This window comes from Narcine bancroftii, chromosome 1 (assembly GCF_036971445.1).
Source record: "Narcine bancroftii isolate sNarBan1 chromosome 1, sNarBan1.hap1, whole genome shotgun sequence".
NCBI classification, from domain to species: domain Eukaryota; kingdom Metazoa; phylum Chordata; class Chondrichthyes; order Torpediniformes; family Narcinidae; genus Narcine; species Narcine bancroftii.
This window is the reverse complement of record NC_091469.1, coordinates 330,642,461-330,786,639: the sequence shown is the minus strand read 5'-3', so window position 1 is coordinate 330,786,639 and position 144,179 is coordinate 330,642,461. Positions and strand designations below refer to the sequence as shown.

General features: G+C 42.4%; 1 protein-coding gene and 1 long non-coding RNA gene across 4 annotated transcripts; one reads left to right on the top strand and one right to left on the bottom strand.

The window, feature by feature from the left end:
• Positions 1 to 26,100: 26,100 nt before the first annotated feature.
• On the top strand, positions 26,101 to 115,222 carry LOC138748416 (N-acetyllactosaminide beta-1,6-N-acetylglucosaminyl-transferase-like). 3 transcript variants are annotated; one of them, XM_069908595.1, is made up of 4 exons: positions 26,101 to 27,193; positions 74,739 to 74,834; positions 82,283 to 82,398; positions 112,028 to 112,107. In XM_069908595.1, exons 1-3 carry the CDS (start codon positions 26,227 to 26,229, stop codon positions 82,360 to 82,362), a joined length of 1,143 nt encoding a protein of 380 aa, XP_069764696.1. In that variant the 5' UTR covers positions 26,101 to 26,226; the 3' UTR covers positions 82,363 to 82,398; positions 112,028 to 112,107. The 3 variants fall into 3 exon arrangements, with proteins under 3 accessions (XP_069764696.1, XP_069764686.1, XP_069764676.1); XM_069908575.1 differs by lacking the exon at positions 82,283 to 82,398 and having other exon boundaries at positions 26,106 to 27,193; positions 112,028 to 115,222; XM_069908585.1 differs by lacking the exons at positions 74,739 to 74,834; positions 82,283 to 82,398 and having other exon boundaries at positions 26,103 to 27,193; positions 112,028 to 115,222.
• Positions 93,983 to 104,959, bottom strand: LOC138748420 (uncharacterized). Its single transcript, XR_011348029.1, has 3 exons — positions 104,754 to 104,959; positions 98,201 to 98,278; positions 93,983 to 94,325 (listed from the first exon to the last, which is right to left on the bottom strand). It is a non-coding gene; the product is annotated as an uncharacterized lncRNA (long non-coding RNA).
• Positions 115,223 to 144,179: the final 28,957 nt, after the last annotated feature.

Below are 144,179 nucleotides of genomic sequence, written 5' to 3'. Positions count from 1 at the left end.
AGTAGATATTGGCAAGATGGAAATAGAAGCAGAAAATATTGAAAGCAGCATCTGTGGAAAGAGCTCATCCACCATTCATCAGAGTAAGATCATCAAGTAGAAGAATTAGAGAGTTAAACAGTCTGCATATGCTGTGATTGTAGCGCAATACACAAAAATGCTGTAGAAATTCAGCAGGTCACACAGCATCAATAGGAAGCAAAGGGCAACCAACATTGTGTCAAGGAATGAGCAAAAGGCAAGCTCATGCCTGGGTAAAATGGTGGAGGGAGGAGAGAGGAAGGGGCAGATGCACAGGGGTCTCAGGTGGACATGGGTGGGAGGGCAGCAGAGAAAAAGCTGGGAAGTGATGGGGAGGGGGTAGTTTCCTGAATTGAGAGGGAATGGGGTGGGAGCTGGAGGAAAGGAGAGAGAAAGATAGTGAAAGAGAGACAAGGGAGAGGGCTAATGGAAACCAGAGAAGTCGATGTTAATGCCATCTGTGGGGGAGGGGGGGAAGACAGCTCAGATGAAATATTTGATTTTGTTCCTCCAATTTGTGGGTAGGTTCAGGTTGGCAGTGCACGAGGCCAAGGACAGACATATCGTCATGGGGAATTGAAATTTCCTTTACTCCTCTTCTTGTTGTTTATTTGGTAATCGGTCTGCAAAGCGACGAGCTTCTTCTGGATCTGAAAACAGTCTATTTTGCCCACCTGGACTCTTTCAATTTATATTTCTTCTTGGAGTTCTTCTACTCCCAAGATCTGTGAAATCCCTGCTATTGCAATGGACAGAGCCAGGTGTTCAATTAAGTGATCTCCCAGTCTGCATCCAGTTACTTCAATGTAGAGGAGGCCACAATGGGAGCAGTGGATGGGGTAGATGACCCCTGCAGATTCACGAGAAGTGTTGCTTCACTTGGAAGGACTGTTCAGGGCCCCGAATGGCAGTGAGGAAGGATGTGTAGGCACAAGTGGGGTATTTATTTTCTTTTTTTAAAATAATTTTTTATTTAGTACTTCACCGTGAACCACGTCAGTAACAATGCATACAGAGTGACATTTTCATTCCCCCCCCCTTTCCCCACCCCCTATAACTTAAAGCAAGATATGAAAGAAGGAAGAGGAAATAAATAAACGATGGAAGAACACAAAATAATAAGATATCGTGTCATCCAATAATTATTTTCATAATTGTAACTAAAGAGATGGAGGTCTGAAATTGGTGGTTTCTAATAAACTCTATGTATGGTTCCCAAATTTGTTCAAATAGAGCATATTTGTCATTTAGATTGTAGGTAATTTTTTTCTAATGGAATACACTCGTATTGTTGTATTTTTAAGGTTCCTTCCATTTTCCAAGTTATCGTTATGCACTTTTTTCTGCTGCAAGTGTAATTATAATAAATCTTTTTTGAACCCCATCTAATTTTAGACCTAATTCTTTATCTTTTATATTGTTTAACAGGAAGATTTTTGGGTGTTTTGGTATCCTATTTTTTGTAATTCTATTTAATATTATGTTTAAATCCTCCCAAAAGGTTTTCACTTTTAGACATGTTCAAATTATGTGTATTGTTGTTCCAATTTCTTGTTTACGATGGAAGCATTTGTCCGATATTGTTGGATTCCATTCTTTTAACTTTTGAGGTGTAACTTATAGTCTATGGAGCCAATTGTATTGTATCATATGAAACCAAGTATTTATTGTATTAATCATGGTCCTTGCACATAGTTCCTTACATGTTTCATTCTTTATTCGTATATTTAAATTTTTTTCCCAACCTTGTTTGAGTTTATATATTGCTTCATTTTTAACAAATCCTGTCTGATCTAGCATCACTAATTTCAGTACATAATCTGCTAATCTATTCGCTAGTAATTTTGTAATTAATTTATAGTCTGTATTTAGTAGAGATATTGGTCTATATGAAGCCAGTGACAACTGTTTTTGGAATTACTGTGATTATTGCCATTTTACATGAGACAGGCAAATTCTGGGTCTCTTCCACTTGTTTCATTACCTCTAAGAGGGGCGGAATTAATAGATTATTGAATACCTTATAAAATTCTGTGGGAAATCTATCTTCACCTGGCACTTTATTATTTGGTAATGTCATTAGAGTAACATGTATTTCTGTAATTGTCAGGGGCTTTGGTAATTTATTTTGATCTTCCCATTGTAATTGAGGTAATTCAATGTTTGACAAAAATTCATCTATTTTGTCATTCTTCCCTGGGTTTTCAGTTTGATACAATTGTTTATAACTTAAAAAAAAAATTTTCATTAATCTCTAATGAGTTATATGAGATCTGTTTATCCTCCTTCCTTGTTGCTGTGATAGTTCTTGTTGCTCATTCTGTTTTAGTTGCCAGGCCAATATTTTGTGGGGTTTCTCTTCTAATTCATAATATCTTCGCTTTGTTTTCATAATATTTTTCTCCACTTTGTATGTTTGCAACACATCATACTTTAATTTTTTTCTCTGTCAATTCTCTCTTTTTCTCTATATCTTCTCATTAAATCTTTCTCTATAGTTACTATCTCTTTTTCCAACTGCTTTCCTGATCATATTTTTTAAATCTTGGTCATGTAACTAAACATTTGTCCCCTAAAAAAGGTGTTAATTGCATCCCATAATACAAATTTGTCTGTTACAGAATATGCATTTGTCTTGAAATACATTTTAATTTGTTGTTCTATGTATTCCCAAAAGTCTTGCCTTTTTACCAATATAGGGTTTAGCCTTCATCTATATGTTTTTGGTGGAATATCCTCGAAAGCAATTATCAATAACAAGGGTGAGTGGTCAGATAAAAGTCTTGCCTTATATTCGGTCTTTCGAACTCTCACTTGAATCTGTGCCAACAACAAGAACATATCAATCCAAGGGTAGGTTTTATGTGGGTTTGAATAATATGAATAATCTATTTCTTTTGGACATTGTTTTCTTCATATATCGACTATCTTCATATCGTGTATTGAATTTAATGTAAATTTGGCTGCTTTATTTTTTGTAGTAGTCTTCCCGGTTTTATCTATTGATGGGTCAAGATTAAAATTAAAGTTTCCCCCTAGTAAAATATGTCCCTGTGTGTTTGCTATCTTTAAAAAAAAATGTCCTGCATAAATTCCTGGTCATCTTCATTAGGTGCATAAATATTCAACAAGTTCCAAGATTCTGAATAAATCTGGCACATCATCATTATGTATCTACCCGCTGGGTCTGTTATTACTTTCTTTATCTTAATTGGCAAATTCTTATGAACTAATATAGCAACACCCCTGGCTTTTGAATTGTACAATGATGCAACTACATGACCTACCCAGTCTCTCTTCAGTTTGAGATGTTCTAACTCAGTTAAGTGTGTTTCTTGTAGAAATGCTATGTCTATTTTCTTCTTTTTAAGTAGTGTAGTAACTTTCTCTTAATTTGATTTGAATTCCAATAATATTAATAGTCATATATTTTAATGTATTCATTTTACCCATCCATTTTTACCTTTATTCCACCTCTTCAACCCCTCCATCTCCCTTCTTCTAAAAATCACTCTTTACATTGTTCTTACTCTTTACTATACACGACAACACAATGAGTAGGAAAATAACAAAAACAATAAAACGATTAAAGAAAACCACATTAAATCTCCCTTTACTGAGTTGCCCTTGCCACCACATGGGCTGCGGTGTATACTGCAAATGTCAACAGATTTCGCAGTAGGCAGATCCTCCCCCACCCCCGAGAAATCACTATATATTATTCTTAAAAATATAACAAAGCCTTTTTTCCTTCTTTTTTTCTTAAATGTTTATAATCAAACTATTAACATTCCAACTTATTTATATACATTATTTTAATAGTCCTTTTATTATTTCCTTTACTCCTCTTCTTGTTGTTTATTTGGTAATCGGTCTGCAAAGCGACGAGCTTCTTCTGGATCTGAAAACAGTCTATTTTGCCCACCTGGACTCTTTCAATTTATATTTCTTCTTGGAGTTCTTCTACTCCCAAGATCTGTGGAATCCATCTTTTTATAAATCCTTTTATATTTGCCCCTTCTTCACCTTATTCCAGGCCCACTATTTTTATATTATTATGTCTGCTAAAATTCACTAAAATGTCAATTTTCTGAGCCAATAGTCAAGTGTTTTCTTAATCTCCTTATCTCTGTCTTCCAATTTTTCTCTTAATTCATTCACCTCCATTTCCACGCCTATCACTGTCTTCCACTTCATCACTTCTCTTTCTCATTTCTGCCATAATATTCTACATTCTTTGTATTTTTACATCTGTCTCTTGCATAGTTTTTTAATGGTTCTGATCTCAGCTATTATTGTTTCCATTAAAATCTTTGTTTGACTGTCAAAATATTCCATATCTACCATCTTTGTTTTTTTTTTAATACCTTGTATGTCTTTATCTTCTTCTTGCATTTCTTGGCTCCATGTTGATCTTGCTTCTATTGTTGCCTTCCCCGCGGCTTCTCCCTTTACAGAGTCAGCGACTTGCTGTCAGTGTCTGTCCCCTTCGGCATCCTCTTTCGAATGCGTACCCCACATGTGTGACTACTCACACTTGCGTGCTGGCATTTCTTTTTCAGGCTCCGCAAGCCAACGTTCCAGACCGCCCCGTGGGACGTCGCCTCTGAACTGCCCACTTACCGGCTTCACAGCTCAGGCGTCCTCTTCTGGAGAGCTCCCTGCTCACGAACTCTGATAAGGCCTGTCATTGTAGACTTTTCTTTCTATGGAACCATCCTCAGGTTCTGTTTATCTTGCAACTTTTTTGCTTTACTTCTCTGCCTTGTTTTCAACTTTCTCTTTGGAGGGCTGGCATTCCCTAACCAGCCATTACTCCATCATGTGGCCACCCCCGTATTTATTTTCTCAGAGTGAAAGGACAATCAAGGCTGAGAGCCTGAAGCCTTTTCAACTACTATAATTGAGTTAAGGGTGAAAAGGGTGCCAGACAACAGTTAGAGTGTAGAACGTGCTTCCAGCTGAAGTGGTGAACATGCGGGCTTCATTCGGACATTGTTGAAATATTTGAGCAGGTACAGGGATAGGAGGGGTATGGAGGGACACAGAGTGGGTGGGGGTCGGTGGGATTAGGGAGAGTAATGATTCAGCGCAGGCTAGAAGAGCCGTAGCGCTCTACGGTTCTAAGTAATGAAACTACAGTTCTCGGGACCACACACGCACGCTGCTTCACCAGCCGCACTGCTTTCCTTCTCATGCCGTGACCAACCCCCCTGCATGCAGACAGCCCTAGAGTACGGTTCATACCGTCAGCTGCTGCTGACTCCGAGCCATGTTGCGGTTCCCAGTCAGAGTGCGCTCACCGCAGAGTCTCGAAGATCACTGGCTGCTCAGTGGATGAGACCAGAAGGGGGCGGCAGGCGGGAGCCTTCAGGTTCCCGGACCAGGGCCAAGTTGTTCTTCGCCCACTTTGTTTTCTTCCGGCAATTCCCACTTCATTTATCTCGCCCCACACAATTGTTTCCAGCAAGTCCGCCCCGCATCCCTAGTGTCATATATACAGTCCGCACTTGAAGGCTGACGTCTCCGTTGTCCCCATCTCTTAACAAAGGCTCTTAAATGCTGGAGAAAGTGCTCAAATCCACTTGTCCCACACACCGCTGGAGCCAGCAGGCGAACAGGAGCAGTACTTCACAGGAAGAGTGTGATCGAGGTGACAGAGGCACTGCCTTGGATGCATGGAGATTGGGGCATCCAACCAGGGCACGGAGTCTGAGCCCGAAACGCCCCCTCCCTCTCTCCTCTTCCTTCCGCAGATGCTGCCTGGTTCCCTGAGTTCCTCCAGCAGATTGTATTTTCACTCTGAGGAACCCATGTAAGATGCCTAAAGCTATCGTAGTACCCTAAAGAAAAGAATGGACTCAGTAGAATTTCTGGTGTATTTTTGTTGAATGACAACATTGACTGACTGAATTAATGCAACCTAGATTGTATACCTAAAATGGATGAGAGGGGGGGGGTGGGGGGGTGGCTTGGGAGGAGGGAGGGGGGGGGAGAAAAAGTCACTGTAAATGTGTGAAAAAGAAAAAGTGTATATCATGGCTATTGTGATTTATGGTGTGAAAAATAAAAAATTTTTAAAAAAAAGCTATCGTAGTACCCTGAACCCTTCAACTTCTCACCCTGTTTAAGGAGATCACAATAGACTTTCCAATCTCCCTTGCTGATGGAGCTGGAGGCTAACTGCCTCCAGAAAGCTACACTGGCAGTTACTCATGAGAGCCAGGGGTTTGGCTAGTATTCACCTCCACCTTCAGAGGCACAGTTGTGCATGGTCCTGGCACACCCTGGCCTGGTGTGTTCCTTGTTCCAAACTTACCAGCCTAGTATGTATCCTGGCACATGCCGGCCTGGTGTGTCTTTTGTTCCCAACGTACCGGCCTGTTGTGTATCCTGGCATGTACTGGCCTGGTGTATCTCTTGGTACCAACGTACTGGCCTGGTGTATATCCTGGCACATCCTGGCCTGTAGTGTCTCTTGTGCCCAACATACCATCCTAGTGTGTATCCTGGCATGTATTTCTTGGTACCAACGTACTGACCTGGTGTGTCTCTTGTTTCCAACCTACCAGCCTAGTATGCATCCTGGCACTTACCAGCCTGGAGTATCTCTTGGTACCAGTGTACTGGCCTGATGATCCTTGTTCCCAACTTACCAGCCTGGTGTGTATCCTGGCACATACTGGCCTGGTATGTCTCTCGGTACCAACATACTGGCCTAGTGTGTCTCTCGGTACCAACATACCGGCCTAGTGTGTCTCTCGGTACCAACATACCGGCCTAGTGTGTCTCTCGGTACCAACATACCGGCCTAGTGTGTCTCTCGGTACCAACAGACCGGCCTAGTGTATATCCTGGTATGTACCAGCCCAGTGCATCTCTTGTTCCCAACATACCGGCCTAGTGTGTATCCTGGCATGTACTGGCCTCATGTGTCTCTTGTTCCCAACATACCGGCCTAGCGTGTATCCTGGCATAAACATACCAGCCTGATGTGTATCCTGGCACAGACATATGGGAGTACTTCCCCAATGGATCTTTTGCTTTGAGTACAGGTGGAGACAAATATTGGCAGAAACCTGGGCTTCTGCACCCACCCCTGTATCTGGATCCTTGACTTCCTCATTGAAGAACATAGTCAAAACAAATCTGAAACAACATCTCCTCATTGACGATCAACATCGGTACACCTCAAGGATACATGCTTAGCCCACTCAAACTACATCCATGACTGTCTGGCCAGGCAATTCAAATACTATCTACAAATTTGCTGATGACACCACGGTTGTCAGAAGAATCATAAATGGCAACGAGGATTGCACTCAATGTTAGGAAAACCAAGGAGCTGATTATAGACTTCAGGAGAACATAAACCAGTCCTCATTGAGAGCTCAGGAGTGGAAAGGATCAAGAACTTCAAACTTCTGGATGTCAACGTCTCTGAGGATTTGTCCTGGGGCCTCCAGGTCAAAGCAAACATGAAAAAAGCTCGCCAGTAGCTACACAGTGAGGAGTTTGAGGAGATTTGGTATGTCACCAAAACTCTTGCAAATTTCTGCAGGTGTACTGTGGAGAGCATTCTGACTGATTGCATCACTGTATAGTATGGCTACTTCCCCTCCGCCATCAGCTCTTTCCACACTTCCACCACTTTCTGTTTTAAGAAGCTCCCCCTAATATTTCCCTAAACTTTTCCCCTTTCACCCTTAATTCATGCCTTCTGGTTTGTACCTCACCTAACCTCTATTCTTTCCATACCCCTCATAATTTTGTATGAGGCTAGGGAGTGGCTTGAGGGAGCGGGATGGCACAAGGGAGTGGGCGGCATGAAAGAGCATGATGGGGGAGAGGCTTGAGGAGGTGGGGAGGCATGAGAGAGCGGGGCGGCATGAGAGAGCGGGGCGGCATGAGAGAGCGGGGCGGCATGAGAGAGCGGGGCGGTATGAGAGAGCGGGGCGGCATGAGAGAGCGGGGCGGCATGAGAGAGCAGGGTGGGGGAAGTGGGCTGGTGTGGGAGTGGGGGCCTGTTGAGGGAGGAGGCAAGGTGAGCAAGTGGACAGGGTGGGGTGAGGGAGGGCAGACTGTCAGCTCCACCCACCGCTCTGACACAGAGCAACAGGGCATTGGGGCTGTCAGCGCAACGTCAATCATCTTACCTTCCTGTTTGGAGCCACTTTCAGAGGCAATCCTTTTACACAGGAGGTGGAGCGACTTCACTCCACCTCTGACATGCCAAGCCTTCACCTTGAGGCCAGCTGTAAGCACAGAGGGAAAAATATAAACTTATCTTTCATGGAGCAACTCTAAAAGGCTGCTCTTGCATTGCATTCATGTTGAGCATTCATGTGTCCCCTCCCCATCCTTCCCTCTCCCCTCCTCACAGTGTCTCCTCTCCCCTCCTCACAGTGTCTCCTCTCCCCTCCTCACAGCATCTCCTCTCCCCATCCTTCCCTCTCCCCTTCTCACAGCATCTCCTCTACCCAGTCTCCTCTCCCCACCCTTCCCTCTTCCCTCCCCACAGCGTCTCCTCTCCCCTCCCCACCCCTTCCCTCTCCCCACACTGTCTCCTCTCCCCACCCCTTCCCTCTCCCCATACTGTCTCTTCCCTATCTCCCCACATTAGGCGCTTTCAAATTGCAGCGCCCAGGTAGCTCTCCTGGGACCTGGGTGAGATTACTAGGTAGTGGAGCAGGACACACCTTTCAAATAGCAGCCTAACCTCCCTGTTAAATTGCCAATCCGGTGATGTCAGGGGGATCCTGCCTCTGTGATAACATGGTGAGTGATGAGTCACACAGTCACAGGCAGCCCCACAGGAAATCCCTTTCGATTTAATGTTCTCCTAAACGCCTCCTCCGTCAGTTGCCCCCCCCCCACCCCACCCCCAACCATATGCCACTCACGTGATCGAGGAGGGGATGATGCCGGGATGCGTTGCTCTGGTTCCATGAGGGAGCAATGGCCGTCTTCCTTCCCATAATCCCCCACGCTGCTGGAACTCCAGAGCGGTTCCAGCAGCGTGGGGGATTATGGGTAAGGAAGACGGCCATTGCTCCCTTACTCCGGCATTGAGCTGTCACCACGAACTGGAGAAGCCCCCCCCATCATTCATGGCAGTAGCACATCGCATCACCCTCCCCTCCCCAATCGCGGTTGCAGCATGTCACCACAGCACCTCTCCTGTTCCCCAATCGCGGCACCCCACCCCTGTTTACGGCAACCCCCTCAATCGCAGCAACTCCCCTGTTCACGGCCCCCTTCCCACATCCCCCGTTTGCAGCAGCAACATATGGAGGCATAACCGCGACAGCATCCTGCAGTGAGCCAGTTAGGGGTTCCCCGTGACGCATCCACGCAAGCGCTGACATCACCAGAGTAACATTTCCCCTTTCAAATCACCGGAGGAGGACGCCCGGGTAAGTTTTACTGGGCTGCCTGACCACCTCTGAGATAGGTCTGGGACCCGGTTGGGTTTTGACTGGGTTGACCTGGTTGGACCCTTTCAAATGTCTCCTTTCACAACTCTGAAAATGGAAATACACAACATTTTAATATCAAACTGAGGAAATCCATTCCACAGTCAGGGCTTCTGTAAGTAAGGCGTCACCTCTCTCATGCATCTGTCAATACAAATTAATCTTATTGCTGTTTGAGGACACCACTGAACTCAAACGTTGCATCACAGTAGTGACCTGACCGAGAAAGCACTTCATTGTGAATTTTTTTTGGATGGTACAAGGATATTAAAGACAATATATAATTTTTAAGTCCCATCATTTACTGTGGCACAAAAATTTGGATCAACATTCCAGCAAATAATTTTACTTAAATACCATAATTAAATTAATTTTCTAAAGTTTATTTGCAGGACGGTAAGAGCCAAATCCAGCTATTTAAACCATGCTGCCCAATTACACTATAAGACAGAAGCAGAAATAGGCTATTCAGCTCATCCAGTCTGCCCCACCTTTCAATCATGAGCTGATCCATCCACTCAGCCCCTCTGCCCAGCATTCTCCCCTGATGCACTGGCTAATAAAGAATCTCTGCCACCTAACGAGCTGGCTTCCACAACTGCCTGGGGCAACAAATTCCACAGATTCACCACTCTCTGGCTGACGAAATTCCTCTGCATCTCTGTTCTAATCCTGTGGTTGTACCTTCTTGTCCGACACTCTCCCTCTATGGGAAACAACCTTTCTACATCTACTCTGTGCACTCCTTTCAACATTAGAAATGTTTCAATGAGATCCCCCTCATTCTCCAAAATCCCAGTGAGTTCAGGCCAAAATGTGTCAAGTGTTCCTCAAATGATAATCCATTTCTGGAATCATCCGAGTGAGCCTCTCTGAACCCTCTTCAATGTCAGCACATCCTTTCTTAAATGAGGAGCCTAAAACTGCTCACAATATTCCAAGTGAGGTCTCACCAGTGCCTTACAAAGGCTCCACGTCACATCTCTGCTCTTATATTCTATTCCTCTTGAAATGAATGCTAGCATTGCATTTGCCTCCTTCACCACTGACTCAACATGTAAATTTACCTTCAGTCTCTCCTATACGAGGACTCCTAGGTCCTTGTGCATTGAAATCAATCCATCGTTACACCCAAAATTATCCACTAACTTTTTGCTGACTGCCAACAAAAAACAAAGCTTAATGTAGAAAAGTGACTGTACCCCATCGCATAGCTAGAGATTCAATTGTTGATGGACTGCGAGTCCATTTTATTTAACTTTGTGCCTATAGGCTTGTGAAGGCTTTGCAACCTTTCAAAAACTACAACTTCTTCAGCAAAAGGGGATGTTACAGTATGTCCAGGTTCATGTTTATTATCATGACTGTACATATACAACCAGATGCAACACAGTGCACACACATACATACACAATACACAGCACATAAAAACAGAACACACACATGTTAAAAATAGAAGTACCTTAACAGAAATTGCTCGAGACAAAAATTGAGAACAAAGAACATTTATTACAAAAACAATGCAAAGTTGGGTGCTTCCCCTTACCCTGGGAATACACACATACACTGGGGCTCACCCAACTTTTATACAGTCAATTTCAGTATCAGAATACCCTCCCCCTTACATTCTTCTGCCCCCTGGATGGGTTTGGCATAGGCAATCCTTCCTGCCTACGTGCAGTTTCAGTGGACTTGGAGGACCAGGGGGTATCCTGTCGGTGTCCTCTCATGTCATTATCCCCATTGTCCTTATTCACAACCTTGCCCTTGTCCCCATTCACACCTTTCCAACTCGATACAGTCCCTTCATATGTAGAGTTCGCTAATCCTGTCTAGACTAATTAAATATGCCAAACTTGATAAATCTGTGTATGGCTTACTAATTATATATGTAGAACTTGGTACTTCTGTCTAGGGCTAGGAGACCCTTATCTCATCCAGACTATCTCAACTTCCTACATTCTATTATTCCTTACCTCTCCTTATCTTATTCATACGGTGGGCTCACTGATCCTGTCGAAAAGACTAGAAGATTCTTATCTTACAGAGGCTGACTCTGCTTCCTGCATTCTAATTTCCATGCTTAGCCTGTTCATAATCCATCACTCCACATGTCTGCACTAGTTTCCCCATCTTTCATATTTTTATGTCAAGTTTCCTCATCTCTCACACACATATGATATTGTGAGAGATGGGAAAACTGATCTAAAATTATGAACATGAAGGAAACTAAAATTCATACATCCGTTAATGGCTGTAACCAGTCCAAGCAGGATGAGCTTGGGAATTAGGATGCAGAAAAGCAGAGTCAGCACGATTAACATAAGAATCTTCTAGTCTTTGTGACAAGAGCCACCATAAGACTAAGATAAGGAGTGGTAAGGAACAATAGAATGTAGGAAGTTCAGTAGCCTGGATCAGATAAGGGTCTCCTAGCCCTAGACAGAAGTACCAAGTCCTACATATCTAATTAGTTAACCTTTCACAGATTTATACATATTAAATTAGCCAACCCTAGACAGGATGAGCCAACTCTGCATACCAAGAGACTGTAGCCCCGAGAATCAGGAAGGTGTGAAGAAGGACAATAACATGAAGGGACACCGACAGGATACCCCCTGGTCCTCCAAGTATACTGAAACTGCACGTAGGCAGGAAAGATTGCCTATGCCAAACCCATCCAGGGGGCAGAAGAATGTAAGGGGGAGGGTATTCTGATTCTGAAATTGACTGTATAAAAGTTGGGTGAGCCCCAGTGTATGTGTGTATTCCCAGGGTAAGGGGAAGCACCCAACTTTGCATTGTTGTTGTAATAAATGTTCTTTGTTCTCAATATTTGTCTCGAGCAATTTCTTTAAAGGTACTTCTGTTTCTAACAAATGGGGGCTCGTCCGGGATCACACTCCCTCCACTGACAGAGTGCCCCGACGACGAGAGTAGGTGCACCCCGGCTGATTCAGCTGGACTCACGGGCGACGGGTGGCTGGTCAGTGGAAGAAGCGAGTGATATCCGAGAAGAGGCATTGAGAACCAACGACGGGAGGAAGCGCGCTAGAACATTGCTACTAGAACCCGGTAAGAGGAATTTTAATTTCCTATCAGTATGGGAAGTATGAGTAGCAAGGAAGAGAGTCCTGGTACAGGATGTGAAAACCAGATAGCTACGTACAGCCCGCTTGGGTTGATGTTATCTGAGTGGGGCACGGGAAGGACCCGTGGGAAAGACAAACTGACAATGGTCAGGTATTGTTGTATTGAATGGGTTAAAAGCCCGGTTAAAGGGAGCTCCGTGTACTGGCCAAAGTTCGGATCCGAGGATGATTGGATGTGTCAAGCTTTGAACATCTGGCTCTATCAAAACCAGAGGGACAATGTTGAGAGCAGGGAATATTCAGCCTGCTGGCTCAAGGGACCCATTGACCAACTGGTTTTGAACGAGAAAGAACTCAGGGATAAGAGAGAGGAGGAACCTTTTGTCCCTGAATCACAGGGGTGGGATGTGCTACATTCCCTCCCTCCACCTTATGTTCCTCCTATGCCGGCTCCTATCTTTCCTTCCCCTCCTATGACCTACCCTTCTGCACCTCCCCCTCCTCCCCCACCACTTGGGAAGAAAGAAGAGAACTGGAGTGGTATGGTGACTCGCTCACAAAGCGCTCGATTACCATCTCCATTGACAGGAGAGAGAGATCATTGTAATTTAGAACAGTGTGAGATCCTTCAGGAAGAAAGGGCAGAACCCTGCAATTCATTTCCCAGGGAGCAGGAACACAAATCTAATAAACCAGAAATCAGCTGGATGCGACCCCTGCGGGAGGTTCCCGTGGGAGAGGGTCTTGGGTTCATAAATGTGCCCCTGACCAGCACTGAAGTGCGTAATTTTAAGAAAGAATTGACCTCCCTGATAGAAGATCCCCAGGGATGTGGCGAACAGTTAGACCAATTTTTGGGACCAAACCTGTATACTTGGGAGGAATTAACATCCATCTTTAAGACTCTGTTTACCTTAGATGAGCGGGGAATGATCCAACAGGCAGGCATTAGAGTCTGGGATAAGGAACACCAAGGGGGACACGAGGCGACACCTGGAGAAGCCAAATTTCCCCTTACAAAACCTAATTGGGACAAAAATACCAGTGGTGGCCGCACACTGATGGAAGAATACAGGATTAATTTGATCAAAGGAATCAGAGAATCCGTCCTCAAAGGACAGAATTTCAAAAAAGCCTTTGAGGTTCCCCAAGGTCCCGAGGAGACCCCCTCTGCATTTCTCAATAGATTGCGCACGGCAATTCAACAATATGGGGGTCTTGACATAGAATCTCCAGCAGTGGAACAATTGGTTCTAACGGGTTTTGTTACCAACTCAGCCCCAGACATCAGAAGAAAATTACAAAAGACAGAAAATTGGCACGAGCAAGGAATTACACAGCTACTACAGATTGCTCAGAAAGCATTTGTCCAGAGGGCGGAAGATAAACAGAAAGGGAAAGCTAAAGTTTTAATGCAAGCAGTCAAAGGAATAGTAGATGAGCATCACGAAAAAGATAGGGATTACGGGTCAACCTCTGTACGCGGTGAGGGGAGCCACAGGTGGGGAAGTGGGGACCCCAGCAGGTGGAGGAGTAGAGGAGGATTCCGGGGACGACGGGTGCCCCCTAGAAACTTTGGGAGAGATTGGGAAACAGGACCTCTTATCTGTTTCCATTGTAAAAAGGAAGGACACTTTAAAAAGGAATGCCCACTGCGAGCAATGGACACACGCTCCTATGCCCTGATGGAAGCTGATTACAAATAGGGGGGTCACAGTTCTCAGCCAATACACACCGTGGGGCTGCACGGAGAACCATTAGTTAATTTATGCATAGGACCCCACAGTGACAAGATGATATTTTTAGTCGATTCTGGAGCCGCCCGATCTAGCATTCTACACCAACCCAAGGGGGTTAAAATAGAAGGGACAGTTATAGTTTCAGGGGTGGGAGGATGAGACTTTCCAGTCCCGGTATTGCGAGAGGTCAGAATCCAAATGGGAGATAAGATCATAATCGAGGATCTTCTATTACTTCCCCAAGCCGGAGTATGCTTGCTAGGAAGAGACTTATAGGACCAATTGGCTATCGATACCCGACCTTTACAATCAGGCATTGGAGAACAATTCTATGTTTTGAGCGAGGAGGATCGAAAACTTATAAATCCGAGAGTATGGGCAGAAAAAGGCAATAGAGGAATCCTCGACATTCCTCCACTACAAGTCACTTTAAAGGATACTCAACAAATTGTTAGACAGAAACAGTACCCGATTCCGAGGGCTGGCCGAAAAGGTTTACAGCCCGTAATTGACCAGTTGATTCAGGATGGCATACTCGAACCCTGTATGTCTCCCTTTAATACCCGAATTTTACCTGTTCAAAAACCAGACGGCACCTACCGCCTAGTACAGGACTTGAGGGAGCTTAACAAATTCATTCTTGCCCGTCACCTGGTTGTACCTAACCCCTATACCATTATGAGTAAAACTGATCCCCATAATCAATGGTTTAGTGTCATTGATCTCAAGGATGCATTTTGGACTTGTCCATTAGCTACAGAGAGCAGAGACATGTTCGCCTTTGAATGGGAAAACCCCTTTACTGGCCGTAAAAACCAATACTGGTGGACTGTCCTTCCTCAGGGCCTTACAGAATCATCTAATTTATTCGGTCAGGTCCTAGAACAGATATTAGATGAGGCTCCTCGGAGAGAAAATTGCCAACTCATACAATACGTTGATGACTTGTTAATTACAGCGAGAACTTATGAATTAGCTAAAGATTTTACTGTTGCACTTTTAAATTTTCTAGAGAAGAAAGGTCTGAGAGTCAGCGAGTCCAAACTACAATTTGTGCAATCCGAAGTTAAATACTTAGGACATCTAGTGAGTCAAGGAACCAGGAAAATTAGCCCAGAGAGAATAACTGGTATTATGCAGATTCCCCCTCCCAAAAATGCCCAGGAACTCAGGAAATTCCTTGGGTTAGTGGGATTCTGTAGAATCTGGATGGAAAATTATTCTAACCTGGTCAAATTCCTTTATGATAAACTTCCCAATATAGGAACCGAACCTCTTGACTGGACAGATGAAGAGATCAAAGATTTTAACTTCGTTAAACATTGCCTTACGCGTGCCCCAGTTTTAGCGCTACCCGACTTAAACAAACCTTTTGACTTATATACTAATACCAAAGCTGGGGCAGCCACAGGAGTGCTCACCCAAAACAGGGCAGGCTATAGACAACCAGTGGCTTTCCTGTCAAAGCTTTTAGACCCCGTTTGTCGCGGCTGGCCAGAATGTGTACAAGCCATCGCAGCCACTGCAATTTTAGTTGAGGAAGGGCGAAAGATTACTTTCGGCACCCCTATGATAGTTCACACCCCTCATACTGTCCGCAATATTCTCTTACAGCGGGCTGGAAGGTGGCTCACGGACTCGAGAATTTTAAAATATGAAACGATCCTAATGGATAGCAACGATTTGACCTTACTTACAACTAAAACTCTCAACCCAGCAGCCTTCCTCATCTCTCCAACTACTGACCAATCCTCAAACGATTTAGAACATGTGTGTTTAGAGGTTATCGACTTACAAACCAAAATTAGGGAAGACCTAACTGATGTCCCTTTAAATGAAGGAGAAAGACTGTTTATTGTCGGCTCTTCACGTTGCATTGCAGGAACCCGCTATAGTGGGTATAGTGTAGTGGATGGTAAGCAAGGATTGGTGATCGAAGCCGGTCGCCTCCCTGGTCATTGGTCAGCACAATCTTGTGAGCTATATGCCCTCTGTAGAGCACTCCACGAACTAGAGAACAAGGTAGGAACTATCTACACTGACTCTAAGTACGCTTTCGGTGTAGTCCATACCTTCGGTAAGATATGGAAAGAACGAGGGATGATAACTGGCAAAGGACAGAAGTTAGCCCATGAACACTTAATTATCCAATCCCTAGATGCTTTAACACTCCCGTCCGAAATTGCCATAGTACATGTGCGGGGACACCAGACTGGTAACAGTCCTGAAGCTAGAGGCAACAGGCAGGCTGATGCAGCTGCCAAACAGGCGGCACTCGCAGAAAAGATTCACATGCACCAGCTACTGCCCACACCAATAGAGATTAAAAAGACCCCCATCTTTTCACGGGAAGATGAGGTCTCAATGAAAGATAAGGGATTTCGCCAGACTGCCGACGGGTTGTGGTGGATAGCAGACGGACGGCAAGTCCTTAACAAAGCCATAACTTGCCAAGTTATAGATCAGCTACATCAACAAACACATTGGGGAACCCAGTCACTTGTTGATACCTTTGGACGTTTCCTTCACTGCCCTGGCATATACACTATTACTAAACTTGCTACTAGATCTTGTCCCATCTGTCAGAGGGTTAATAAGAAATCGATGCGCCAAGTAATACCTGGCGGTCGCGACATTGCCGTTCGCCCGTTCCAGCGCATACAAATAGACTTTACTGAACTTCCTAAAATCGGTATTTACAAATTTCTCCTTGTCATGGTCGATCATTTTACACGATGGGTTGAAGCTTTTCCTACCCCGAATGATCGTGCCAACACTGTCATCAGAATACTCATTGAATGTGTCATTCCACGATACGGTATGATGCAGACCATTGATTCAGATAGAGGTATGCATTTTACCTCTCAGGTTCTCCAGGGTGTCTGCAAGAAGCTAGGAATAGACTGGCAACTACATACCCCATGGCATCCCCAAAGTTCGGGTCGAGTCGAACGTATGAATCAAACTTTGAAACTTCAACTCACCCGACTTCATGAAGAGACTGGTCTTTCCTGGATTAAATCGTTACCATTAGCCCTGATTAGAATTCGCACAGCCCCTCGTAAAGACCTTGCAGTCTCACCATACGAGATGATGTTTGGGCTTCCATTTATGGGGTTCCACACTGATTCTCCCATCCCCGAGGCTAATGACCAATACATTTCAAAATTTTTACAAGGGCTTTCTACTTCCATCCACGACTTGAAACAAAAGGGACTATTAGCCCAAACTCCACCCTTAGACTTTCCTATACATTCTATTAAACCTGGTGATTGGGTTTATGTCAAAGCATGGCAAGATGACCAACTAAAACCTGCCTGGGATGGTCCCTACTGTGTACTTTTAATTACAGACACCACCGTACGAACAAGAGAAAAAGGCTGGACCCACATTCAAAGAATCAAACCAGCTTCCGAACCACAACATCATGACACACAGACTCAACCCTCAACCTGGCGTGCAGTTCCTCATCCTTCAGACCTGAAACTTACACTGCGCCGCGACAAAGTGCCGTAATGTTACATTTATTGTTGTATTTTTTTTTAAACTGTTTATACATTTATTGTTGAATTGTTTTTTTAAACTGTTTATGTCACTTAATTACTCGCTATGTTTTAAGTCCTCCTGGAATAGGGGCAGCAGAGGTTACAATTGTGCTACTTTACAGTGTAGACAGGCCATAGATTTCAGACAGATATTTTTTTTCATAAGGCATTCCAATATGGACCAGGGGAACAGAGTAGCGATAGTCAGTTAACAGCCTACATAGGTATTATTACTAATCATTGTACATTTCGCACACAGGGAGAGAATACATGTTCTCATTCACACACATTGGCTTCTACTCACAACCTCACTGATATTCGGACTAAGCTTAACAGGCAAGCTGCAATAAATCACAAAAAACAATCCCCCCCAGCTTGGTCTCTTTTCATCACAAACACCACCCCGTGAAGGGGAGCACCAGTTACAAACAACATGAGCTGCTACAGTACTCTACAGCTGCTTGGCATTTCAATATCAGACTCCAGACAGCCTTCGGAGATCGGTGGCCCTAGGGTTCGGGGCTGAAGAGGAATGTTAGATACTAGCCACAATTCAACGGAATCGCCTGACTCTCGCTACTCGTTCGCTGCTGAAGGCAGCGTTTCTCACAGACTTCTTCAGGACAATGCTTACAACAGTCGGGCGGTTAAAGACACTGCTTCAGGACTTCAACGAGAATCTGCCCATGCCCATGTTCAGACTTGGCAACCTCGGACTGATGTGGGATGGACTAGACTCTTTACTGAGAACTGGAGCCTGATACTCACAACCCTAATAGCAGCTGGACTTGCTATTCTGACCTTTATGGTGCTCCCCTACCTAAAGACTTTAAATTCATCGAACCCTTCTGCAGAACACTACACCCCAAAGCCTTAACTCTCCAATCACACAGAGATTACAATTCAGTTATTGACCAGCTGGGAAAAACAACACCTTACACTTTACAGCATCAGTAATACTGATCTAAAAGAAAAGTGAGGATGGGGGGGGGGATCAGTCACACTGAGACCAGTAACCAAAGATCAGTAACACTGATCATGGTGAAAGATCAGTATTACTGATCTAAAAGAAAAGTGAGGATTGTGAGAGATGGGAAAACTGATCTAAAATTATGAACATGAAGGAAACTAAAATTCATACATCCATTAATGGCTGTAACCAGTCCAAGCAGGATGAGCTTGGGAATTAGGATGCAGAAAAGCAGAGTCAGCACGATTAACATAAGAATCTTCTAGTCTTTGTGACAAGAGCCACCATAAGACTAAGATAAGGAGTGGTAAGGAACAATAGAATGTAGGAAGTTCAGTAGCCTGGATCAGATAAGGGTCTCCTAGCCCTAGACAGAAGTACCAAGTCCTACATATCTAATTAGTTAAACTTTCACAGATTTATACATATTAAATTAGCCAACCCTAGACAGGATGAGCCAACTCTGCATACCAAGAGACTGTAGCCGAGAATCAGGAAGGTGTGAATAAGGACAATAACATGAAGGGACACCGACAGGATACCCCCTGGTCCTCCAAGTATACTGAAACTGCACGTAGGCAGGAAAGATTGCCTATGCCAAACCCATCCAGGGGGCAGAAGAATGTAAGGGGGAGGGTATTCTGATACTGAAATTGACTATATAAAAGTTGGGTGAGCCCCAGTGTATGTGTGTATTCCCAGGGTAAGGGGAAGCACCCAACTTTGCATTGTTGTTGTAATAAATGTTCTTTGTTCTCAATATTTGTCTCGAGCAATTTCTTTAAAGGTACTTCTGTTTCTAACAGTATAATACCTGGTTTAGGACACTAGAGCTCAGTTTTTCATGAGTTTTTCAAGCTTTGTTGGGACCAAGGAAAACTGCCTCAGGATCTTCGCGATGCCACCAGCATCACCCTGTACAAAAACAAAGGCGAGAAATCAGACTGCTCAAACTACAGGGGAATCACGTTGCTCTCCATTGCAGGCAAAATCTTCGCTAGGATTCTACTAAATAGAATAATACCTAGTGTCGCCGAGAATATTCTCCCAGAATCACAGTGTGGCTTTCGCGCAAACAGAGGAACTACTGACATGGTCTTTGCCCTCAGACAGCTCCAAGAAAAGTGCAGAGAACAAAACAAAGGACTCTACATCACCTTTGTTGACCTCACCAAAGCCTTCGACACCGTGAGCAGGAAAGGGCTTTGGCAAATACTAGAGCGCATCGGATGTCCCCCAAAGTTCCTCAACATGATTATCCAACTGCACGAAAACCAACAAGGTCAGGTCAGATACAGCAATGAGCTCTCTGAACCCTTCTCCATTAACAATGGCGTGAAGCAAGGCTGTGTTCTCACACCAACCCTCTTTTCAATCTTCTTCAGCATGATGCTGAACCAAGCCATGAAAGACCCCAACAATGAAGACGCTGTTTACATCCGGTACCGCACGGATGGCAGTCTCTTCAATCTGAGGCGCCTGCAAGCTCACACCAAGACACAAGAGAAACTTGTCCGTGAACTACTCTTTGCAGACGATGCCGCTTTAGTTGCCCATTCAGAGCCAGCTCTTCAGCGCTTGACGTCCTGTTTTGCGGAAACTGCCAAAATGTTTGGCCTGGAAGTCAGCCTGAAGAAAACTGAGGTCCTCCATCAGCCAGCTCCCCACCATGACTACCAGCCCCCCACATCTCCATCGGGCACACAAAACTCAAAACGGTCAACCAGTTTACCTATCTCGGCTGCACCATTTCATCAGATGCAAGGATCGACAATGAGATAGACAACAGACTCGCCAAGGCAAATAGCGCCTTTGGAAGACTACACAAAAGAGTCTGGAAAAACAACCAACTGAAAAACCTCACAAAGATAAGCGTATACAGAGCCATTGTCATACCCACACTCCTGTTCGGCTCCGAATCATGGGTCCTCTACCGGCACCACCTACGGCTCCTAGAACGCTTCCACCAGCGTTGTCTCCGCTCCATCCTCAACATCCATTGGAGCGCTTTCATCCCTAACGTCGAAGTACTCGAGATGGCAGAGGTCGACAGCATCGAGTCCACGCTGCTGAAGATCCAGCTGCGCTGGATGGGTCACGTCTCCAGAATGGAGGACCATCGCCTTCCCAAGATCGTGTTATATGGCGAGCTCTCCACTGGCCACCGTGACAGAGGTGCACCAAAGAAAAGGTACAAGGACTGCCTAAAGAAATCTCTTGGTGCCTGCCACATTGACCACCGCCAGTGGGCTGATAACCCCTCAAACCGTGCATCTTGGCGCCTCAAAGTTTGGCGGGCAGCAACCTCCTTTGAAGAAGACCGCAGAGCCCACCTCACTGACAAAAGGCAAAGGAGGAAAAACCCAACAGCCAACCCCAACCAACCAATTTTCCCCTGCAACCGCTGCAACCGTGTCTGCCTGTCCCGCATCGGACTTGTCAGCCACAAACGAGCCTGCAGCTGACGTGGACTTTTTACCCCCTCCATAAATCTTCGTCCGCGAAGCCAAGCCAAAGACTTCTGTTTCTAACAGTATAATACCTGGTTTAGGACACTAGAGCTCAGTACAGGCCCTTTGGCCCTCGATGTCGTGCTGACCCATATATTCCATAAAAAACTACTAAACCCACCCTAACCTGTAACACTATTTTCATTTCATCCATGTCTGTCTAAGAGTCTTTTAAATTCCCCCAATGTTTCGGCCTTCAGCACCATCCCTTGCAAGGCCTTCCAAGCACCCATAACCCTCTATGTTTTATTAAAAAAAACACACCCTTGATGTCTCCCTTAAACTTCCCTTCCTTCACTTTGTACAGATGTCCTCAAATGTTTGCTATCCCTGCCCTGGGAAAAAGGAACTGGCTGACCACCCTATCTATGTCTCTCATAATCTTGTAGAACTCTATTAAGTCTCCTTGCATCCTTCTACGCTCCAAAGAAAAAAGTCCCAGCTCTGCTGACCTTGCCTCATAAGACATTTTCCAATCCAGACAACATCCTGGTAATTCTCCTCTGCTTTCTCTCCATTACTTTCTCATCCTTTCTACAATGAGGTGATCAGAACTGAACACAATTTTCTAAGTGTGGTCTCACCACAGGTGTATAAAGTTGCCACATGACCTCATGACTCTTGAATTCAATCCCCCTATTAATGAAGCCCAACCTCCCATAGGCCTTCTTAACTATTCTATCAACTTGCACGGCAACCTTGAGAGTTGTATGGATTTGGACACCAGGTTCATCTACACTGTTAAGTAACCGACCATTAACCTTGTACTCAGCCTTCAGATTTATCCTTCCAAATTGCATCACCTCACACTCATCTGGATTGAACACCATCTGCCACTTTTCTGCCCAATTCTGTATTCTGTCTATATCCTTTTGTAATTTACAACAACCTTCAGCTCCACCCACAACTCCTCTAATCTTCGTATCATCCATCCTTCTGCCTCTTCATCCAGATCATGTATAAAGATCACAAAATTAGGGGTCTCAGAACAGATCCCTGTGGCCCCTCCACTAGTCACCAACCTCCAGGCAGAATACTTTCCTCCACTCCTACTCTCTGCTTTCGAAATGCAAGCCATTTTTTAAATCCATACAGCCAAAATTCCATTGATCCCATGCCTCATGCCTTTCTGAACAAGTCTCTAATGGGGACCTTGTCAAATGGGACAAACTAGTTCTAAACCCAGCTCATGGTCCGTAAACTTCCTCCACATTAATTCTGTGCTTTCACCTCTGAACATCTGTTTCCAATTTACTCTTGCTAGTTCCTGCGTAATCCTTTCATAATTAGCCCTTACCCAAATAAACATTTTCCCATTTTGTCTAATATTATTCTTAACCATAGCTATGCTAAAGCTCATGAAGTTGTGGTCCACTCTCACCGAAATACTCACCCTCAAGAAGTCCGCTACCTGACCAGGTTCATTACCCAGAATTAGATCCAGTTTGGCCTCTCCTCTCGTCAGCTGGTCCACATACTGTCAGGAATCCTTCTTGAACACACTTGACAAATTCAGCCCACCTATCCCTCTTGCAGTCAGTAAGTGCCAGTCAATAATAGGGAAGTTGAAGTCTCCCATAAAAATAACCCTGTATTTCCTGCACCATTCCAAAATCTGCTTGCTTATCTTATCCTTGGTGTCCTGAGGGCTATATGGGGGCCTATAGACTACTCCTAGTAAAGTGATTGATCCCTTCCTATTTCTGACTTCCACCTACATCATCTCAGTAGACACTCCCTCTACAGCATCCTTTCTTTCTATAGCCATGTTACTATCCCTGACCAGTAATGCTGCTCCCCCCACCCCACCCCACTGCCCTGTTACCTTGCATCATATTCCTTTTAAAACACCTAAACCTCAACCTACCCTGCCCTATAATGGCTACAATATCATAGTTCCATTTACTGATCCATACTCTAAGTTGATTCCCTTTATACCTAATATACTCCTAGCATTAAAATTTCAAAATGTTTTGTCCCCTGCCTGTCCTTGCTCACAAACTCAGAATACATTGCAGCATCCTTCTGCCCCATTCTCTGCACTCACATTCTGGATCCTACCCCCCTACCAAACTAGTTTAAACCCTCCCCAACAGCTCTACCAAACCTGCCTGCCAGGACATTGGCCCCTTTCCAGTTCAGGTGTCGTGTAATGTAATGTAGAAAATATTTGGAGAATTTGTAAAAATTAGAGTAGGTTACATACATACACACATTTTAAAGCAGATCTTATTTGAAATACTGAACTTTGGGGGGGGAGGGGGACGGGGGGGAGGGGGAACGGGGGGGGAGGGGGAACGGGGAGGGAGGGGAACGGGGGGGAGGGGGAACGGGGGGGAGGGGGAACGGGGGGGAGGGGGAACGGGGGGGAGGGGGAACGGGGGGGGAGGGGGAACGGGGGGGAGGGGGAACGGGGGGGAGGGGGAACGGGGGAACGGGGAAGGGGAACGGGGGGAGGGGGAACGGGGGGAGGGGGAACGGGGGGAGGGGGAACGGGGGGAGGGGGGACGGGGAATGGGGGGAGGGGGAATGGGGGGGAGGGGGAACGGGGGGGAGGGGGAACGGGGGGGAGGGGGAACGGGGGGGAGGGGGAACGGGGGGGAGGGGGAACGGGGGGGAGGGGGAACGAGGACGGGAGGGGGGGGAGGGGGGAGGGGGGGAGGAGAGGGGGGAGGGGAGGGGAGGGGGGAGGGGGAGGGGGGAGGGGAGGGGAGGGGAGGAGGGGGGAGAGGGGGGAGGAGGGGGGAGAGGGGGGAGGAGGGGGGGGAGGAGGGGGGGGAGGAGGGGGGGGAGGAGGGGGGGGAGGAGGGGGGGGAGGGGGGAGGAGGGGGGAGGAGGGGGGAGGAGGGGGGGGGAGAGGGGGGAGAGGAGGGGAGAGGAGGGGAGAGGAGGGGAGAGGAGGGGAGGGGGGAGGAGGGGAGGGGGGGGAGGAGGACAAGGGGGAGGGGGGAGGGGAGGGGGGGAGGAGGGGGGAGGGGAGGGGAGGGGGGGAGGGGAGGGGACGGCGGGGAAGAGGGGGACGGGGGAGGGGAGTAGGGCGAATGAGGGGATGGCGGGGGAGGGGCGCAGGGGGAATGGGGATGGCGGGGAGGGGCGCAGGGGGAATGGGGATGGCGGGGAGGGGCGCAGGGGGAATGAGGGGATGGCGGGGAGGGGAGCAGGGGGAATGAGGGGATGGCGGGGAGGGGAGTAGGGGGAATGAGGGGATGGCGGGGAGGGGAAATGAGGGGATGGCGGGGAGGGGGAATGAGGGGATGGCGGGGAGGGGCGCAGGGGGAATGAGGGGATGGCGGGGAGGGGCGCAGGGGGAATGAGGGGATGGCGGGGAGGGGCGCAGGGGGAATGAGGGATGGCGGGGAGGGGAGTAGGGGGAATGAGGGGATGGCGGGGAGGGGGAATGAGGGGATGGCGGGGAGGGGGAATGAGGGGATGGCGGGGAGGGGGAATGAGGGGATAGCGGGGAGGGGGAATGAGGGGATGGCGGGGAGGGGGAATGAGGGGATGGCGGGGAGGGGCGTAGGGGGAATGAGGGGATGGCGGGAGGGGCGTAGGGGGAATGAGGGGATGGAGGGGAGGGGCGTAGGGAGAATGAGGGGATGGCGGGGAGGGGAGCAGGGGGAATGGGGATGGCGGGGAGGGGAGCAGGGGGAATGAGGGGATGGTGGGGAGGGGAGCAGGGGGAATGAGGGGATGGCGGGGAGGGGAGTAGGGGGAATGAGGGGATGGCGGGGAGGGGAGTAGGGGGAATGAGGGGATGGGAGTAGAGGGAATGAGGGGATGGAGGGGAGTAGGGGGAATGAGGGGATGGTGGAGGGGAGGGGGAATGAGGGGATGGAGGAGAGGTGGGGGAATGAGGGGATGGAGAGGTGGGGGAATGAGGGGATGGAGAGGTGGGGGAATGAGGGGATGGAGGAGAGGAGGGTGAATGAGGGGATGGAAGAGAGGAGGGGGAATGAGGGGATGGAGGAGAGGTGGGGGAATGAGGGGATGGAGGAGAGGAGGGGGAAATGAGGGGATGGAAGGGAGGGGTGTGGGCGAGGGGATGGAAGGGAGGGGTGTGGGCGAGGGGATGGAAGGGAGGGGTGTGGGCGAGGGGATGGAAGGGAGGGGTGTGGGCGAGGGGATGGAAGGGAGGGGATGGAAGGGAGGGGTGTGGGCGAGGAGATGGAAGGGAGGGGTGTGGGCGAGGAGATGGAAGGGAGGGGTGTGGGCGAGGGGGAGGGAATGAGAGGATGGAGGGGAGGGGTGTGGGCGAGGGGGAGGGAATGAGAGGATGGAGGGGTGTGGGCGAGGGAAGGAATGAGAGGATGGCCGGGAGGGGTGTGGGCGGAGTGGGGGGTGTGGGCGGAGTGGGGGGGGGGCGGAAGGAGGGAGATGGGGTAGAAAGGGGGTTGGGGGAAGGAGGGAGATGGGGTAGAAAGGGGGTTGGGGGAAGGAGGGAGATGGGGGTTGGGGGAAGGAGGGAGATGGGGGTTGGGGGAAGGAGGGAGATGGGGGTTGGGGGAAGGAGGGAGATGGGGGTTGGGGGAAGGAGGGAGATGGGGGTTGGGGGAAGGAGGGAGATGGGGGTTGGGGGAAGGAGGGAGATGGGGGTTGGGGGAAGGAGGGAGATGTGTAGAGGGGCCGTGGAGGAAGGAGGGAGATGGGGTAGAGGGGGGGGTGTAGGAGGAAGGGTGGAGAGGCTAAAGTGGAAGGGTAGAGGCGGGAGAAGGCCGGTTCGGAGACGCAGCCAGAGGGTGGAGCCGTGGGGAAACGGGGGTAGGGCGGTAGACCAGTCCTAGCCAGTATCACACACGGCCGGCCTGCTGCGCTTTGCGCTCCGGGAAGGATGGCAGCGCCGACAAGCTGACTGCACCACGGGAACGAGGCGCCAATGAATCCGGCCCAACTGATGGTGCTTCTGTGCGCGGCGGTCAGCGCGATGGTCTGCTTTTGCATCTACCTGGTGAGCAAAGGCAGGGAGCCGGCGGCCCGACACTGGCACCTAGACAGCGCCCGCTGTGGCGACTACCCGGACGAGCTCTGCTCGGCGCTGCTCGATGGCAAGGAGGTAGCCGCTGCACTGGGAGCGCAGTGCGAGCAACTGCACCGGGAGCTGCCGGCGATCGACACCGGCCTGCCCGTCAATTGCTCCAGGCTGCTGGCTGAGCGCTCCTACATCACACAGCCCCTGTCGCAGGAGGAAGCGAGCTTCCCCCTGGCATACATCCTGGTCGTGCACAAAAACCTACAGACCTTGGAGTGGCTTTTCCGTGCCATCTACATGCCGCAGAACGTCTACTGCATTCACGTTGACAAGAAAACGCCGGCCGGCTTCAGGCGAGCGGTGGCGCAACTGGCCGCCTGCTTCGACAACGTGTTCCTCGCTTCCCAGGCGGAGAGCGTGGTCTACGGTGGCTTCTCGCGGCTGCAGGCCGACCTCAACTGCATGGAGGAGCTGGTCCTCTCCAGGGTCCACTGGAAGTACGCGCTGAACCTTTGCGGACAGGATTTCCCGCTGAAAACCAACAGGGAGCTGGTGCGGCTGTTGAAACAGCGGTGGAAGAACAAGAACATCACGCCGGGAATCCTGCAGCCCGACCACATCAAGCACAGGACCACGTACGTCCACCGCGAGTACATCTCCCCAGCCGAGTCGTATGTGATAAAGACCCAGTTCAGGAAGACGGCCGCCCCGCCGCACCGCTTGAAGCTTTACTTCGGCTCCGCGTACTATGCGCTCACCAGAGAGTTTGTGGACTTTGTCCTGCGGGACAAGCGGGCTCAGGACCTGTTACGGTGGTCGAGGGATACTTACAGCCCGGACGAGCACTACTGGGTCACTTTAAGCCGCCTTTCAGGTAATCAGAGGCTCCTGAAGCGATACATTGGGGTCGTGTTATCTCCAGGTTATATTTAGATCATAGATGTGCCGACCTACTGTATATATTCCCACCAAAATAAATACTAAAACATGAGAAGCTCCAGACGCCGTGGTTGACGTAAAAGCACAATACCGGAGAAACTCAGCAGATCAGACATCGTACTTTATGCAGCAAAGATACAAGAGCGAGTTTCAGGCTTGAGCCCTTCATCAAAGTGTGGTTAAATGCCTGGCAGGCATCCAGACAAAAGAGTGGGGATGTTGGCGGTGGTCGCAAGGCTCTAGTCTAGGTGATAGGTGGAGAAGGGAGGGAGGGTACAGCAGAGATCAAGAGGAGGAAGATGGTCAGGGGAAGGGAGGGTGGAGGGAAGAGGAGAGCGGGTTAGCAGAAACCTGAAAAGTGGATGTTGATGCCATCTGGCTGGAGAGTGCCCAGAGGAAGTTAAGGTGTTTGCTGGTGGTCTTGGTGGGTCGGTGTTATAAGGCCAGGGACAGACCTGGGAGTGTGACAAAAGAAATACTAAACCCTTCCTACCTCTTAACCCTTTATTTTTCTTCCATCCATGTCCCTGTCTCTTAATGTTGGCCTGTGTAAGCTTGTAGCATGGATTGCTCCAAGCAACCAACAAAAAGGCAGGCGTAGCTGGGGCCAACACACCCCTATGGGTACCCCTTGAACTTGGAGAAAGTGGGATGAGTCAAAGGAGAAGTTATTGAGGGTGCACTGATGTTCCAACTTCCGCCACCATCTCTGGCAAGGATTCCAGGCACCCACAACTCTCTGTGTAAAATAAACACCCCTGATCTGTCTCCCCTAAACTTTCCTCCCTTCACTTTGTACAGATGTACCCTGGTGTTTGCTAATCTTGCCCTCGTCAAAAGGCACTGGCTATCTATCTTTTCAGTGCCTCTCAGAATCTTGTAGACTTCTATTAAATCACCTCTCATCCTTCTCTTCTCTTTGCTATATAAAGTACTGTACACTGAGTTTGTCCAGCATTGTGCTTTTACTTTAGTATAATTCTCAGAAATCAGAATTTATTATCATGAACAAGTCATGGAATTCATTGTTTTGCAGCAGCGTCATGGGGCAAACGTTCGTATAAACCACCATACAACAATAAATGAAAATAGTGCACAAAAAAATCAAAGTAAGAAACTCATTACTTTGTCTGGAGCAAGAATTCTTCAGTAGTTTGTGAGAATAGTGACTATCAACACCCTCCCCTCCCCCTCTCCTTGCTTGAAGTCTTGCTGCAAACCCCAAACCTACTTCCATTCTGTTTTTAGTTGCACACAGCCACATGTAATTCACTTTCTTATGAAAAGAGAAACCTGGATTATACATTTTATGTAGAAAAAGTTTGGAAGAAACACATCCTTAATGTGAGATTAATAGAGCTTTGTTCTGGATTTTTAATTCGTCTGTAATATTTGCAGGAATGTAGTTTTTATGGTAAAATTGTATACAGTGCACCCTCAATAACTTTTCCTTTGACTCATCCCACTTTCTCCATGGGACCCAACTATGCTGCCATTTTGTGGGTTACTTGGAGCAAATCCATGCTACAAGCCAACACAGACAAACCTCCTCAAATCTTCCTCCGCTATATTGATGACTACTTTAGTGCTGCCTCATCCATGGTGAGCTTGTCAACTTTATCCACTTCCCTGCTAATTTTCACCCTGACTTCAAATCACTTGGTACCATCTCTGGCAAAACTCTCTCCTTTCTCAATCCCTCTGTCTCCATCTCAGGAGACAAACTCTCTACAGATGTATTCTACAAATCCACCAATCCCCACAGTTACCTCGATTGCACCTCTTCACACCCCTCAAGAGGGTTCTATTTCTTTCATTCCCTCCTCCTCTGTCACACCTGCTCCTAGGATGAGGTGTCTCATTCCCAAACATTTGAGAGGTCCTCCTCCTTCAAAAACGTGGCTTCTCCTCGACTGCCGTCAACTCAGCTCTTGCCCACATCTCTTCATTTTCATACACATCTGCCCTGGCCCCCTCTGCCCCAAGTCACTGCATGAACAGGATTTCCCTTGACTTCACCTACTATCCCACCAGCCTCCACATTTCCTTCCTGACAAGTGAGGAGATATGAGACCAAAATAGGTCACTTTTTAAGTGGCTCTGAGGAACTTGATGCACTCAATTCTCTCCGCAGTTTCTGGCATCTGCACTGTGATCCCACCACCTGATGCATCTTTCCCCCCTCCACTTTCCACAGGGACTGCCCCCTCTTTGACTCCTTTCTCCACTATTCCCTTCCCACTAATTGCCCCCTTCGTACCTTGTAACCACAGAAATACTACATTTGCACCCACTCCTCCTGTCTTACCACCCTTCAGGCCCCCAAATGGTCCTTCCAAGTGCTTGGATGGTACATTGGAAAGGCTGGACGCAGACTGGGAGATTGCTTCACTGAGCACCTTCACTCCGTCCTTAGCAATGACATGGATCTCCAACCACTTTAATTCCACACCGCGATATGTCTGTCCATGACCTCATGCCAAACAGAGGCTACCCATAAATTGGAGGAACAACACCATATATTCTGGCTGGGCTTCTTCTGAGGGAGAATACCCTCTCCCCTATCCCTCAGTCTCCTTTCCTCCCCAACTCCCCAACCCCTTCCTTTCCCCTTATTCAGCGAGTTACCCTTTCCCCTTGTTACAATTTTTTAGGTTAGCGCAATGCCATTTATGGCACCAGGGATCGGGTTTGAATCCTGTGCTGTCTGTGAGGAGTTTGCATGGTCTCCCAGTGTCTGCGTGGATTTTCCCTGGGGGCTGTGGTTTCCTCCCACTGTTTGAAATGTACCAGGGTTGTAAGTTAATTGGTGTGAATTGGTGGCATGGACACGTGAGCTGAAATGGCCTGTTTCTGTGCTGTCTGTTTAAATTTAAAAAATTTTAAATTAAAAAATTTAAAAGTTCAAGTACAATCTGACAATATAGGTTTCTCCCGTCCTTGGTGCAAAGGCATGCAAGCATACAACCAGACACAGCACGCATATAGTACATATGCAGTACATCTATACATACATAAAAATAAACGAATATTGTTCTCTGTGGGTTGAATGAGCAGTTCATTACAGTCGTTCAGCATTCTCACTACCTGTGGGAAGAAACTCAGCCTGGTGGTTCTAGCTCTGATACTCCTGTATCTCTTTCCTGATGGGAGTAGCAAAAAGTTGCTGTTTGCAGGGTGGTGGGGATCCTCAATGATTTTGTGAGCCCTCTTCAAACAATGATCCTGGTAGATTACGTTGATTGGTGGTGGGTTGGGGGGAGAGACGAGAAACTCCAGTGATCCTCTCTGCTGCTTTTCTGGTGTTGTGGATTGACTTCTGACCCAATTCTCCAATTCTCTGCAGCAACTGTATCACACTATGATGCAGCTGGCCAGGACACTCTCAATAGAGCTCCTGTGGAAAGTTAACACGAGTCCTGCCCACCTCAGTCATCTCAGAAAGTGCAGTTGCTGTTGCACCTTCCTGACAAGTGAGGAGATACTGTGAGACCAGGATAGGTCACTTTTTTTAAGTGGGCTACAAGGAACTACCGAATCATTAATGTGTAGTGGAGAGTGGTTGTCCCTGTTCCTCCTGAAGTCCACAATCATCTCCTTTGTCTTATCCACGTTGAGACTCTCTTGTACCATTTCATGACATTTTCCACCTCTTTGTAGTGCGACTCATCAATTGCCCTTTTCACCCTGGCTAACCAGTAGATTGGCCATTCACTGAACGAGTTAAGGAAACTTGTTTCTGCCTTTCACACTGGACCACTGTTAACCGGTTCTCTGTGTACTTTCACATTCATCACAAGGCATCCCTGGGTATAGGGGATTCTATCCTCCAATGGTGACATCTGAGTGTGACATATTGAGCAATGCCCTAAATCCTGAACAATGTATTATGATCCTCAATTTAAACAAAATTAATTATGCCTAATTATAGCATAATTATGCATTATGTACAACACAGTATGAGCCCTTCAGCCCTTGTTGTTGAGCTGACCTATACAAGCCTTTCTAATTTTATAAACAACAGTGGGAAAGTATAGCTGCACAATTTATAAACACTGGGCAAGTCCTATTGGCAATAGCACACAATTTATCAAGTCCGTGGGGAAGAGTGATGGTGGATCTGTCCTCCCAGAGTGCCATACGGCAGGGAAAGGGCTATATGTACGGAGCACTCACGGAGGGGTTTCTCTGCCGCATGGCATTCTGGGAGGGCAGATTCACCATCTCTCTCCTGCTGGGATTTCCCCATGGTCCTTTAGAGATTTATAAAGGTTTATGTAGGTGGGCAAAATTTATACCCTTTTAATCCTTTTCCTTCACATTCCTGCGGTCACGCAAAAATGTAATTAATTATGTCATTATTTTATCCCAGGATACCCTATGCCTTTTCAGACTGGGCTAATTGGCACGCAGGTTCTAACATCATTCTACTGCATTATCCCCATACACCTGACTTCACTATCCAGAACTCTTTTAATCTCACTTTTGAATTAAATCAGTGTAAGTTCTTTGGGATTATAGAATAATATTGTTTACTCTTTACCAGGACATTTCTCTGTCAACTTCAAAGTTTTTCTCCACAGTAATATTTATCATATGGAAATCCAAAGATTCTCCAGCTGTTGTTTTTTTAAAAAATCACTTCTGGTCTTTATTTTGAGATTGTTTCCTGGTTCTAGACAATTAAACAGAGTGTTTTGGTGAGACCCCTTTGGTTATTCTTTTCCATTGAAAAGCTAGTTTCATCTGAATCTCTGGAACTTCAGATGCTGGTCTACCTTTGCCTGCTGATAACATGGAGCCCACAGTGGACTGATCAATTCAAAGTCTCTGTACTGTTCATCAGGTGCAGTTTCTGATCTGCATTGGATCCAAACCACAGCATGTAATTGGGGATCGAGCATTTTGAAATACAGAGTTAGTCTGTGTGGCACAGAGGAAGATTATTTGCCTCTCTGAAGAGAATCTCGTCTGCCCCATTCCACTCTCTTTATCCATAGGCCTCAAAATTATTTTCCTTTTAAGCACCAAGTCTATTCTCTTACTGAGGCAAGCACCAATTATCGAGGTTTTGTGCATGAATCACAAAAGATTGGTTTGCAGGTTCAGCAGGCAAATGGAATATTGGCCTTCACTGCTAGAGGGATTGAATTTCGGAGAATGGTGAGGTACAAACTACTGGTGAGGTTGTATCTGGAGTGCTGTGTATACTACGGTCCCCTTTCTTGTGAACAGATGTACTGGCTTTGGAGGTGGTGCATAGGAGGTTCACTAAGTTGATTCCAGGGATGAGGGGGGTTAGCCTATGAGGAGAGATTGAGTTGTCTGGGACTCATCTCACTGGAATTTAGAAGAATGGTGATCTTGTGAAAATGTATAAAATTATGAAAAGCAGAGATAAGATAGAGTTAATAAGCAAGTTGCTTCCAACGGTGGAGGAGACCAGAACTAGGGGATAGCCTCAAGGTTCAGGGTAGTGGATTTAGTATGGAGATGCGGAGGAACTGCTTTTCCCAGAAGTTGATGAATCTATGGAATTCACTCCTATTTGAAATGGAAGCCACTTCAGTAAATACATTTAAGACAAGGTTTGTTAGATTTTTACATAATCGGGGAATTAAGGGAAAAGGCAGGTATTTCTTAGTCAGATACTGCACAATGTTGAAGTTCAGAAGGACCAGGGTGTCTTTGCACATAAGTGACTGAAAGTTAATATATAGAGCAAGCATTTTGGAAGGCACAAAAATTAGTGTAAGACTATAGATATCTGCCTCATGAATCTGAGCTGGAATATTGCATGTAGGATCACTGGGATACTGAGGGGAGGAAGAGGATCTTTTATTGTCATGTAATTTTACATGAAATTGACTGTAGTCTGAAGTAAGGAAGAAAAAAAATTGCCATCAGAAGAAATTGCCCAGCACCCCTTACAGTCAGAGAAAAAGAAGCAAAAGAGAGTTTCCCCCCCCCCCCCCGCCAAATCACTGAGGGTCTGTGGATTCACCTCCAGCGCTCCCCCAGTCACACAGACTTCAGTCCAAACCATCAGCAACCTGAGCTTCAGATGCACCCATCTGAGACTATCAGGAACCCTCCAGCCCCCTTGGCATCCTCTTCATCTCTGTTACCTCTTCAGCCAGTCTCCAGCAGTCCGCAGCCTGCTGTAAGTACTCAGACTGCATGGGTTCAACGCCTTGAGTCACCAACAGCCCGTTGGCTGTGCGTTCTTTAGCCGCAGAGCCCCTCACTGTGGTCTGCCGCCATGATCACCATCCCGTGGGTCATCACCTCTCACCTCTGCTTTTTCTCAAACTGGGGAGAAGGGGGATGTGGTCTCCAGTCCTCCACTTTTCTGGAGTCTGCGACCCCTTGTGGCTGCTACCGAACACCGGCACAGCCATCTTTGGCCCAGACTCCACGGTCGGAGGATATTAAAATATTAACAGGCTGTTTAAAGCCTGTATGGTGATGTCATTAGTTGGACTGGGTAGTAGAACCCTGTCTTCTCTCCCTGGGTCTGCTCCAGCGGCAACTCTACCATTAAACAGCTGGGCTCCCTAGGGCAGTGAGACTGCTGGACTCTACATACAAACCCTCTCTAACTCAACTATTTATTTTAATAAATTTATATGTATTCTGTATACGTATAATTTGTCTGTATATCTGTTTGTGTGTGTTTGCAGTGTGTTGCACCGAGGACTGGAGAATACTGTTTTGTCATGTAGTGCTGTTACAACCGAATGATAAATAACCTTGAACTCTTGAATTTAGAAGAATGAGAGGTGATCTCATTGAAAATACAGAACATGTACTGGGCGGGTACTGACTGTAGAGTACTGTGGGTACTGAGAAGTACGTGCTGCCACTTTCAAAGATACACGCACGTACCTGCATTTCCTTGAGACTATGTAATGTTCTCTAGAAAACCATCAAAGGATGGAGGCATAGAATGCTTTGGGGTAATGTCAGAGTTCATTAAGTTTTTAAAATACTGCTTTTATTGGATAAATGGTGTGCATTTGAAAAGTTGCTTGCAAGTTAGAAGGGTTTGTGGAAAGAATTTCTGTGTTTTGGGACAGGGTGATGCAAGACTTTTGAATGAGTAATGTACAAGAGACTTGCTTGTTTTTTAAAAAACTTTGTTTAATATTTCAAAACAAAAACTTTTACAAAATCCATAATATAAAAATGAGAACTAGAACTATCCCACCCTCTCCCCCCACCTTCAACAAACCCCACAAGGGAAGCATTGAAAAAATTTGAAAAAAACATACAGCAGTTTAAGATATTACTAAATTTATACATTTCAAATAAGGGGATCACATCTTAACAAAAAAAATTATAAATATCATGCAAATTAAATGTTATTTTCTCCATATAAATACAGAACCTCAACTCGTTATGGCAACGATTTACATTGATCTCAACTTCGTCTTTCCAGGAAGTCGCAGCACATTTACGCACTACCTCCAAGGCTAAACGTAAAAAAGCTGTCTGAAACTTATCTAACCCCAAGACCATAAATGGAACAGTATAACCCAACAAAAAAAAAATTGGGATCTAATAAGAATTGAATTTTAAACAAATTTTGAAGAAATTCCCTAATTTTATACCAAAATGATTGAACTTTATCACAAAGCCAAACAGAATGTAAAAATGTTCCAACCCATGATCCACATCTAAAACACGACTCTGAATTACTAAATCCATATTTTCTCAATTTCTCAGGGGTTAAATATAGCTGATGCAAAAAATTATAATTAATCATACTATATCTTACATTAAACAATTTATTCACACTATCAAAACACATAATCTCCCAGTCGACCTGATTAATATCACAAATTAAATCATTTTCCTGTTTAATCCTGGATTTATCTAAATTTATTTTATCCATAGTGTCTTGTAACAACGCATACATCTCTGAAATAAAACCCTTATCTGAAAAATGAAAGATATAAAATCAAATTTTGTTAACTTTGGAATTTTCATTTCTCTTCCAAAATTATCTTTCACTAATGCTCTAATTTGATAATAAACAAAGAATTCACTGAAATCCCAAATTTCTCTTTAAGTTGATTAAATGATAAAAAATGTTCTCTCTTCAAAACAATCCTGCAATAACTTTATTACTTTAATCTGCCATTTTCCTAAAATATATTATTCAATGATAAAGGAATCAATTTATTTTGATATATTGGGGCTTGAACTGATATTTTACCTTTTCAACCTATTAATAAATTCCTTTTGATCCAAATCTCTAACAAATGTTTCAAAATCGGTACATTATATCTCTATAATAAAACAGAATTCCATTTAAATACAAATTGATGTGGACAAGGTTCCAATATACCAGCCAATTCTACCCTGGCCCAACTAGGGGGGCACGAAACATCCAACATACGATTAATAAATCTTAATTGAGCTGCCTCATAATAATTTTGAAAATGGGATAATTGCAAACCTCCCAAAGCGTATTTATGTATCACTACTCTAGCTAATTTTCCATTCCATAAAAATTCTCTAACTACTTTATTTAAATCTTGAAAAAAAGATTTCGAAAGAGAACAAGGATCGATTGAAAAAGATACTGAATTCGTGAAAAGATATTCATCTTAATACAATTTATTCAACCTATTAATGACAGAGGTAAATCCTTCCATATAATCAAATCAGCTTTAATCTTTCTCATTAACGGTACATAATTTAAATGAAACAATGATTGAATATTTACATCAATCATTATCCCTAAATACTTAATTTTATCAGTCTAAAGGAATTTAGTAATTTGTCTACACTGGTTGTAATTTCCTTCAGAAATTGGTAATATTTCACTTTTGTCCCAGTTCACTTTATATCCTGATAATTTACCATATTATTCTAAACATTCTTGTGAGTAAATTAAAGATCGTTCCGGATTAGTTAAATATATCAAGACGTCATCAGCAAATAGATTAATCTTATATTCATCATCTGCTATCCTTATACCTCTAATATTCTCATTCTGCCTAATAGCCTGAGCTAATGGTTCAATGACCAAAGCATATAGAGCTGGTGACAAAGGACAACCTTGACGAGTTAAACGCGATAATTTAAAGAAAGAGGTTTGACCATTTGTTGTCATCCTAGAAACAGGATTGTTATATAATGCCTTCACCCAACCAATAAAAAAGGGTCCAAACTTATATTTTTCCAAAACTTTAAATAAAAAATTTAAACCTATCAAATTTTGACCCTATCAAAAGCTTTTTCAGCATCTAAAGCAACTACCATTGATAGGTTGGGTTGCTGACATGAAGTGTTGATCAGTGAAATCACTCTAAGAATGTTATCAAAGGCATGCTTATTTTTTATAAAAACCAGCCTGGTCAGTATATACTAATTGTGGTGAATACTTAACAAGTCTATTCGCCAATAATTTTGCTATTATTTTATAATCACATTTAAGAAAGAAATTGGCCGATATGAAGTTACATTCAGAGGATCTCTTTTTTTGGTATAACCGTTATTATTGCACTTAAACACGAGTCTGGTAGAGCTTGTTCCTGCGTTACCTGATGAAGAACATCAGGTAATCCCAATGGAGATTTATCCAATAGTGGATCTAATACACAGTTGAAATCTCCCCCAATCAAAATATTTTCTTTAGCTTGACTTAAAGTTAAAAAAGCTTCAGACATAAATTGTTTGTCATCAACATGAGGTGCATACGCTTTCAACAAGGACCATGACTCAGCAAACAATTTACAATTAATCATTAAAATTCGACCAGCTGATTCCACCAAAGGTTCAAGTTCAAATGGTATTTTCTTACGAATCAAGATCGCCATTCCTTTTGCTTTTGTATTGAAAGAAGATGAAATTACATGACCAACCCAATCCCTCTTCAATTTCAAATGTTCTATTTCAGTTAAATGATTTTCCTGAAAAAAAGCAATATCGACTTTGATCTTTTTAATAGAGGCTAAAACAGGTTTTCGCTTAATTGGGTTATTTAAATCCTGCACATTAAATGTTGCAAAATTCAAACTAGACATTGTTATCAAAATAAAGTAAAAACAAAATAAAACCCCCTCCTTCTATCCACAAAAAACCCCTTCCAATAAAAAAAATTAATGCTCCCCTTGCTAAATAGCCCCTAAATTAAACAGCCACTAAATCTCTCCCTAAACAAAGTAAAACTTGCACAAATAAAAAGGTGTTTTTTGAAAAAAAAGTAGAAACTACAAAAGTAGTAACTTCCCACTTAACTGGGTATGGAAAGAAATAAAATCTCCCCCACAGGTGGTGGATGACTTCTGAAGGCTTCAGCCACATCCATCCCCCCCAACCAGACATAAAATTATGTCTAAGTCAGCTCACAGCCCCAATGAATTCAATCCCAAAGCTTGTTCCAGATCATCAATATCAATCAAGCTCTTTGACATATTTGTTTTCCCATTCCCATTTCCATTCTTCTTCTCAGGTGTCTTCATCTTAGGTTAAGAATTCCTTTCAGTAGCCCTGTCTGGCAGAGAATTGACAAAAATTAAAGTGTCGTGATCACACTCAAAAAACTGTGATTGGAAATTACCATAAAAGATCTTCAAAACTGCAGGGATCAAAAAGAAAATTTATAATCCTTCCTCCAAAGCACCTCTTTAGCAGAATTGAATTCTTTACGTCTTTTAATAATTTCTTGACTTAAATCCGGATAGAAGAAACCCTTATTTTCCTGTTACCATCAATGGAGACTGATAGCTACATGCATTTTGGACTGGTACTCTCAAAATAGTTTCCCTATCTTGGTACCGTAAACAATGAATCAAAACAGCTCCTTGAGGTTGACCTGGATATGGTTTACTTCTTAAGGCTCTGTGTGCCCTATCTAATTCCAAACCTTCTGGAAAAAATTCCAATCCCAATGCTTCACAGATCCATTTAAATTTTTTAAAAATTGGATCCAATTCCTCAATTCCTTCCGAATTCCCACTATTTTAACATTATTCCGGCGACTTTGATTTTCCAAAGAATCTATCTTCTTCAATAAGTCCTTCTTCTGGATTTCCCATCCAACAAAGGAATCTTCCACGTTTTCTATATTTTTAATTATGATCCACTTGTTCTTTACAAACTTGAAAGGCACCTTCCATTTTCTTTGAATTGTCTTGAACTGTATCCACCATATTCAAGCATCTATTAACATCAGCTTTAACAACAGAAATATTTTTCTTAACAGAAGAAACTTCACAAATATTATTCATTTTTTCAGTCATATTCATAAATCCATGATCAATCTGAGTAGACATTTGTGTTGACATATTACCTATTTGATGGGCTATGGATTCCAAAATTGTAAAACTCATCTCTCCTTGAGGCCAACCTTCTTTGACTTCAGTAACAGTCAATGATTCTTCTTCCATTTCTTCAATTTGAAAAAAATTTTTCCTTGTTGTTCCTTTGATTCTGCCATTAATTTCATCACCTTACCTCTGGTCTGCATACCTACAGACCCAGACCCGACATGTTCAGGCCGTTGCCGGCAGACTTCGCTGACAGCCCAAACCCTATCAAAAAGATTGTGGACTCAGGACTCACCGCTCATGCGCGTCTTCCGACGCGCTGCCTCGGGCCTCTGCGCCGCCAGGACCCGCAGCAGTGTCGCACACCAGGCCTGACACTGTAGACTCCGGCAACTCTACAGCGCGCCCAACATGGCGGGTGCGCTGATCAAGATAAGAAGAAAAAATTGGAAGCCCGGCACCATCTTGCGAGGGCGCCGGAGTAATACTTAAGCGAGTTGGCATGCATTGCTGATTAGGCACTGTCCAGTGTATTCCACTTGGTAAGTAGGCCTCATTTCTTCTGTACTCTTAAAAGGAAGTTTCTTCTGAATCTGTGCTTTCGATTTCTTTGTATTCGCAGCCATTGTAGTCTTTTTACATTCAGACAACTTCAGAGCAAACTTTCAAAACTTTTTTAAAGTATTTTAATTTGGGTATTTATTAGTCCGACTGGGGAGGACAGAATTACACTTCTTCCTTCACCATCAGGCCACGCCCCCCAAGAGACTTGCTTGTTGATACTTGGATCAGACGGGGCCTTTTTCCACAGTGAATCAGCTTTTTAAAAAAAAAAGCGGTTTTCTGAGTGCTGTTGCAATCCAGTTTTTTTAACTATCAGAAGAATTTTTTAGCTGGACTCTCAAATAACCATTGTAGATGTATTTAAGCAACACAGACTTTACTGTATCATACCATTGTACACCACGCTAACAGCGCACCAAGATACTTTAATGACATTATGAACATGCTTCGTGCCTATTGGTTCATTTTTCATGGAATTGTTGGAACTGGAAATGGAAAGCTCAGTATTTTTTGTTCATCGCTATGCAGCAGTGAATGAAGGCCAGCAATCTGACCCAAGGTTAGATTTGGGTCGGGTGTCTATTGGCCATGGTTGTGTCGGAGTTTGACGATATAAACTGAGAAGACCTTTGATATTGTTGATGTGAGATTTGGATCCAGTAAGGATGAATATATTTGCCAATTTGGCCTGGTTGTGGAGAGGAATCTCTGGGTGTTGGTATGTCCATATGCCTGTTGTCATTGTCCTGAGTGGCAGAGGTCACAGGTTCAGGAAAAGGTGCTGGAATAACCTAGACTTGTAAATGAATAACTGATGGAATATAAATTATACATTTTATTTACTGCACAGTAGAAGCCAATTCTGCCCATTTAATCCCATGTTACCAAATTACATCCAAATCAACCTATAGCCCTTTATGTTTTGGAGTGTGGGAGGAACTGGAAAACCCACGCAGACGTGGGGAGAATATACAAACTCTTTGCAGAGAGCGGTGGATTCAAACCTGGGTCACTGACACTGTAACAGTGTCACTGTGGAGCACCGTTTTTTTCTCTAGGGAATAACTTCAAGATTCAATTTATTGTAATTGTAATAAAACGGTGTCATGTTACACGAAATTGCTTTTGCCTGCTGTATGGCAGGCAGATTTGCCATTGGCAGAAATGGCCTGAAACACCTCTTACAGGCAGAGAAAGAGAAGCAAAAGAGAGCTCCCTTAGAGTCACCGAGTGTCTGTAGATTCACCTCCAGCACTTCTGCAGCCTCACAGAGTTCAGTCCAAATCACTGGCGACCTGAACTCCAGATCCAAACCTCTGACAAGGTCAGGAATCTTTCAGTGCCTTCGTCACCCCTTTGTATCCCGGTTCTGATAACTGGTACCCCTTCAGCCTGTTTTGAGCCAGTCTGCAGTCTGGCGTGAGTCTCCTGACATCAGCCTCCAGCAGCTCACAGCTTCTGTGGGTTCCTCGCCTTGAATTGCCAGCAACTCGCCGCGTGTGTGGGTCTATCAGCCACAGAGCCCCCTCACTGGTCTGCCGCCATGGACATCGTCCCGTTGGTCATCACCTCCGCTTCTCTTACTTGGGATGGGGGGGGAGAATGGTCTCCCCGTCTTCTGGTGCCCTGTGCCAGTCCTCTTCTCTCCCGGACCCTGCAACCCCAGGTGACTGCTGGCAATCGTAGGTGCCGCCATCTTGGCTGCTGACCCTTGCGTCGCGGGATTTTAAATAAAACTACCTTCGGTTCCATTAACGGGCCCTTCAAAGCGTTTGTGGAGCTGATGGCAGTTGACTGGGTGTTTGGACCCTGCGGGAGTACTGTATCTCTGCTCCTCTCTTCCCCTTGTGGGTCCACACCAGCTGCTGTTAAGTGGCTTGAACAGTGCCGCCATTTTCACTTTTTTTTCTTCAGACCCAACGTACTTTATTCACAAGTTCACGTTGCTCGATTGGGAGTGGATATTCAAAACCAGATAAGCCCCGAACAAGGTCTGAGGCTGCTGCTTGTACATTTGTTATCATGTACACCTACATATCTCTGCCAGACACTCTTGATTAGGGGTTCACAGCTACCTTGTGCTGCAGGTCTTTTCTATATTGGTCTTGAGCACCTCAGCATTGATCAGCTCAGATGGTGGTAATCAGCATTAATGAAACCATTGCACACGTAGCAAGGTTCGTTAAGCTGTTAGCAGACAGTTTAAGTCTGTGAATACACTTAAGCATGTTCCAAGTCTTCTTGTTCAGATTTCAGATTTATTGCCGAGTACATACATGAGATCATATACAACCCTGAGATTCTTTTACCTGTGGGCCAGGCAAAATTACCACTAATTTGTAGTGCAAAAAAAATTGTACACAACGTAAATATGTAAACAGATAAATGTAAACAAACTGTGCAATACAGAGAGAAGAAAAAATCAATGAAGTCCACAAGTAAGAGTCCTTAAGTGAGTCCCTGATTGAGTTTGTTGATGAGGATTCTGACGGTGGAGGGGGAGCAGTTGTTCCTGAACCTGGTGGTGCGAGTCTTGTGGCACCTATACTTCTTTACTGTTGGCAGCAGCGAGAACAGAACTTGTGCTGGGTGGTGAGGATCTTTGATAATTGCTGCTGCTCTCCGACGGCAGCGTTCCCTGTAGATGTTCTCAGTGGTGGGGAGGGTTTTGCCTGTGATGTCTAGGCTGTATCCACTACCTTTTGGAGGGCTTTACACTCGGGGGCATTGGTGTCCCGTATCAGATCATGGTGCAGCCGGTCAGCACACTTACCACCACACCTCTAGAAATTTGCCAGGGTTTCTGGTGTCACAACAAACCTCCGCAAACTCTTGAGGAAGCAGAGGTGCTGGCGTGCTTTCTTCACAATGCCATTAGTGTGTTGGATCCAGGAAAGATCCTCTGAAATAGTGACTTTCACTTAATACAATTCCTCAGTGCTAATCACTACACTGTTATCACAGTGTCCTGTGGAATGAATGTTTAGGAGGGTAGATGGAGCATATGGACCTGGTCCTGATCATTTTTTTGCTAAATCAAATCTGATAACTTCTTAGCATCACACAATAGACACAGCAGTCCCAAACCACGATTCTTTTACCTTTGAGGTTAACTTTATCACAACCTGCTGACAACAGTATAACACTGAATCAAAAAGACCTCTGTCAGAAGTACTTTATTCACCATCACCAGTTTTAAGAAAACTGAGGAGTAGAATACAATTTTGATTATTTCAAATCAGATCCGGGAGAAGATTATAGTAATAGAATAGCATAACGTCACGTAAAGACTTTTTTTGCATATTCGATTTTTTTCAGTAGCTGGATGCCAGGGACAAAGCCAGCATCTATTGTCTCCTGCCCTTGAACTGTGCAGTTTGCTAGGAGGAACTCAGTCGGTCTCGCTGCACGACCTGGTGAGTTCCTCCAGCATTTCTGTGTTTTTACTACAATCACCACATCTGCAGACTTTTGCCTTTCACTCTGCGTGGTCTGCTAGACCACTAAAGAGTTTTTTTTAAATTTTTTATTTTTCACACTATAAACCACATTGACCAAGATACATACATTTTTCTTTTCAAATATATACAGAGTCGTTTTCTCCCCCCCCCCTCTTCCCATCTCACCCTCCCTACCTCCCCTCCCATTCATTTAAAGTTCAGAATCTAAGATACATTAAACCCGTCAAACAATGTTGTCACTCAATAAAAATAAACAAGAAGTTCCACTGAGTCAATTCTTTTCATTTCCTTCTCCTTCTGTCATTTTAGGTGGTAGATGTCCCCGGTAGGTTTTCTCTATTGTGTTTCATGTATGGCTCCCATATTTGTTCAAATATTGTAATATTATTTCTTAAATTATATGTTATTTTTTCTAGTGGAATACATTTATTCATTTCTATATACCATTGTTGTATTCTCAAGTTATCTTCTAATTTCCAGGCTGACATAATACATTTTTTTGCTACAGCTAGGGCTATCCTAACAAATCTTTTTTGTGCACCATCCAAATCAAGTCCAAATTCTTTGTTTTTTATGTTACTTAGGAGGAAGATCTCTGGGTTTTTTGGTATATTGCTTTTTGTGATTTTATTTAATATCTGGTTTAGATCTTCCCAAAATTTTTTCGCTTTCTCACATGTCCAGATTGCATGAATTGTTGTTCCCATTTCCTTTTTACAGCGAAAACTTCTGTCAGATACTGTTGGGTCCCATTTATTTAACTTTTGAGGTGTAATGTATAGCCTGTGTATCCAGTTATATTGTATCATACGTAACCTCGTGTTTATTGTATTTCTCATAGTTCTAGAGCATAGCTTCTCCCATGTTTCTTTCTTTATCTTTATGTTTAAATCTTGTTCCCATTTTTGTTTAGTTTTACCATTTGTTTCCTAATTCTCCCTTTCTTGCAGTTTAATATACATATTTGTTATAAATTTTTTGATTATCATTGTGTCTGTAATCACATATTCAAAATTACGTCCCTCTGGTAACCTCAGACTGCTTCCCAATTTGTCCTTCAAGTAGGATTTCAGTTGGTAGTATGCCAACACTGTATCATGAGTTATATTATATTTATCCTTCATTTGTTCAAAGGATAATAATTTATTTCCTGAAAAGCAATTTTCTATTCTTTTGATCCCTTTTTTCTCTCATTCTCTAAAGGAAAGGTTATCTATTGTAAAAGTGATTAGCTGATTTTGCATCAGTATCAGTTTTGGTAATTGGCAATTTGTTTTATTCCTTTCTACATGAATCTTCTTCCAAATATTGAGCAGATAATGTAATACTGGAGAATTCCTACGTTGTACCAATTTTTCATCCCATTTATATAAGATATGTTCAGGTATCTTCTCCCCTATTTTATCTAGTTCTAATCTAATCCAATCTGGCTTTTCCCTTGTTTGATAAAAATCTGATAGGTATCTTAATTGTGCGGCTCTATAATAATTTTTAAAGTTTGGCAGTTGTAAGCCTCCTTGTTTATACCATTCTGTTAATTTATCTAGTGCTATCCTCGGTTTTCCCCCCCTTTCCATAAAAATTTCCTTATTTTCTTTAACTCCTTGAAGAATTTCTCCGTCAAGTGTATTGGCAATGCCTGAAATAGGTATTGTATCCTTGGGAAAATGTTCATTTTAATACAGTTTATCCTTCCTATTAGTGTTAGTGGTAAGTCTTTCCAATGCTCTAAGTTGTCCTGTAATTTTTTCATTAGTGGATAATAATTGAGTTTATATAGATGGCCGAGGTTTTTATTTATTTGTATACCTAGGTATCGTATTGCTTGCATTTGCCATCTGAATGGTGATTCTTTCTTACATTTTGAGAAATCCGCATTATTCATTGGCATTGCTTCACATTTATTTACGTTAATCTTGTAACCCGACACTTCTCCATATTCCTTCAATTTCTTATATAATTCTTTTATTGATAATTCTGGTTCTGTTAAGTATACTATAACATCATCCGCAAATAAACTGATTTTATATTCCTTGTCTTTTATTTTTATCCCTTATATATTATTTTCTGTTCTTATCAATTCTGCTAGTGGTTCTATAGCTAACGCGAACAATAAGGGAGATAGTGGGCATCCCTGCCTTGTTGATCTGCTTAAGTTAAATTGCTTTGATATATATCCATTTACTGTCACTTTCGCCAATGGCCCCTTATATAATGCTTTAATCCAATTAATATACTTCTCTGGTAAACTGAATTTTTGCAATACTTTGAATAAATAATTCCATTCTACTCTGTCAAAGGCCTTCTCTGCGTCTAAAGCAACTGCTACTGTTGGAGCTTTATTCCCTTCTACTGCATGAATTAAGTTAATAAATTTACAAATATTGTCTGTTGTTCGTCTTTTTTTAATAAATTCAGTTTGGTCTAGATTTACTATTTTTGGTACATAGTCGGCTAATCTGTTTGCTAATAGTTTAGCTATTATCTTATAATCTGTGTTAAGTAAAGATATTGGTCTCTATGACGCTGGTGCGAGTGGATTTTTCCCTGTCTTTGGTATTACTGTAATTATTGCTGTTTTGCATGAATCTGGTAAGCTTTGTGTTTTATCAATCTGGTTGATTACTTCCAGGAGGGGAAGAATTAATAAATCTTTAAATGTTTTATAGAATTCTATTGGGAATCCGTCCTCTCCTGGTGTTTTATTATTTGGTAGTTTTTTTATTATCTCTTTTATTTCTACTATTTCAAATGGTTCTGTTAATTTATTTTGTTCCTCTATTTGTAATTTTGGTAGTTCAATTTTAGTTAAAAATTCGTCTATTTTGTCTTCTTTCCCTTCGTTTTCGGTTTGGTATAATTGTTCATAGAATTCTCTGAAGTTTTCATTAATCTCCTTTGGATTATATGTGATTTGTTTGTCTTTTTTCCTTGATGCCAATACCATTCTCTTAGTTTGTTCTGTCTTAAGCTGCCATGCTAGAATTTTGTGCGTTTTTTCTCCTAGTTCATAATATTTCTGTTTTGTCTTCATTATGTTCTTCTCCACCTTATATGTTTGAGGTGTTTCATATTTTATTTTTTATCTGCAAATTCTCTTCTTCTAGTTGTGTCTTCCTTCATTGCTAATTCTTTTTCTATATTTACTATTTCCCTTTCCAACTGCTCTGTTTCCTGCTTGTAGTCCTTCTTCATCTTGGTTACATAACTTATTATTTGCCCTCTGATGAACGCTTTCATTGTGTCCCATAGTATAAACTTATCTTTCACTGATTCCGTATTTATTTCAAAGTACATTTTAATTTGTCTTTCAATGAATTCTCTAAAATCCTGCCTTTTAAGTAGCATGGAGTTTAATCTCCATCTATACATTCTTGGAGGGATGTCCTCTAACTCTATTGTCAATATCAGGGGTGAGTGGTCCGATAATATTCTAGCTTTATGTTCTGTTTTCCAAACTCTGTCTTGCATACGAGCTGATAACAGGAATAGGTCTATTCTTGAGTATGTTTTATGTCTACCCGAATAATATGAATATTTCCTTTCCTTTGGGTGTTGTTTCCTCCATATATCCAAAAGTTGCATTTCTTGCATTGATTTAATTATAAATTTGGTTACTTTGTTCTTTCTGTTAATTTTTTTCCCAGTTTTATCCATATTTGAATCCAAATTAAGGTTGAAATCCCCTCCTATTAGTATGTTCCCTTGCGTGTCTGCTATCTTCAAAGAAATATCTTGCATAAATTTTTGATCTTCTTCGTTAGGTGAATATACATTGAGTAAATTCCAAAACTCCGAATATATCTGACATTTTATCATTACATATCTCCCTGCTGGATCTATTATTTCCTCTTCTATTTTAATTGGTACATTTTTACTGATTAATATAGCTACTCCTCTAGCTTCTGAATTATATGACGCTGCTGTTAAATGTCCTACCCAATCTCTCTTTAATTTCTTGTGCTCCATTTCAGTTAAATGTGTTTCTTGCACGAATGCTATATCAATTTTTTCTTTTTTCAGTAAATTTAGCAGTTTCTTCCTTTTGATTTGGTTATGTATTCTGTTAATATTTAAAGTTATATAGTTCAACGTAGCCATTTCATACTTTGTTTATCTTTCCTTTCCGTTTCCTCATCATCACCTTTCCTTCTTATCCATTTCTGCTTTCTTGTTTTGAACACTTTATAAGACAACATTTCTAAAACATCAAACATTTCCCTTATTCTCCTATCTAACATTTCTTTAACCCCACTATCCCCTCCCCTTCCTGAGTTGCCCTTTATCCCTTGTCGGGCAACCACATCTCCCCTCTCCATTTGGATTTGCAAATTCACTCGCAAGCGTCAACTGATTTTGCAGTGACCGTAACTCCTCCCCACCCAGCCCCCCCCAGAAAAGATTTCAATTTTCATATATAACAAAGGTCACTCTCCTAATTCCCTCCTTACTTCCTCTCTTCCCTTTCTTTCCCTTATTAATTCTTATCTATACTCTATATATTTTCCTTTAAATACGGATACACTCATGTACACACATATATACATACACACACATATATATATATATATTATATATATATATATATATATATATATATATATATACCCATATACACACATACATATAGTTCGTGGTCATTTTTACTCTCGTTACATGTCTTCATCTCTCTGCCTGTTTTGTAGTTGTTCTGCAAATTTTCGTGCTTCCTCCGGATCCGAGAATAGTCTGTTTTGCTGCCCTGGAATAACTATTTTAAGTACTGCTGGGTACTTTAGCATAAATTTATATCCTTTTTTCCATAGGATCGCTTTTGCTGTATTAAACTCCTTTCTCTTCTACAGGAGTTCAAAACTTATGTCTGGATAGAAAAGAAATTTTTGACCTTTGTATTCCAGTGGCTTTTTGTCTTCTCTTATTTTCTTCATTGCTTTCTCCAATATATTTTCTCTTGTTGTATATCTTAAGAATTTTACTAAAATGGATCTTGGTTTTTGTTGTGGCTGTGGTTTCGGGACCTTTCTATTTCCATTTCTTCCTGTAATTCTGGTCTTCCTAGGACCCTGGGGATCCAATCTTTTATAAATTCTCTCATATTCTTGCCTTCTTCATCTTCCTTAAGGCTCACTATCTTTATATTATTTCTTCTATTATAATTTTCCATTATATCTATCTTCTGAGCTAACAGCTCTTGTGTCTCTTTAACTTTTTTATTAGATTCTTCTAATTTCTTTTTTAAGTCCTCTACTTCCATTTCTATGGCTGTTTCTCGTTCTTCCACCTTGTCCACTCTTTTTCCTATATCTGACATGACCATCTCTAATCTATTCATTTTTTCTTCTGCACTTTTGATTCTTCTTTTTATTTCACTAAATTCTTGTAATTGCCATTCTTTTACTGATTCCATATATTCTTTAAAAAAAAATATATCCATTGTCTTGCCTTTCCCTTCTTCTTCCATTTCTCTATGTTCTTCTTCTTCCTCTTCTTCTTCCTCTGGGTTGGTCATCTGTTGTTTCCTTGTTTTCTTTTTACTCTCTTTCTTGTTCTCTTTATTTTCTATGTTCTCTTCCTGTTGTTTTGTTGCAGCTGTCATTCTCAGCTGTGGAGATCGACTCCTCAGCTGGTCCCCCTTCCCGTCAGTGTTTTTTTTTTATGCGCGGTTACGCACTTTTACTTGGCTCCGCGAGCCATTTTTGTAGTCCCGAGATCGGGACTTCAACTGACCTTAGCGAGCCGGCTTCTCTCTCCGCGGCGGGCCTCCTCGGACGGGTAAGGCCGTCACCTTCTTCTTCCGACGTTCTTTCTTCTTCTCTTCTTCCCGTTGCTTTCGACTTTTCTTTCTTCGCTGCCATTTTCTTCCCACCTTTACTTTCACTTTCTTTTAATTTTTATGTTTGTGACTTTGTGTTTTGTGTGTTTTTTTTTAAACTTTTCCGGAGAGCGCTGGAATTCCCTGACCGGCCACTACTCCATCACGTGACTCCTGACCACTAAAGAGTTAACCACATTTGGTGAGTTCTGATGTCATATGTTGGTCAGACCTTGAAAGATCAGCAGAGTTGCTCTCCTAAAGGTCATGACTGGATTAGGTCAGTTATTGCAGTAGTTGTTAACAGCATGCCTAATTTTTTTCTTAACCCAACTTCTAGATACTCTTGCATTTGAATTCTGGATTACTAGTCTGGATCTGTGAGCTAGTTTGGCAATTCAACCACAATACCATCATTGTGTCTGCTGTTCCTCTAAACATTAGAGAAAAGATAAATATAATTTAGGTTTTAACATTTTTGCAATTTTTATTGGGGCAAATCTTCATTCAAGGATATGAACAGGGTTCTTGACCTTGAGGTCATTTCATCTAATTTAAAAACAGGTTTTTTCAGGTTGCATTTTCTCTGTGGTCCTGAATTGAAAATAAAATTTTCTTTTAGATTACAGAATGATACGATAGAATGGTGAAATTAATTCTTGTCCATAATTATTTGGATTTAATTAATATTATTCTGGTCTACATACTGGTCAGTACAGTTGGCCTAGCAGTTAGCACTACGCCTTTACAACACCTGCGATCGGGACAGGGATTTGAATCCCGTGCTGTCTATAAGGAGTCTGTATGTTCTCCCCGTGTATGTATGGGTTTTCCCTGGGGTCTCTAGTTTCCTCCACCATTCAAAACATGCCGGGGGGGGGGGGGGGGGTGGTGTGTTAATTGGGTGGTATGGACTCGTGGGCTGAAATTACCTGTTATTGTGCTGTATGTGGGTGATGATGTAATAGGGGAGGGGGCATATTATACACACTGCTTGCTATTGGCTATGGCTGTAGAGATGCTCCACCTTACTGGTATAACAGATGGAGATGCTTTCCCACTGATCAGGATAGTGGTGGTTATAGTCTGTTAATAAAAGCCCTGTATTAGTTTAACACTTGACTGGTCCGTATATATGGCATATAATTTTTATTAACAGACTATTAACCACCACTATCCTAACCAGTGGAAAAGCATGTCCATCTGTTATACCAGTAGGGTGGAGCATCTCTACAGCTATAGCCAATAGCAAGCAGTCAGTATAATATGTCCCCTCCCGCATTACATCATAACAATGTTTAAATTTAAATTGAATTTGAACCTTTTAATATTATGGCTGAATAATGCAAATTGACTTCTCAACTTTTGATTGAAGTGGAGTCATGTCTGCCGGCTCTGTGATTACCCTATTGTCGGCTAATTTAGTCTGGCTCCAACACGACCATTAAATTGCCTCCTTGTAATTTTGAACTCCGATCCATCAGGAGCTGCTCACACTGATGGAACAAGGATAGAGGAGAGCATAATGAACACAAAAAGCTGCAGATGCTGTGATTGCAGCAAAAATACATAGAAATGCTGGAGGAACAGCTGGTCTTGCAGCCTCCATAGGAGATAAAGATGTATTACTGACATTTCAGGCCTAAGCCCTTCTTCAAAATCAGGAAGGTGTCTGAAAAAAGAATGGGGTGGGGGGGTGAGGGGAAGAGTCCAGACCAAAAGCCATGATAAAAGGAAAGGTGAGAATTGATTTTTGGCTCTGTGAAAGGATTTCAGATATCAGATTCATTGTCAGTGACAATAAATGACATACAAAAGACATCACATACAACCTTTGATTCTTTGTCCTGTGGGCAAGGCAGTAATATCACATGGGTAGTACAAAAAAAACTATACACAAGTAAACAAATAAAGAAATTCAAATAATCTGACTGCAATACAGAGAGAAATAAATCAATGAAGTGCAAAAGTAAGAGCCCTTAAATGAATCCCTGATTGAGTTTGTTTTTCAGTTTGGTGGAGGTAGAGGGGTAGCAGCTGTTCCTAAACCTGGTGGTGCGAATCTTGTAGCAGCTCTACCTATTTACTGATGGCAGCAGTGAGAACAGAGTGTGCGCTGAGTGGGTGGTGCGCTTGGCAATGTAGATCCTTGGTATTTCTGCTGCTCTAGGATAGCAGCGTTCCCTGCAGATGTTCTCGATGTGGGGAGCATTTTGCCTGTGGTGTCCTGGGCTGTGTCCATTAACTTCTGTGGACTTTATGCTCAGGGGTATTGATGTTCCCATTCCAGATCATGATGCAGCCAGTCAGAACATTTTCCACCACATATCTATAGAAATTTGTCAGGTTTCTGATGTCCTACCAAACCTCTGCAAACTCACAAGGAAATAGAGGCGTTGACATAGTTTCTTCACGATGCCATTAGTGTGTTGGGTCCAGGCAAGATCCTCTGACAGTGACTCTCAAGAACTTAAATTTGCTCACCCTCTCTCTCCACCTCTGATTTTCCCCAGTGATCACTGGATTGTGAACCTCTGGTTTTCCCTTCCTTGGTTTTGGTGACATTGTGAAAGGTTGATGTTGGTGCACCATTCAGCCAAGTTTTAAATCTTCCTCCTGTATACTGACTAATCGCCCCTTTTTGTGGAGATGTTCTTATTGACCCTCACTGACTGTGGTCTGGAGGTGAGGAAATCCAGGATCCAATTACACAGTGGGAATGGAGTCCCAAGTCTTGGAGTTTGCTGATCAGTTTTGAGGGGATAATAGTGTTAAATGTCAAACTGAAGTCGATAAAGAGCATCCTGATGAGTGCATCTTTGCTGCCCAGGTGTTCCAGGGCTTTGTGTAGAGCCAGTGAGATGACATCCATCGTAGACCTGTTGCTATGATTGGTGAATTGGAACAGATCCATGTCGCCGGTCTGACAGAAGCTGAAATGCTTCAACACCAGCCTCTCAAAACACTTCATCACTGTTGATGTGAGTGCCACTGGTCGATGATCATTTTGGTACGTTACCACAGAGGGAAAAGGAAAGGGAGAGTGACAAAGTGAACGAGAAGAGCGGTGGGGGGGGGGTGGGGGTGGTTGAATGAATGCAAACCGGAGAAGTCCATGTTGATGCCGTCTGGCTGGAGGGTGTCCAGATGGAATATGAGGTGCTTTTCCTCCAATTTGTAGGTCGTCCCAGTCTGACAGTGCATGAAACTATGGAGGGACATGTCAGCAAGGGAATGAGATGTGCCACTGAAATGGGTGGCCACTGGGAGATTTCCGCTATTGCGGCGGTCAGAGACAGAACATAATTGAGATAACAAGGAACATTGTGCTGTTTTCCAGAATGATTTCAGGATTTAATATGAAATATGATGAAATGTTGATGTGACAGATCATTTCAGCATTGTAAATGCAGATATTTTCCAGGGAACTATTGTGTGGGGAAAGAATTGCCCAAACTTTCCAATAACTCATTCATCACATGCAGAGTGACACAATGGATTTCAATAGATGCTTGAGGGATTACTGTACATGTCATGCAGATAACAAAATAAGCTGCTAATATTCTCGTGCTTTCAGGCAAACAATTCAAATGACAGCATGGCTTTCTGCTTATTCAATGTTGTTATTGACTGCAGTTTGTGACGGAATTGTTGCAAGCTAATCATAGCTCTGAATCATTTGAATTGTTGAGCCCAAGGTCAAATTCACCCAATGCTACATTATTTTTAAAGAAAAATTACCCAATGCTAAATTAATTGGGACAGTCTCAATTTGCCCAGTTCAAGGAGGGATAGATGTAGTATAAACCCACTACGCCACAATACCGAACACTCTTCCTCTGCCTCCGGGCTCACTTCCCTGACCATGACTCTCCACCCTTACACAAATCCAAGCCCCTTCTTCCAGTTGCCCGCCCTGGATATATGCATTTCCAACTTCTGCCGACACATCAATCGTCTCAACTTTACCACCCCCCTCTTGTATTCCAATCTTATTTACTCCGAATGCTCTGCCCTTCACTCTCTCCGCAACAATCCCAACCTCACCATCAAACCCGCAGATAAGGGTAATGCTGTTGTGGTCTGGCGCACTGACCTCTACCTTGCTGCGGCCAGACCACAACTCTCAAACACCTCCTCCTAATTATCTCTCCCACAGAATCCCACTACGGCACATGAAGCCACTGTCTCCAACACCATCTCCAACTTCATCACCTTTCCCCCCCCCACACCAGAGCCTCCAAACTCATTCTCTCCCTTCCCGCACTGCCCATTTCTACCTCCTATCCAACAATCAGAAACCCATTGTTTCTGCCTGCTCTTGTCCCACTGAGCTAGTTTCATTTTACCTTGATTTCCCTGGTCCAATCCCTCCTCACCTTCATCCGCGATACCTCACATGCCCTCCATCTTTTCAATGACTTCAGATTCCCCAAAACTGGTCTGCCTCATCTTCACGATGGATGTCCAATCCCTTTATACCTCCATCCCGCACACTAAAGGTCTGAAAGCACTTTGCTTGTTCCTGGACCAGAGACCCAACCAGTCACTCTCTACCACCACCCTCCTCCGCCTAGCAGAAATTGTCCTCACCTTAAACAAATTCTCCTTCAACTCATTTCACTTCCTCTAAATCACAGGAGTAGTCATGGGTACCTGCATGGGTCCCAGCTACGCCTTTCTGTTTCTAGCTTTGAGGAGCAATCCATGCTACAAGCCTGCACAGGTAAGACCCCTCAACTCTTCCTCCAGTATATCAATGACTACATCGAGGATGCCTTGTCCACTGTGATGAGCCTGTCAGCTTCATCCATTTCAGATCCAACTTCCACCCAATCTCAAACTCACCTGGTCCATCTCTGATAACACTCTCCCCTTCCTGGATCTCTCTGTCTCCATCTTGGGAGACCAGGTTTCCACTGACATGTACTACAAACCCTCCAACTCCCACAACTACCTGGACTACAATTCCTCACATCCTGCTTCCTGCAAGGATTCCATCGCCTTCTCTCAATTTCTCTGCCTCTGCTGCATCTGGTGCCAAGGTGAGGTCTTCTTGTCCAGATCTTCTGAAATGTCTGCCCTCCACCACAAACAAATCAGTCCTCAACTGTATCTTCTCCATTTCCCACTCATCTGCCCTGGGCCATTCTGCCACCGACACAAGCATAGAATCCCCCTCATCCTCACCTACCAGCCCACCAGTCTCCACATCCAGCACATTATCCTCCGGAAATACCAGCGTTTACAACAGGATCCCACCTTCAGATATCTTTCCCTCTCTGCCTTCCACAGGGACTGTTCCCTCCGAGATTCCCTTGTGAACTCATCCCTCCCCACAAATCGCAGCACCCCCCCCCCCCCCCCCCAAATGGGACCTTCCTTTGGTGCCACACTCACGCCCACGCCTCCTCTCTCACCATGGTCTGGGGCCCCAAACAGACCTTTCAAGTGAAGCACAGGACTGATTTACTACATCCTGTGCTTCCTTTGTGGCTTTCTCTACATCAGAGAGGCTGGAAAATCACTGAGCACCTTTGCTCCATCTGCACCAGTGACAGAGACCTCCCAGTAGCCAACCATTTCAGTTCTGTGTCACACTCCCACTCTCACATGTCTGTCCATGGCCTTATGTACTGTTCCACCAAGACCACCCATAAATAAGAGAAACACTTGAGTTTCCATCTGGGCACACTTTAGCCAAATGGCATTAACATCGACTTTTCCAGTTTCTGCTAACTTGCTCTCCTCTTCCCCCTCCCTCCATCCCCTTTCTAGTTCTCCTCCCTTCTCCACCCATTACCTCCAGCCTTTGAGATCACACCTTCCCACCCCCACCCCCCACTCTATTTCAGACCCCTGCTGGCATTTTCCCATACCTGATGAAGGCCTCAAGCCTGAAGTGTCAGTCATGTATTTTTACCTTTGCTCTATAAAGGACACTGTTTGACCTCCTGAGTTTCTCCAGCTTTGTGTGTGAGTTTTTTGTTTCCTTCAACTACAGTGTCTGCAGATATTTGTGTTTTACTTCTTAAACCCACTACCTTAACAGTTAAGATCACAAGGATGGAAGATTTTTGCAATGGCAAGAAGTTAAATTTGTGAATCAGAAGAGCTGTCCCATAAGAGAGAAAATCACTTGGAGCAGAACGAAGATTATTCAAGTTCTGCCAGGTGCTGCTTTGCTCCATTTCCCGCAAACAAATTGCTTCGCTGTTGAATGCAGAATACATAAAAACATTGCTCAAATAGCAATGACACACCATATTATAAAATGCTGGCAGAGATAGTAAAATGGTGTGTATACATCAGAGTGGAACGATTCCTGGAATGAAGGAAAGTTTGACAGCTCTTGGACTGTAGTCTGTGGAATTCAGAGGAATGTGGGGTGGGGGTGGTGGGGGGGGACCTCTCTTGGTAACATTTTGAATGTTGAAGGGCCTGGACAGAGTAGATGTGGCAAAGTTGTTTCCCATACTGGAGGAGTTTAGGACAAGGGGGCACAACTTCAGAATTGAAGGGAGCCCAGTTAAAGCAGAGACGCAGAGGAATTTCTTTGGCCAGAGAGTGGTGAACCTTTGGAATTTGCTGCCACGGATAGCTGTGGATGCCAAGTCTGGGTGTATTTCAGGCAGAGATTGATAGGTATCTGAATAGTCAGGGTATCAAGGGTTCTGGGGAGTGGACTGTGGGAGAATGGCTCAGCTCATGATGGAATGGCAGAGCAGACTTGATGGGCCGAGTGACATACTCCTGCTCCTATGTCTTATGGTCTTCGATATTTAATCACTTTCTTGCTTGGCTTACTGTGGTAATCTAATGCAGCTTTTCCCAACAGGGGCCCTATGCCGCCACCCCCCCCCCCACCCACCCTGGAGGCCACAACACATTTAAATAAAAGCCTTGTTTTCTTTTCACCTGACGTAACATAAATATTTTTTATGTAGTTGGTAGGAAGGAAGTACGGAAGAATCTAACGTGACTGATTCACAGGGAAGGAAGCCCATAAACTTTGATCAGAGTCCAAGGGGGTGCCATTAGCTGAAAAAAGGTTGAGAATGGCTGATTTAATGTATTTTCTTGTAGTTGATCCACTTTATCTACCTTCTTGGCTGCAGTAAGAAAGAATTTTGGTGCATTTGTACCTTGTACATGTATATGACAATAAACTCTCACTTTATCTTGTCTCACTTTGTGCTGTATGGTTGCATCAAGGCCACAATCAGCTTGAGGAGCCATGCTTTATCCGTCTGGGACCTGATACTGAATTCAGCAATATCTTGTAACGTTTTTTCTGTCGGAATTGGTCGATTCTGCTGTCAATAATTCATCAGCTTTTCCCTCTCTGTTTGTATGGTCTGTCTCTCCTGGCATCTCCTTCAGATGAGCTTTTCATTGCTTTTTTAAAAATTGTATTGTTTATTGTCTCATATACCAAGATAGAGTGAAAGAAAGTTGTTTTGTGTCCAAGCAAGTCAACCCATACTTAGAAGCGCAAAACAAAATGCAGAGTAAACGTTCAGTTAAGACAGTGCAAGTGTGGCATTATTTTTCCATTGAAAGGACTGTCAAGAATCTTATAGCATGGGGAAAGTAACTGTGCATGAATCTGGTGGTGTGTGTTTTCAAACCCGTGTATCTTCTGCCAGACAGGAGAGTGGGAATGTGGTCAGTATGGAATGGGTCTGCTGTCCCGAGGCAGTGGGAAGGGTAGATGGCAAGGTAGGCAGGGTTGGTTTGTGTGATGGGTGATTTACATCTCTGTCAAGTGAACCTCATTAGCTAGATAACTTCAATATATTTTCATCATGGTACTGCCCAATCAAAAATATTCTCTGAGCCCGATCCATCTCTCCTTTACACCGTGTGAAATTTAAAGTAATTTACTTTTTTCCTAGCTCAGGCAAAAGTCTCTCACCTGGAATATTAACTCTGTTTCATCTTCTTCCGAATCAAAGGAGTAGCCATGGGTACCTGCATGGGGCCCAGCTACACCTGCCTGTTTGTGGGCTTCGTGGAACAATCCAAACTACAAGCCTATGCAGGCAAATCCTCTCAACTCTTCCTCCGGTATATCAACGACAACACTGGGGCTGCCTCATGCACCCGTGATGATCTTGTCAACTTCAGCCACTTCCACTTGTCCAACTTCCACCCATCTCAAGCTCACCTGGTCCATCTCCATTAACACCCTCTCTGTCTCCAACTGTGGAAACCAGCTTTCCACTGAAATGTACTACAACTACCTGGACTACACTTCCTCTCACCCTGCCACCTGCAAGGAATCCATCCCCTTCTCTCAATTTCTCTGTCTCCACCTGCTCCCAAGATGAGGTCTTTCAGTCCAGATCTTCCGAAATATCTGCCTTCTTCCACAAACGTGGCTTCCCCTCCACCACAATCAATTCATCCATCACCCACATCTCCTCCTTTTCCTGCTCATCTGCCCTTACCCCCTCTTTCTCTAGATGCAACAAAGATGGAATCTCCCTCATCCTTACCTATCACCCCACCAGCCTCTGCATCCAACACATTATCCACTGGAATTTCCGGCACCTACTACAGGACCCCACCAACAGACACATTATTCCTTCTCCCCTCTCGGCCTTCCATAGGGACCCTTCCCTCCGTGATTCACCTCTCTCACCTCGGTCCAGAGTCACAAAGACCTTTCACGAAGCAACACTTCATTTGTACATCCAAAGGACTTATTTACTGCATCCGGTGCTCCCTTTGTGGCCTTCTCTACATCAGAGAGACTGGGCCCAGACTGGGAGATCGCTTTGCTCAGCACCTCCACTCTGTTCGCCACCACGGTGACCTCCTGGTGGCCAACCATTTCAATTCTGAGACACACTCCCATGCTCACCTGTCTGTCCATGGCCTTATGTACTGTCCCAACCTGACCACCTGCAGATTGGATGAACAACACCTTATTTTCTGTCTGGGCACCCTCCAGCCACGCGGCACGAACATTGACTTTACTGCTTTCCATTAAACCTGCTCGCCTTTTCTTTCCCCTCCCCCCTTTTCCTGTCCTTCCAGTTCTTTCACCCACCCAGCCCAGCCATCCCCTCTCCCCCTCATTGCTGCTGTCCCCTCCCTCCTTTCTCCACTTAACTTCTCCTGCCTTTGCCCCCACCCCCAACACTTTTGTTCGGACACTTGCCGGCATCTTCTCGTACTTTGCTGAAGGGCTCAAGCCCAAAATGTTGGTTACATATCTTTACCTTTGCTACATAAAGGACACTGTTTCATGTTCCTTTCAATCTCACACGCTCACACCCCCTGGCCCTGCTCCCCCACCTGCTCACACCCACAATTTCACACACACACACACACACACACACACACACCTACCGACATGTCAAGCAGAGAACATACTTTACTTCAAACAATTACAACAACTTGAGTAAATAATGTCATCTCTCTGCCTTGTTCAGATTTCCCTCTAGATAATCCCTATTCAGTGACTCAAATTCATTTCCTGTCACCTGACCAAGCAAAACAAGATGATGGTCTCTGTTGTTTAGCAGAGTTTGAAGTGTAAAGCTTCTGTGGTAGGAGAAGCTTTACCCAATGTCCTCCATGAAATCATGGTTCAAAGCTATTTCCCCCTTTCTGACAAGTAACTTTTTCTGTGGCTACTCAACCAAACCTTAATAATATTTTAATGATAAACCACAATCAACCTTCTAACTTCATAAGTTTTAAAAGGGTGTTACACTGTTGATAAGGTGGCTTGTTGCTATTTGATCATCAGTGTTTAAAGTTGGGTAGAAAGCCAAGCAGACAGCTTCCTGTAGTGGTGTACACTCTAAAATGGGTGCTGCAGCCACCTTGCAAAATATATTGTTCCTATTCATATTTATCTCGGTTAAGCAGGTGTAACAGTCCGGTACTGTGAACCTCTCCACCTTGGGGGCAGATCATGTGACACCTCCCCATTCCAGCATCCCCCTCCTCACTGGAACAGGGTGGACACTTACTATAGACCTTGGTGTGAGGCGTCCATCAATCAGGCTACATTGCTTTTCCCACTGCGCCTGGCCTGAAATATAGTTGATTTGTAATGATCAGCCTGTTTGCGTGAGTGTTAAAGACATTCCTAAAGAAAAAAAACCATGCAAACCAAGAAAAGGTTGTGGTAGGAATTGTCTGTTAGTATAAAAGGACTTTGTTGTAAGATAGTAGAAAGGATAACTTTGGAGGTAATAAAATCACAAAAAAAAGGAGAATGTGTCTAGAAAAAAATAGAACAGATTAAACGAAGGGATGAGATAAATGGACAATACATGAATAGTAAAATGGTTAAAAATTAAATGATTAATAACTGCTTTTTATCTGATGTGATGTTGAGGCATTATATGCCATCGGTGAGGCCAGTTTTGGGCTCCTTGTTTAAGAAATGATGTGCTAGCTTTAGAGAGGGTTCAGAGAAGATTCACAAGAATGATTCTTGGAATTAAGCGATTAGCATATGGGGAATGTTTGACTGCTCTTGGACTGTATGCCTCAGAGTTCAGAAAAATGAGGGGAAACCTCATAGAAGCATTTCGATTGTTGAAAGGCCTGGACAGAATGGATGTGGCAAAGTTGTTTCCCCCTGGTGGGGGGAGTCTAGGACCAAGGGGGCACAATTTCAGGAGAGAACAGAGAACATTTAAAACAGAGATACGGGGGAATTTCTCTAGCCCAAGAGTGGTGAATCTCTGAAATTTGCTGCCACAGGCGGCTGTGGAGGTCAGGTTGTTGGGTGTATTTAAGGCAGAGATTGATAGGTTTAAGAATAGTCAGGGGATCAAAGTTTATGGGGAGAACACAATGGACTGGGGGGTGAGTGGGAGAATGGAATGGCAGAGCGGACTAGATGGGCCAAACTTCCGCTTTAATATCTTAAGGTCTTAAATAGTGGTATACACAGTGCCCATAATAAATCCAGGGAGCTGGTGGCAATAATGTAATTATGTAATAATAGTATTAGAGATCCTTGGCTCCAGATTAATCAGGAAATTTATCCACGATAGATAAGAATAATTAGGTGTAAAACAATCATTCACACTGGGGATGTGAGGCTTCAGAATCAGTGTAAAGATTCATGTGTGGAACCAAATGCATAATTTCTGTAATTTACCAATGAGCCCAAAAGTGGTGGAGGTGAATAATGATACTCAAGTGTTGTATATATTATAGAGGGAGAATAATAAATGCATATAAATGACAAATGAATTCCAGCACAAAATATACCTTGGTAAAAATAATGATGTCACCTGTGGAGAAGCAAAGGCCTCTGGAAATACATCAGTGGTGTGCAAATTAACGGAGAGGATTCTTGAGGATAGGATATCTGAGCATTTGGAGTACTCAAGGATAGTCAGCATGGCTTTGTGAAGGGAAGTCGAGCCTCACGAGTCCAATTGAGTTTTTCAGGAGGCAACAAAAGAAATTGATGAGGGTTGGGGGGTAAATGTAGTCTACGTAGATTTTGAGCAAGGCATGGAACAAGGTCCCCTACAAGAGACTCATCCAGAAAGTCATGAGTCATGGGATCAGTGGAACCTTGGCAATGTGAATTTAAAAAAAATTGGCTTGTAGGAAGAAAGCAGAGTAGTAGTGGAAGAAAAGTATTCTGCCTGGAGGACAGTGATAAGTGGAGTACTGCAGGGATCTGTTCTGGAACCCCTGCTCTTTGTGATTTCTATAAATGACTTGGATGAAGGGGCAGAAGGATCGGTCAGCAAGTTTGTGGATAACATGAGGGTGGAGGAGTTGTGGATGGAGCTGAAGGTTGTAGAAGGTTACAAGAGGATCTAGACAGAAGGCAGAGTTTGGCAGAAAAGTAGCAGATGGAGTTCAATCCAGATAAGTGTGAGGTGATGCATTTTGGAAGGACAAACCAGAAGGCTGAGTACAGGGTTAAGAGTGTGGATGAACAGTGGGACCTTGGGATGCAAATCCATAGATCCCTCAAGGTGGCCACACAGGTTGATAGGATAGTTAAGAAGGCCTATGGGATGCTGGGATTCATTAATGGGGAGTTTGAATTCAGGAGTAGGGAGGTCATGTTACAACTCTACAAATCTCTGGTGAGACCACACTTGGAATATTGTGTTTAGTTCTGGTCACCTCATTATAGGAAAGATGTGGAATTTATGGAGAGGGAACAGAGGAGATTTACCAGGATGTTGCCTGAATTGGAGAATGTCGTATGTGGCAAGGTTAGCAGAGCTGGGACTTTTCTCTTTGGAGTGTGGAAGGATGAGAGGAGATTTGATAGAGGTTTACAAGATTATAAAAGGCATTGATAGGGTGGACAGCCAGCTCTTTTTTCCCAGGGCAGGTTCAGCAAACACCAGAGGACATATGTACCAAGTTAAAGGGAGGGAAGTTTAGGGGAGTCATCAGGGGTAGTTTTTTTTTACACAGAGAGTTGTACGTGCCTGGAAAGCCTTGCCAGGGATGGCGGTGGATGCTGAAACATTAGGGGCATTTCAGAGACTTCTAGACAGATGAAAGAAAAATAGAGGGTTATGGGGTAGGGTGGGTTTAGTCCTTTTTCTTTGAGGAAGGAATATATGGGTCAGCACAACATTGAGGTCTGAAGGGCCTGTACCTTTCTATGTTCTATAAATCTCAACAAATAGCTGGATAGGATAATAAGGGAATTTATGGATAAAAAGCAAAGCCAGGCCTTTTTTAGTGAATTAAGTTCATGCTCGTTTACTTGGAGGCAACAGAGCAATGTGCATATTTCATGTTTCCACATTATTTAAAGGCAATCGTAAGGAACGAAACAATTTACATGAATGTCAGATTGTAATTGATAGAATTAATGAATGGCATGGCTCCCACTTCTCTTCAATAGAGCATGTTAAGGAGTGACCTCAAGGAAGTCTTCAAAACTTTGGAAGATTTCCACACTGCTGCACAGGTCACATGCCATTCCTGTATCGGTTTTGGATTCTTTTAATTTAATTGATTATATCTAGTGGCAGAGTGTTCCTGCTGGAAATAGACACACAGAAGGCTATGCAGGTCAGGCAATATTTATGAAAGAGAAACAGACTTAATCTGTCTGATAAAAGATTCTTAATAAGAACTGGTCAGACTGGATATAAAATGGAAAAAACTGTTGATCTGAATTGAAGTCTGAGAATGTGATGTATGAAATCAAGGCTTTGTTGGAATGTGCAAATGAGATATATATAGATATATAATATCTATATATATAAATCTTGAAGAGTATCAATGTACTTTTCCAAGGACACTGGTATCTAGAACAAAGGGAAGCACAAAAGTCTGCAGATGCTGTGATTGTAGTAAAAGCACAAAAATTCTGGAGGAACTTAGAAGGTTATTACTAATGTTTCAGACAGGGGCCTGAATTAAAGGAAAGATAATTAAAATAATCATTTTAATTCAGGCCCCTGCCTGCTTTTTACTCATAACTTGAAGAAGGGCACAGGCCTGAAACGTCGTTTCCATATCTTTACCTTCTTCAGACACTGCAAGACCTGCTGAGTTCATCCAGCATTTCTGTGTTTTTTCTTTTGAATAGGTTTAAGGCAAGAACAGAAGGATTTGGCGGGGAACTGACAGTAAGTTTTTCCACACACAGGGCGTTGAGCGTATGGAACGAGCTGCCGAAAGAAGTGATAGAGACAGGGACAGTTACTACATCTAGAAGACATTTAGTCTTGTAAGTAGTTAAAATTCGAGGGATATTAACCAAATGCAGGCAAATAATCAAGGGAGTGAAGCAGCAGAAAGGAAATTATAGGGCGGTTAGCCTGATGTCAGTGGTTGGGAAGGTGTTGCAGTCGATTGCAAAGGATAAGGGTACAGAATACTTGGAGGCACATAACAGGATAGGCCAAAGCCAGCCAGGTTTCCTTAAGGAAGAATCTTGCTTGACAAACCTTTTGGAATTCTTTGAGGAAGTGTTGGATCAAGGATAAAGACTGGATAAAGGAGATGCAGTGGATGTTGTGTATTTGGATTTTCAGAAGGCCTTTAACAAGGTGACACTCATAAGGCTACTTAACAAGGTGAGAGCCCATGGTATGACAGGAAACATACTAGTGTGGGTAGAGCTTTGACTGATTGGCAGGAAGCAGAGAGCCAGAATACAGGGATCATTTTCTGGTTGGCTGCCAGCTGCTAGTGGTGTTCCACAGGGGTCAGTGTTGGGGTCACTTCTTTTTATGTTGTGTATTAATGATCTAGATTATGGAATGAGTGGCTTTGTGGACAAGTTTGCAAATGATACAAGGTAGGTGGAGAAGCAGGTAGTATTCAGGAAACAGGGAGGCTGCAAGAAGGATTGGAACAGAATAGGGAAATGGTCAGAGAATGGTAAATGAAATACAATGTTGTAAATTGTATGGTCATGCACTTTGGCAAGAAAAATGGGCAGACAATTTTCTCAATGGGGAGAAAATTGAGAATCGGATCTGGGAGTCCTTGTGCAGGATAACCTGAAGGTAAACTTGCAGGTTGAGTCGGTGGTGAAGAAGGCAAATGAAATACTAGCATTGATTTCAAATGGAATAGAATATAAGAGCAGGGATAGAATGTTGAGGGGTTATAAAGCCCTGGTGTCATCTCACTTGTGAGCAGTTTTGAACTTTTCATTAAAGAAAGGTTGCACTGATGTTGGAAAGGTTTCAAAGGAGGTTCACTAGGATGATTCTGAGAATGAAGGAAAAGTATGAGGAGCGTTTGACAGCTACCCGTTGAAATTTAGGAGAATGACGGGGATCTCATTGAAAGGTGTGGATAGAGTAGATGCGGAAAGATTGTTTCCCATGGTGGGAAAGTCTAGGATAAAAGGGAAAAACTTCAGGATTGAAGGGTGTCTGCTTAGGACAGAGATGCGGAGGAATTTCTTCAGCCAGAGGATGGTAAATCTGTGGAGTTTGTTGCACAGGCAGATGTGGAGGCCAGGTCATTGGTTGTATTTAAGGCTAAGATTGTCAAGTTCTTGATTAGCCAGGGCATCAAAGGTTAAGGGGAGAAGATTGGGCACTGGGGCTGAGTGGGGAGATAGATCAACTCATGATTAAATAGAGGGGCAGGCTGGCTGGGCTGAATGGCCTATTTCTGCTCCTATGTCTTATGATCTTAAAGGGAACAAGATCAGTAATGCACTGTAGTTGGCTTGGATGAATTTGGTTGGAGGTCCTGTGTTAAGTAGGTGACTTGGGGAAAATTAGAAAGGTGAGAGTGGGAGTTGTGAAGAGAAGTAAGTGACAGTTACCTGGATGATGTAGATTGGTCTTGCAGCTGGAATGAAGGCATCTTGCATTTGCGCAATCTGCCATTGGTTTCCCAAGTGTAGAGGGCACTACATGATGAGCATGAAGTTCCTCACATAGTCAGAAGGGGTTTAAGTTTATTATCCAATTGAACATGCACAACAGTGGTTCTCAAACCTTCTTATTTCCACTCACACACCACTTTAAGTGTTCCCTATTCCATAGGTGCTCTGTGATTAGTAAGGGATTGCTTAAGGTGGTATGTGAGTGGGAAGGGAAGGTTGAGAATCACTGCTCTAGACCCAATTGTTACTGAAATATTTTGCTCAAGACAAATTGTCATTAGCCCATTTCCTTTGGAGTTATGAAACCATACACATAATGAGTCAATTAGGTACAATTAAAACAGTGGTTTTCAACCTTTTTCTTTCCATCCACATACCACCTTAAGCAATCCCTTACTAATCACAGAGCACCTATGGCATAGGGAATACTTAAAGTGGTATGTGAGTAGAAAGTAAAAGGTTGGGAACCACTGCCCTATGCCATAGGTGCCATGTGATTAATAAGACATTGCTAAGGGGGTGTGTGAGTGGGAAGGGAAAGTTGAGAACCACTGCTCTAGACCCAATTGTTACTGAAATATTTTGCATGAGAAAAATTGTCCTTTGGAGTTGTGAAATATTGTGTATAATGAGTCAATTAGGGATGATTAAAACAGTGGTTTTCCACCCACATACCACCTTAAGCAATCCTTTACTAATCACAGAGCACCTATTGGCATAGGGATTACTTAAAGTGGTATGGGAATGGAAAGAACCTAACAAAACAGCATTCTCTGGTCCTCGGTACAAAACATGCAGACACATATCCAGACATAACAAGCATACAGACAAATGCAGCACATTTCTACATACAGTATATAAAGTTGAATAAAAATTGTTTACCAAATAGTAGGGTATCAGAGGGTTAATATGAGCAGTTAATTTCAGCCTTTCAGCATTTTCACTGCCCGTGGGAAGAAGCTGTTCCTCAGCCTGGTGGTGCTGGTTCTGATACTCCCGAATCTCTTTCCTGACGGGAGCAGCTGGGAGATGCTGTGCGCAGGGTGGAAGGGTTTCTCAAGGAATTGCAGCTTCACCTCCATTGAATATTGGAGTCTCCTCATGGTGGGAAGAAAAGGAAAAGGTTAAAGGCTAGGGGTTGTGTTTTTTATGGTTGCAAGGAAAGGTACCGTGAGAAGGGCTCTAGCCAAAGAATCAGTCAGAGCATCGCAGAGAAAACGGTCTCTGCAGTTCTGGGTGTGAATGGGGAAAGGGCAGGGAGATGGAGCTGAGTCCATGGCCAGATCAACCATGATATTATGAAATGGCAGTGGCCCTCTCCTGCTGTTTCTTGTATTCTTATATCTTTTGTAACTGATAGTAAGATTGCAATATAACTGGCTGGCAGTATATCTGGAAGGATGGATCTATCAGCAGCTATTATTTCACTTCAAAGATATTGCCGATATAACCTTGAATGTATTAAACTAATACTACATATAGATACTTTGTCACTTTAGAGCAGCCATTCTCAGCGAGGGGGGACATACAGCCCCACCCCCTGTTCACCCCCCCCCCCCAAGGGTCCACAGCATTTTTAAGGGGGGTTGCCATGGGCTTAAATCATATAATTTTTTTAATGTAATCAGATGGAGAGTGGTACAGAAGAAACCAGCTAAACTTGACTGATTCACAGGGAAGGGACACAAAAACTCAGGGGGCCATAGCCGAAAAAAGGATGAGATGGATGCTTTTGAAAAAAATTAGAGTTGATAATGCTTTTTACAGGAAACCCGTGTATCCTAGAAGGAACATCAAAAATTGAAAAGAGATTGGGTTGGAAAAGTGGTAGCTTCAACTGATTAAAAAGAGAATGGCTGCTTTCGAGAGAATAACTCCACCTTGGGTTGGCAGAACAAGCCTCCTGGTTTTATAGAACCACGTTAATTTTTGAAACCCTGAGCCTAATTCAGCAAAAGACACCCTGGTCTTTGTGTGTTGATTTTACTCTCTCATATGGGCAGAGAAGTCCACACACACATTTAGGAGTTTGTTAGGTGATCAAATTTGCCTTTTGACATCAATGACTGAATAAATAAGCATCATTAGTAGTAGCCATGATAAACAACCTTGCCATTCATTCAAGTCTACATATCTACAGATGGTGTATTCTTCATTGAGATTTCATTAGCTGTAAGATGTAGGAGCAGTAGTAGACCATTTGGTCCATCAAGTCCATTGCATCATTCCACAATGAACTGATCCATTCTCCTACTCAGTCCCACTCCCCTGCCTTCTCCCTATGAATTTGATACCCTGACTATTCAGATAACTATCAATCTCTCCCTGAAATACACCCAATGACCTGGCCTCCACAGCCACTGACCAGTCGGTGGGAGCAAATCCCAAAAGTTCACCACTCTTGGCTAAAGAAATTCCTCGGCATCTCTGGTTTAAATCCTCTTGTCCTACACTCCCCCACCCTGGGAAACAACTTTGCCACATCTACTCTGTCTAGCCCTTTCAACATTCAAAATGCTTCTATGAGGTTCTCCCTCATTCTTCTGAACTCCAAGGAGTTTAACTTCCACTTCAGATTCACTTTGTCCATCCCTGGCAACACTCTCCCTTTCCTCGACTCCATCCCTGGCCACACTCTCCCTTTTCTCGACTCCAACCCTGGCAACACTCTCCCTTTCTTTGATTCCATGCCCGGCAACACTCTCCCTTTCTTCGACTCCATCCCTGGCAACACTCTCCCTTTCCTCGACTCCATCCATGGCAACACTCTCCCTTTCCTTGACTCCATCCCTGGCAACACTCTCCTTCCTCGACTCTATCCCTGGCAACACTCTCCTTCCTTGACTCCATCCCTGGCAACACTCTCCCTTTCCCTGGCAACACTCTCCCTTTCTCTGGCAACACTCTCCCTTTCTCTGGCAACACTCTCCCTTTCTCTGGCAACACTCTCCCTTTCTCTGGCAACACTCTCCCTTTCCTCGATTCCATCCCTTGCAACATTCTCCCTTTCTTCAATCTCTCTGTCTCCATCTCGGGAGACACACTCTCGACTATGCCTCTTCCCACCCTGTCCCCTGTAAGGATTGCATTCTATTTTCTCAATTCCACTGTCTCCGACTTCCATGCCAAATGATCAGAGATGTCCTCCTCCTTCAAACAGTGGTGGCTTTCCCTCTACCACCAGCAACTCGGTGGTCACCTCCATTAACTACACATCTATCCTGCCTCCTCTGCCACTATGTATCATAAAGACAGAATTCCTGTTGTCCTCACCTACTACCCCACCAGCCTCTGCATCCAACACATCCCCCTCTGCCAGTTCCACCACCTACTATGTGATCCCACCATTAGACACATATTGACCTCTTTTCGTAGCCTATGGGGCCATATGATGTGGAACTGGAATTAACTTTCAGTTAGACCAGACAGAGTCAACGGTTTCAGGTTGAAACTTCTCAGAATATGTTCTGGAGCACGCAGGAAGAGGTTGAGTCTTTAATTCCTTTCCACAGATGCTTGTTGAGTATTTCCTGCATTTTCTGTTTTTATCTTGGAATTTTTTTGTATTTTTTTTTCTCAGATTTATGTCAGGGCAGAATGGTTAGCGTAGCTGTTGTTACGAGCCCAAAGGACCCCAAAACCCAGCAGCAATAGACATTCACCAAAACAAGTAGCTACTTAAACAAAAGTTGTATTTAATTATCTTTAAACATGAAAACAGAATCAAACTTTAACTTATCTCCATTAACTTAACTAACCTAACTTAAGCCCCTTCTAATTCTAAGTGCACATGTATGTAATGTGTGTAAATTTAAGAATTGTTCTTTGGTTCACAGTTCAATCTCACTTCTCATTCTTCCAAGTTCTCTGGTTGCAGGCAATTATTATACTGTGCACAGAATTTAACATGTGTAAAGTTCACCAGGCTTTGGTGCTTGAAAGGTAAATGTTTACTGCACAAGAAGGTTCTTTGTAGGTTTGAAGAGAGAGATTTGTTGTTCCAGGATTTCCACAACTGAGGTACCACCATTAGTCACCTCAATGACTTGCTGATGAAACTTGCCCCATCAGGGTTCTCCAGGTGATAAATTCTTTCTTTCAGGCTACCACAGATTTCCTTTCTGTTCCCCTTATTCCAAGAGAAACTTTAGACAGATAGCACTTCCAGCCATCCACCTCTCTGGAGTATCTGTTTCAGTTCCAATCAGCTTCTCCTGCTTATTTCAGCTGTGACTGTTCAGTCTCTCTCTCTCTCTCTCTCTCTCTTTCACACACAAAAAAACCCCTCCTTCTCCAGCAAACAATAAGAATCAGTCTTCTGCTCCCATCTGTTGTTTTTGGGTAAACAAGAACCCAGAAGTGACCTTTGAGTGAGCACTTTGCAGAAAGTTCAGAAGTCTTGTAAAAATGTTCAACATAGACAACCTGTCTCCAGTCCATTCATTTCATGACATCATTTCAATTAGCACCTACTTGTGAAATGTGCATAGCATTCTCCATAGTTTTTATCAAGTCACTGAATATGAATTCTTCAGTATTTCAAATAAGATCTGTTTTAAAGAGTGTATGTATGTAACCTATCTAATTTTACCAATTTATCTCCCAAATACATCTATAAATATTGCATCGCACTGTTAGTGTAATTAGTATTAATTCTGCTGAGCCCACAGGGAAAAGGAATCTCAGGGGTGTATGTGATGTCATATATGTACTCTGGTAGTCTGACAATAAATCTGAGATCTGAATGCTGTTTGGGGCCAGCGGCCGAGGTTTGAATCTGGTGCTAATGCAGAGAACTGAGATTCACTGGTGATGTGTTGTACTGATGGCTGGCTCCACCCCCATCTACCCATATATAACCCTGGTTTCCTGCATAAACCCAGAACCCTTCTGAAGACCACTGTAAGACACTACCCTCAGTTATAAGCTAATAAAAGCGTGTATTCTCCCTCCAGTCGTGAGAGCTTTTATTCCTGCTACAATTTTATTATAAGGGTATGCAGTCATCAGGGACTGCTCTACATATGACCCTGCCATCAAGGCATTGAAGGCTAGGTACCTGAAGTCGCAAAACGAAGTCCTAGCTCTACGTCGCCAGTGGCCAGGAGAGACCATCGACGATTACCTGCTGGATCTGTGGATGCTTGCCAAGAAGTGTAGGTACAAAGCAGCTACGGGTCATGTTCATGAGGAAGAACAGATCCAGGACACTAGTCGCCAGGCTCCACTCGAGGTACATGAGGCAGCGACTGCTCGAGTCAGGAAAGAAGGACCTGGCTAGCCGCTCACCCACCGATGTGACCCCTTCCAAGGACCAGCTGCTCCCACTACTCCACCCCTAACGGCTGCCACTTCCCATACCAGGGAGTGCTTGTTCTGCCGCAAGAGCCAGCATCCCTGATCTTGTTGCGTGGCTAAAGACTCCGTGTGTTCCAGTTGTGGCAAGAAAGGACATTGGGCGAGGGGAAGCCTGGGCAAGTCCATGGCCTGCACCGCTCCTGGATCCAACTCCAGCCCCAAGCCATCTGCCCCAAATTAACCTGAACCCACTTGCTGCTTGACACACCGACAGAGGGTGGCGGAGAGGAAACGGCACAAAAAGGAAAGGCAGCCATCTTGGCCTGACCCAAATTCAAACTTTGCGCCATTATCGTCGGAGTAAGAAGGAGGTTGGCCATCTTGTTGCATCATGAGGTTGACGTCATCTTACCCACGGGCAACCCAGGAGGAGCCACTTGAGTGAGGAATATGGAGTGTTTGGGGTCCTAGCCTCGATGGTTCTAGATCAGGACAGACCTCACCAGCTCAGCAACTCCATTATGATTGTGAAGGTAAATGGACCTTCCACTAAATGCCTAATCGGCACTGGCTCTACTGAAAGTTTCATAGGCTCATGGACTGTGAAAGAATACAACCTAAAGATGTATCTTTCCAATTATCTCATATTCCTTGAGTCTCAGTCGTACTCTATGCGTATTCAGCAACATTGTATACTGTCATTTGAAGGGGGGGGAATTTTGTAAGATTTGCCTGTATGTACTTGATTAATTGTGTGCTCCGGTGTTGTTGGGTCTGGACTTCCTGTGTCACCTTAAAAGCGTGACCTTGGAGTATTCTGGTCCTCTCCCCTCTGTAACAGTTTGGAATGGAGGGCCTCTAAAATCAGAACCCACATGCACCCTCTCCACACATAATATCAACCCCCCACCTCTCTCCCTGAATCTGTTTTCTGACTACAAACCTACTGCTACCAAGAACAGGAGGTACAGCACAACAGACTGAGACTTCGTAAAGTCTGAGACACAATGTCTGCTTGACGAAGGTATCATTGAACCTATCACCAGCCCGTGGAAAGAGTAAGTGGTAGTGGTAAAAGGGGAAAACAAGTCCAGGCTAGTAATTGACTATAGCCAAACTATTAATCGGTACACACTCCTGGATGCATATACCCTCCCTCGAATTTCGGACATGGTGAATGATATTGCACAGTATCAGGTCTATCGACCATCGACCTGAAAGCTGCCTATCACCAGCTGCCAATCCATTCCAAGGTCCGCCTATATATGGCATTTGAGGCTAATGGTTGCCTCTATTAATTCCGGAAGACCCCTTTCAGGATCATAGAAAAAACATAGAAGATAGGAGCAGGAGTAGATCATTCGACCCTTCGAGCCTGCTCCGCCATTCAACGAGATCATGGCTGATCTTAAAGTTCAGTACCCCGTCCCTGCCTTCTCTCCGTAACCTTTAATACCCTTATATTGAAGAAATGTATCTAATTCCCTCTTAAATAGATTTAATGAACCTGCCTCTACTGCCCTCTGTGGCAATGAATTCCACAGATTCACCACCCTCTGGGTAAAGAAATTCCTCCTCATCTCGGTCCTAAATGGTTTGCCTATTATCCTCAAACCATGGCCCCGGGTTCTGGATTTTCCCATCATTGGAAACATCCCATCTGCATCCATTCTGTCCAGTCCTGCCAGAATTTTATACGTAACAGGGTTTCTATCTTCCAGAGAAAGATGGACAGAATGTCACTGAGTATGGGTTGAAGGCTACCTTTCCCTACTTCAATAATGTCATCATCTGTGGCCATACCTTGGAAGATCATGATGCCAACCTCCAGAGTTTTCTCTACGCGGCAAAAGCCTTGAACCTCACTTATAACTCTGATAAGTGCATGTTCAGGACTAAAAGTCTGGCTATCCTTGGCTACGTGGTGGAGAATGGCATCATTGGCCCCAATCCTGATAGGATGCGCCCCCTGTTAGAGCTCCCCATTCCCAGGGCCACAAAGGCTTTGAGGAGATGCCTCGGGTTTTTCTTATATTACACCCAGTGGATCTCTCAATACGCGGATAATGTTCGCCCTCTCTTAAAAGCCTCTAATTTCCCCCTCTCGGCTGAAGCCCAAATGGCTTTTAACTACCTCCTAGATCACATTGCGAAAGCCGCCTTGCACGCAATGGACAAGAATGTACCTCTTCAAGTGGATGCTTCGGACGTAGCCCTGACCCAAGGAGTTCAAGGCTCTCCTGTGCTTAGGTGCTCCACCAGGATCTCCAGACCACTTAAATTTATAAACAATTGTATATTTTTTTGAATTTCTTTTCTGAATTTATGTTCTCTGTCTTCATCCACCAACCCTAAATTCTGCAGGAAGGGGTGAACGCAGTGAGCTGAGATTCACTGGTGGTGTGTTATACCAATGGCTGGCTCCACCCCCATCTACCCAGATATAACCCTGGTTTCCCACCCAAACCCTGAGACCCTCTGAAGACCACTGTGAGACCCTACCCTCAGTTATAAGCTAATAAAAGCATTTGTTCTCCCTCCAGCCGTGAGAGCTTTTATTCACGCTACAGCAAGTTTGTACATTCTCTACGCGTCTGCGTGGGTTTCCTTCCACCCTTCAAAATGTATGGGGGGGGGTTGTAGGTTGATTGGGGTATTTGTGCTGCACACATTCGTGGGTCAGGACTGTACCCGTACTGTATGTATTTAAATGAAAAATTAAATTAAAACAACCAGTTGGAGATGGAAGGTAAACACTATAAAGCTGCCTTTCTCAGTGGGAGACACAGCACATTTAAGGGGGGGAGGGGGGCCATGGACTGGAATCATGAAATAATTTTTACTTGTTTGATGTAGTCGGCTGGATCGAAGTAAGTAAGGAACCAACTAAACAACTGCTCACAGGGAAGGGGGCCCATAAGAAGAATAGAGACCAAGAGCGGGCATGTGATGAGACCTCATTTAAGTAAGGATGTGCTGAAGTTGGAGAGGTTTCAAGGAGGTTCACAAGGATGATTCTGGGAATGAGGAGCATTTGACAGCTCTTGACCTGGACTCGTTGGAATTTAGAAGAATAAGGGAGGGTCTCATTGAAATATTTAGAATGTTAAAAGGTGGGGACAGAGTAGATGTAGAAAGGTTGTTTCCCAAAGTGGGAGAGTTGGACAAAAGACATAACTTCATGACTGAAGGGTGATCATGTAGAACAGACTTGCAGAGGAATTCTTCGGCCAAAGGGTGGTGTATTTGTGGTATTTGGGTAGTTGTGGAGGCTGGGTCATTGGGCATATTTGAGGCAGAGATTGATAGGTTCTTGATTAGCCAGGGCATCAAAGGTTATGGGGAGAAGGCCAGGCAGTGGGCTGAGAGAGGAAAATGGATCAGCTCTTGATTAAATGGTGGAGCAGGCTCAATGGGCTGAATGGCCAATTTTCTGCTCCTGTGCCTTATAATCCTAAATTTTGAGAAGAGTCCTAAGGGGGCCATAGCCAAAAAAAAGGCTGAGAATGACTGCTGTAAATGATGATGGCTGCAAAAAAATCAAACCAACAAAAGAAAAATGGATATCCAGATTGAGTAACTTCAGCATTGCTGCTTTCGTCAGTCAGCATAAAATGCAACCTTGATCAGGGTGTTTGGTGGGTCCAGGGCAGGAGTAAGTCACTGAAATATTGCTACAATGCATAATTTGCTCTTTGTTTTTGTAGTGCACTTTTAAATTGCTTTTAAGATGTAGATTGAAGCCACTGGGTCCATTCTGGCTCCTGGCAGTGCAATCCCATCAGTCCCGTTCTGTCTCTAATGTCCCTGTGACATTTATGTGTCCATCAGTTCCCATCTTTTTCTTCTTGTAGCTAACCAGAATCGACCTACCAGCTTGTCCTTGGCATGAGGGGAGGGGGAGGGAGAACCCGGAGGACTCCATGGAAACACACAGGGGACTGCAGATAGTGGAACAGAGGAGGGTAGTGCATTGGTTAAAGCTTTAACCTTGCAGCTCCAGTGATCTTGGTTCAATCCTGACCTCTGGTGTTACCTGTATGGAGCCTGCACATTGTCGCTGGTGGTGTGTAGATCTCTTCCACGTGCTCTCTCGCCCTCTCATATGTCAAACAAATGCCATCAAGTTAATTGACTATTGTAAATTGTATATTAGTGAGTGAAGAATCAAATGGGAATTGATGGCATATGTGTGAAAGAATAAATTTAAATTAAAAATTTAGATATACAGCAAAGTAACAGGCCCTTTCAGCCCTGGAGTCCGTGCGGCCCAATTACATTCAATTAAACTGTAACCCCACTACATTTTGAATGGTGGGAGGAAACCGGAGCACCCAGAGGAAAGTCCACGCAGACACGGGAAGAACATAGAAACTACAGACAGTGCCGGATTCTAATCCCAATCGCTAACGCTGCCATGACATTGTGCAAACTGCTACACTAATTGTGCCGCCCCAAATAAGTTGCTGGGATACGGAGAATGAAGAGAAGGGGAATAGGATTACAGGACAAATAGTCTCTAATGTCAAAATAAAAAATGTCACCACTGTTAACATAGAACATCACAGCACAATACAGGCCCTTCGGCCCATGATATCGTGCAGTCCTATAAATACCAATAAAAATACTAAACTCTGCCTACCTAATCATCCTCTATTTTTTATTTCATCCAAATGCCTGTCTAAAAGTCTCTTAAATACCTCCGATGTTTCAACCTTGACCACCACCCCGGCAATGAATTCCAGGCATCCACAACTCTGTGTTTATATTAAAAAAAAATAACCCGGATGTCTCCCCGAATCTTTCCTCCCTTGACTTCATACAGATGTCTTCTAATGTTTGCAACTCCTGCTCTGGGAAAAATGCACTGATAATCTTGTAAACTCTATTAAATCACTTCTCATCCTTCTTCGATCCAAAGAGAAAAGCCCTAGCTCTGCTAATCTTGCATCATGAAATTTCTTTTCCAATCCAGGCAAATTCCTGGTAAATCTCCTCTGCTCCCTTCTAAAGCTTCCAGATCCTCCCTGTAGTGACCTGTCAGCATTAAACATTGACAGCTTAATGTTATGCTCTGAAATGTTATGGACTAAAAAAAATGGATTTAGTGTCTATGAAGGGCAAAGTGAAGAATTCAAAAAAAATCCTGGTTGGGATGTAATGCAGAAATGTCTCGACCCTGGTATATGGAGAACCTCCCAAAACATCTTGAATTAGTAATGCTCTTTAACAGTGACAATTCATTTTCAATTATGGTTAAGGAAAACATTGAGGCACCAAGAAAATAATTTCTGTCATAAAACTATCTTCAACAGTACTAAGTTGTATGTATTTTGGTATTAATTGCAAGCTAACCTGGCTGAGGTGAGGTGAATGCAACGGCACCTTTCCAAATGAACAGGTGACACTTATTTATAGAACAGTCCAAGTGAATTTAAGGATTAGGAAATGGGGATGGTTAGTGGGTGAAACAGTTAGCTCGATACTATTACAGCGACCCGAGTCAGAATCCGGCACTGTCTGTAAGGAGTTTGCACGTTCTCTTTGTATCTGCATGGGCTTTCCCCATGTGTTCCAGTTTCCTCCCACCTTCCAAAATGTACAAGGCTTGTAGGTTAATTTGGGTGAAATTGGCATGGATTCGAATGGCTGGAATCTGCTTTGACCATGCTATAAATAAAATTTAAATTTAATATTTAATTTAAGTTCACTAAGTTTATCCTTTTTTTTTAAAAAAACAGATGCACCAGGGGCAGATCCCAGTGCTGAGTGGCAGGGGAGCATCAGATCAATCAAATGGCTGGACCAGACTCAAGTAACTCACAATGGCTGTAAAGGTAAACTCGCCTATTCTGCAGCAAAGAATCAAGTGCAGATTAACGTTGATCTTTATGTAGAAGCTAATGTGAATGGGCACTCTTGGCAACGTAGCAACTTCATTGATGGAGGCGGGAGATATGAAGACTTGAAATAGGAGGAGTGTTTTATGCTGAGCTAAATGTAGGATTATGGTGGAATTTAAATTTTTTATAAATGTGATTTAGTGATACAGAATGGTAACAGACCCTTCTGCCCACAAGCCCATGCTGCACAAATACACCCATGTAACCAATGAACTTACTAACCCCGTATGTCTTTAGAATGTGGGAGGAAGCTGGAGTGCTGGGAAGAAACCCACGCAGACATGGGAAGAATACACAAACTCCTTACAGACAGTGCTGGATTCAAACCCGGATCACTGGCACTTTAATTGCATTGCTTGCAGAAGAAAATTAATTGGCAAACCCAGTACTGTGATAGTTGAGCCAGATTGGTATCGAGAACTTCATGATTACAGTCTCATTTGCTCTGACACTGCTTTTCCATGGTTGCAATGTCCTGGTCAAACCTTTCATCATGTTCATCACTGACTGCACCAAGATCAGCGGGGAAGATATCCAAATGCGAATGCAGAAAATTAATTTTCAATAACACGTTGCCCTTCATGGTTTTGGACCCTTGAAGTAGAGACGTAAAATGTGACAGGAAATCTCAAAAGTAGGTTATATTTAAAAACAGTGCATGATAGAAAAATTTCATGATCAGCAGCCCAAAATCCATACAATACGCCCAAAATCCATACAATACGCCCAAAATCCATACAATACGCCCAAAATCCATACAATATACCCAAAATCCATACAATATGCCTAAAATCCATACAATACGCCCAAAACCCATACAATACGCCCAAAATCCATACAATACACCCAAAAGTGTTCAGTAAGCAAAATCTTCATTGTCCAGCTATTATCAAAACTCAGATGTTTAAAGCTAAGACCAGAGTTGGGCTTTTCAGTCTTAAGTCTTGCACAATGAGGTAATCCACTGCCATGGCAGATATTCAGTCTAAATGAAGCTTAAAGTTAATTCTTGCATTTTGGCTAGTTAACCTCCAATGGTGTTGGCTCTTGCCTGTGGTCTCTGACTATGGGCACATGATGTGTGTTGTTACAGATGGAAACTGCTCTTTTAAAAGGACTCTTGCAGTGTAGGTAGCATAATAATGGGACAGCAGATGGTGTTCAGTGATGGCACCTGGATTTGATCCTGATCTTGGATATTAACTGTGCGGAGTGTGCACGTTCTCCCCGTGATATGGCGGGATATCCCTGGGTGTTCTGGTTTTGTCTCTCATCCCATTGGTTAAATTATTACTGCAAATTACCCTTGGTATAAGTGGGTGGCAGAGAATTGGTAAGAATTGATGGGAGAGCAAATGTTACTGTGAAGTAGGAGAATGGAACTGCTTTGAGAACTGGCAATAGACTCGATGGGCCAATTGGCCTCCCATTTAGGTAAACATGAAATACAAGCTCAGTTAGGAGATACTTCAAAGTGATGGAAAGAACTTGAGGTGCTTGGATAAAGATGCTTGATCTTGCAGAGTGTGTGTGTAATTTTCTTTTGCCAAAAGTTCTAATTATACACACGTACTCAATTTATTAAATTATTATGTGAATATAATAATAGATTAACAGGGTGGTTAAGAAGGCTGATGAGATGCTGGCCTTCGTTAGTCAGGCGATTGAATTCAAGGGTCAAGAGATAATGTTGCAGGTCTATAAAACTCTGGTTAGGCCACATGGAATATAGTTCCATTCTGGTTGCCTCATTACATGGGTGTTGAAGCGATGGAGAGGAGATTTACTTGGATGTTGCCTGAGGCAAGGTTAACAGAAGTCTGGCTTTTCTGTTTGGAGCGAGAAGGATGAGGGATGAATTAATGGATGTCTACGAGATTATGAGAGGCATAGAAAGGGTGGACAGCAAGGATCTTTTACCCAGGATGAGAATAACATATACTATAGGTCATCTGTACAAGGTGAGCAAAGGAAAGTTCAGGGGAGACGCAAGGAGCAATTTTTTTTACAGAAAGTAGCAGGTGCTTAGAATACATTGCCAGGGATGGTGGTGGAGGCCGGTACAATAGGAGCATTTAGAAGACTCTTACACCTGCACATGGGTACAAGAAAAATAGAAAGTTATTGGTGTGAGGTAGGGAAGGTTTAGTTTATTGAGTAGGTTTTTATTAGTTGGCACAACATCATGGGATGAAGGGTCTGTACTGGCTGGAAGGCATTATTGAAATGCAGCAAATTGCAGTGATGGAGGTAAGGATTTGAAGGAAGCATGATTGTGTTACACAGAAACTTGGGTAATAACCAGGAATGAGCATTTTGAATTAGTTGAAATAGTTGAAGACTACCTACAACCATAACTTTTACCAAATGTTTTGAAATCGCATCACTGTTAACTTCATAGCTTCGTAACACTTGAACCAGAAGATAATAAGTGCAGGAATGGTTTATAGCTGAATAGGAAAGGAGCAATCATGATAAAAGGAGTAATCTATAGGTCCCCAAATAGCCCTCAGGAAACTGAGGACAGGTGAGCAGGCAGATTTTGGAATGGTGCAGAAATTTTGGGGTTGTTGTTATGGGAGACTTCAACTTTCATAATATTGGCTGGCACCTCCTGATTGCAGGAGAGATAGATGGGGGAAGAATTTGTCAGGTGTGTCCAAGAAGGATTCCTGACACTAGAGGAGAAGATACTGGATCTAGTACTGGGCAATGAACCTGGTCAGGCGACAGATCTCTTGGAGGGGGAACATTTCACTGATAGTGACCACAACTCCCTGAACTTTAGCATAATATGGACAAGGATAAAAGGAGACAAAATGAGAAAGTGTTTAAATGGGGAAAGACTAATTATGATAGGATGGGGCAGGAACTAGGGAGAGTAAATTAGAAACAGATGTTCGTGGGAGACAACACAGAGCAATGTGGAGGATGCTTTGGGACCACTTGCCTGGGTTTCAGGATAGGTTTGTCCCACTGAGACAGGGAAAAGGGAACCGTGGTTGACAAAGCAGGTGAGGCAGCTAGATGAAGAAGGAAGCAGACATTAGATTTAGGAATCAAAAAACAGGAAGGGCTCATGAGAATTGTATGGTAGCCAGGAAAGAACTTAAGAAAGGAATTAGGAGAGCTAGAAGAGGACATGAGAAGGCCTTGGCAAGCAGGATTAAGGAGAACCACCCCAAAGTGTTCAATGTGTACATGAAGAACAGGAAGATGATGAGAGTGAAGGTAGGGCCACTTAAGGATAAAGGAGACAACACGTGCCTGGAGACAAGGTCCTAAATTAATACTGCTTCAGTATACCATGGATGTTGTGTATTTGGACTTTCAAAAGGCCTTCCACAAGGTACAACACATAAGGCCATTAACAAGATCAGAGCCCATGGAATTACAGGAAGGATACTAGCATGGTAGAGCATTGGCTGGTTGGCAGGAAACAGTGAGTAGGAATAAAGGGATCCTGTTCTGGTTGCCTACCAGTTATCAGTGGTGTTCCACAATGTTGGGGCCACTTCTTTTTACATTGTATATAAATAATTTGGATTATGGGATAGATGGCTTTGTGGCTAAATTTGCAGATAATACCAAAATAGGTGGTAGGGGAGGTAGTGCTGAGGATACTGAAAAACTGCAGAGAGACTTGGATAGATCAGGAGAATGGGAAAAGAGATGGCAGATGACATATAATGTTGGAAAATATATAGTCATGCACTTTGGTAGAAGAAATAGATGGGCAGACTTATTTATATGGGGAAAAAATTCAAAATTCCGTGGTGCAAAGGGATATGGGAGTCTTCGTGCAGGGTACCCTAAAGGTTAACCTCCAGGTTCACCTTTTTTCAAGAGGAACAGCATACAAGACCAGGGGGGTGTAATGTTGAGACTCTATAAAAGCACTGGTGAGACCTCACTTGGAGTACTGTGTATGGTTTTGGGTGCTGCATTTGAGAAAAGACGTGCTGGCGTTGGAGAGGGTTCAGAGAAGAATTACCAGAACGATATCAGGAATGAAAGGATTAGCTGGTGAGGAACAATTGTCAGCTCTTTTACTGTACTCGTTGGAGTACAGAAGGATGAGTGGGGATCTCAGAGGCATTTTGAATGCTGAAAGGCCTGGACAGACTAGATGTGGCAAGGATGCTTCTAGTGGTAGAGGATTCTCAGACAAGAGGGCATAACTTCAGGATAATAGGGTGCCAATTTAAAACAGAGATGTGGAACTTGAAAGTGATGTTAAGCCAGAGATTGACAGGTATTGATTAGTCAGGGCATCAAGGATTACAGGGAGAAAGCCAGGGAATATGCTGAGTGGGTGGATGGATCAGATCATGATTAGAATGGGGGAAGCAGACTCAATGGGCCTCCTTCTGCTCCTATGTCTTGTGATCATGTGAGAAAAGGATGTTGGTCAAGGTGAGAACAGAATAGGATCAGCTTGGTGCTGGACCATGTTGATATTTGGAAAGAGGAATTGCTGAATGTTGTTAAAGACATTAAGATTGCAAAGTGTCTGGAGCCAGACGAGATATACCCCAGGTTTCTGTGGGAAAGGAGGAAAGAGATAGCTGGGACATTGGCGAGGGAGAATTCTGGGAATTATCAGCTGGTGAGTCTTGTGTCAGTGATGTGCAAAGTATTGGAGAAGACTGGACCTCAATCTGGATATGTGTGAAGCGATGTATTTTGGAAAGTCAAACCAGAAGGCTGAGTGCAGTGTTAATGGTCGATACTTAATAGTGTGGAAGAACAAAGGGACCTTGGGTTCCAAATCCATACATCTCTCAAGGTTGCCATGCAGGTTGATAGGATAGTTAAGAAGGCCTTTAGGATGGTGGGCTTCATTTGTTGGACTGAATTCAAGAGTCGAAAGGTCATGCTGTAAATCTATAAATCTCTGGTGGGACCCAACTTAGAATATTATGTTCAGTTCTGGGAGGATGTGGAAGCTATGGAGAGGGTGCAGAAGAGATTTAACAGGATGTTTCTTGGATTGGAAAGTAAGTCTGAAGTGGCAAGGTTAGCAGAGTTAGAGGTTTTCTACACTTTTCTCTTTGGAGCGAGGGTAGGATGAAACGTGACTTAATAGTGGTCTACTAGATTCTGAGAGGCACAGATCAGGTAAACAGTCAGCACCTTTTTCCCGGCGGTGGGGTGGGGGGTGGGGGGGGAGTAGCAAACACCAGAGGACATCTATACAAAGTGATGGAAGGAAAGTTTAGGGGAGACATCAGGGTTTTTTTTTATACATGGAGTTGTGGGTGCCTGGAGTACATTGCTAGCGGTGGTGCCGGAGGGTGGAACAATAGGGGCATTAAGAGAGTCTTTGACAGATGCATGGATGAAAGGAAAATGGGTTATGAGGTAGGGAGGGTCTGATTTTATTTTTTTGGTAGGCATTTATAGGACGGCACAACATCATGTGCTGAAGGGCCTGAAGTGTGTTGTGGTCTCTGTTTAAAAGTGAAAAGAGAAAAGTTTAAAAGGAACATGAGGGGGAACTTCATGCAGGGAGTTATGAGAGTGTAGAACGAGCTGCCAGCTGAAGTGGTGAATTTTGACATTTAAGAAAATAATTACAAGGCACATGGATGGGAGGAGTATGGAGGGATGAGGTCTGAGTGCAGGTCATTGGGACCAGGCAGAATAATAGTTTGGTACAGACTAGATGGGCCAAAGGGCCTGCTTCTGTGCTATAGTGTTCTATGATCCATAGCGTCAATTGCTTTTGCAGTGTTAATTTCCAATCAAGCTGCTGCAATTCACCATGGACATATTCTGACATGCATAACATGCAAATTCCAGTGGCCCAAAGTGACATGCTGTCAACCAATTTGGAGGAGTTGACAATTGAAGCAAGGGAGAGAATGGAGGACAAGAAGTATTGAAAGGAAAACACAAGGAAAATAATATTTAACAAGAAATGCATTCGGTGAAAAATTATGAGCAAACTAGTCAGATGAATAGAAATTGAAATTAAAAGCATTGATATCACCAGGAGTACTAAAAAATAAGACTGGAGCTATGGACTTTCAGCTGTTATCCCAACATGCCCTTCACTAACACTGCCCTAATTGCAGTATTTGGAAAATACAGCATTGGTTTGCTTGATTTGAACATCCTTTATCTGTTTTTTTTATATAAGTATCCACACCTTACTTATAAACCACAAGACATAGGAACAGAAAAAGGTTCTTCAGCCTATCGACCCTGTCCCACCATTTAATCATGAGCAGATCCATTTCCCCACTCAACCCCAGTGCCTGACCTTCTCCCCATAACCTTTGATGCCCTGGCTAATCAAGAACTTGTCATTCTGTGCCTTAAATTACACTCTATGACCTGGCCTCCACAACAGCCTGTGGCAACAAATTCCACAGATTTACCACCCTCTGGCTCAAGAAATTTCTCCACATCTCTATTCTAAGCAGACACCCTTCAATCCTGAAGTTGTAACCTCTTGTCCTAGACTCTCCCACCATGGGAAACAATCTTCCTACAAATGTTTCAATGAGATTCACCTTTGTGCTACTAAATTCCATTGAGAGCAAGAATTGTCAAATGCTCCGCGTGATAACCCTTTCATTCCCAGGATCATCCGAGTGAACTTCCTTTGAATCCTTACCAACATCAGCACATCCTTTCTTAAACGAGGAGCCTAAAACCACTCACAATATTCTCTGACATCTCTCCAGTGCCATATAAAGCCTCAACATCACATCCCTGCTCTTGTATTCTATTCCTCTCGAAATGAATGCCAGCTTTGCATTTGCCTTCTTCACCCCAACTCAACCTGCAAGTTTATCTTCAGGTTCTCCTGCACGACGACTCACAGGTTCCTTTGCATCTGGGCATTTTCAGTTACTTCCTCATTTAAAATATTTTCTGCCTGTTTATTTTTTCTACCTCTACACTTTCCAACATTGTATTTCATTTCTCCTAATCTGTCCAAGTCCTTCTGCAGCCTCCCTGTTTCCTCAATGCTCCTCCACCTACATTCATAACATTTACAAACTTGGCCATCATAGACGAGCAATGATAGAAATTCTCCAAGACAATGGTGTCTTAAAACAATTTTTATTAATAACTATGAATAATAAAATATCTTACTTAACCCTAAACCTAACCCCAACTATTCACAATATATGTATAGATTACCCAAACCATTATAGTTTAGGCACAATTCTAAAAATTCAAAGTTCAGTGTTAGAAATCTTGTGTTGAAACTCAGAATCTTTAAACTGATGTTTAAAATTTATTATGGAGTAGGTGAGACACCAAGTCATCAGACTTCTCAAAACTCACGAGTTCCTGTTGAGTTGCTTTCAGAGAAACGTTCCTGCATACGAATGATTCGTCACAACTTTCCCCCTTTTGTGTAGGGGTTACAAAACGTGTCTTCTACAATGCTTTTAAAGACCCAGGCAAAGGTCAGATGAAGTCACCAGCAAAATGGTCATAATCCAGATGCAAGAATGATCCTGCTTTCTTTATCCAGGTCAGTCATAAGTGATCATTACAATGGCCACAGTAGCACTGCTCTCTCTCGACACAGAGAAGCTGCTGAAGTGACTATCTTCCTTCAAAGCCACTTTAATTCTGTCTTTTTCAATAACTCTGGTTGCTGGTTTTTTTCCAAGTCACATGACTTGCTTGAGTAATACATAGTTTTTAGGCTTCAATTTCCCAAAAACCTCTCATCTGGCAGATGGCTATTTGTTTGAACAGGAGTAAACATCCCATTGTCAGTCTTTTCCATTGAGAAGAATAACTCTGGGTCTTATGACCTTCTTAAGGTGCCTTTGTGTCTGCTAAAAGGATTTGTTATCTGTAAGAATATCTTTCCCTGATCCAACCCCCCACAGTAATGTTACTAAAATATAATATGTAATGATACTATAATCTGAATCATTAATGAACAACATAAAAAAGAAGCAGGCCCCAACACCAACCCCTGTGGAACACCACTAGCAACTGGCAGCCAACCAGAATATGATTGATGTGTTCTGACTCTCTCTCCTTCCTGCCAGTCAGCCAATGCTCTATCCACACTTGTATGTTTTCTGCTATACCATGGGATCTTATCTTGTTAAGTATCCTCATGTCCACAAACTTGTCAAAGGCCTTCTAAAAATCCAGATAAACAGCATCCACTAATTCTCTTTTATCTAGCCAGCTCGTCACTTCTTCAAAGGGTCATCACATGAATCCCTGAACTCTTGTTCTCAATGGAATTTAATAGAATGAAGGGGAATCTCAATGAAACATTTCAAATATTGAAAGGTGTGGACAGGGTAGATGTAGAAAGGCTGTTTCCCATGGTGGGAGAGTCTTTCCGTGGGTCATTTCAAAATGTAATGTATCATAACTCTTTGTCAGGTGAGCAGGATTTTGAACCTTGTATGGGGAAAATTCTACCCTCTTGTTGATTTAAGTGTGACTGCAGAGAGTCACTGTGACGTTTGGACAGGGACCCAATCTCATACCTTGAATAAGGGCTCAAGCCTCAAATGTTGGTTATGTACCTTTAGCATTGCTATATAAAGGACACTGTTTGACCAGCTGGGTTTCTCCAGTGTTGTGCTTTCAAGCCATTCACAAAAAAATGTGTGTTTTGAGGTTCTAGTCACTGCTCACAGCTGATTTTAAATGGGTAACACTGGATTCCACACGATAACAGTTTGCATGTGTCAACCAGAAGCATGCTGTGTCTGAAATGGACAGGGAAAGTGTTGCAGGATCTGTTATGTCTGCTGTCCCTGACAGTGCAAGCTAGTTTCTGTTTCAGCACCAGATAAATCCTCAATTTGATCTCTGCTGTGGTGCTCTGGAGATGTGGTTATTTAGGTCAGACATTTTCAATGTGGGGGGGCGGGGGGGGGATAGGGGCAGTCAGAGCACAATGGTTTTCTTTTCACCTCACGTAACCTAAATATTTTTTGGTTTTTATATAGCAGGTAAAAGAGAAGTATGGAAGAAACCAAATGCTTTTTAAGCATTAAAATAATGTTTAATTCTCACCAAAAAATACTGGTGGGGAGTCTGGTGTGCATTTGCGGTAGTAGGCAGAGGGGAGGGTTCGGAGTCAGTGTCGGGAGCTCTAGTGTGCCGGGAAGGGGAAGAGGAGGGAATGCCACTGAGCCCAAGGTCCTGCTCCTGCCCGGGAGGCCGTTCTCCATGATGGCGACAGGACAAGGGATTCTTCCGACCACTTGCGGCTGGGAGACAGCGGTGCGCAGTTGGAGAGGGAGAATTAGAGAGAAAAGTCAATAGGGGACCATAATTAAGAAATGGAGAGGGGGGGTAGGCAGTTACCTGAAACAAAGACAATTGTCCTAATTACATGTCGAGTGATTTTTTTTCATCCCGAGGCCAGTTTGGCTCCAAAACAATTTCAGATAAGTGAGTATTTTAGAGAATCTGATTTTGGATTAATCAGAGTTGTACTGTACTTGAATGTTGCAGATTGTTCTTGTTTAACAAGCTATTTGCTTCAGGAAATTAACTTTAAGGACAATCATGCCTAGAGTTTGGCCAGGTTTTGGTTTCACTGAAATTACTGTCAGAGCTGCTGGAACAGGATCATCTGTCATCCAAACCTCTGTAAATTTATATGGTGAAGATTTACTTTGTGGGTGTTGTAGGGGTAAGAGCAAGGACAAACTGTGGCAGGGGTACTCTTTCGTACACAAATGCTGCTCAATTTCTGCCAAGGTGATCTTGACCTTGATGTTAACAGTATCTTCTCTCCAATGGTCTCGTCATCAGCGCCTTTGGTCTGGCAGGAGGACCACTCTCCATTCCACCTTCTTATGCCCTGTCCCCAATCCCCATAAGAATTTGCAGCTTTACTTCGCTGAGCCCAATCTGGAGCCTGTCTCTGTAAAACACTTGTTCTCCTCAGGCCTCCAAGGTCTGCCCTCCTCTCCGTTAACCTCCACCAAATCCCCAACTAATGTTAGTTCGGCCTTCATCATTGTCACAACTACCTCCCTACTAACTTCCCAACCCAGCTTGTAATAACTGGCACGTTACAGAGATTTTGTTTGAGTGTTGAAATATGATGCAAAGTATAAGATGGTTGGATTATTGCTACAAAGGTGGAAGGGGTGCCTTTGAGTGGCTCAAACAGCCCCTATCTCCGAGCCATCTCAATACCATTTACATAAGGCATAAGAAATAGGCTATTCAGCCCATCCAGTCTGCCCCACATTTAATCATGAACTGATCCATTTTCCGATTCAGCTCCACTGCCCGGCCTTCTATGTTGACTTAGAACATAGAACATTACAGGACAGTACAGGCTCCTCAGCCCACGATATTGTGCCAACCTATATGTACCTAGCCAACAAAACTAAACCCTCCCTACCTCATAACCCTCTATTTTTCTTTCTTCCATGTGCCTGTCTAAGAGTCTTTTAAATGCTCCTATTTTTCCAACCTCCACTATCATCCCTGGCATTGCATTCCAGGCACCCACAACTCTGTATAAAAATAAACGCTGATGTCTCCGCTAAACTTTGTAAAGATGTCCTCTGATGTATGCTACTCCAGCCCTGGGAAACGGGTGTTAGCTGTCCACCTTATCTATGCGCTCATAATCTTGTAGACTTCAATTAAGTAATTTCTCTCCTTCTTCACCCCAAAGAGAAATGCTCTGGCTCTGCTATCCTTGCCTCAGTAAGACACGTTCTCCAGTTCAGGCAACAACCTGGTAAATTTCCTCTGCATGCTCTCCATAGTTACCACATCCTTCCTCTAATGAGGGACCAAAACTGAACACAATATTCCAAGTGTTGTCTTTTAGAGACAATCTTTCCTACAATCTCCCCAACCTTCCTCCCTTTTTTGACCTCCCTTTGATTACCTTGCTCAAATTTTACTTTATGTGGAATGAGAGCACTCACTGTGAATATGCTCCTGCACTTTGACCCTCGCACACCCAGGGCTATTGCCCTATCACCAAGATACGCTCAACATGGCAAGCCTGCCTGTCAACAACACATCACACATGGGATACTCTTTGGACCTGCGTTTCACTGCACCCGTATTAGGAAAACCCTCTTGGTTAGTTTTATCTCCTGCAAAATAGCCCCAGCAAAGATTAGGTTTGGCAACATGACAAAAATCCCCAAATCCCTAGGGTATTATAAAGCCTATCCCTATATGGCCATATGTCTACACTATCATGCATAACTCACTTTCTACAAAAATATGGGGAAAGAATTTGAATCTAGCATTGATGGTGATAACATGTTGCTCCAGATGTTTGACAACATCCTTTTCTGGGTGACATTCCTGAATCTGTTTCAATGTCTCAATGAGTAATCGCAGCCAGCCTGTTGTGGCTATAAAGTAAAACAGGAAAGTCTGCAGGCACTGTAGTTGAGTAAAAACACAAAGCTGGAGAAAATCTTCAGGTCAAACAGTGTCCTTTATATAGAAAAGATAAAAATACATAACCAGCGTTTCGGGCTTGAGCCCTTCATCAAGGTATGGAAAAATGTTGGGAGGCGTCCAAACAAAAAGGTGGGGCAGGGGAGGGAGCATGGTTGCAAAGGGAGGAGTTAATAGGTGGAGATATACTTTAGACATGGTCAGTCCCTGTCAGATTTATGCCACTGACCACAGAGATGCCTGTGCTGAAGGTTGTGACCATGTCATTCGTGACATTTTACCACCTCCTCAAAACAAATCCATAAGACCATAAGACACAGGAACAGAAATATATTTCAGCCCCATTGAGTCTTCCCCAACATTTAATCATGAGCTGATCCATTTTCCCCACTCAGCCGCACTGCCTGGCCTTTTCAACTTCACCGACGATGCCCTGGTTAATCAAGAACCTATCAATCTCTCCCTTAATGACTTGGCCTCCACAACTGCCTGTGGCAACAAATTCCACACATTTGCTACCCTCTGGCTGAAGAAATTTCTCTGTATCTCTGTTCTAAGTGGACACCCTTCAATCCTGATATTGTGCCCTTTAATCCTAGACTCTCCCACCATGGGGAAATAACCTTTCAATATCTACTCTGTCCATGCATTTCAGTATTCAAAATGTTTTAATGAGAACCTCCCTCCAAACAAGATTTCAAAAGGAATGTTTAAAATATCAAAATGAATTACCCAAAAGTCCTGAGAAAATATTTTTATCTTTAGGGAAAATATCCTTTTAAGAAGAGCATCATTTGACATTATTCCCAAATGTCCCAAACTTTTTCCCAAAATAGCAATGCCAAATTTCCAATTTAAATACTGTATACACGAAGCATCTGTTTCCTAAAAAACTAGTACCACATGGGAATCTCATATCTATAAATCTGTTCACATTAAAACTTTCCATCAGTGAATTTATTCTCTGTGCAGCCTGCTTCAGAGTCACAATCGAATTCCCATTACCTGGCACCTACGGGATCGTGGATGCCGGAAATGCGAATTTTCTTGTTGACTGAGACTCCCTCTCCTAATGCCTAACTGATACACCTGCATTAAGAATACACAGTTTAAAAGACAAAAGACGGGGCAAAATGTAAAGTAATTTGGAAAACAAAAAGCAGTAAGGTCGTATTTATTTATGTGAAGTTCACTTTAATCATGTAATTCCTGTAACTTACAAAATTTAAATTCAAACTGTAACAGCGCTGCACTAACCATGCTGCGGGCTGCCATCATAATTAGCCCTCCCTCCCCCAAGTTTACAGATAAAGCCTTACTAATATATCTAATACAAATAAAGATAAAGATTCCTACTAGGCAGGGTAAGGGAGACACTTTGGGAGAGTCACCCCAGCAATGAGCGGCATTGGCCGGCTGTTCATCCTGGGCACCGCCATTTTATTCAAACACAACTTTATTGAAACTTTATGCAAACAGCTGTTGCGGGTGAGGCACGACCAGGGCGCTCCACTGGCTGATTGTTTGCTCCCATCTTCACCAAGGGGCTATGTGTTGCTTTGGAGAGAACTTTTACAATTTTAAACCTTTCTGTAAAATGTTATTTCTTATTTGTTTTAAAATTTATTTTAAAAGGGAGTATTTTTTTGCCTGTTGTTTGGGTTTCCTGTGGATTGAATTCCAGATAATGAGGGTTCTACTGTACTACCTTTTTTTCCCCTGAAGAACTCCAACTTGTGATTGTTATGGTATGTCGAGAAATTCCTTGTTTTGTGCAAGAGAATATAAACAATGATTTTTAATACGAATTACGCAGGACTGCAAAGGAGACCACAAAAAATAGTTTGATTAAATTGCTTTCCAATATTAAATGACAAGCATTAACAAGAAGCAAGATGTTTATGGATTTATAGAACATTATAGCACAGTACAGACCCTTCAGCCCATGATGTTGCACCAACATATATATACCTACCAACAAAAACTAAACCCTTTCTACCTCATAACCCTCTATTTTTATTTCATCCATGTGCCTGTCTTGAGTTTCTTAAATGCCCCTACTATTCCAGCCTCCACCACCACCCCTGGCAAGGCATTCCAGGCACCCTCAACTCTCTGTGTTTTTAAAAAAAAATCACCTTACTCCTGACGTCTCCCCTAAACTTCCCTCCCTTCGCTTTGTTCAGATGTCCTTTGGTGTTCACTACTCCCGCCCTGGGAAAAAAGCACTGGCTGTCTACTTTATCTATGCCTCTAACAATCTTGTCACCCCTCATCCTTCTTCGCTCCAAAGAGAAAAATCCCAGCTTTGCTAACTTTGCCTCATATGACCCATTTTTCAATCTTGCAACCTTCTGGTAAGTACCTTCTGCACCCTCTCCATTGCTTCCTCATCCTTCCTGTAATGCGGTGACCAGAACTGAACACAGGTAGAAAATAGCTGGTGTTCCAAGGGACTTGGGGAATGGTCATGTTTAGCTTTCTTTTGAACGTAAAGAAGGCACATGAACACCCCTACTTTCTAAGGAGTCTTTTTTTGGAAAATATACTGACTAGTTGTGTCATAGCCTGGTTTGGCAATACAAATGTCCAGGAACGCAGAAGGTAGAAACACAGCTCTAACCTCCCATCCACTGAAGACATATAGGTGAAGTGATGGCTCAAGAGGGAAATCCACATTATATACGATTATCCAAAAAGCTTGGGACCAGACATTTTTCGGTTAACTGGATTTTTCAGATAACCGAATAATGGCTCTAAGTAGCCCGGTAGCATCAGCAGAATACTTGCATCAGCAGTTAAACCACAACAAAAAATAATGGAAGGGTTTTCAAGCATGCATGAAATTATGTTTAATTCTTATCAAAAAACAACGTGATCTCTGCTTACAAAACAAAATAAATGCAGATCCCCGTCACCTGCCCACCATGGCTGCCAGTCTCCGACAACTCCCCACCTTCTCTGAGCTGACATCCAGCCATTCAGCATCTGTCTTCCCAGCTAGTTCTGAGCTCTGTTGTTACCAAACTGTCGCTAGCAGAGCGTCAGACCCCCACACAAGCACGTTAGATGAAAAAAAAATTTCAACTTGTGACATCATATCGCAGCCCATTTAAAAAAAAGTTTTGAAAACTGAGTTTTTTGGTTGTGATGGATTATTTGGGAATGTTTTTGGGAGATAAATTGGTAAAATAACAGAAGATTACATACATACACATGTGATGGCCCACAATTGCGGAGATCGGGGCGGCACATCGCGCGGCAGCAGACGCGGACAGAGATCGCTAAAGTGACTCCCAGGTCAACGAACCGGCGGGGGTTGAAGTTGGGGCAGCGTCAGACCAACAGCCCTAAAATGGCATTGGTCAAGCTGCCCAGCTAACTCAGCAGAAACAGGCTGGGGAAGAAGGGCATTCATATGCATGGACAGTCCCGCCCACTATTGTTATTCATATTGATGGCTCAGTCAATCAGCAAAAACGGCGGGAACTTGAACAGTATAAAAGCAGCCTTTCCAGCCCAATCATTAAGGCATTGATAGCAATTAGAAAATCACATTGCCACATTTGGAGTATTGTGTTGTGTTGGAATATTTGGGAGATGAATTGGTAAAATTAGAGAGGGTTACATATATACACACACTTTAAAACGGATCTTATTTGAAATACTTGAAGAATTCATATTCAGTGACTTTACAGAAACTATGGAGAATTCCGTGCACATTTCACAAGTAGGTGTTAATTGAAATGATGTCATTGAAATGAATGGACTATTGTCTTGGAAGAACAACCAGAGCCAGGTTGTCTGTTTTAGACCTTTTTGCAAGGCTTTTGACCTCTCTGCAAAGTGCTCACTCAGAGGTCATTGAGAGGTTATTGTTTACCTAAAACAACAGATGGACCAAAAGAGGAACTACTGTTGTTTGCTGGAGAAGGAAGGGGATTTTGCAAGTGAGAGAGAGAAAGATATGCTGCTGGCAGTTTGAATCTCAGATAGAGAGAGACAGAAGGGAGTCTTTGACTGTGTGTGACAGAAAGCTGTAACAAGTCAGGAGAAGCTTGTTGGAACTGAAACAGAAACTCCAGAGAGGTGGATGGCTGGAAGTGCTATCTGTCTGATGTTTCTCTTGGAATAAGTGGAACAGAAAGGAACTCTATAGTACCCTGAAAGAAAGAGGTTATCATCTGGAGATCCCTGATGGGGCAAGTTTCATTAGCAAGACATTGAGGTGACTAATGGTGGTACCTCAGTTGTGGAAATCCTGGAACAACAAATCTCTCTCTCTGCAAACCCGATGAGAACCTTCCTGAGCGGTAAACATTTACCTTTCGAGCACCAAAGCCTGGTGAACTTTATACATGTTAAATTCTGTGCACAGTATAAGAATATTGCTGTATCTGCAACCAGAGAACTTGGAAGAAGGAGAAGCGAGATTGGACTGTGAACCAAAGAACTTTTCTTAAATTTGCACACACATTACATACATGTGAATTTAGAATTAAAAGGGGGTTAAGTTAGTTTAGTGAAGTTAATAGTGATAAGTTAAAAGTGTTTTCATGTTTAAAGATATTTAAAAACCACTTTTGTTTTGTCATGGTGAATATATATTCCTTCTGGGTTTTGGGGTCTTTTGGGTTCGTAACATGGTTAACTGATTTTCAGATAATCGGAAACATACTGTAGGACCCCATTTCCCCCCCCCCCCACCCACCCACCCCCCCCCCCCCCCCCATTGTCCTGGTCATAATCTCTTCTCACTGCTACCTTTGAGTAGAAGGTCTAGAAGCCTTGGGACCAGCATCTCTTGGTTCAAGAACAGTTTCTTTCCAGCACCTATCAGGCTCTTGAACTCCCCACCCCACCCTGGTTCACGAACCATCGAGTGCTCCAGCACCACACAAGGACTGTGCACTGTTGTAAGTCACTTTTTTTTTTCATGAATTTTATCTGCCTTGTGTATTTATTGTCTCTTTTAATTTAATTCAATTAGTTTACTATTATACTTTTTCTTGCCAAGCTCCTGTTCGGCTACCCAAGTAGGAATTTTGGGCATTAATATTGGCTCAGCAACTGAGGCTCAAATGCACTCCTGCCAAGAGAATTCCAAAGATTCATCATCTTCTCACTGAAAGGTTGACAACTTATTTTGAGTCTGTGACCACTTCCTCTACCCATTTCTCCTATCAGAAACACAGATGCTGGAGAAACTCAGCAGGTCTCACGGCGTCTATAGAAGGTTAAGATATATTACAGATGTTTCAGGAGAACGTGATCAGGCTTTGAATGAGAGATGGCATATGGGACAATGTGAGGTAGAAAAAAAAGCTCTTTAAATGGTGAAGGATTGAATGGTGGTGTGGAGGATGAGTCATTTGAGTAAAAAAAGGCAGATCTTTTTATCTAACTCAAACCACCTGTTTTTGTTTTTTACTCGCACCTGGAGGAAAGACTCCAGCCCGAAACATCGGTAATATATCTTTACCTCCTTTGGACGCTCCGAGACCGGCTGAGTTCATCCAGCATTTCTGATTTTACTACAGTTGCAGGTTTTCATGTTTCACCACTTCCTCTATCACCCTTGCATGTGTCCTGTTAAGGCACTTGTGGATTTTCAATGTTGCCACTGAGTGTTCTGAATTCTGAGGTTCTGCTGAATCTTTTCTCATTGACTAATTTCCACCATCCTGGAATCAGTCGCCTGAACTAATGCACGGTATCCCAGGTATTATCCCATCAGGACCCTATATAATTGCAGAATAACATCTTAAAACCTACATGAGGGTTGGTCCTTCCTGCTGATTGCTAAATCAGGACATTAACTTTCAATGATTTCTCTCAAGTGACAGCAAAACCAGTGTGAATATCAAGTACTTTCAATCTCCTGCTGTTTTTAAAAAAAAATACTTTCCAAGCAATGTAGAAAGACATTCTAGCCAAACCACTTTTTGTGACCTCCTTTGCAGCTCAGCATAAATTAGAATTTCGAGAACAAGAATCAAGATTCGTTTATGTACGGTCCTGTAATTGTACAGAACATGTAATATTACACAAAATTGCCTTCTGCCTGGCATGAGGCAGAGGAAGAGTCGCAATTAGTTTTGGCCAATACCCTTTACAGTAAGAGAGAAAGAGAAGCAATAGAGAGTCCCTTCAGAGACACTGAGTGTCCGTGGATTTGCCTCCAGCCCTCCAGCCCTCCCGCAGCCACACAGAATCCTGTTCAATTCATTGGCAACCCGAGCTCCAGAGCCAAACCTTCGACACAGTTAGGAACCCTTTGGCGCCCGAAGCCCTTCGAGATCCATTCTTGTCCTCAGCATCCTGGCCCTGATACCTGGTACCCATGAGCCAATCCCCAGCAGCCCACAGCCCATGTGGTTCCCCCGAAGGCGTTGCCCGCAGTGCCCCTCACTGGTCCACAGCCATGGTCACTGTTCTATAGGGCTATTTCCTCTGCCTCCTCTTCTCAGTGGGTGGTGTTGTTCCTGTTCTAGGTCTGCTGCTTCCCTGGAGTCTGCAACTCCTTGTGGCCACTGCCCATCTCGGGTGCTGCCATCTTGGGCACAGACCTCACAGTTGCAGGATTTTAATTAAGAACATGCTTGGCTCCTTTAGCATGCCATTTAAAGCCCGTATGGAGCTGGTGGGATTAGGTTGAACCCTTTGGAGTAGCGCTGTATCTCCATTCACCCCGGATCTGCCCCAGTGGTACCATTACACCAGCTCCGGCAGCGCTGCCCAGGCACCATATTTATCAGAACCCAAACGGTGGTTACCCTTCACTTCCAATGGATGCTGCGTGACCTGCTGAGTTTCTCCACATATTTGTGTGCTGCATATTTGATCTCATCACAAGTGGGAGCTCCTCCTACAGAAATATCAGTAGTTCTGTCTGAAGCAGGCTTTACAAATAATTGATCAACAAATAGAACAGTATAATGCAAAGTGATTTACATTCAGATAAACGTTGCATTTTTTTAAAAGAGTACCCAGGCTCAGCATCTGGCATACACATAGAATGTACACTTGCAACATAGTGCAACCAATGGAACTACAATGGGGAAGTGACAGAATTTTACCATGACCTAAAACCGAGTCAAATAAAGTAAGTCTGGCAAATTGCATAGTTAATGAAGATTTGAGTTTGTCAAGAGGCTGAGATCTATATATAGTAAAAATCCATGTTATCCAGAATTTAAGCAACCAGCAAAAAAAATTGTAGGAAATAAAAAAGATGGAAGTTTAAAATTGGCACCCCCAGCAGTCAGTTTGCCAATCACACAACATTCAATCTCAAGCAACCAGAAAATACACGTCCGCCAGGGGTTTTACTGTATATAGGAGGTGGCTTCAGAGAATGTGGAGTTCTTTCCCTTGACAAGTGATACCCAATGTGGTAGTTTGCAGGCTACTATTACCTGAACTATCATTAATTCCAGATTCATTTATGAAAGAGAATTGTGTTTGGAAAAATCTGTTAATACATTTTTTTGGCATTGTAATTAACAGATCAGACAAGAGTAAAATAGCACTGCACAACAAATTTTTTCAAAAGGTTTGCTTCCTGAATAAAATTGGGCATTATGATAGACAACTTCAAGATGAACACACAGTTAATTTCAGATTTGCTGTATCACGTAGGAAGTTGAAGAAACATTAAATTAACTTTTATTGAATTTAGCCTGTTTAATTGCATAATGATTGATACATTGGGTTCGTTCAACTGACAGAAAAATGTTTTGCTGCTGATCTTCGTTTGTTCTCCGATCTGATGCCTCTTGTGTTAGTGTCCAACAATAGTCGACCAGCATTTATGGATTCCGGTTGCCCTGATACCGCTTATCCATGGTCACAATGTCCTGGTGAAAGGTTTCATCATCTTCGTCACTGGCTACACCGAGATCAGCAGGGAAGACGTCCAAGTGTGAAGGCAGAAAATGAATTTTCAGTGACATGCTGCACTTCATGGTTTTGTATGTTTTGAAGTCGACTTAAGATATGACAGGAAATCACAAAAGTAGGTTGTATCTAAAAAAAAGTACAAGATGGGAAAAGGTTAACATTAATTTTTTGTGATCGGCAGCCCAAAATCCATAAAATACTCCCAAAAGTGTCCAGGAAACAGTCTTCATTGCCCAGTGGACTTTCCAAAAAAAAAAGTACATATGAATGATATAAAAAGTTGCAAATTCTAACTAGTGGCTGAAATATGTAAGAACCTCAAGCCTGTTTTACTTTCTCATGTGATCTGCTGCACAGAGGTTACTAAATAACATTCAAACAAATTGGATCGTAGGTAATGTTCTAATGTAGATGGATCAATGGGCAGAAAATAGGCCTTTTTCAAGACAAAATGGGCAGGATTTGGTGTTGAGAGTGCCATAGGGATGGGAGGCAGTGGGGCCAACTCTTCTAGGTCTATCAATGATGTGAATGAAGAGACCCACATCAAACATCTAGGTCTGCTGCTAATACAAAGTAGGCTCATAGTGTATGTCAGGAGCAGGATGTAAAGATGTTTCAGGAGAACGTGATCAGGCTTTGAGAGATGGAATATAATGTGGGACAATTTGAGGTAGAAAAAAATCTTTTTAAATGGTGAAGGATTGAAAGATGGTGTGGAGGATGGCTCAGTAAGGACATTTGCAACAGGAATTGATAATTTTTGTTATTAATGGAATCAAGCACTGAGATAAATTCCTTTTTAAAAGGAGGAGTGATTTTAATTTTTTTTATTTACTGTATGGTAGAAGCCAGTTCCAGCAATTTAAGCCTCCGCCAACAAATTAGACCCAGGGGAAGTCACATGACACGGAGGACATAGGACGTGGGATCCTAAAACTTCCAGGAAAATAGAAGATAATGATTGGCTAAATTAAGTAAACCGAGATTAACATACGAAGGAAGAATTTGCCTTTTAAAATGCCTGTGAAGAAAATAAATATTGTTGCTGAAGTGGATGAAGGCGTTGCTCTTAAGTATAAGGAGAGGCCTTTGATGCAGGGAAATCCTGGATCTGGAATGATGACCAGGGCCCATCAGAGAGTTGAGTTGCTGGGAACAGCAGCAAGTCTGACCAGCCTGCCAGCTGGGGAAGATGGCACCGAGCCAAGGGAAACAGTTTCTTTAAGCAAGGACAGATCATCGAATTCGAGTGAGATGAATGATTGCAATGAAGTTACTTCATTGTATAAAAATGTTAAATATAAATCTAAGGCTAGGGAAAAGGATAAAAAGAACATCAATACTGAATTACAACAGATTCTATGGGAAATGTAGATTCGTATGGAGTTGATGCAAATAGAAATAAAATGTTTAAGATCTGAGGTTCATAATATGAATGAAAAATATAAGCAGTTATCAACAAATGAGATGCGAGTACAAGGACGAAAGGGTGAGGAAAATCAGCAAGTTATGAAAATTTGAAAGGTTGGAAAAGTAAAAGAGAAGCTCGTACAGCAGCAAGTCTTACCAGCCTTGTGGCTTGGGAAGATGGCGCTGGGCCAAGGGAAACAGATTCTTTAAGTAAGGTCAGAACATTAGGTGCTTTTAAATTGCCGCACCTGGGTAGCCCTCCTTGGACCCAGGTGTGTTCAATGGGTGCAAGGTGCTCCCAGCACCTTTCAAGTTGGGGGTGGTTTGCCCCAGTAATTCGCCAACCCAGTGATTTAAGGGGGATCGCGCCCCTGAGATGATGCGGTAAGTGACGCATCACGCAAACTAGTCTCCCCATCCTCCCCACCAGCCGTCAGTCCCACTGTCAATCATGCTCCTCCCCTCCCCACCATGCAGCAGCCGACCCCTCTCCCTTTGATTACGGCAACCCCGGCCCCGCGGCAGCGACCCCCACCCCATGGCTTTGCGGCAGTGACCTTCCCCCTCCCCCCCCCGGCCCCACAGCAGCAACCTCGCTCTCCCCCCCGATCGTGACAGGCACTTCACTAGGGGTTTCCCTGTGATGCCAGCATGTAAGCGCTAGCGTCAATGGAACAACTGGGTCAGCCATTTTCAGTTTCAAGCCACCGGTGTACATGACCTAGGTGAGTATTACTGGGTTCTCTGACTACCTCTGACGTAGGGCAGGGACCCGGTTGATTTCTGATGTTAATAACCATGTCAGACCCTTTCAAACTGCCCTGTGAATGGGGCATTTACTGGGCAAATTGCCCGGTTAACCCCATTTTACAGGGCAGTTTGAAAGCACCTATTGAACCTGAGTGAGATGCTTGATTTCAGTGATAAAAGGAAGTTTTCATCACGATCTCGTCAATTTATGGAGAATTTGAAAAAGATTTAGCAAGAATTATGGATCAAGGATAAGAAGGGAAGGATTAGAAGTTTATGTTACATTACCCAGCGACGATGAAGATTGTACTACCAGATGGAAAAATAATTTTTTTATGGATTACAAACAGGCTTCAGATTTTGGAAACTTTTCCTTTTAATAGGCTGAGTAAATGAGAGGAAATTATTTGGAATGAGGCAATGGACTTGTAAATTAGTGACTTTGTTTTGATGTAACACCTGGGAAGTGAAGGATATTGGAGTCCATCGGGCGCTGCTCATGGACTCGTTGTGGCAATGAGCCACATCCCGCATGATAAATGGGGGGTGAAGCTATATTCTTTAATGCCAAAGGAGAGGGGGGGGTCCACTTTTTTTTCTTAGGGTTTTTGGGGGGGATTGGGTGGGTTGGGGAGGCTTCTCTTCTTTTCCTTTTTTTTCTATTTTTCCTTTTAAACCTGTAAAAGCCATGTACGGATAATCGTGAATGAAATGTATGTAATGTACTTGATTGTATGGGATAGAGAAAAAAAGACAAATTAGACCTAAATTAACGTACAGCCCCAGATGTTTTGGAAGGTGTGGTGAAACTGGAGCACCCGTGGAAAACCCATGCAAATATGGGGAAAACGTCCAAACTCCTTACTGAGTTTGCTAATTGCTGCACTAGCCATACCACCCAAATGTGGCTAACTCCTGCTTCTTGTTCTTGTGTTATTTCCTGGACCATTGAACAGGTGAATTAAAATTTTAGTGATTGAATAAATCTGAAATAAAAAGCTCATGTCAATTACAGATTACCAGATGGTTGAGAAAACTCAGGCCATATAAAGCCACCACAGATGACATCAGACTAGTGAGGTCAATTCTTGGATCCTGTTTATTCAGAGCAGTTGGGAGTGGCCATTAAAGTATTCACCTCATGCTTTTTATACAAACAGTAAACATGTACTAATGACAGCTTGCAGCCAATACAATTAGAACAGAGATGTGGAAAAATTTCTTTAGCCACTGGGTGGTGAATCTGGAATTTGTTGCCACAGGCAGTTGTGGAGACCAATTCATTGGGTGTATTTAAGGCAGAGATTGTTAGGTTCTTGATTAGCCAGGTTATGGGGCCAGAGTTGTAAATCGTTGTCCACATCCTGGCTACTTTTAGGCTACTACCATCAGGAAAGAGGTGTCGATGCCATAAGATCTACCCTGCCAGGTTCAGGAACAGCTGCTCCCCCTCCACCATCAGACTCCTCAACAACAACTCATTCAGGGATTCATTTAAGGACTCTTACTTGAGGACTTTATTGATTATTTTGTTCTCTCTGAATTGCAGAGTCAGTTTGTTTACATTCATTATCTGTTAACAGTTCTTTGTTTACATGTATACGCTGTGTACAGATTTATTTGCACTGTCAATAAGTAGTAATTCTGCCAATATATCTGAAATCTAAATCTGTTTGGAGGTCTGTATATATCTGCCAACAGAGCCAACAGAGCCTTTTTACCCTTGTCGTTTCTTAACTCAACCCACAATGATTCTATATCTTCTGATCCTATGTCACCTTTTTCTAATGATTTAATGTTATTCTTTACCACAGAGCCATTCTGCCTCCTCTGCTTACCTGCCTATCCTTTTGATACTGTGTATCCTTGGATATTCAGCTCCCAATGACATCTATGCTTTAGCCATGATGCGATACCTGCCAATGTGTAGCAGCAATACAAGGTCATTCACTTTAATCTTAAGCTGCGTGCATTTAAATACAAAACCTTTAGCCCTTTCTTTGTTACATTTGACTCTGTATCCCCGTTGCATTGCAATACATCCCCATGGCTACAACTTTGTCCTATCTGGCTGTCCTTCCACAAAAACTCCCCACCAGCTGTCCCTCCTTGTGCACCAACCATCTCTTCCTTTGCTTTTTCACTTTGGTTCTCTCCCCTCTGTGAATCTAGTTTAAACGTGCCCCCCAACCCACCCCCCCCCCCAACCAAGAGTATTAGAAAGCCTCCCTGCCTGGATATTGGTTCCCCTCAAATTCAAGTGCAACCTGACCCATTTGTGCAGGTCACCCCTTCCCCAGAAAATGATCCAAGAACTTAAAACCCTGCCCCTGCACCATCTCCCCAGCCACTCATTTGTCTGCATTATCTTCCTGTTCTGTCCTTCCCTAGCTCATGGCACCGAGAGTAATCCAGAGATGACCACCTTGGCCTCTTCAGCCTCTTTCCTAACTCCCTAAACTTACTTTATAGGACCTCAACTCTCTTCTACCCATGTCATTGGTACCAATATGTACCACAACCTCTGGCCACTCACTTTCTCCTTTAAGAATATTCTGCACCTGCTCAGAGACCTCCAGGACCCAAACACCCGGGAGGTAACATGCTATCCTGGAGTCTCTTTTGTGCCACAGAATCTCCTACCTGTCCCCCTGCCTATCACATCCCCATGACTATCGTTTGACCTGACTTCACCCTTTCCTTCTGTGGCTCAGAGCCGACCATAGTACTTTTGGTCTGGCTGCTGCTCAGGGTCAGATAAGCCATCCCCCTCATCAATTTCCAAAGAGGTAAACTTGTTGCTGTGGGGAATGGCCACAGGGGTGCACTGCACTGCTTGCCTGTTTTCTTTTCCGCTCCTAGCTATCACCCAGCTACCTTCTGTTTCATTTTGTTTGAGTTCTTAGACAACACATGGATGAAGAAAAAGGTTCTTTACTTTAAAGTTGATGCAAACAGCACCAAGAGGCTGCAAGCCTCCATTACAGATCTTACATACCATCTCTTGTTCTGTGTCACCCGCCTGCTGGCAGCCAAGTCTAATCAAACAGTAACTATAATCAAGGCCTTGCTAGTGAATTTGCAACCATGATCTCTATCATTACCTCTCCCTTTCTTAAAACCAAAGTAGCTTACTTTTACTAACATGTTTTCTTTGTATAACTCTGCAATTTTAACTTCAACACCAGGAACTTAGATTTTCATTATTATCAATATCGTTAACATTTTTAAAACTTGTTTTGTGTGTTCACATTTACATACACTAAAACCTGAAGAGTGAATAAGATAGCACTACTTCATTCTATAAATTTGTTCAATGAGTCTCAGAAGGATTCGCATGTCTTGATGATGTCCTGATTGATTGTCCTTGAATCTGAGTTGTTGCCTCAGGCAATGTCTGTATTCAGGTTGTTCAACAGTATTCGTCTTTCCATCGACTGTGGCTGGTCCCATTTGAAGATCTCGACGATTTCTTTGCAGAACACCACCTTTGTCTAAATGGTGTATGATCTTGGTTGGACTTCACTAAGGACAGTTCCCTTCTGAGACCATAAGTTTGCTTTGCTTCACACCCGTGTGAAGTTCTGGTAGGTTTTTTGTTCCACTGTCAAATAAATACTTTTGCTTTTCTTTCTGTTGTTCTTTGAATTTCCTGATTTTCTCCCCCTCTTGTTTTTAGGAGGTTCTCCTGCATGGCTAGGTTTGACCTTAGCCTACGTCTCATAAGAAGTTGTGGTGGTGACGTTCCACACTCGAGCAGTGTTGTGTGGTATATTAGCATGCTCTGGTAGAAGTCTGTTCCACTGTCTTTTGCCTTGTTCATCAATCTTTTCACTGTCCGTACTGATTTTTCTTCTAGACCATTAGACTGTGGAAAATGAGGACTTGATGTTGTGTGTACAAAGTCCCACTCTTTGCCAAACTGTCGGAACTTTGAATTGCAAAACTGGGGTCCATTGTCTAAAGACCTCACTTGCCATGCAATGTGTGGAGAATATGGTTTTCATACCTGTTATTACAGCATCTGCAGTGGTGGTGTTCAGTTTATACACCTCTGGAATACAGGTAGTAATAGTCTGTGACTACAGGATAGTCCATCCCATGACAAATAGGTCAGCGCCTACCTTCTGGTAAAGTCTGTATGGTGCTGGGTGTGGCTTTAGTGGTTCTGCTTGCTTGATATTTCTGGCATATTGTACAGTTTGACACTTCATTTATTATGTAATTGTTGATTCTTGGCCAGTACATCACTTCTCATGTTCTTTTCTTGCACCTTTTGATTCCGAGATGTCCTCAATGGATCCTTTTTAGCCTCTTTTCTCAGACTTTTTGGGATAAGGATTTAGCTTCCTTTGTAGATGATGTCTTCAACCATTGATAGTTCCGCCCTGCGGTTCCAGTACTCTGTTCTAGTCCTGCTTCATGTTGGGCCATCCATCCAAGATGTTTTTTTTTCTCATTTGTCTCAGTGTTTCATCTTTGTTTGTTTCTGACTTTGAGTTCCATTTTTGCATCTGATATGGGCAGTGCACTTGTGATCATGTTCACTAAAGCCTTCATGCCTTTATCCATTTTGGTGTTTGTGGGCTCTCTCATGGTCAACAGCCCTTGACAATGTGTCTGCTGTGGACATTAGTTTACCCGGAGTGTATGCCACATTCAGTGTATAGCGTTGTAGTCTAATTATCATTCTTTGTATTCTAAGTGGACATTCATTTAATGGCTTTTGGAACAATGCAATCAAGGGCTTATGGTCAGTCTCTACACTGATTACTTGTCCTGACACAAACTGATGAAATCTTTCACAGGCGTATGTGATGCTGAGCAGCTCCTTTTCAATTTGAGCGTATCACGTCTCCACGTCTGACATTGATCGTGATGCATACGCAATGGGTTGGCAGTCATCATATTTTTGCAGAACTGCATCGAGCCCACTATGTGATGTGTCTGATGATATCTTGATGGGTCTCGCTGGGTTGTAAGACCTCAGAACTGGTTCCTCTGTGAGCAGTTTCTTTAGTTCCCTCCATGACTTTTCATGGTCATGATTCCACTCCCATTCAATGTTCTTTTCTGTTAGTCTCTCAATGGAGCCATCTTTAATGAGAGGTTGGATATGAATTTACCCATAGAGTTGACCTTCCTTTAAACCTCTGTATGTCCTTTTTGCATTGTGGCCTTGGCATGTTCCCAATGGCAGACACCTTTCTGGGATCTGGCTGGTGCCCTCACTGCCAATAATATCTCCTATAAATGTTAGTTCTGTCATCCCGAGCTGGAATTTCTCTCTATTCTGCTTCAGGTTTGCTTTCCTTGTTGCTTCCAGCACTTTCCTTAGTCTCCCATCATGCTTCATTCTCATGGCTCCCCAGACTATTATGTCATCCATTGAGGTATCAACTCTGTCCAGGTGATTATAGACCTTATGTATAGTTTTGTGATACACTTCAGGAGCTGAGGCATTTCAGAAGGGTAACCTTAGGAATCTGTATCTCCCAAATGGACTATTGAATGTGCACAATCTTGAACTTGCTTCATCCAATTTTAACTGCCAAAATCCTGATGATGCATCTAACTTGCTGAAAAACTTTGAATTTGCAAACTGTAACATGATTTCTTCATGCGTCGGAAGCTTAAAGTGTTCTCTCTTTATTGCTCTGGATCTCTTGGAACCAGGCTTTCCATTCTTTTTGTCCACAACGACGAGTGAAGTCACCCACTCCGTTGGCTCATCTATCTTCTGAATCACATTCAGACTTTCCATCCTGTCCAACTCTGCCTTTAGTTGCTTTTGAAGCACAAATGGAACTTTTCTGCATGGATGTATTATCAGTGGCACACATTTATCCACTCTGATTGTGTGTTCTCCTGGAAGGCAGCCTAGACCCTGAAATAGGCCATTGTACTCTTTCATGAGTTCATCATAGACTGTCTCTCCTTCACATTCCACCACAAGGACTCTTATTAGCAGGTTCAGTTTCTCACAGGTTATTAAACTTTATGGCCTGTACATGCTTTGGTACCACGATGAATGCTAGCATGTGCTCTTTGTCCTTGTGTTTCATTTTGACCATGCATTTTCCTTGCACTGGTATAATCGGTATCTGAATATCCTGTCACCTTCACTTTTGTTCCATACATCTTTGGTCTCAGTCTAATCTTCTTAAAATCAGTCTCTGACATTACATTAATTTGTGCTCCAGTATCTAATTTAACTGAAATGGCCCCTCGTCATTCACTTTTAATCTCAACATCCAGTCTTTCTTGTTTTCAGTCACAACATCTACATAGAATTCCTCTATCTCTCTTTCATCTACTGCATGAACTTTGCTTTGTTGCACTTGGTTCCTACAGCAATGAGCATAATGGTTGCTTTCGTTGCACATGTAGCATGTTTTACTTTTTTGGTAGATGTTGTTTACCGCATCGACGACATGGCTTTTGATTGTTCCTTTCAGTTTTGTTCTCTGGGCTAAGCCTCTCTTTATACTTTGATGAGCTTTTTGTTAAACGGTTTTTGTCTGTTCTTGCTCACTGCATCCATGTTGCAGCTAGTTTCACTGAACAGCTTTTTTGCCTGCGTTTTTACAGTTTCTGTATCCTTACAGTGTGCCATGGCTTTTTCCAAGTCTAGATTTTGCTCTCTTTGCAGTCTTTCCCTTAGACTATTATCTGGAATACCAAACACAAGTCTGTCTTTTAACAGCGAGTCAGTCAGTCCACCAAATTCACAGGTTTTGCTTCTGTTTTTCAATTAAGTCACATACCGATCAATACTTTCTGTACACGTGAAAAATCTGTGCCTCTCAAATGTCACATTATGTTTAGGTATGTAGTATGCCTCAAACTGTTCCATTATTTTTTCCAGTTTCATTTTGTCTCCTTATACACCTTCAGCGCTTCATCACCCATGACATGTAAGAAAACTGACGCTTTCACTTTATCACTTTTCTCGTCAGCTCCAACCGCCACTAAATACAATCCAAAATGCTATTTAAATCTGTTCCAATTTTCAGCCACATTACCTGTCAACTGAAGTTTCACTGGTGGATATAATCCTTCCATATTTCGCTGTTAGTAGTTTCCCTTCACTGATTAGTTGCTGACTTTAGATTTTACTTTTTAAAATATTTCCTTTTAATTTCCTCATCTCACCTGACACCATGTTTCATCTTGTATTCATATGTGTGAGTTCTTAGACAACACATGGATGAAGGAAGAGTTTCTTTAAAGTTAAAGCCTCCATTACAGATCTTACATACTGTCTCTTGCTCTGTGTCAGCCCCCTGCTGGCAGCCAAGTCTGATCAAACAGGACTGTAATCAAGGCCTTTGTAAACATGATCACTATAATTACACCTTCCTCAGATCTAAACCAGATATTAAATAAAATTACAGAAAACAATATACCAAAAAACCCAGAGATCCTCCTCCTAAGTAACATAAAAAATAAAGAATTTGGACTTGATTTGGATGGTGCACAAAAAAATTTGTTAAGATAGCTCTAGCCGTAGCAAAAAAATGTATTATGTCAACCTGGAAATTGGAAGATAATTTGAGAATACAACAATGGTATGTAGAAATGAGTAAATGTATTCCATTAGAAAAAATAACATATAATTTAAGAAATAATATTGAAATATTTGAACAAATATGGGAGCCATACATGAAACACAATAGAGAAAACCTACCAGGGACATCTACCACCTAAATTAACGAAAGGAGAAGGAAATGAAAAGAATTGACTCAGTGGAATCTCTTGTTTATTTTTATTGAATGACAACATTGTTTGACTGGTTTAATGTATCTTAGATTTTGTACTTTAAATGAATGGGGGGGGAGGTAGGGAGGGTGGGATAGGAGGAGGGAGGGGGGGAGAAAATGACACTATATATTTGAAAAGGAAAATGTATGTATCTTGGTCGGTGTGGTTTATGGTGTGAAAAAAAAAAATTACACCTTCCTCCTGCCTCCTTGGTGTGATTGTATCCCTATAACTCCTGTCTATCACCCCCTCAGCCTCCTAGATGATCCGAAGTTGATCCATCTCCTGCTCCCATTCCCTCACATGGTCTGTCAGGAGCCACAGGTGGATGCATATCCTGCAGGTGAACTAATCAAGGAATAATGTTGGCTTTGCTGACTATCCACATTCTGCAAGAGGAGCATGTCCTGCTTGGCTGCCATTCCCACTGTCCTTTTAAGTGCAAATAGCAAAAATCTGTCATTACCAGGCCTCAACACTCGCACCTTCTCAGCCTCTGCTCTCCGAAGCCTCACAAGTCAAAGCCTGAAATTCCCACTCCTATACAACCATTCACACACTTGAGCTTCCCCTCTTTTTATTGACTGCTGCTAATTGGCCAATGGAGGAAATTGAAAGAGCGCCTACCTCTCCCGTTGCTTTTGAAAGACTTCTCTGCTCCTGTGACAGCCCACTCTCGCAGTCCCAGAAGATCCTTATTGCAATGCAATTGAGTGTTACGAAAAAGGGAGACCTTGCTTCCTTCCTTCCTTCCTGTTGCATCACATGACTGTTGTTTAGAGGAGTCACGTGATGGAGTAGTGGCCGGACGGTGAACTCCAGCCCTCTCCAGAAAAGTCGGAAAAAACAAAGGAAAACACAAAGGCACAAAAATAAAAATCAAAGTAAAGTGAATATAAAGGTGGAAAGAAGATGGCGACGAAAAAAGAAAAGTCGAAATCAACGGTAAGAAGAGAGGAAGAGAAGACAACGGAAGATGAAGGAAAAGGCCTTACCTGTTCGAAGAGGCCCGCGGTGGAGAGAGAAACCCGCTCCCTCAGGTCGGTAGAATGTGGACTACAAAAATGGCTCGCTGAGCCGAGTAAAAGTGCGCAACCGCGCATGAAAAAAAACACACCGACGGGAGGGGTGACCAGCTGGGGAGTCGATCTCCACAGCCGGCAATGACAGCTGCAGAACACCTGCAGCAAGAGGAGAACATAGAAGACAACGAAAACAAGAAAGAAGAGAAGAAAAGGGCAACAAAGAAACAACAGATGGCCAACCCAGAGGAAGAGGAAGAGTACAGTGAAATAGAAGAAGAAGGGAAAGGCAAGATAAAGGATATACTTTCTCTTATTAAAGAGTACATGGAGTCATTTAAAGAATGGCAAGCGCAAGAATTTAATGATTTAAGAAGAAGAATAAACAATACAGAAAAGAAAATGAATAAAATAGATATGACCTTATCAGAAATGGGAAAAAGAATGGACAAGGTGCAAGAACGAGAAGCAGCAGTAGAAATGGAGGTAGAGGACTTAAAAAAGAAATTAGAGGAATCTAATAAAAAAGTTAAAGAGACACAAGAACTGTTAGCTCAGAAAATAGATATAATGGAAAATTATAACAGAAGAAATAACATAAAGATAGTGGGCCTTAAGGAAGATGAAGAAGGCAAGAATATGAGAGAGTTTATAAAAGATTGGATCCCTAGGATCCTAGGATGTCCAGAACTACAGCAAGAAATGGAAATAGAAAGGGCACATAGAGCATTGGCCTTTAAACCACAATCACAACAAAAGCCAAGATCTGTTTTAGTAAAATTCCTAAGATATACTACAAGAGAAAAGGTACTGGAGAAAACAATGGAAAAAGTAAGAGAGGACAATAAGCCACTGGAGTACAAAGGGCAAAAAATCTTCATTTATCCAGATATAAGTTTTGAACTCCTGAAGGAGAGAAAGGAGTTCAATACAGCAAAGGCGATTTTATAGAAGAAAGGGCTTAAATTTATACTAAAGCATCCAGCGGTATTGAAAATATTTATTCCAGGACAGCAAAACAGACTATTCTCAGATCCAGAGGAAGCACGAAAATTTGCAGAACAATTACAAAATAGACTGAGAGATGAAGACGTGTAACGAGAGTACAAAAGACTGCGAACTAAAAAGACATAAGTTTTGAACTCCTGAAGAAGAGGAAGGAGTTCAAAACATCGAAAACGATCTGATGGAAAAAAAACTATTCTCGGATCCAGAGGAAGCAAGGAAATTTGCAGAACAACTACAAAACAAACAGAGAGATGAAGACATGTAATAAGAGTAAAAATGACCACGATTTATATGTATGTGGGTAAAGAGGTATATGTGTGTATATGTATAATGTGCATACATGAATGCATCCGTATTTAGAGGAAAATATAGATAGTATAGACAAGAATTAATAAGGGAAGGAAAAGGAATAGAGGGAATAAGGAGGGAATTAAAAGAGTGACCTTTGTTACATATGAAAAGTGAAATCTTTTCTGGGGGGGGCTGGGTGGGGGGGAGTTACGGTCACTGCAAAATCAGCTGACGCTTGCGAGTGAATTCGCAAATCCAAATGGAGAGGGGAGATGTGGTTGTCCGACAAGGGATAAAGGACAACTCAGGAGGGGAAGGGGGGATCGGGGCTAAAGAAGTTTTAAATAGGAGAATAAGGAAAATGTTTGATGTTTTAGGAATGTTGTCTTATAAAGGATTCAAAACAAGAAAACAGAAATGGATAAGAAGGAAAGGTAATGATGGAGAAACGGAAAGGGAAGATGAACAAAGTATAAAATGGCTACGTTGAGCTATATGACTTTAAATATTAATGGAATACATAACCAAATTAAAAGGAAGAAACTGCTAAATTTACTGAAAAAAGAAAAAATTGATATAGCATTTGTGCAAGAAACACATTTAACTGAATTGGAGCATAAGAAATTAAAGAGAGATTGGGTAGGACACGTAACAGCAGCATCGTATAATTCAAAAGCCAGAGGAGTAGCTATATTAATTAGTAAAAATGTGCCATTTAAAATAGAAGAGGAAATAATAGATCCAGCAGGGAGATATGTAATGATAAAATGTCAGATATATTCGGAGTTTTGGAATCTACTCAATGTATATTCACCTAACGAAGAAGATCAAAAGTTTATGCAAGATACCTTTTTGAAGATAGCAGATTCACAAGGGAACATATTAATAGGAGGGGATTTCAACCTGAATTTGGATTCAAATATGGACAAAACTGGGAAAAAAATTAACAGAAAGAACAAAGTAACCAAATTTATAATTAAATCGATGGAAGAAATGCAACTTTTGGATATGTGGAGGAAACAACACCCAAAGGAAAAGGAATATTCATATTACTCGGCTAGACATAAAACATAATCAAGAATAGACCTATTTTTGTAATCAAGATAGAGTGAAAAAAACAGAATATAAAGCTAGAATACTATCGGACCATTCACCCTTAATATTGACAGTAAAGTTAGAGGACATCCCTCCAAGAATGTATAGATGGAGATTAAACCCCATGTTACTTAAAAGGCAGGATTTTAGAGAATTTATTGAAAAACAAATTAAAATGTATTTTGAAATAAATACGGAATCAGTGGAAGATAAGTTTATACTATGGGATGCAATGAAAGCATTCATTAGAGGGCAAATAATAAATTATATAACCAAGATGAAGAAGGACTATAATCAGGAAACAGAGCAGTTGGAAAGGGAAATAGTAAATATAGAAAAAGAATTAGTAATGAAGGAAGATATAACTAAAAGAAGAGAATTGGCGGATAAAAAAATAAAATATGAAACACTACAAACATATAAGGTGGAGAAAAATATAATGAAGACAAAACAGAAATATTATGAACTAGGTGAAAAAACGCACAAAATCCTAGAACAAGCTAAGAAAATGGTATTGGCATCAAGGAAAAAAGACAAACAAATTATATATAATCCAAAAGAAATTAAGGAAAACTTTAGAGAATTCTATGAACAATTATACCGAACTGAAAACGAAGGGAAAGAAGGGAGAATAGATGAATTTCTAACTAAAATTGAACTACCAAAACTACAAATAGAGGAACAAAATAAATTAACAGAGCCATTTGGAATAGTAGAAATACAAGAGATAATAAAAAAAATTACCAAATAATAAGACACCAGGAGAGGATGGATTCCCAATAGAATTCTATAAAACATTTAAAGACTTATTAATTCCGCCCCTCCTGGAAGTAATCAACCAGATTGATAAAACGCAAAGCTTACCAGATTCATGTAAAACAGCAATAATTACAGTAATACTAAAGCAAGGGAAAGATCCACTCACACCAGCGTCATATAGACCAATATCTTTACTTAACACAGATTATAAAATAATAGCTAAATTATTAGCAAACAGATTAGCAGAGTATGTACCGAAAATGGTAAATCTAGACCAAACTGGATTTATCAAAAAAAGACGCACAACAGACAATATTTGTAAATTTATTAACTTAATTCATGCAGTAGAAGGGAATAAAGCACCAACAGTAGCAGTTGCTTTAGACGCAGAGAAGGCCTTTGACAGAGTAGAATGGAATTATTTGTTTAAAGTATTGCAAAAATTCAGTTTACCGGAGAAGTATATTAATTGGATTAAAGCATTATATAAGGGACCATTAGCGAAAGTGACAGTAAATGGACATGTATCAAAGCAATTTAACTTAAGCAGGTCAACACGACAGGGATGCCCACTATCACCTTTATTGTTTGCGTTAGCTATAGAACCACTAGCAGAATTGATAAGAACAGAAAATAATATAAAAGGGATAAAAATAAAAGACAAGGAATATAAAATAAGTTTATTTGCGGATAATGTTATAGTATACTTAACAGAACCAGAACTATCAATAAAAGAATTATATAAGAAATTGAAGGAATATGGAGAAGTGTCGGGTTACAAGATCAACGTAAATAAAAGTGAAGCAATGCCTATGAATGATGCGGATTTCTCAAAATTTAAGAAGGAATCACCATTTAGATGGCAAATGCAAGCAATAAGATACCTAGGTGTACAAATAAACAAAAATCTCGGCCAATTATATAAACTCAATTATTATCCACTAATGAAAAAATTACAGGACGATTTAGAGCATTGGAAAGATTTACCATTAACACTAATAGGAAGGATAAATTGTATTAAAATGAACATTTTTCCAAGGATATTATACCTATTTCAGGCATTGCCAATACACTTGACAGAGAAATTCTTCAAGGAGTTAAAGAAAATAATAAGGAAATTTTTATGGAAAGGGGGGAAACCGAGGATAGCACTAGATAAATTAACAGAATGGTATAAACAAGGAGGCTTACAACTGCCAAACTTTAAAAATTATTATAGAGCCGCACAATTAAGATACCTATCAGATTTTTATCAAACAAGGGAAAAGCCAGATTGGACTAGATTAGAATTAGATAAAATAGGGGAAAAGACACCTGAACACATATTATATAAATGGGATGAAAAATTGGTACAACATAGAAGTTCTCCAGTATTACATCATCTACTCAATATTTGGAAGAAGATTCATGTAGAAAGAAATAAAACAAATTATCAATTACCAAAACTAATATTGACGCAAAACAAGTTACTCCCTTTTACAATAGATAACCTTTCCTTTAGAGAATGGGAGAAAAAAGGGATTAAAAGAATAGAAAATTGTTTTTCAGGAAATAGATTCTTATCCTTTGAACAAATGAAAGATAAATACAATATAACTCAAGATACAGCGCTGGCATATTACCAATTGAGATCCTACTTGAAGGATAAATTAGGAAGCAGTTTGAGTTTGCCAGAGGGAAGTAACTTTGAATATGTGATTACAGATACAATGATAATCAAAAGATTTATAACAAATATGTATATTAAACTGCAAGAAAAGGAGAATGAGGAAACAAATGGTAAAACTAAACAAAAATGGGAACAGGATTTAAATATAAAGATAAAAAAGGAAACATGGGAGAAGTTATGCTCTGGAACGATGAGAAATACAATAAATACAAGGTTACGTATGATACAATATAACTGGATACACAGGCTATACATTACACCTCAAAAGTTAAATAAATGGGACCCAACAGTATCTGATAGATGTTTTCGATGTAAAAAAAGAAATGGGAACAACAATTCATGCAATCTGGACATGTGAGAAAGTAGAAAAATTTTGGGAAGATCTCAATCAGATATTAAATAAAATAACAGAAAACAATATACCAAAGAATCCAGAGATCTTTCTCCTAAGTAACATAAAAAACAAAGAATTTGGAATTGATTTGGAGGATGCACAAAAAAGATTTGTTAAGATAGCTCTAGCCGTAGCAAAAAAATGTATTATGTCAACCTGGAAATTGGAAGATAATTTGAAAATACAACAATGGTATATAGAAATGAATAAATGTATTCCATTAGAAAAAATAACATATAGTTTAAGAAATAATATTGAAATATTCGAACAAATATGGGAGCCTTACATTAAACACAATAGCGAAAACCTACCGGGGACAATCACTACCTAAGTTAACGGAAGGAAAAGGAAATGAAAAGAATGGACTCAGTGGAATTTCTGGTGTATTTTTATTGAATGACAACATTGTCTGACTGGTTTAATGTATCCTAGATTTATACCTTAAATGGACGGGAGGGGGAGGTGGGGAGGGTGGGAGGGGGGGAGAAAATGACATTGTATATGTGTGAAAAGGAAAAAATGTGTATCATGGTTAATGTGATTTATTGTGTGAAAAATAAAAAATTATAATTAAAAAAAAAACATGACTGTTGTTTAAATGGTGAATTATTGCACCAGGTTGTTGCACAGTGAGACTTGGAAGTATTTGTGTGCAACTGGTTGGTTTGGAGGTAAAACAGATAATCAAGGTAAGTGGGATGTTGTCCTTCATCGCTAGAGGGATTGAATTTAAGAAAAGGGAGGTCCTGCTCCAATTGTACAGGGTGTACTGCCAAGGCTGAACTGGGAGTATTGTGTGCACTTCTGATCTCCTTACTTGAGAGGTTCACCAGGTTGATACCGGAAATGAGAGGGTTTGTATATGAGGAAAGATTAAATTGTTTGGAACTATACTTGCTGGAGATTAGAAGAATAAGAGGGGATCTTATAGCAATGTAAAATTATGAAAGGAGTAGACAAAATAGAAGCAGGGAGCTTCTTTCCTCTGGCAGGTGAGACAAGAACTTGGGGATAGAGCCTCAAGAATCGTGGGAGTAGATTAACTCAAGATGAAGAGGGACTGCATCTCCCAGAGAGTAGTGAATCTGTGGAATTCTCTGCCCAAGGAAGCAGTAGGGACCACCTCATTAAATAGGCAGTAAAACCCCTGTTATCTGGAATTCAAGCAACCAGCAGCCTCAAACAAATGGAAACAAAATTGCAGAAAATAAATAGGTAAAATATACAAAGATTTAAAATTGGTGCGCCTTGCTGTTAGTACACCCATTATGCAAGATGGAATCTCAAGCGACCGGAAAATTCACTTAACTGATGTCTACCAAATCCGGAGGTGCCGGATACCAGGGTTTCTTTTAAACTGTATTAAATATACAAAGGATTTCTGCAGAGTTGGGGAACTAAGGGTTATGGGCAACAGGAAGGCAGATGGAACTGATTCCATGGCCAGATCAGCTACGGTCTTTGTGAACACTGGAGCAGGCTAGGCAGGCCAGATGGGCGACTCCTGCTTCTGCTGCTTCAGTTCATATGAAATCATTTCTGATTGTGTATATCTGTTGGGGACAAACAGAATTTAATTTTTAAATTGAGAGCATGATTTAGCTGAGTGCTATCACTGTACAGAAAATTAAGTTGCTTTTTTCATCTGTTTTATTTCCCTCAGGTCATTATGTTCGCAACATCTGTGTGTATGGATTGGGAGACCTGGAATGGCTTGTTCAAAGGGACAGTTTATTTGCAAACAAATTTGAAGTTGAGAACCATCCGTTAATGGCACAGTGTATGGAGCGGTGGTTAAGACGAAAAACGTTGTCTCAGTCTGAAGTACCCATTCAACCAGGATGGCATATGAAAAGTAACAAGTGTTTCTTTGACATAGAAGGCAATGATTGCAGCACCACTTTGACATGAGGTGAAAATTCTTGACTGTTCAACAATTGAAAAAGTGTATCCTTTTACCCTAATAATGTATCAGTCAAATAGAAAGTGGGTTCTCATCTTTAAACACATATGACTTTTGTAATTCACAGAATTGTTTGTCTCGAGTCCAACAACATTTATATCTTATTGGAAGTTTTCTATTTATTTATTTTCCCAAGTTCTGAGTTGCTTTTATTTCCCCACATCATTAATGAATGAAGAGGAGGCTCACACCGACATTTGCTTTTTAAAAAAAAATCTGTCCAGTCGTAACCTGGAGTTTTCTCCTGTATTCCCCTTTCTCAGTGGGCACTAATCTCCAATCACCAACTAAACAAGCATAGTGGAAGAAGTTACTATTAATATAGAAACTCTGGGCTACTGACTTTTCCTTCTGAAAGCTAAATGAATAAAGTTCATCACTTTGTCAATGATAATATTGAAGATTATGGATTTGGGTAAATGGGCATTAATTTTATTTTTTGTGACATTCTTTTCTTTAAGTTCTAATTGTTAATGAGAATAAAGGATCTGATTGTGGGCCTCTACTTTTCCCAAATGTTTATGAACATACAGCCAGTAGGCGAAGGGTTAGTTGTACAGCACGAAAGTCTGCAGACACCATGGTTGAAGTAAAATCATGAGGTTGGAGAAACTCAGCAGGTCAAACAGTACACTGGTGGTGTGAGCTGTGGAAGAAACACAGCCACCACGTTGAGGGTCGTTAACGACTGTTTTTATTCAAATTCAGCACGCCCCTATAAGGACAGCATGAGCTCAGTCACCTGGTACATTTTGACATCATAATCGCTGCCCAGGGTGCATGCTGGGAGGGATGCTGGAGTCAGAGAGAAACCTCTGACGACGCCATTTCCTCATGGCTGCCCCGCCATGTGGCGATACAAGTGGGGTCAATTCGCCATTAGGCTTCATTTCCCTTCTTTGACACAACTCTGATCCTCATGTTGACAAATGGCAACTACAAACTCTAAAGGTGATCAAAAGCTCAAAAAGAAAGCTTAGCTCTCTCTTGTACCTGCACCAGTGAAGCAATTAAACACACCTGAGCACTCCAAACACCTGTGAAGTCAACTGTCCCAAACATTATGGTGTCTTGAAATGGGGGAACTATGTATAAAAAGTGGGTGTCGTGATTGGTGTAGCAGTTAGCAGAACGCCTTTACAACGTCAGCAATCAAGACCGGAGTTCAAATCCCACGCTGTTTGTAAGGAGTTTGTACGTTCTCCCCATGTCTGTGTGGGTTTTCCCTGGGGGCTTTGGTTTTCTCTCATTGTTCAAAATGTACCAGGGGTGTAGGTTAATTTGGTGTAAATTGGGCGGCACAAGCTCATGGCCCAAAATGGCCTGTTACCATGCTGCATGTCTAAATTAAATTAAAAATTAAAGTGCTGTAATTTCTACATGGTCAAACCAAAATGTGTACAAATAACCTTGTATAAGATCTGGAATATGCACTTTAATTACATGTGAATTGTTTGATTACAAATTTAAAACAGTGAAGCGCAGGGACAAAAAAGGAAAAAAAGTGTCTGTTCCAAACATTACAGAGGGCACTGTAGAACCAAAGTAACAGTGATCGGTCAGATTAAGACAGCAGCTAAGTTGAAATTTAGGAATGTGCTGCAAAAAACATAAATTTTCTCATCAATACAGTGTTGACAAGTTATGTTGTGGTTAAAAAGAAGAAACTGCAAAATTATTTAGAGCAATTTGCCTTAATCTGTTAGTTTTAGCCAAAAAAACCATGTAGTATATCAGTGGTCACTGTGTTTAACTCAATGAGAATGGAATCTATTTTCTCACTGTTAGTTCACCAGTGATGCAGCACACAATCTCAAGCATCTAAAATTCAATTATCCAGCATCTACCAATCCCCATTGGTGCTGGATACCAGGGATTTTACTGTATAACAAGCATGCAGAGAGGGTAAACTTTCCTTTTTCCCCTTATCAGAGGTGAATAAAACTTGAGGGCATTGATTTAGGGTAAGGTGCAAGTGATTTATAAGGGATTTGAGGTGAGATCTTTTTCATACAGGGTGGAATGCATGGCCAAAGAGAGTGAGAGCAACAGGAACATTAATGCCATTGAAGAGATGCCTAGACACAGACTTGAATGCTATAGACTTAGAATACCTACTAGTTAATGTGGAGTAGTGGGCCAAATGCTCTGTTTCCATGCTGTAGATCCTTGTTCCAAAACAACCAATTGCCATGCATTAGTGCTGCTGTTTTATAGTAAATATGACCTCATTGCACAGGAAATTGGTGACACGAATGTGCAGATTTTAAAAGTTTGCATCCATAGAAAAACATTTTAACTTGTGATGTATTGGCAACTTGAAACTTAGACCTCACGTGCCAGAAATAGTATTGGTATTTTGCATATCTTTCCATATATTTATATAAAAATATATTTATTTTAATATTTTATGCTGTATGTATTTTATGAAGGTGGAGATGAATCTAGTATTTAACATGCATCGTGGTAAATAATTTGGGGAACCACATGCTCGTGGGCCAAAGGGCCTATTACAGTGCTGTGTCTAAAAAAACTTAGCTAAATAATGTACTTGCTTCTTGTTATGTAATTTGGAGTCTAGAAATGAATATTGTTGATAATCAGCTTTATATTTACTGCTGGGTCTTATGTTAATGCAAGTACTATCTCATTTAATTCGAGCTGATATTTCTAGTAACATCATGGATAAGAAAATGTTAAATATTCAACTGGTAGCATTTATAAAATGGATAAAATAATGGTGTAAAAGAGCTAATAGCTGCCTCAAAGGATTTATTTTTGATTCTGATTTATAGAGGTGATGAAATACAACCTGTAATATAGATTGTGATCAAACCAGAACATGAAATTCATACATTCCTAGCTTCCAAAATAAATGCTTTTTGTGTATCCTCAGTCGCTGCAACCTTGGTTTTAAAATTGCAATCACAGGCTAAACACGCTTTAAAAATTGGCTGTATTGCACCGAGAAATTACAATGGACTCGTCATGGTATAACATAATGATTGACACCTTTGAAGCAGTCATCTTTCTTTAATAGCCTGTGGCATTCAATTTGGATTGCAAGGAGATTTCTCAAGTATATTGCACTCATACACTGAAATCATTGCTGTAACTGTTGGGCATATTTAGAAGTCGTACGCCGCCTTCTGCATCATTTGTAAGTACAAGGTGTGTTTTGTCGCCATATATGTGATATAATCCCTCAATTTTTGCTTTCTTGCTTTGTGTTGAGCCCTTTTAAACTGTTATGATAAATACTTTTTGGCTCCTGTTGATATCTAGCTGAAAATGTCTTTTAAAGGGTGGTGTAGCGGTTAGTGCAATGTTATTACAGCACCAGTAACTGGGGCTCGAATCCTGTACACTCTGTAAGAAGTTTTTATGTTCTCCCTATGTTTGCGTGGGTTTTCCCCAGGGGCTCTGGTTTCCTCCAGTCTTCAAAATGCACAGGGGTTGTAGGTTCATTGTGTGACACAGACTCATGGACCCGAAGGGCACATTACCAAGCTGTATGTCTAAATTTAAAACAACTTCTTGGAAGTTATTCTAATAATAAAACAATTGAGTGGCAGTGAAGCTGAGCTTAATTGAAGCAGGATCCTTGTGTTTATACATCCTTGAAGATGACAAAATGAAAAGGGTATTAAAAAGGCTGCTTAGGATTTTGGCAAGACATGGAATTTTAAAAAAAACGGCACATTAAATCTTTGTAACTACACATAGGCTGCAAAGTCATTGCAGTCTGGCGTCAGGAGGGGTGTCAAACTCTGGGGGAGGATACAAGAGGCCAATGATGGCTTCAGTTCAATTAGACAAGAGAAGCTGGGATTCCCTTTGAAGTAGAGAAAGTTGTGGGTGGATTTGATAGTGTTTCATCATCCTGAGGAGTTTTGACTGATTATGGTAAGTTTATTGTCATATACTGTACAGTTTAGCCTTTAACACCATTATTCCCTCAGTGCTGGTCAAGAAGCTACAAATTCTGGGCCTCTGCACCACCCTCTGCAACTGGATCCTTAACTTCCTCAGCGGAAGACCATAGTCAGTACAACATCTCCTCCTCAGTGATTATCAGCACAGGCGCACCTCAAGGATGTGTGCTAAGCCCACTGCTCCTCTAATTATACACCCATGACTGTGTGGCTGCTTAATTCCAATGCTATCTATAAATTTGCCAATGACACCACAGTTGTCAGCAGATTCACCAATGGCAACGAGGAAGTGTCCAGAAGGGTGATAGATCAACTTGTTGAGGGGTGTCATACCAACAACGTTGAGCTCAATGTCAAGGAGTTGATTGTGGACTTCAGGAGGAAGTAAAACTCCAAAATGCTGGAGGAACTAAGCTGGTCTATTCAGTGTCTATAGAGGACAAAGATAGGTTCCTCCAGCATTTTGGTGTTTGTTCTACAATTGCAGTGTCTGCACCCTATCATGTTTCTCTGACTTCAGGAAGAAGTCAGGGGAACACGACTCAGTCCTCATTGTGGTCTGAATAGTGGAGAGGATCAAGATCTTCAAATTACTGGGTGTCAACATCTCCGAGGATCTGTCCTAGAGCCGCCAAGTCGATGTAATCACAAAGGCTCGCCAATGGCTATACTTTGTGAATTGTCTGAGCTGGTTTGGTATGTCACTGAAGACTCACAAAAACTTCTAAAGGTGTACCATGGAGAGCATTATGGCTGGTTGCATCACTGATACAGAGGTGCCAATGCTCAGGACAAGAATAAACTCCAGAGGGTTCTTAACTTGGCCTCCGACATCACTTCGTTCCATTGAGGATATCTACATGCGGTCTTCAAAAAGCAGCCTCAATGCTCAAAGACCCCCACCACCCAGGCCATGCTATTCTGCTGCCATCGGGGGAAAAGGTACAGGGACCTAAAGATAAGCACTCAACAGCACAAGATCATTTTCTTCCCCGCTGCCATCAGATTCCTGAATAATCAATGAATCAAAGGCACTGCCTTACTTTATGTGCATTTTTTTTAAATTTACTGTTGTAAGGTGGTGTATATGAATGTTTGCACTATGATGTTACCGTAAAACACTGAATTTAATGAGTTGCTCGTGACAATAAATTCTGATTCTGACAATGTACATATGCACCAAAATTCTTACTTGCTACAGCTGAACAGGTCATTGTGAAAAGAAACGTTAACAGTCAATTTATGGAGGAGTCACGTGATGGAGTAATGTCCGGTCGGGAAAACCAGCCATCTCCAGGAAAAAAAGAAAAAGCAAAGCATAACAAAAATAAAATAGAAGAAATAGAAGATAAAGATACAGAGAAGAGAAAGAAGATGGCTTCCAAGAAGGAGAAAGTAAAAACAACTGGGGAAAAAAAAGTAGAAAAGTCGCCGGAGAAGAAAGAAGAAGGCCTTACCTTCACGAAGGAACAGGACACTGTGGTGGCGAGGAGCGCCCGACCCTCAAGGTCAGTGCCTGCCCTGCGGAGTCGTGACCCACTAGCCGGTGCACTACATAAATAGCTCTCGGAGCCAAACAAAAGTGCGCAATTGCACAATCTAAGGAGAAAGAGAACACCAGCAGGAGGGAGCTCAGCAGAGGAGCGGGCTGTCACAGAGCAAACAGTTGAGGGATGCCCAACACCAGGGCACTCATCTGGAGGATGAGGAAGGCAGCAGAAGAGGAAGCGATGAAACAGATGAGGGAGATAGATGGAGGGATGACCGACAAGAAGATCAACGTCAGGATGCACAACAGACGAGCAGCCCAGGAGGGGAGGATCATCAACAAGAGGCCTGTCAAAGAGATACAAGCAGCTCATAAGGAAAAACAGAAGAGACACAGACACAAAGAAGAGAAGAAGAAGAGGAAGAAGAAGACCAAGATCTTCACAGAGAAATAGAAGGTAAAACTGATGAACGGAATATCAAGAGCAAATGAGATCATTAAAAGAATGGTTGTCATTAGAGTTTAATGCAATTAAAAGGAAAATGAAAAGAACAGAAGATAAAATGCAAAGGTTAGAACTGGTAATGACAGAAATAGGGAAAAGAGGAGAGAATGTGGAAGAGCGGGAAACGGCTGTAGAAATGGAAGTGAATGACTTAAGAGAAAAATTGGAAGAAAGTGACAAAAAAATTAAAGAGACACAAGAGTTGTTATCTCAGAAAATTGATACGTTGGAAAATTATAGTTGGCGAAACAAAAATAGTGGGCCTGAAGGAGGGTGAAGAAGGCACAGACATGAAGGAATTTATAAAAGGATGGATCCCGAAGGTCCTGGGAACGACAGAAATGGAAATTGAAAGGGCACACAGAGCATTAGCTCCGAAACCACAGGCACATTAAAACCTAGATCCATCTTAGTAAAATTTTTGAGATATACGACAAGAGAAAATATACTGGAACGGGCAAGGAATAAAGTTAGAGAAGATAATACACCATTGGAATACAAGGGTCAAAGAATATTTTTTTACCCAGACATAAGTTTTGAAATCTTAGAGGAGGAAGGAGTTTAATACAGCGGAATCAATTTTATGGAAAAAAGGTTACAAATTCATGTTAAGACATCCAGCCGTGCTTAAAATATTTATCCCCGGGGAGCAAAACAGATTGTTCTCGGATCCAGAGAAAGTGCAAGAATTCGCAGAATGTTTGCAGGACAGGAGAAGAGATATAACAAGAATGAAGAACGGTGATAAAGTATATATAAAGATGTAAAAACAATGTATATATAAAGAACTAAAGAGGGAAAAGAGAAGGGAAGGAAGGGAGTAAGGGGGGAAAAAAGAAGAGAGAGAGCTTTGTTATATGTGTTTTTTTAAAAAAGTGTTTTCTGGAGAGGGCTGGGTAGAGGGGGAATAACTGTCACTGCAAAATCAGTTGATGCTGCGACCATGATCGCAATCCAAATGAAAAGGGGAGTTGTGGTTGCCCAGCAAGTGATATGGGGCAACTCAGAGAAGGGGGGAACTTTTGCGGTTAAGGTATTAGTGGATGTGGGAACTGCGGGGGTACTTTGTCTTAAATGTGTTGTCGTACATTAAGTGTAATAAGAGAAAACAAAGAGATGAAAAGGGGGATGGAGGTGGCGAAGAGGTGGAAAAGAGGTGTATGCAAGATATAAGATGGCCATGTTGAACTATATGACTATTTACATTAATGGAATACATAACCAAATTAAAAGGAAGAGGCTACTAAATTTATTGAAGAAGAAAAAAATAGATATAGCATTTGTGCAGGAAACACATCTAACTGAAGTGGAACATAACAAATGAAAGAGAGACTAGGTAGGACACGGAATGGCAGCATCCTATAATTTAAAAGGTGTAGTCATACTAGTTAACAAAAATGTACCAATCAAAATAGAGGAGGAAATAATAGATCCGGCAGGGGGGGGGGGTATGCAATGATAAAGTGTCAGATATACTCAGAATTTTGGAATTTGCTCAATATATATACACCTAACGAGGAGGATCAAAAGTTTATGCAGGATATTTTTTTGAAGATTGCAGATATACAAGGAAAAATATTGATAGGAGGGGATTTTAACCTTAATTTGGACCCAATGTTGGATAAAACTGGAAAAAAGACAAGTGAAAAGAATAAAGTATCCAAATTTATGGTTAAATCAATGCAGGAAATGAAACATGGATATATGGAGGAGGCAACGCCCAAGAGAGAAGGAATTTTCATATTATTTGAGTAGGCACAAAACTTACTCAAGGATTGATTTGTTTTTGTTGTCAACCCATATTCAAGGGAGAGTTAGGTTAAACTCCATGCTATTTAAAAGACTGGAATTTAGTAAGTTTATTGAACGCCAAATTAAAACATATTTTGAAATAAACACAGGATCAGTGAAAGACAAATTTATATTATGGGACACAATGAAAGCCTTCATTAGAGGGCAGATAATAAGTTATGTGACTAAGATGAAAAAGGATTACAATCGGGAAATAGAGCAGTTGGAAAGGGAGATAGAAAGTACAGAAAAGAAATTAGTAAAAAGGAATGATGTAACGAAAAGGAGAAAATTGGTGGACAAAAAAATTAAATATGAAACATTACAAATGTACAAGGTGGAGAAGAACGTAATGAAAACAAAGCAAAAGTATTACAAACTGGGAGAAAAAACACACAAAATATTAGCCTGGCAACTTATAGCAGAACAAGCTAAAAGAACGATACTGGCATCAAGGAAAAAGGACAAACAAATTACATATAATCCAACAGAGATTAATGAAAATTTTAAGGTATTAAACTGAGAACGAGGGGAAAGATGATAAAATAGAGGAATTTTTAGCTAAAATTGAACTGCCGAAATTGCAAGAAGAGGAACAAAACAAACTAATAAAACCATTTGAAATAGAGGAAATACGGGATATATTATAAAAGCTGCCGAACAATAAAACACCAGGAGAGGATGGATTTCCAATAGAATTTTATAAAACATTTAAAGAGTTATTAATACCTCCTCTCCTGGAAGTAATGAACCAGATAGAAGAAGCATAAAACTTGCCAGATTCATGTAAGACAGCAATAATTACAGTAATACCAAAGATGGGGAAGAATCCATAAACACCAGCATCATATAGACTAATATCTTCACTTAATTCAGACTATAAGATAATAGGGAAATTATTAGCAAACAGATTGGCTGATTGTGTACCTAATATAGTAAAACAAGATCAAACTGGATTTATTAAGAAAAGACGAACAGCGGACAATGCCTGCAAACTTATTAATCTAATCCAAGCAGTTGAAGGAAATATGAAACCAACAGTGGCTTTTGCTCTAGACGCAGAAAAAGCCTTTGACAGAGTAGAGTGGAATTACTTATTTAAACTATTACAGAAGTTCAATCTACCAGAAAAATATATAAATTGGATTAAAGCATTGTATAATGGACCATTGGTGAAGGTAACAGTAAATAGATATGTATCGAGTCACTTTAAATTAAGTAGGTCAACTAGACAGGGATGTCCACTATCCCCCTCATTGTTCGCCTTAGCAATAGAACCTTTGGCAGAACTGATAAGAATAGAAAATAAAATAAAAGGGATAAAAATAAAGGAGAAGGAGTATAAAATCAGCTTATTTTCAGATGACATCATAGTATACCTAACAGAACCAGAGGTGTCAGTAAAAGAATTACATAAGAAATTGAAGGAATATGGAGAAATATCGGGGTACAAGATCAACGCAAATAAAAGTGAAGTGATGCCAATGAGTAATGCAGAGTATACAGAATTTTTAAAAGAATCACCATTTAAATGGCAATCACAAGCAATCTTATACAAAGGGATCAGGTTAGATAAAAACTTAAGCCACTTGTACAAACTAAATTATCAGCCACTAATAAAGAAATTGCAGGAAGACTTAGAACATTGGAAAGAATTACCACTAATGTTGATAGGGAGGGTTAACTGCATTAAAATGAACGTGTTCCCATGGATACAATACTTATTTCAAACATTACCAATTCCCTTAACAGAAAAATTCTTTAAGGAACTAGAGAATAATAAGGAAATTCTTGTGGAAAGGGAGGAATCTAAGGGTAGCGTTAGATAAATTAGCAGAGAGGTATAATCAAGGTGGTTTACAGTTACCAAATTTTAGAAATTATTATAGAGCCACACAATTAAGATATTTATCAGATTTTTACCAGACAAGGGAAAAACCAGACTCGACTAAGATAGAACTAGATAAAATAGGGGAAAAGGTACCAGAACATATACTGGTGCAATATAAAAACTCACCAGTACTGCATTATTTACTTAATTAATACATGGAAGAAGATCCACTTAGAAAGGAAAAAACGAATTATCAAAGTCCAAATTACTATTGACGCAAAATACCTTTAACAATAGACAACCTTTCCTTTAGAGAATGGGAGAGAAAAGGAATCAAAAGAATAGAAAATTGTTTTTTGGGAAATAATTTATTAACATTTGAACAACTGAAGTACAAATATGGAATAACTCATGGTACAATGTTTGCATATCATCAATTGAAATCTTATTTAAAGGATAAATTTGGAAACAGCTTGAGATTACCTGAAGGAAGCAGCTTTAAATACGTGATTACAGACACAATGATAATTAAAAGATTTATAACCAACATGTACATTAAGCTGTAAGATAAAGAAATTGAAATAAATTATAAACCTAAGCAGAAGTGGGAAAAGGATCTAAACATAAAGATAAAAAATGAAGTATGGGAAAAGTTATGTTCTGGAACGATGAAGAATACAATAAGCACAAGGTTATGCATGATACAGTATAATTGGTTATACAGGGTATATATTACTCCTCAAACATTAAAAAAATGGGATTCAACATTATCGGATAGATGTTTTCGCTGTAAGAAAGAAATGGGAACATTACATGCAACTTGGGCATGAACGAAAGTGAATACGTTTTGGGAAGAACTAAATCAGATACTAAATAAAATTACAAAAAAATAGCATACCAAAAACACCAGAGATATTTATTTTAAGTAACATAAGAAGTAGAGGATTAGGCCTCAAATTGGATAATGTGCAAAAAAAATTCATTATGATAGCCTGACCGATAGCAAAAAAATGTATACGGTCGCCTTGGAAAATGGAAGAGAGCATGAGTATACAGCAATGGTACATGGAAATGACTAAATGTATTCCATTGGAAAAAATAACATATAATTTAAAAAATAAAGTCACAATGTTTGAACAAATTTGGGAACCATACATGGAACATATCAGAGAGAGCTTGCCTATGACCTCCATCCCCTAAAATGAGAATAAAAATGATAAGAAGACAAAACGACTAGATTCAGTGTGTAATAAATAGATGATGCATTTTTCTTGTTTATTTTCCTTTGTGTGAAAATATTGTTTTATGGTTTTATTGTATTGTATATGTTGAATATTTATGGGTTTTGGAGGGGGGTGGGTCGAGGGGAGGGAGGAAAAGGGGGGAAAAATGGAGGAGAAAAGACCACTGTGTAAATTTAATGAGAAACGTTTGTACATATTTTGGTTGATATGGTTCATAGTGTGAAAAATAAAAAATTATTTTAAAAAAACAGTCAATTTACCGTATATTTTTGCGAACAAGTCAAATTTTGTAGACTGTTTTTTAATACTCATGGCAACCTTGTGATCTAGATTTTGAAGTATGTCTTCTGAGTACAGTATTTCATCAGAATTAAGTATGACAATTTTTGGATAAATTTATTTGTGGACTCAAAATGGTAACTTTATGTGCTTGCTTACTTTTGCTGAGCGCATGTATTTATGCCTATTATCATTTATTTATGCTTTGTGGACCATTGAAACACAGTGATTTGCAGAAGATGAGTAGCCCATCTTGTGACTTCCAAACATGTCCATTGTAAACAAGTTTGAATTACTGTATTTCTTTCTATGTTGACAATTCATGATGGCCCTTCGAGTTTGTAACTCATGATAGTGATGTGGTGCGAGATGATTTGAGTTGAGTTACATTGCAGTGTGTGTATGTACACTTATTTTCATAAACTCTTTAACCAATGTTCTGGCCAGGGTTCCCCCTAGAAAACAATGTCATATTCTTTCCTATCAAAGTGATGGAACAATACATTTATTAAAAATAGACACCATACATAAGTTATATTTAATCTAAGTAATATGTACCATTTCTGTACGTGGAACTGGAGTGCTGGCCATCATCATGTATTTCCTCTCTTTAAACCAATGGATACTCCATCAAATAAGTTGTTGATCATGATATCCAGAAACCTTGAAAGAGAATGAAAGGTTGCTAAAATAAAACGTGTCACCAGATAATTTACAGACAACATAGATGAGAGGGCATTTTCATGCCAGGAATAACTTTCTTTTGAATTATAGGTCATGCTTGTTACATGAATTGCCATTTTTGCTTTCAAATTAGAGTTTTGCCTGTGTATACTCTGCCCCCATCATCAACCAAACACTCAGGCACTAAGACACATGAACACAGATGCATACAGGGGCGACAGATGGGGCTAGGGGATCAGTTAGGCCGAGGCGATCAGTCATCGGGGATTAGATGGGGGGGGGGGGATTGGCGACAGACAGGGCTAGGGAATCAGAGAGGCTGAAATGGTCAGGCATTGGGAGTTAGAAGGGGGTTGGCAACAGTTGGGGCTAGGGAATCAGCGTCACCGAAGCGGATGGGTATCGGATATTAGATGGTGGGGGGGGGGGGGGGGCATGACAGACAGGGCTAGGAGATCGGCGAGGCTGAGACAGTCAGGCATTGAGTGGGGGGGGGGAGGTGACAGACGGGCTAGGGGTTGGGCATTGGATGTTTGATGGAGTGGAGGGACAAGGGTTAGGAGATCAGTGAGGCCAAGGCAGTCAGGCATCAAGTGTTAGATGGGGCGGGGGAAACGATGAACAGGGTTAGGGGATCAGTAAGGCTGAGGCAGTTGGGTGTTGGGAGTTAGATGGGATGGGGCGATGGACAGGGCTAGGATCAGTGAGGTGATTGGGCATCACATTGGGCTCGGGAGTTAAATGTCAGCCTTACTCGGGCAGCGCTGCAGTGGGGCAGGATCAGCGTTGGGCTTAGGGGTTCAAAAATGGGTGAGTACGGCCCTCCTTCAAGAGGCGCCAGGGCATGTGCCATGGCTGCCATACCCTAGATACACCTGTAGTAAATTATCACATGCCTTGACCATAACTTCTGCCATTTCTTTCAGTACCCTGGGATGCATTCCATCAGGACCAGGGAACTTACCCACAGGTTTTCTGAGGACTACCTCTTTAGTGATGGCTATGACATCAAGTTCAGCGATCCTCCAACATAAATACCAACACAAAATAGTTATTCAAAGCTTCAGGCATTTCCTCATTAACCAATATCAATTCCCCCTTCTCATCTTCCAAGGGACCAACTCCTTTGCTTTAGCCACCAGCAGTATAGATTGCTGAGAGTCACATGGCCTCTCTGGCTAGAATCTAGTCAGAATTCACTTCACTTGCCAATCAAGGGTTAGATCTGCCAACAGGTGAGACTGCAGGTCACGTGGACAAGTCATGCATTGAAAAAGCCTAGCACGTGGAGTATCTATCTCTCTATAATTTTTTGCTGCTGGCTCAGGATCCAGGCTGCTGACCTTGGGCAGGCACCAGAGAGCTGGCTGCAATGGGCCTGTCCCAGATCCTGAGCCGTGGTCAATGCTGGATATCAAGTTCGTTTGATATACTTGTTAGTTGTGATTAATTTACTGCTCATTAGTGTATTATACCTGTGGGTGGATGGGCATTGTATTCCCAATCGGAAGTTGAGAATGTTTACCAGCAACTTATTTGCACCCAATGTATAATTATTTGTGTCTAATTCTGTGTTGGTCTATGAGTGTGTGCCCTTTAATGGGTTCCTCTGTGCATAAGTAAAGACCTCTGTTTGTTGTCCAACCTTGATTTTCTGAATTAATTATAAAAACTTTTACTGTTCATTTTTATGTTTTTTTCTAATCTTTTCTCATATTCTACCTTCCCTCTCCTTATTACTTACTTCATGGTCCTTTTTGCTTTTTAAAGTTTTCCCAATCTTCTAGTTGCAATGATCTTGGTGACTTTGAAGGCATGAGCTTTTAGTCTGATGCCCTTGCTATAAACTGGAATATACTTTTGTTGACCACTGTGAAAAATCTCTGAAAGTCCTTCACTGTTCTTCAACCATCCCTACATATATACAGTTATCCTGGCCAACTTCTCCCTCATCCCCTTTGCAGTTTCATTTGGTCTAAAACCAGTGTGTTATGCCTAAACAAACTATTGTACCCTCCATTTGTATGAGAAACCCAATCGTACTGTTATCACTCTTTCCGAGAGGATCCCGAACTTCAAGATCACTAATTTGACCTGTCTCACTGTACAGTGCCAGATCCAAGATAACATGTTCCCATGTAGGTTCAGTAACATGCTGTTCAAGAACACTATCACAGATACATTCTGTGAAGTCCTCCTCAAGGTTGCCTCAACCAACCTATGTGGATGTTAAAGTCCCCCAAGATAACTGCTGTTCCATCTTTACATGCCTCTGATATTTTTTGGTTTATTGCCTGGGTCACTGTAATGTAATGAGTGGCCTCCAGACAACTCTCACCAGGGATATTTTTCCCTTTATTATTCCTAATCTCTACCCAAATAGATTCAATATTTTTTTCCATAGATCTTCCATCATCTCTCACTGTTGCCCTGATCTTATCCTTAACTAAGACCACTACCCCACCTCCCTTACATGCCTCTCTGTCCTTCCCTATGCCCTAATATCCTTGGATATTTAATTCCCAAACCTCTCCACCCTGCAACTACATTTCTGAAATAGTCACTAAATCATACCCCTTTGTACTGATTTGTGCCACAAGTTCACTGACCTTGTTTTGAATACTACGAGCATTCAGATAAAGTGCCCTATATTCACTGTGCTTTTAAAATCTGGGAATCTTTGCCTCTTTTGTACTTGACTTTTATCCCCTCTACTCTTACATTTCTCTTTATCTTTTGCTTTTACTTTACACTCTCTCTTTTACTTCATCCATCCCCTTCCAATCTGTTGAACCCCCCCCACCCCCCGACTATGTAGTTTAAAGTCCTGTCCATAGTCCTAGTTATATGATTGACCAGGATCCAGATCCCACCACAGTTCCCCTTTGAAAATTTCCTTCCTTTCCCAATGCTGGTGCCAATTTCCCATGAGTTGGAACCCACTTCTCCCATACCAATCCTTGAGTCATGCATTTAACTCTAATCTCTGGAGCCTGTGGCAATTTGCACATGGCTCAAGTAGTAATGAAGAGATGACCACCTTTTTGGTTCTGCTTTTTAATTTGGTCCCTAGTTCTTCAAATTCCCTTATATAAAAAAAAAACCTCCTTCCTGGTTCTTCCTACGTCGTTGGTACCCACATGGACCACAACATGGATCTTTCCCCTCCCACTGCAAATCACTCTGCAGGTCAAATAAGATGTCCCGAACCTGGGCACTAGGCAGGCAGCACAACCTTTGGGATGCTCAATCCCTGTGACCGAGAACTTTATCTATTCCTCCAACTATACTATCCCCAAGTACCACAACATTTCTCTTCTCTCTCCCCCCACCTCCCCACTTCCTCTTGGATGGCTTCCTGAACCACGGTGCCATAGTCCAGTTGCTCATCCTTCCGACAGCCTCCACTCTTATCCACACAAGGAGTAAGAATCTCGGACTTGTGAGACAAGATTAAGGGCTGAGGCTCTCCAGCACTGCCTCTTGGATCCCACTACCTCTCTACTCGCAGTCGCACCCTCTTGTTCCTGACCACAGGCCGAATTTGAGGCAGCTGTTCTGATGGGTGTGACTTCTTCCTGAAACAGTGTCCAGGTACCTCTCTGATGTGTCGCAGTGTTTGAAGCTCGGATTATAGGTCATCAATTATGAGCCTGAATTCTTTGAGCAACCACACATCCTGCTGATTTAGTTGTCAGGAACAACACCTGCTCCCACGTCATGCAGCTACAACTCATCCTGTATGCTCACTTAATTTAACTACCTCTAATCTGGTGACATAACCATTGCAAAAAAAAGCCTTGCTCCTCTCCTGTGCCTCCTTGCCCCTCTCCTGTGCCTCCTTTCCCCTCTCCTGTGCCTCCTTGCCCCTCTCCTGTGCCTCCTTGCCCCTCTCCTGTGCCTCCTTGCCCCTCTCCTGTGCCTCCTTGCCCCTCTCCTGTGCCTCCTTGCCCCTCTCCTGTGCCTCCTTGCCCCTCTCCTGTGCCTCCTTGCCCCTCTCCTGTGCCTCCTTGCCCCTCTCCTGTGCCTCCTTACCAAAGCCTCTCAAGCCAAAGCCTCCGTCCCACTCCTAATGCTACTCGCTCTGCTTGAGCTTCCTCTCTTGTTATTGCCAACAGTAATTAGCCAAGGAAGAAATCTAAAAGAGCACCTACCTTTCCCGCTGATGTCTAAAGCCTTCTGAGCTCCTCTAAAATTCCTGGCTCTGCCTAATGCTGCTTTCCTTTCAAACGCCCTGCAAACAAAGTTCACCTCCCAACACCCACCAGTCTCGGATGGTTAGCGTGAGCAGTTCTTTTGGAGGTTCGACATACTGACCCTGGGAAGAAGCTGTTCCTCAGCTTGGTGGTGTTGGCACTGATTACTCCTGTATCTCTTACCCGATGGGAGAAGCTGAATGATGCTGTGTGCGGGGTGGAAGGGTTCCTCAATGATTTTGTGTGCCCTCTTCAGACAACGATCCTGATAGATCATGTTGTTTGGATTGGAGGTGGGGGGTGGGGGGAAAGGCTTCAAAGATCCTCTTTAGCACTCTTATGGTCTTATGGATTGACCTCTGATCCATTTCACTGCAGCAACCATACACGCTGTGATTGCAGCCGGCCAGGATGCTCTCGATAGAGCTCCTCTAGAAGGTTGACATGATTGTGGCTGGTAGCCTAGTCTTCTCAGAAAGTGCACTCGAGACAAGCGAGGAGATGCCACGATAAGAGGATTCCAAGGAACTTGGTACTCTTTACTCTCTCCACTGCAGAGTTGGGCTGAGAGCAGCTGGTGTGTGGGGAGATGCGAAGAGACATGTTCATAGACACATATGTTCTCATCTTGGCACCAATAATTGAACTTTGAATAAGTAAATCCTTGTGACTTTTTTTAAAAGTCATAACTGAATACTGATTTGTCTTGTGCAGAGAGATGGGGTGCTTGACAAGATAGATACAAGGATCATGGTTCCCCTCCTAGGGTGTCCAGAACCAAGGATCACAATCTCATAACAAGGGTTCAGATATTCAGGAGAAAAGTGTCTTCAGCGAGAGGCGGGAGAATTTTAGGGTTCTCTTCCCAAGAAAATGGTGGAGGCTTGGTCAGTGAGCAGATTCAAAACTGGGTTTAATGCTGGTTCAAAAGATTTTTGGATATTAGGGATATCATAGAACCTTAGCCCTTCTAGTCTGTGCCAAACCATTATTCTTCTTAGTCCCACTGACCTGCACTGTCCCTCAATACCCCTCCACATTCTTGTCCAAATTTTTCTTCAATATTAAAATTAAGAGCACATTCATCATTTCAGCTGCCACGTAACTTGAATGATCCATGCACCACCCAGTATTAACCTGTACACACCGCCCACTCTCCCTTTTCCAGAATCCGAGTTCTGATCCAATCTATGAATGGTGTAATCCTCTGGTTGGACAGCAGTGTCTGGTGAGTGCTCTGTTAGCCAGGTGTCGGTGCAGTAAACAACTGATATTTGTCTTGCATGCCTCTGATAAAGCAGCCTTGCCCTCAGGTTGTCAATTTTATTCTCCAGTGACTGGACATTTGCCAGAAATATGGACAGGAGGGGAGGTCTCAGACCCCTGCGCTTCACTTAATCCCAGCTCTGTGTTTCCGACCGTGACCTTGGTGGTGGTTGGCCCTTTAAGGCCTCTGCCTTCCAGCTGACCTGTTCCTGACTCAGCCTTTACTTGGAAGTTTTGTAAATTATTAACTCTGTTCAGTACCTGGTAGGTCATTTTTAACAAAAGCAGCTGGGAAGGTGAGTCAAACAACATCAGTGGGGAAAAAAGGTCATTGTTTCAAGTTATAACCCTTTATCCAAACCATTTTAAAAATATTTAGACAAACAGCCATTTCGGCCCACGAGCCCATGTCCCTAAAATACCCCAATTAACCTACCACTGTAAGTTTTGGAGGGTGGGAGGAAACCGGAGCACCTAGAGGAAACCCACGCAGACACGGGGAGAACGTACAAACTCCTAACAGACAGTGCCAGATTTGAACCCAGGCCACTGGCACTGCAGTAATGTGCTAGCCGTGCCTTCCAATTTCTCCAACTGATGCTGCTCGAACTGCTGAATTCCTCTAGCAGATTGTGTCTGGCTGCAGCTTCCAGTATCTGGAGTCTCTACAGCCCTTTTTACACAGCCTCTTCAAGGCACGAATATTGAGCCTTTACTGTGCCACCCCTTCTCTGCAAAAGGCATGAGCATGGAATGGGTGGGGAGAGTCATTGTAGTCCTGCCTTCAAACCGGAAGCAGAGGTCGTCACAGCACCAAAATGACGTCTGTGTAAAAAGGCGAGAAGGCAGGCTGGGACCGGGACAAGGACAAGAAAGGATATTATATGTCACACTAGACGCTGACGCTGTTGAGTTACAAGTCATGCCTCTTTTGTGCCTGGAATATGGCATTGTTGGCTTCAGTGTAAACAAGCAAAGACTGCTTCATGACATCTTCTTTACAGCACAGCAGTATTACGGGATCTATGTGTAAAAAGAGCTTACAAAAGCTCGGCTGCCTGGCAGAAAGAAAGTTGAGGAACACAAGGGTGTCTAAAGAACACAATATTTTTGCCTTTAGACAGCAGGCAGCTGGACAGTGGGTTTAGGTTATCCATGTTGCCATGGATCTGAAGGTTTAAGTAGCAATTGTGTGACCTGGGAGACAGGAGATACACCAACTCCTGACCTCTTGGTTGTGGGTTGGGTTCATTTGCATTGGTGGAACTGTCCGCTGTCAAGATGCCAGCATTTCTCTACCAGCACTCGTTCACCCAGGTTCCACCCCATCCCACTCCCCGCACACTCTTTGTAGCTTTACAAACGTGGTCTTCCTCCTAGTTCCAACAACAGGTCTCTGACCTGAAATATTGACTCTGTTTGTCTTCCTGCAGTTGCAGCCTAACATGCTGAGCATTTCCAGCATTTTCTTTTTTTGTGTTGGATTTAAATCTGTGGTTATTTTCATTTCACTTATTTGATGGCTCATATGGGTAGTTAATCCACAAGATCACAAGATATAGGAGCAGAATTAGGCCCATTGACCCATCAAGTCTGCCCCGCCATTCTATCATGAGCTGATCCATCCTCCCACTCAGCCTCACTCCCTGGCTTTCTCTCCATAACTTTCGATGCCCTGACTAATCAAATACCTGTCAATCTCTGCCGTAAATACACCCAACAACCCCGCTTCCACAGCTGCTTATGCCAACATGTTCCACAGACTCATGACCCTCTGACTAAAGAAATGTTTCTGCATCTCTGTTTTAAATTGGCAGCCTTTTATCCTGAAGTTGTGCCCTCTTGTTCTCAATTTCCCTACCATGGGAAACATCCTTGCCAATCTACTCTGTCCAGGCCTTTCAATGTTCAAAATGACACATCCTCTGTACTCCAACAAGTACCGTGCAAGAGCCAACAATCGTTCCTCATATGCTAGCCCTTTCATTGTGGGTATCATTCTAATAAATCTTCTCTGAATCCTTTCCAATGCCAGAACATCTTTTCTCAAATAAGATGCCCAAAACTGTACACAGTACTCCAAGTGAGGTCTCACCAGTGCTGTGTAGTCTCAACATTACACTCCCTTGGTCTTGTATGCTGTTCCTCTCAAAATGAACGCCAACATTGCATTCACCTTGTTCACCATGACTCAACCTGGAGGTTAATCTTCAGGGCAGTGGTTCTCAACCTTTTTCTTTCCACTTGCATACCACTTTAAGTATTCCCTATGCCATAGGTGCTCTGATATTAGTAAGGGATCATCTAAGGTGGTATGCGAGTAGAAAGAAAAAGGTTGAGAACCACTGCTTTAGGGTATCCTGCACAAAGTCCCCAAGTCCATTTGCACCACGGAATTTTGAATTTTCTCTCCATCTAAATAATAATCTACTTGTCTATTTCTTTTACCAAAGTGCATGACCGTACATTTTCCAACATCTATCAAAGTCTCTCTGCGGCCTTTTCTGTGTCCTCACCCTACCACCTATTTTGGAGTCATCTGCAATTTAGCCACGAAGCCGTCTAGTTCATAATGTAAATCATTTATATACAATGTAAAATGCCATATATACAATGATGTAACAGTAAGTGATGCTATAAACAAAGTAGATGGAAGCAATAAGTTATAAGGAAATATTAATGGATTATTAACAACATTGCAGGAAATAAAGCTCACCCTTTTTGTAACTGAAAAGCATGGAACATTTTTCTTTCTGAATAGTGAATAATTAGAGGAGTAGAGATCCAGAAGTATTTGTGGTATGTAAAAATTGATCGCGTGGAAAGTAACCAAACAGATTATTGGAATACCAGCCTTTAAATCTGAAGAATCATAATACAAAGATGCAAAAGATATGCTGCATAGATAAAAGGCCAATTACTGTATACTTGGAGTGTTATGGATTATAATGAAGCAAAGGCAGCATGGATTAATCTGAAGGATTCTTGCATTTGTTGGTTAAATTAAGAAAACAAATACACCAACTGAGGTTTTCCATGAATATTTTATAAGGTTAGAGGTTCAAACAAAATAATCAAGATGTTGAGTAGAACTGAAAGGTTAGATGGAGGTGAAAACCTGAGGTTCACGATCGAGTGATCACTGGGGGAAATCAGAAGTGGAGATGGTAAGCAAATTTAAATTCTTGGGAGTCACAATCTTGGAGGATGCTTCTTGGACCCAACACACTAATTTCATTCTGAAGAATGCATGTCAGTGCTTCTACTTCCTCAGGACGTTTGGTATGACATTGAAAACCTTGGCAGACTTCTACGGATGTGAGGTAGAAGTGTGCTGACCGGTTGCATCAGGACCTGGTTGGGGGGCACCAATATCTCTGAGCGGAAAGACCTGCGAAAGGGTACATTAAAGGCAAAACCCTCCCCACCATTGAGAACGTCTACGTAGAACGCTGCCGTAAGAGAGCAGCAGCAATTATCAAAGATCCATACCATCCAACATGCTCTGTTCTCACTGCCATCAGGAAAGAGGTACAGGTGCTAGAAGACTCATATCACCAGGTTCAGGAACAGTTGCAACCCCTCCCCCAACAACATACTCAATCAGAGACTTGTTTAAGAACTCTTTGTATATTATTTATTACTGGATTTTTTTTATATATTTGCAGTTTCTTTACATTTCTCTTTTTTTGTATAGGTATCTTTTTCTTCAATACAGTTTACATTGCCAATAATTAGAAATTCTGCCTGACATGTGATGTCATAAAAGGTTAAAGGTTCCATTGTTGTCACATAATACTACATTTAGAATGCAATATATATGAAATTCTTTTACTTTGTCTACTGTAAGGAAGACAGAGTCGCCACTTTGTCAAGCGCCCCTCACAGAAATGAAGACCCAGCAAGGAACAAACTCAACCCCTGGTTTACAGGACCAGTGCTCTAACCACTGAGCTAACGGAGCCTCTATTATATGTACTCTGACAATAAATCTGAACTTTGAGATAATCTTTTGTGATAGTTTTGGAATTTAGGACTGAAGATGTTTTAGGAGTCTGGACTAGACTAGAGGGCAGTATCTAAAATTTAAAGTAAAAGTAAGACCACCCGTAAATTGGAGGAACAACACCAGATTTTCTGTCTGGGCACTCTCCAGCCGGATGGCATTAATACCGACTTCTCTGGTTTCTGTTGTCCTGTTCTCCTTTCCCTCTCCATTCCCTTCCCCCTGTCTTCTTTCCTTAAGCTCTCCCACTTCCCTTTCTATTCACCTGGCCATCTTGCTTGCTGCTGTGCCCTCCCACCCTTCTCCATCTATTACCTCCTGCCTTTGCGACCACGCCTCCCTCTTTAGCCTTTTATTCGGATGCTTGCCAACATTCTCCTGACCTTGAGGAAGGGCTCGAGCCCAAAAGGTTGTTTATGTATTTTTATCTTTGCTCTAAAAAGGGGACTGACCAGTTGAGTTTCTCCAGCGTTATATTTTTATTTTACATAAAATTTGAAGCATGGTTCTAAAGCATATGAAATGGGAACTGGACTAGGTTGCATGCCTCTGGAGCCTTCTCTGCCACTCAGCAAATCATGTCTGACTGAATCTTGCCCTTGGCTTCAGTTCCTTGCCCATTTCCCACAGCCGTGATTCCCCTGTTTTGCAGTTTTCCAGTCTAACAGGGATCCTTTCTTGATTTAAATCAGGGCTGGCCAACCTTTTAATTTTTAATTTGACATGCACAGTAACAGGCCATTTCAGCCCACGAGTTCGTGCCGCCCAATTAACTTAAACCCCCAGTATGTACTCGTGGGCCGAAATGGCCTGTTACTGTGCTGCATGTCAATTTAAAAATTAAAAGGTTGGCCAGCCCTGATTTAAAGGCTTTGGAAAATCACAACCAATACATTTGCTATCTCTGCAGTAATTTCTTACAACACTCTGGGGTGCAGGCTGTCACCTCGAGGGGAGCCATTTGCCTTTGGATCCACTGTTGACTCCATATCTCACCTTCGGGTGGTTCTGATTGCTTTAATTTCATATCTTCCTTTTGCCTCTGGATTTTCTACTATTGTTACCATGATTTAAGTGTCTTCTATCATGAAGTTTGATACAGAATATTTGCCTGTAATTTCTGCCATTTTGTTTTCTATTATTAATTGCTCAATTTCATTAATTAAGGAATTAGGCAATGGAGGAAGAGGGATGGAACAGGTGAGCAAAGACAGAGGAAGAGATTCCTCCTACCCACACTGTATTCTGGGGAGCAATGCAAAGTGACTGAAGTAGATGGCACTTCAGCCATCAAGGTCCATGCCAACCTGGACCATGTGAGAGCAAGCCAGAGGTCAACCTTGGTGGCAGATCACCATTTAATATCCATCAAGTATGTCAATGCCTGTCAACGTCAAAAAACGCAGCTAGCACATGTGCAGCATGTCAGGCACCTGAATGAATACCAGACTCCTGCTAAAAGGTGGGTCCTTGAAATTACACACCCAATCCCATCATACGGATTTAACCAGGAGAGCCTGCAGATACTGCGGTTGGGTGCCACACACCAAAGTGCTTGAGATACCCAGCAGGTCATGCAGCTCCCAAAGGAAGTAAAAGACAGTGTTTCCACAGGACTATAGACGTAGGAACAGAATTAGGCCATTCAGCCCATCTAGTCTGCCTCACTGTTTAATCATGAGCAGATTAATTTTTCACTTACCACCACTGCCCATCCTTCTCCTTATAACCTTTCATGCCCAGGCTAATAATCAAGAACCTATCAATCTCTTGGTATGGTATGCAAGATTATGAGAGAATGTTTAGTGGGCAGGAGAAAGGAAGTACTGTTGGTTTAAATTGTGTTAATTTTAATGCTAAAAGCTTTTCAGGTTAATATACTCAATATACTCCACAACCGCCTGTGGCAACACATTCCACAGATTTACCACCCACCCTCTAGCTGAAGAAATTCCTCCTCATCTCTGTTCTAAGCCGACACCCTTCAATCCTGTTGTGCCCTTTTGTCTGAGACTCTCCCACTGTGGGAAACAACCTTTCTCTGTCCATGCCTTTTAACATTTGAAATGTTTCAATAAGAATTTCCCCCCCCACCCCCGTCTTCTAAATTCCAATGAATACAGTCCAAATGTTCCTCAAATGATATCCCTTTCATTTCCGTAATCATCCTTGAGAACCTCCTCTGAACCCTCTCCAACGCCAGTGGATTGCCAGCGCATCCTTTCTTAAATGAGGAGTCCAAAACTACTCACAGTGCTCCACGTGAGGTCTCAACAGTGAATTATAAAAATCTGATCGGTTTCTTCGCTAAATTTGTAGCTCTTCTGGATCAGACCACCTGGGTGGTCTCAGAATGGATGAATTAACAGATCCTACAGACACGGGAGTGCTCTGCCTGGAGATGTGCAATGGAACTCAAAAATGGACAGGTATTACCACATGAAACACAAAAGTCTGCAGATTCCATGATTGTAATAGAAACAGAAATTTTGGAGCAACTCAGCAGGTCTCACAGCGAGAGAGAGGGAGAAGGGAAGACCAGGACAGAGGTACAGGAAAGGAGACATGCAGTGGGAGATGGGGAAGGAGATTGGCTAACAGAAACCAGAGGTCAATGTCAATGCCATCTGATTGGAGGGTTTCCAGAACGAATATGAAGTGTTTTTCCTCCAATTTGCAGGTGGTCTCAGTCTGGCAGTGCATGAGACTATGGACAGACATGTCAGCGAGAGAATGGGATGGGGAATTGAAATGGATGGCCACTGGGAGATCCACGCACGCTATTGTGGCAGGCAGAGCTGAGGTGCTCAACAAAGAGATCGCCCAGTCTGCGTCCAGTCTCTCCGATGTGGAATTATCCACAATGACAGCACCAGGTACAGTAGATGACCCCTATTGATTCACAAGTGAAATGTTGCTTCACTTGGAAGGACTGTTAATTTATCACAGACATTATGACCACCGTGACCTTTTATCAAAAGGTCATAACCACTTAAGCATGGTAACAATTTTTAATTTATTTTTTTGTTCTTTGCAGAACATAGAGCATTACAGCACCTCAGTGTTGTGCCGACCCATATATTCCTTCATTTAAAAAAATGTACTAAACCCCCCCCCCCGCACCCCTACTCCATAACCCTCTATTTTTCTTCCATCCATGCACCCATCTAGGAGACTCTTAAATGCCCCTAATGTTTCAGCCCCCACCACCATCTCTGGCAAGACATTCCAGACACCCACTACTCTCAGCATAAAAAAACACCCCTGATGTCTCCCCTAAACTTCCCTCCCTTCACTTTGTACTCATGTGTTTGCTGATACTACCCTGGGAAACAGGTGCTGGCTGTCCACCCTATCTATGCCTCTCATAATCTTGTAGAATTCTATTAAGTCTCTTCTCATCCTTTGACACTCCAAAAAGAGAAAAGTCCCACCTCATCAAACCTTGCCTCGTAAGACTTATTTTTCAATTCAGGTACATCTTGGTAAATCTCCTCTGCATCCTCTCCGTAGCTTCCACATCCTTCCTGTAATAAGGTGACCAGAACTGAACACAATACTCTTAAGTGAGGTCTTACCAGTAATTTGTAGAGTTGCAACATGACCTCTCTGCTCCTGAACTCAATCCCTCTATTAATGAAGCCCAGCATCCCATAGGCCTTCTTAACTATCCTATCAACCTGTGTGGTGACCTTGAGCATTTGCAGCTAGTTCCAAGGTTCATAATCCATACCTATTTATCTGTTTTTCCTGGAGCTCAGGAACAACAGCAGAGCTTGAACTCATTAACTTTTTTAAGGCAGCAAGATATCAGGTAATTTGAATAATTGAACTTCAATACAATGCATAAGCCAAGAGGATTGAAGAGCATAAAAACACAAGAAATAAATGCTTGTGAGGAATGCATCCTCTGAAACATGCCTCATTGTCCGATATGATGGGGGATAACAACTCATTTAAAGAACCATATACTGGTTATTTATTGCTGTTTATTCATACAGTAAAACCTCTTATCCAGAATTCAAGCAACCTGCAGCCTCAAGCAACGGCAAAAAATCGAGGAAAATAAATAGGCAAAAAATACGCAAGTATAAAATTGGCGTGTCTTGCAGTTAGTTCACCAATCCACACAACCATGCAATCTCAAGCAACTGGAAAATACACTTATCCGGCATCTGGTGCCAAATACAAGGGGTTTTTCCTGTATTTATATCTGCATTTGTACAGTTTATGTACAGTTGATAGTTTGTGATGTTTACAGTTTACAGTTAATGGTCAAAAGATTTGCCAAGCCTGGCCTGCAGGAAGAAAATCTCGTGGTTGTATGTACTCTGAGAATAAATTTTAACATTGATGATGGTAGTTAATCTTTAACAACCTGTTGTTCCCACTGGATCAGCATATACTTTGCACAAGGCAAAAGTTACTGGAAATTGAAGTTAAGAGTAGAAAATAATGGAAATACTCAGCAGTCAGGAAGCATCTGAGGAAAACAAAAATAAATCTCATCAGAATTGGGACATTTAGAGATTTTAAAAGTTTCAAGTTTCAGGGACGAATGAGGATAGAGGGGATAGGGGATAGCCTGTGATAGGGAGAAAAGCAGGAGACGTTGACTAACAGAAGTGGTGGTGGTGCCTGCTGGGGACGGTGGTGATGGTTGGTGACTGACAAGACCTTTGCCCGGGGGTGGTGTAAATAGAAGATGAACAGAATGGAAGGAGATGAATTTTCACCAAGACAACACATTTTCCTTCAAGTTGTACTATTCTCTGGCAACTTCTTAAATATTGTAGATATTGGTGCTGACTACCTTGGCTTTTAATACTGGTGTGAAAGAGCCATAATGAATGGGGAGAAACCTCATCCTTTTCATCTTGAAGAAACAGAGGGTATCACTCGTACATTGCCACTTAATATTGTACAAAGAATTTTAAGATTTCAAGATCCCTTTATTGTTAAGTAATAATACAGAAAATATAATGTTACAGAAAATTTTGTTTTGCCTGCTGTACAAAGAGTTCCCATGAGCATTGCCCAGCGCCTTAACAATAAGAGAAAGAGAGTGCCTTCAGAGACACTGAGTTCCAGCGGATTCACCTTCAGCGCTCCTGCAGCCGCATAGGCCGTCCATCGGCATCCGAGCTCCAAATCCAAACCCAACATAATCAGGAAGCCTTCAGGGTCCGAGGCCCTTCCAAAGCTCTTCTTGCCCTCAGCATGCTCTCAATTCCAGTAGAATCAGAATCTATTGTCATGAAGAAGTAACGAAATTCAGTTTTTTGCGGCAGCATCATCGTGCAAACATTCATATAACCATTTTTACAACAATAAATTAAAAAAAAACAAAATAGTGCACTAAAAGTAAAGCAGTACCTGTGGTTCATTGTTCATTCAGGAATCTGATGGCGGAAGGAAATAAGCTGTCCTTGTGCCACTGAGTGCTCTTCTTCAGGCTCCTGGGTGGTGGGGGTCTTTGAGGATAGAGGCTGCTTTTTTAAGACACAACCTCATGTAGATGTCCTCGATGGAGTGAAATCTGGTGGCTGTGATGTCGCAGACCAAGTTAACAACCCTCTGGGGTTTATTCTTGTTCTGAGAGTTGACATCTCCATACCAGACAGTGATGTAACCAGCCAGAATGTTCTCCACAGTACACCTGTAGAAGTTTTCGAGAGTCTTTGGTGACATACTGGATCTCTTCAGACACCTCACAAAGAAAAGCCGCAGGCGAGGCTTCTTTGTGATTGCATCAATGTGGAGGCTCCAGGAAAGATCTCGGAGATATTAACACCCAGGAATTTCAAGTTGTTGACCCTCTCTACTATTGAACCTTCAATGAGGACTGGGTCATGTTCCCCTGACTTCCTCCTGAAGTCAACAATCATCTCCTTGGTTTTGCTAATGTTGAGCACAAGATTATTGGTGTGATTTATCTCCCTCCTGAACGCTTCCTCATTGCCATTTGTGATTCTGCCATCAACTGTGCTGTCATCAGCAAATTTATAGATAGCATTGGAATTGTGCCTGGCCACACAGTAGAGCAGTGGGCTAAGCAGACATTCTTGGGGTGTGCCTGTGTTGATAATCAGTGAAAATGAGACAGTGTTTCCAATTCATACTGACTATGGTCCTTAGATGAGGAAGTCAAGGATCCAGTTGCAGAGGGGGGTGCAGAGGCCCAGAATTTGTGGCTTCTTGACCAGCACTGAGAGAATAATGGTATTAAAGCCTGAGCTGAGCAGCCGTATGTCTTCAAAATGATTCGGATTACCTGGTTACCATAAGCCAGTCTCCAGCAGTCCACAGCCTTCAGCTGCTGAGCCCCTCGCCATTCCACTGCTGTGGTCGCCGTCCTGTAAGGTGTCTCCTATGCCTCTCCTTCTCAAAGTGGGGAGAGGGGAGGTGTTCTCCCCATTTTTGGTGCCCTGCACCGGTCCTCTGCCTCCCTGATGTCTGCAACACCTTGTGGCTGCTGCTAAGCACAGGCGCCAACATCTTCACCTAGACCTCTCAGCTGCAGGATTTTGATTAATAATGCTGTTGACGCCTTTTTCTGGCCATTTTAAGCTGCTGTGTTTCATGTAGAGTGACACCTAAATCTATATAAATGCTAATTTTTAAAAAATTATATAAGTATCAACATTTGGTGGTATTTCAAATCAAAACACATTCTCCTTTTCTTTCCTTCCTATTAGATATATAATCTGCCATTTTGTCACATTTTACTCCATTTATATCTTCATTATCCTGTTTAGTTAATCTGTGCAATGTCAAGATTCTGGAACACTTGAAGGAAGTCAAAAAACAGAAATGCTGGAGGTGTCACAAACACCCACAGACCCAATTTCTGGTAGACCTTTGTGATCCACTCTGACCAATTTCTGTTGCACGCATCAGCCCCTCCAAACCAGATCCCTAACACCTTCAGGTAGTTGGATCTGACCGTGAAGGGGATAGTGGAACGGTCGGCCCAGTTACCGAAAAGCAATGCCTCACTCTTCTTCTGTTTACTCGGGCACCCGATGCTGACTCAAACTGGCCGCAGATGCTAATCAGTCTGTGGACTGATCAGGGAGGTCTTGACCTGAGTGGCTCCACTCCCTAGCAATGCCACTCGTCTTATGTTCTCGTCCTTCCTGATGGATTCAGCAAAGGGCTCCATACAGCACACAAATAGGACTGGAGAGACTGGGCAGCCCTGTCTGACTCCAAACTTGAAGGAGAGGTTATCTATTTCCCACCCATTGATTTGGACTAGTAACGGATGCCTGTGTAGAGCAGTTTCATTCAATTCCGAATTCCCTCCCCAAAGCCCATTCTGGAGACCATGTCCACCATGTACATGTATGATATCTGATCGAAGGCCTTTTCCTCGTCTAAGCTGAGCAAGCAGGTGTCCACCTGACACCCCCCCCCCCCCCCCCACGTCCTGACATAGGCAATAGTATGAGCAGCATGAGGCAGTCAAAAGGTGCAGGTTTGGTCTGGGTGGATCATCTGCCCCAGGATAGTCTTTATTCAATTGGCAGTGGCCTTGGAGAGGATTTTGTAATCAATGTTTAACAATGATATAGGTCTCCAATTCCTGATATTTTCCTTCTCCCACTTCTGTTTGAAGATGAGGGTGTTGATGGCCTTCCTCATGGAGTCTGATATGTGGCTGCCAGGAGCATAGCATTACATACTTCTAGCAGGTTCGGGCCCACCCAGTCCCACAGAGCTGTGTACAACTCAGCCAGTAAACCATTGTTTCTGTGAATCTTACTCGACCCAAAAGAATGGCTGGAGTAAATCAGCCTTCCCCCCCCCCCCCCACCCTTCAAGGGTAATTAGCTGGTCCAGACTTTCCCATTTGCGGTCATCTAAAACCTCGGTGATAGAGGACAGGAAGTTCTGGGAGTCCATTCTGTCTGAAGGCATTGTGTTGTAAGAGTTCAGCTTAAAAGGATCTGCAGGTCCTCTGCATACCCTTCTGCGAGGATGTGACTGAGCCGTCCTCTGTGAACCTTTTGGAACAAGAAGAGTGGGCACGTCTCGTCCTGCTCCAGTGTGTGAATTCCGGATCTGGAGATGAATCGGAGGTGAACCTCATGGCTTGCTGGCTCTTCATCTCTCGGAGTTCCTCCCTCATGTCCACCCCTTTGGTCTGCAGAAGGAGAAATTGCTGCAGGTTACTCTGGAGTTGGCTAGTTCCGTCTGCCCAGATGGTGTACCTGACTGAGTATTAAAAATCTGTGCTGACCAACTTACCAATGTATTCATAGAACACCGAACACCTCAGCTCAGTTCAGGCCTCTCAGTCCAAGATATCTTCAACATCTCATTGCAGCAAGGCGTGGTACCTACCTGTTTCAAACTGGCATCAATCACACAGGTGTCCAAGAAGAGTGTAGTAACCTGCCTTAATTACTATTTTTGTTTTTTTCTTCAAAAATTATACATAGTAACTGTATTGGGAAAGATTGTGGCTTTCATGTGACAGCACTGCCCCCCTACTTAGTTGGAGGACATACCAGCTGCCAATCACGGTTTGGTTCCACCCCACCCATTAGTCACACCTTGCTGTTGGATCCATGTAAATTGCCTGGACTGGACTCTCCACCCTGCCTGTACTTGGCCTTGGGCCATTGGCTGTTGTAATTGGATTAACCCTCCTGGCACTGAGTCATTGGTCCCTGCTAATGACCTGGACTTGTCCTTTCAGCACTATAAAGGTGCCATCTGCTCTTTGTTCTCTCTCTTTGCCAGCTTGAGACCACTCTGCTTCACTCCAGGCCTAGAAATGTGGAAGGGCGCTAAAGAAACTTTTGATAAGATGTGCACTGTTAAAAAGGTTGGGAGCATTTAATTAGTGTCCCTTGTAGCATAGAACCATACCATCATTGAGTCAAAGGGTGGTGAGGCACCATAGTGATTTTTTTCCCTTGATCATTGTATGTACCAGTTCATTGTAAATGTGTGTGTGTGTGTATTTTGTTCCCACGTTATTTCCCTCTCGTTCATTATAATTATCCACTATTTCTTTCCCACAGCTGCTGTAAACTCTGTGTGTGTGTGTGTGTGTGTGTGTGTGTGTGTGTGTGTGTGTGTGTCTCTGTTGCATCAGTTATCATTTCCCACACTTTCCTTCTGTAAATAAAATCTTTCCCTTGTTCAGAGTCCTTGCCTTTGAGACATACCAAACCTGTTTCCTCACTCACAACAGTAACATTTTAAATATACAATATATACTTTTTCTGACAAACAACAAACAAAACAAAATCAAAACAGTCTCTCCCTTCTTTCCATTCACCATCAGAGCTTACATATGTTTTAAGTATTTAGAGTACAGGTGGGGAAACTGTTTTTGTATGTATAATATTTTGTATCTCATTTTGTCCCTTTTTATTACTGTATCTGGGGCCCTATATGGTCCAGGTATGGCTGCCAGACCTTTACAAAAGTGTCATATTTGTTCTTTGTTATATGTGATTTTTTTTCCCCCCATCAGTATACAGCTGTTCATTTCCACAGCCCATCATACTATGAGTAGAGGGAAGTTGGATTTCCAAGAGATTGTGATGCATTTTTTGCTACCACCAGTGCTATTTTTATAAATGAAATTTGATATTTGTCACTTATTTCCATGAAATTACATGACAGATAGAGCTCTGGGTTGCCCATGAAGGCCACTCCTGTTATCCTGGTTAATTTTTCTGCAATTTCTTGCCAAAATGGCCTCACCTTCACGCACGATCACGTGGCACGTCGAAAAGTTCCTGTTTCAGTCCCACTTCTGAAACACATCTCTGATATTTCGGCTTTTGATCTGTGTAACTTTTGTGGGGTAAGGTATAATAGGTGTAAAAAAATTATACTGAACCAGTCCATATCTTGCATTTATAATTGACATCATACTGTCCTTACACCAGTCTGACCAGCTTCTTTCTGAAATCACCACACCCAAGTCTAACTCCCATCTTTCCCTTGACCTCTGCAACCCTGGTTTTGCACTTTCACTCTGGAGAGCACAGTACATTTTTGTTATAAATTTGGGTGTATTCCCCATCCAGACCATTCGTTCAGTTTCACTATTTCAGGTGGGGTCATCGTTGATCCACCTCTTTCTCTTAAGAATGATCTAAGCTGGAGAAAACAGAAGAAGGTCCCATTGGTCACTCTGTATTTGTGTTTTAATTGTTCAAAGGACAAGAGTTCCTTCCATGTAACAGTCCTTAATATACAATTATTTATTACATGGTAATACCTAGATAGTTAAATTGATTTTTAACTATTTTAAAAGGAATAGTGGAATCTAAAAAGCAGGAAGAGTTCAAAATGAACATCTCACTTTTCTACAAATTTAATTTATAACCTGATAATTGACTGAATTGAGAAGGAAATGATAAAATAGATGGAACTGATGGGTCAGGATTCGATATATACAACAAAAGGTCATCTGCATAAAGAGACACATTATGGATGCTTCCAGCTCCAGTGATTCCTGAGATATCAGTCAAATTAAATAATAATGGATTTAAAGGGCAACCCTTACTGGTTCCACAATACAACTTAAAAGGTTTAGATTTAATTGAGTTAGTAAAAACTGAAGCTTTGGGAGGTAGAAATATCAATTTAATCCAA

Bases quoted from the DNA above. Each gene is read 5' to 3' on its own strand.
- LOC138748416 (XM_069908575.1), top strand. From the start codon at position 26,227: ATGAATCCGGCCCAACTGATGGTGCTTCTGTGCGCGGCGGTCAGCGCG. The intron at 27,194-74,738 runs GTAATCAGAGGC...TTAAAAAAACAG, and splicing joins CACTTTAAGCCGCCTTTCAG to ATGCACCAGGGGCAGATCCC. The intron at 74,835-112,027 runs GTAAACTCGCCT...TATTTCCCTCAG, and splicing joins AACTCACAATGGCTGTAAAG to GTCATTATGTTCGCAACATC.